The sequence below is a fragment of the Gorilla gorilla genome, chromosome 6, assembly GCF_029281585.2.
Source record: "Gorilla gorilla gorilla isolate KB3781 chromosome 6, NHGRI_mGorGor1-v2.1_pri, whole genome shotgun sequence".
NCBI lineage: Eukaryota > Metazoa > Chordata > Mammalia > Primates > Hominidae > Gorilla > Gorilla gorilla.
In genome coordinates this window covers 52,419,292-52,559,544 of record NC_073230.2, presented here as the reverse complement: position 1 = coordinate 52,559,544, position 140,253 = coordinate 52,419,292, and the positions used below count along the sequence as shown (strand labels likewise).

The 140,253-nt window shown below is 46.4% G+C and overlaps 1 protein-coding gene across 5 annotated transcripts; it reads right to left on the bottom strand.

Annotated features, from left to right (window-relative positions):
- Positions 1-29,043: 29,043 nt before the first annotated feature.
- On the bottom strand, positions 29,044-130,862 carry OGDH (oxoglutarate dehydrogenase). 5 transcript variants are annotated; one of them, XM_031013545.2, is made up of 24 exons: positions 130,691-130,858; positions 112,747-112,995; positions 91,859-92,050; positions 89,825-89,915; positions 80,944-80,988; positions 70,486-70,601; positions 63,398-63,552; positions 62,783-62,929; positions 62,075-62,165; positions 61,184-61,363; positions 55,490-55,618; positions 43,837-44,016; positions 43,265-43,417; positions 41,706-41,808; positions 41,276-41,404; positions 40,773-40,923; positions 40,340-40,467; positions 40,055-40,233; positions 39,571-39,642; positions 37,586-37,714; positions 36,247-36,319; positions 30,734-30,897; positions 30,386-30,540; positions 29,044-30,243 (listed from the first exon to the last, which is right to left on the bottom strand). In XM_031013545.2, the coding sequence occupies exons 2-24, from the start codon at positions 112,966-112,968 to the stop codon at positions 30,123-30,125; spliced, it is 3,105 nt and encodes a 1,034-aa protein (XP_030869405.1). In that variant the 5' UTR covers positions 112,969-112,995; positions 130,691-130,858; the 3' UTR covers positions 29,044-30,122. The 5 variants fall into 5 exon arrangements, with proteins under 5 accessions (XP_030869405.1, XP_030869404.1, XP_030869406.1 ...); XM_031013544.3 differs by lacking the exon at positions 89,825-89,915 and adding an exon at positions 89,600-89,702 and having other exon boundaries at positions 130,691-130,827; XM_031013546.2 differs by lacking the exons at positions 80,944-80,988; positions 89,825-89,915 and adding an exon at positions 89,600-89,702 and having other exon boundaries at positions 130,691-130,862.
- Positions 130,863-140,253: the final 9,391 nt, after the last annotated feature.

Below are 140,253 nucleotides of genomic sequence, written 5' to 3'. Positions count from 1 at the left end.
GCACATACCACCACGTCTGGCTACTTTTTATTTTTATTTATTTATTTATTTTTGAGACGGAGTCTTGCTTTGTCGCCCATGCTGGAGTGCAGTGGTGCAGTCTCAGCTCACTGTAACCTCTGCTTCCCAGGTTCAAGCAATTCTCCTGCCTTAGCCTCCCAAGTAGCTGGGACTACAGGCATGTGCCACCACACCTGGGTACTTTTTGTATTTTTAGTAGAGACGGGGTTTCACCATGTTGGTCAGGCTGGTCTCAAACTCCTGAGCTTGTGATCCTCCCACTTCAATCTCCCAAAGTGCTGGGATTACAGGTGTGAGCCACTGTGCCCGGCTATTTTTATTTGTAGTACAGACAGGGTTTTGTTATGTTCCCCAGGCTGGCCTCAAACTCCTGGCCTCAAGTGATCCTCCAGCCTTGGTCTCCCAAAGTTCTGGGATTACAGGTGTGAGCCGCCAAGCCCAGCCTAAAATAGTCTTCATGACTGTCTGTTTTATAGATGTATCATGATTTACATTGTAGGCAGTAGGGAACCAAAATAAATAAATAAATAAATAAAGCAGAATGGAATAGCCTTATCGCACTTCAGGGAGATGAATCTTAGAGGTGAGTATGGGACCCATTGGACTGAGGGGGACCAAAGACAGGAGCTATTGTTAGAGGCATAAAGCGAGCAGGCTGTTGAGTGGGGTGGAATTCAGTGAAATGTATGGAGACCATTGTTTTGGAGTAAGATCCTGCACTAGGCCCCAGTGGACCAGAGCAAACCAAAATGGAATCACTCATGCTAGGTACCACATCGCCCAACTGAACTTTGAAACGGGCCAGTTTTCCAAAAAACAGGAAGTTCACAGCAACCAATCAGAAGGGTCCCTGTTTTCCTGAGCCGGCTTGACAAGAAAGTCCTCTTTGTTTTAACCCTGTAAGGAAAGTAATTTAAAATGACCCACCCCCTTTTTGTTCTCTATTTTTCTTTCCTCAGCCCTTTTCAACAAAACCGATCTCCTCCGCTCCTCTCATTGGAGTGCGTTTTCTAAATCCTTAGATGATATGCTGGCCAACTCATGAACCACTAATAAAAACCAATTTGAGGATGGCACAGTGGCTCACACCTGTAATCCCAACACTTTGGGAGGCCGAGGCGGGTGGGTGGATCACCTGAGGTCAGAAACCAACCTGACCAACATGGTGAAACCCTGTCTCTACTAAAAATACAAAATTAGCTGGGCGCAGTGGCTCATGCCTGTAATCCCAGCACTTTGGGAGGTCGAGGTGGGTGGATCACTTGAGGCCAGGAGTTTGAGACCAGCCTGGGCAACATAGTGAAACCCCGTCTCTACTAAAAATACAAAAATTAGCCAGGCATGGTGGTGCGTGCCTGTAATCCCAGCTCCTTGGGAGGCTGAGGCAGGAGAATCGCTTAAACCCAGGAGGTAGAGGTTGCAGTGAACCGAAATTGCACCACTGCACTCCAGCCTAGGCAACAGAGCGAGACTCTGTCTCAATAAAACATTTTTTAAAATCTTTATTTATTTATTTATTTATTTTTGAGACGGAGTTTCACTCTTGTACCAGCCTGTACCACCTATATAAAGTATACAATTCAACAGTGTTATGTATATGAACATAATCAATTTTAGAGCATTTTTATCACTGTCAGAAGAGATCCTATATCCATTAGAAGTCATTCCTCATTACCTCCTCCCCAGCCCCTGGCAACCAATAATCTACTTTTTGTTCCTATGGTTTGCCTATTCTGGACATTTAATATATACGGAATAATAAAATATGTGATCTTTTGTATCTGGCTTCTTTCACTGAGCATAATGCTTTCATGGTTTATTCATGTTGTAGCATGTATCAGCACTTTATTCCTTTTCATCGCTGAATAATATTCCATCATAGGGATACACCACATTCTGTTTATCTGTTCATGAGTTGATGGACATTTTGGTTATTTCAGTTTTTTGGCTACTATGAATAATGCAGCTATGAACATTCATGTATAAGTCTCTGTGTGGACATGCTTTCACTTCTCTGGGTACATACTTGTAAGTGGAATTAATGGGTTTAATGGTAACTCTATGTTTAAACTTGGAGAAACTACCAGATGATCTTCCTGTTCTCCAAAGCAGCTGTACTATTTGACATTCCCACCAGCAGTGTATGAGGGTTCCAGCTTCTCTACATCCTGTGTCTTTTTATTAGTCATTCTAGTAGGTGTGACGTGGCATCTCATTGTGGTTTTCGTTGGCATTTCCCTAATGATTCATGATGTTGAGAATCTTTTCATGTACTTACTGCCATTTGTATATCTTCCTTGGAGAAATGACTATTCAGATCCTTTACCTGTTCTTAAATTGGGTTTCTTTTCAAGAAGATGAGGGTCTCCCTGTGTTGCCCAGGCTGGTGTCTAACACCTGGGCTCAAGTGATCCTCTTGCCTCAGCCTCCTGAGTAGCTGGGACTAGAGGCACATGCCACTGCTGCCAACTTGGAATTCTTTGTATATTCTAGACACAAGTCCCTTATCAGATATAATTTGTAAACATTTTCTCCTATTCTGTGGATTGTCCTTTCACTTAATTTTTTTTCCTTTTTTTTTTTTTTGAGATGGAGTCTTGCTCTGTTGCCCAGGCTGGAGTGCAGTGGCATGAATTACAGGTGCCCGCCACCATGCCTGGCTAATTTTTGTATTTTTAGTAGAGACAGGGTTTCACCATGTTGGTCAGGCTGGTCTCGAACTCCTGACCTCGTGATCTGCCCGCCTCAGCCTCTCAACGTGCTAGGATTACAGGCGTGAGCCACTGCGCCCAGCCTATGTCTGGACTTTCAATTCTATTCCATTGATTTATGTATCTCTCCTTATGCCGGTACCTCACTGATCTGATTACTGTAGCTTTGTAGTAAGTTAAAATTGGGGCCCAGGTTCCATGGCTCATACATATAATCCCAGTGCTGTAGGAGACTGAGGACTGAGGATTCCTTGAGGCCAAGAGTTCAAGACCAGCATGGGCAACTCATCAAGATCCTGTCTATACAAAAGAATTTTTTTTTTTTTTGAGATGGAGTTTTGCTCTTGTTGCCCAGGCTGGATTGCAGTGGTATGATCTTGGCTCACTGCAACCACTGCCTCCTGGGTTCAAGCAATTCTCCTTCCTCAGCCTCCTGAGTACCTGAATTATAGGCTCCTGCCCCCATGCCTGGCTAATTTTTGTATTTTTAGTAGAGACAGGCTTTCGCCACGTTGGCCAGGCTGGCCTGGAACTCCTGAACTCAGGTGATCTGCCATCCTCGGCCTCCCAAAGTGCTGGGATTACAGGTGTGAGCCACTACACCTAGCCAAAAAATATATTTTGTTAATTAGCTGGGCTTGGTGGCATGCACCTGTAGCCCTAGCTATTCAGGAGGCTGAGATGGGAGGATTGCTTTAGCTCAGGAGTTTGAGGTTGCAGTGAGCTATAATTGCACCACTGCACTCCAGCTTGGGAGAGAGATCCTGTCTGTAAAAACAAAACAAACAAGGAAAGGAGAAAGGAAAGGAGAGAGGAAAGGAGAAAGGAAGGGGGAAAGGAAAGGTGAGGGGAGGGAACAGTAAGGGAGGGGAAGGGAGGAGAGGGGAGCGGAGGGGGAAAGGGAAGGAAGAGGAAAGGATGGGAAGGGAGGGGAGGGGAAGGGAGGGGAGGGGAAGGAAGGGGAGGGGAGTGGAAGGAAGGGGAAGGGAGGGGAGGGGAAAGGGGAAGGGAGGGGAGGGGGAAGGGGAGGGGAGGGGGAAGGGGAAGGGAGGGGAGGGGAGGGAATTGGGAAGTGTGAGTTTTCCAACTTTGCTGTCTTTTTTTCAAGGTTGTTTTGGCTATTCTGGGTCACTTGAATTTTTTTTATAACTTTATGTCTAATTGACAAATAATAATTGTATATTGTTATAGGGTAAAAGGTATTATTATATGTATATACTGTGGAATGATTAAATCAAGTTGACTAGGTCAGGAGCAGTGACTCACGCCTGTAATCCCAGAACTTTGGGAGGCCAAAGCGGGTGAATCACTTGAGGCCAGGAGTTTGAGACCAGCCTGGCTAACATAGCAAATACAAAAATTAGCCAGGCACTATGGCTCACACCTGTAATCCTAGCACTTTGAGAGGCAGAGGCGGGTGGATCACCTGAGGTCAGGAGTTCAAGACCAGTCTGGCCAACATGGCGAAACCCCATCTGTACTAAAAATACAAAAATTGGCCAGACGTGGTGGCTCACACCTGTAATCCCAGCACTTTGGGAGGCCGAGGTGGGTGGATCACCTGAGGTCAGGAGTTTGAGACCAACCTGACCAATATGGTGAAACCCTGTCTCTACTAAAAATGCAAAAATTAGCTGGGCATGGTGGTGGGCAGTCCCAGCTACTCCAGAGACTGAGACAGGAGAATTGCTTGAACCCGGGAGGTAGAGGTTGCAGCAAGCCAAGATCGTGCCACTGCACTCCAGACTAGGCAACAGGGTGAGATTCCTTCTCAAAAAAAAAAAAAAAAAATTAGCTGGACGTGGTGGCACATGGCTGTAATCTTAGCTACTCAGGAGGCTGAGGCAGGAGAATGGCTTGAACCCGGGAGGCAGAGGTTGCAGTGAGCTGAGATCACGCCACTGCACTCCAGCCTGGGTGAAAGAGCGAGACTGTGTCTCAAAAAAAAAAAAAAAAATTAAAAAACCCCACAAAAATTAGTCAGCTGTGGTGGCGCATGCCTTAATCCCAGCTACTCAGGTGGCTGAGACATAAGAATCGCTTGAACCTGGGAAGTGGAGGCCGCAGTGAGCTTCTATATGATTGCACCCCTGTACTCCAGTCTGGGTGACAGAGCAAGTCTCTGTCTCAAAAAAAAAAAAAGAAAAGAAAAGAAAAAAGTTAACTTATATATCTACCTATCTGTCACCTCATATACTTATTTCTTTGTGGAAAGAACATCTAAGATGGACTCTTTAAGCAATTTTGGAATATACAATCCATTATTATTAACTATAGTCGCCATGCTATGCAGTAGATCACTAGAACTTATTTCTCCTAACTGAAACTTTGCATGTACCCTTAGACCAACCCTTTCCCCATCCACCACCTCCTGCCTCCTCCCCTCCTGCCTCCTCCTGCATCTGGTAACCACCATTCTACTCTCTACTTCTATAATTCTGTTTTTTTGTGATGGAGTCTCACTCTGTTGCCCAGGCTGGAGTGCAGTGGCAAAATCTGGACTCACTGCAACCTCCACCTCCTGGGTTCAAGCGATTCTTCTGCCTCAGCCTCCTCAGTAGCTGGGATTACAGGATTGTGCCACCATGCCCGGCTAATTTTTGTATTTTTAGTAGAGATGGGGTTTCACTATGTTGGCCAGGCTGGTCTTGAACTCCTGACCTTAAGTGATCCACCTGCCTCGGCCTCCTAAAGTGCTGGGTTTACAGGTGTGAGCCACCATACCCAGCCAGTATCCTGCAAACTTGAAACTTTACTAAATTTGTTTAGCAGTTCTAACAGGTTTTTTCAAAGTCTTTAGGGTATTCATGTTATCGGCAAATAAAGACACGTTCAATTCTTCCTTTCTATTTTGATAGCTTTTACTTCTTTTTTCTTGCCTAATTGCTCTGGTAGGACTTGCAGTACTATATTGAATAGAAGTGGTGAGAGTGGGCTGGCGCAGTGGCTGACACTTGTAATCCCAGCACTTTGGGAGGCCGAGGCAGGCAGATCACCTGAGGTCGGGGGTTGAGACCAGCCTGACCAACATGGAGAAACCCAGTCTCTACTAAAAACACAAAATTAGCCAGGGTGTGGTGGCGCATGCCTGTAATCCCAGCTACTCGGGAGGCTGAGGCAGGAGAATCGCTTGAACCTGGGAGGTGGACGTTGTGGTGAGCCGAGACCGAGATCACACCATTGCACTCCAGCCTGTGCAACAAGAGGGAAAATATGTCTCAAAAAAAAAAAAAAAAAAAGAAGTTGTGAGAGTGGGCATCCTTGTCTTTTTCCTGATCTTAGAGGAAAAGCTTTTAACTTTTCACTGTTGAATATGATTTTAGCTGCTGTGGGCTTGTGTTTATGGCCTTTATTGTGTTGAGGAACATTACCTCTATATCTAATTTGTTAGGAGTTTTTATCATAAAAGGAGGTTGAATTTTGTCAAATTTTGAACTTTCTTTCTTTCTTTCTCTCTCTCTCTCTCTCTCTCTTTTGATGGGGTCTCGCTCTGTTTCCTAGGCTGGAGTGCAGTGGCACGATCTCCAACCTCCGCCTCCTGGGTTCAAGCAATTCTTCTGCCTGAGCCTCCTGAGTACCTGGGACTACAGGCATGTGTCACCACACCTGGCTAATTTTTGTATTTTCAGTAGTGACGGGGTTTCACCATATTGGCCAGGCTGGTCTCAAACTCCTGACCTCGTGATCCACCTGCCTCAGCCTCCCAAAGTGCTGGGATTACAGGCATGAGCCACCATGCTCGGCTGAAACCTTGAATTTTCATACGAATTTTAGGGTCAGCTTGTCAATTTCCACAAAAAAAAAAAATCTGAGATTTTGGTAGGGATTGTGTTGACTCTGTAGATCAATTTGGGGAGTAATGTCATCTTATTTATATTAAGTCTTCCAATCCATGGACATGGGATATCTTGCCATTTATTTAGATGTTTTTTTATTTCTTCAACAATAGTTTATAGTTTTCAGAGTGTAAGTTTTGCACTTTTTGGATAAACTTATTCCTAAGCATTTTATTCATTTTGATGCTATTAAAAATGGAATGTTGGCTGGGCATGGTGGCTCACATCTGTAATCCCAGCACTTTGGGAGTCTCACGTGGGCAGATCACAAGGTTAAGAGATAGAGATCATCCTGGCCAATATGGTAAAACCCTGTCTCTACTAAAAATACAAAAATTAGCTGGGTGTGTTGGCACACGCCTGTAGTCCCAGCTACTTGGGAGGCTGAGGCAGGAGAATTGCTTGATCCCAGGAGGAGGAGGTTGCAGTGAGCTGAGATCACACCACTGCACTCCAGCCTGAAGGCAGAGCAAGACTCCGTTTCAAAAATAAATAAATAAATAAAAATAAAAATGGAATGTTTTCTTTTCTTTTTCTTTCTTTTCTTTTCTTTTCTTTTTTTTTTTTTTTTGAGACAGTGTCTCCCTTTGTCACCCAGTGTGGAGTACAGTGGTGTGATCTCAGCCCCCTGTAGCCTCGACGTCCCAGATTCAAGTGATCCTCCCACCTCAGCCTCCCAAGTAGCTGGGACTACAGGCACGGACCACCACACCTGGCATTTTTTTTGTATTTTTGGTAGAGATGAGGTTTCACCATGTTGCCCAGACTGGTCTTGAACTCCTGACCTCAGGTAATCTGCCCACCTCAGCCTCTCAAAGTGCTGGCGATGCAGGAGTTTTTTGGTGCTGTTTCACCAGCCGGAGACCTCTGTGGCTGGCAACCCCCTTCACAGGGCTTTGCTTGGCTCCAGGCTTGCATCTGGAGGTACCCCACCCACGCAGCCCAGAGGCTGCCCTTGGCTTGCAGTCAGCCCACAGGTGGGCCAGGGGTGCTGTGACCTGCTTCTGCCTTGGGCACCAGTGCCTGGACAAAGGGAACGCAGTGGCACCTGAGAAAATCAAGACGCCAGCGACCCTGAAGCCCACCACAGGAGGTGTTACAGCATGCTACAGCTTTGGCTTGGGGAGCCCCGAGGTCTAGACCCCCAGAAGGGTCATAGCTCTTCCCTTCTTCCCATCGCCCACAGCATTTCAAACAGGGGGATTGGGGGTGTGTTTAAGCCAGTTTGTGTTACAGCTCATTGAATCCCGCTGCCCCACTCTGGCCCGTGGCTCCAGGGCTGGCCTGGCCTCACTGTGGCTTCCTGTCACTTGGGTCATCTGCTTGGAGCCAGTGGAGGGCAGAGGGCAACAGTGTTAGAGCAGCTCCTTTGGCACCCGCCATTCAGTAGGTCCTGAGTTCTTGTCCTGCATCCAAGAAGAATGATGTTACGTGGACAACCAGAGGGTGAGAAGGGCAGAGAAGAGTTTTATTGAGCGATGGAACAGCTCTCAGCTGAGAGGGGACTTGGGGAGGGTGATCCCCCACCCACAAGTGTGGCTGAGTCTGGGGCTTATGGGCTCATAATGGGGGATTGCATGCTGATTGGTTTGTGAGTATGCAAAAAAGGCTAAAAAAAAGAGGCACCACTCAACGATGGACATGACTGTAAAAAAAAAGAAAAACAATTAGGAAAGGGTAGGTATATGTAAAATAGGTGAAGGGTGGGGATGAATCAGGAAAGTGCACCAAATGGGAACAGAGGTTCTCAATCTGGTCCGTGGATTTATCCAAGACTCATAGCATGGTATTCAGGCTTTAAACTGCCTTCGGCTTGAAGGTCAGGTTTCACCAGGGACCTGACCCTGTCTGCCTAGTGATTTGTCTGCCTCCTGCTGCTATCACTGGGATAGCTATCCTGCTGCTATCACTGGGTGTGTGCCACCTCACCCAGCCAAAATGAAATATTTTCTTCAAAAAAAATTTTTTTTATATCTGGGTGTGGTGGCTTACGCCTGTAATCCCAGCACTTTGGGAGGCTGAGGCGGGCAGATCACGAGGTCAGGAGTTCGAGACCAGCCTGACCAACATGGTGAACCCCATCTCTACTAAAAATACAAAATTAGCTGGGCATGGTGGCGCACACCTGTAATCTCAGCTACTCAGGAGGCTGAGGCAGGAGAATCGCTTGAACCTGGGAAGCAGAGGTTGCAGTGAGCCAAGATCGCGTCATTGCACTCCAGCCTGGGTGACAGAAAGAGAATCCGTCTCAAAAAAATAAATAAATAAATAAAATTTTTTAGAGTAGAAATGGTGTCTTACTATGTCAACTAGGCTAGAGTAAAACTGCTGGGCCTAAGTAATCCTCCAGCCTCAGCCTCCCAAAGTGTTGGGGTTATAGGCGTGAGCCACCATGCCCTGCCAAAAATGGAATCTTTTTTTTTTTTTTTGAGATGGAGTCTCACTCTGTCGCCCAGGCTGGAGTGCAGTGTCACGATGTCGGTTCACTGCAACCTCTGCCTCCTAGGTTCAAACGATTCTCCTGCTTCAGACTCCCAAGTAACTGGGATTACAGGCATCCGCCACCACGCCCAGCTAATTGTGTATATTTAGTAGAGATGGGGTTTCACCATATTAGCCAGGCTGATCTCGAACTCCTGACCTCAGGTGATCTGCCTGCCTTGGTCTCCTAAACTGCTGGGATTACAGGCATGAGCCACTGTGCCCAGCCCAAATGGAATCTTTTTAAAATTTTATTTTCAGTTTGTTCACTGCTACTGTGTAGAAATACAAATGATTTTTGTACATTGATTTTTGTATCCTGCAATCTAGCTGATCTCATTTACTAATTCTAACAGTTTTTTTAGTAGGTTCTTTAGTATTCTTTTTTATTTTTCTTTTTCTCGCTCTGTCACCCAGGAGGACAGTGGTGCAATCTTGGCTCACTGCAACCTCTGCCTCCCGGGTTCAAGTGATTCTCCTGCCTCAGTCTCTGGAGAAGCTGGGATTACAGGTGCCCACCACCACACCTGGCTAATTTTTGTATTTTTAGTAGGGATGGGGTTTCACCATGTTGACCAGACTGGTCTTGAACTCCTGACCTCAGATACTCAACTTGCCTCTGCTTCCCAAAGTTCTGGGGATTGCAGGAGTGAGCCATTGCACCCAAGCAGTATTCTCTATATAAAATATAAAGTAATCTGCAAATAGAGATAATTTCACTTTTTCTTTTCCAATCTGAATGCCTTTTATTTCATCTTTTCTTTTCTTTCTTTTTTTTTTTTGTGGGGGAGGGGCTGGATCTTGCTCTGTCATCCTACAGACTGCACTCTGTAGGCTGGAGTGCAGTGGCCACATCAAGACTTACTGCAGCCTCAACCTCCTGGGCTCAAGCAATCCTCCTGAGTAGCTGGGACTACAGGCACACACCACCATGCCTGGCTAATTTTTGTATTTTTTGTAGAGATGAGGTTTCACCATCTTGCCCAGGCTGGTCTCAAATTCCTGGCTGGTCTTGAATTCCTGAGCTCAAGTGATTCACCCACCACAGCCTCCCAAAGTGCGGAGATTACAGGCGTGAGCCACTGTTCCTGGCCATATTTCGTTTTCTTGCCTAATTGCTCTGGGTAGAACCTCCAGTGCAATGTTGAACAGAAGTGATGAAAAGTGATTGGTCTCCCTGCCTCTGCCCTTACCTCAAAGAAAGCAGCCAAAGGGGGCCCTGTAAAGCATAAGCCAGCACATGACACTCCTCTCAGAACCCTGTAATGGTTTCCCACTGCACTCATGCTCAAATAAGACCCAGTCCCTTTAAGGTTTGACACACTCTGGCCCAGCTGTCTTCCTGCCTTCATCTCCTATTACTTCCTCTCCTTGCTCACTATGCTCCAGCCACACTGGCTGACTTTCTGACTCCCAGACCTCTCCAAGTTCCTTATCTTTCCATTTCCCACACCCTTTCCTGTGCTGCTCCTTTCCCAGACTTCCATATGGCTCATTGTCTCATTTGTACCCATGTAATTTTAATTTATGGAGGTGACTAAGTGACAAAGTGAGGAGACCAATGCCATTGAAAGGGAAGTTTAGTGTAACTCACAGTTTTTCTAGAAACAAGAGGCATGCCATGCCATGTCACATGGAGAAGCACCAAGTTTGGTCAGGAGGCAGAAGCAGGATCTGGGGGAAGCCTATGCCAGATTCTTTTTTTTTTTTTTTTTTTAGACAGAGTCTTGTTCTGTCACCCAGTCTGGAGTGCAATGGCACGATCTCGGCTCACTGCAACCTCTGGCTCCCAGGTTCAAGCAATTCTCCTGCCTCAGCCTCCTGAGTAGCTGGGATTACAGGTGCCCGCCACCATGCCCAGATAATTTTTATATTTTTAGTAGAGACGGGGTTTCACCATGCTGGTCAGGCTGGTCTCTGACCTCAGGTGATCCATCCATCCGCCTCGGCCTCCCAAAGTGCTGGGATTAACAGGTGTGAGCCACCACGCCTGGCCTCAGATTCTTTATTGGGGTTTCTGTGGGACAGGTGTGAAAGAAAAATAAATCTCGGGACCCCAAAATCATTAAGCCAAGGGAAAAGTCAAGCTGGCAACTATGTCAGGCAAACTTGCCTCCCAGTTTAGTCCTAGATAAGACAGCTACAAAAATAAGGAGCTACATACCTCCCTCACAATTTGCCCACAAGGAAATTTCTGTCTGACAAAGGTCAGACAGAACTCAAAGTCACCTCTCTAGGCTCACCTAAGACAAATGCATATCTGATTGCTTCCTCTGCCCTATTGTTTATATAAAAAAGCATATTCACTGAGCCAGACTAAATTGTGTATTCAGTGGAAGGCTGATCAAGGACTCAAAATAATGCAACCTTTTGTTTCTTATCCACTTAGGACCCGGAAGCCCTCACCTCCAGTTGTCCCGCCTTACCGGATCCAACCAATGTACAGCTGACACATATTGATTGATGTCTCATGTCTCCCTGAAATGTATAAAAGCAAGCTGTACCACCACCACCTTGGGCACATGTCCTCAGTACCTCCTGAGGCTGCGTCTTGGGCGTATCCTTAACCATGGCAAAATAAACTTTCTAAATTGACTGAGACCTTTCTCAGATATTTTGGGTTCACACAGGCAAGGCAGAGAAAGGTGAACAGTTTGGGATTTGCTCACTTGAATAATTTTGGTGGGCTTTGGGATATTGGGGCTGTCCCAAGTTGTCTGGAACTTGGCCCTGTGTTGATTTCGGGCAGGGGAAAAATTCACTTGGTATGTGAGTGTTTGTTAAAGGAGATGGTTGGGTGTATAGGCTCTAGACTGATTAGTTTGCATATAAACGGTATATTCTCAGGGAGCACTTTTGTAAGAATTGACTAGCCCTAGGAAGGGCAACCTTTCTCCAGCCAGCAAGGTCACAAATGCTAGAGCATTAAGAATACAGAAAATAGCCTGTAATCCTAGCACTTTGGGAGGCCGAGGTGGGCGGATCACGAGGTCAGGAGTTTGAGACCAGCCTGCTCAACATGGTGAAACCCTGTCTCTACTAAAAATACAAAAATTAGCCAGGCATGGTGGTGGGCACCTGTAATCCCAGCTACTTGGGAGACTGAAGCAGGAGAATTGCTTGAACCCGGGAGGCAGAGGTTGCAGTGAGCTGAGATCATACCACTGTACCCCCGCCTGGGCAACAGAGCGAAACTCCACCTCAAAAAAAAAAAGAAAGGGATTCAGAAAATAAAACTGGGCGTGGTGGCTCATGCCTGTAATCCCAGCACTTTCAGAGGCTTAGGTGGGCTTGGGCTTGAACCCAGGAGTTTGAGAGCAGCCTGGGCAACATGTGTCTACAAAAAAAAAACAAAAAAAAACAAAAAAAAAACAGAAATTAACCAGACGTGGTGGCAAGTGATTGTAGTTCCAGCTACTCGGGAGGGGAGGTGGAGGTTGCAGTGATTACACCACTGCACTTCATCCTGGGTGACAGAGCGAAACCCTGTTTCAAAAAAAGAAAAAAAAGAAAAGAAAAGAAAATATGGTTAATACAATTGGCCCTGTGATTAATGGATGCCAAATAGACAAATTCACTATCTGAGAAAACAAGATTAGAAAACTTATTTTCTTTCTTTCTTTCTTTTTCTTTCTTTTTTTTTCTTTTTGAGACAGAGTCTCGCAGGCTGGATGGAGTACAGTGGTGCAATCTTGGCTCACTGCAACCCCTGCCTCCCAGGTTCAAGCGATTCTCCTGCCTCAGCCTCCCAAGTAGCTGGGGTTACAGGCACGTGCCACCATACCTGGCTAATTTTTGTATTTTTTATAAAGACAGGGTTTCACTATGTTGGCCAGGCTGGTCTTGAATTCCGGACCTCAAGTGATCCAACCCCCTCAGCCTCCCAAAGTGCTGGGATTACAGGCAGAAGAAACTGCGCCTGGCTAGGACATTTATTTTCTTATTTCATACAGGCCAATGGTTCTCATATTTTTTGGTATCAGGACAACTTTGCACTCTCAAATGAATTTTTTTTTTGTTTTTGAAACGTTGTCTCACTCTGTTGCCCAGACTGGAGTGCAGTGTCGTGATCTCAGCTCACTGCAACCTCTACCTCCCAGGTTCAAGTGATTCTTCTGCCACAGCCTCTGGAGTAGCTGGGATTACCGGCTTGTGCCACCATGCCCAGATAATGTTTGTATTTTTAGTAGAGATGGGGGTTCACCATGTTGGCCAGGCTGGTCTCGAACTCCTGGCCTCTGGTGATCTGCCCTCCTTGGCCTCCCAAAATGCTGGGATTACAGGTGTGAGCCACCGTGCCCGGCCTCAAGAATTTTCGAGGGAGACAGGCGGGTGGCTCATTCCTGTAATCTCACACTGAGGACAACAAAATCACCTGGTGACAATTGAACAGGCCCCGGAGGCAAAATCTCCTTATCTAAGGAATTTAGAGGACAGCAAAGACCACCTGGTGACCATCTAACAGGCCATCCAGAGGCAAAACTCCTTCTCTGGGGAAATTAGTAGTAATTAGCCTTCCCTTTTTTATTTTTTTAGAGGTGGAGTCTCACTTTGTCGCTCAGGTTGGAGTACAGTCACTGGGTCTCTGCTCACTGCAACATCCACCTCCCAGGTTCAAGAGATTCTCCTGCCTCAGCCTCCAGAGTAGCTGGGACTACAGGGGCCCGTCACCGCGCATGGCTAATTTTTTTGAGTTTTTAGTAGAGATGGCGTTTCACCATGTTGGCCAGGCTGGTCTCCTGACCTCAGGTGATCTGCCTGCCTTGGCCTCCCAAAAGGCTTGAGCCACCACACCTGGCCAGTAATTAGAATTTCTATACATCTCTGGAACGTCATGCCAAAACTCGTTGAGCAACCCTTGCTGACACTGAGGCACCAAAATGTCTACAAACACAATTCTCAGAGATGTTTGAACCAGAGCGACTCCATCTTGAATAGGGGGCTGGTTAAATGAGGCTGAGACCTACTGGGCTGCATTCCCAGACAGTTAAGGCATTCTTGGTCACAGGATGAGATAGGTCAGCACTGTGAACTAACCAGTGATCTCTGACTGCTGCTCAGAAAAAACAAGAGGGATGGGTAATGTAGAAATCTGAATCAATATTCTAATTCTGGGCACACTGGAATCAGCTAGCAACCCCATATCAGCTTGGTTCCAACAGTTGCCCACTTCATGGAAAACCTTCGTATTTAGATTACTTGGGATAATTTTACTTATTTTGCTTTATTGCTGTAAAATGTATTGTTGTACTTTTTGTGTAGGATTGAGAGTAAGCTTACTCAACATTTTCTTAAATTAAACACTTATTAATCTTCCAGATATCACCTTTTGTCAGAACTCAGAGTTATGAATGACCCTTACCGTACCAACGCTTTCTGACTGGGCTCGTCTCTATCCTAAATGCAAGAGACCCAATAGTTAGGCAGGAATGTCATTGCCCCTATTCAGGCTGAAGAAGTTGCAGAAGATGGATCTTCGCCTGTCTGCAACCCTTAGGATTAAGGGTTCTCTTATAGAGCGGGAGCAGTGTCTCATGCCTGTAACCCCAGCAATTTGGGAGGCCGAGGTGGGTGGATTACTTGAGGCCAGGAGTTCAGAACCAGCCTAGCCAACACAGTGAAACCCCATCTCTACCAAAAAATACAAAAATTAACCGGGTGTGGTGGCACACATCTGTAGTGCCAGCTACTCAGGAGGCTGAGGCAGGAGAATTGCTTGAGTCTGGGAGGCGGAGGTTGCAGTGAGCCAAGAGTGTGCCGCTGCACACCAGCCTGGGTGACAGAGTGAGATGCTGTCTAAAAAAAATAAAAAAATTTAAAAAAGAGTTATCTCGGCCAGGCACGGTGGCTCACGCCTGTAATCCCAGCACTTTGGGAGGCCGAGGCGGGTGAATCACGAGGTCAGGAGATCAAGACCATCCTGGCTTAACACAGTGAAACCCCGTCTCTACTAAAAAAATACAAAAAAAATTAGCCCGGCTTGGTGGCAGGCGCCTGTAGTCCCAGCTACTCGGGAAGCTGAGAGGGGAGAATGGCGTGAACCCGGGAGGCGGAGTTTGCAGTGAGCCGAGATCGCGCTGCTGAACTCCAGCCTGGGCTACAGAGAGAGACTCCACCTCAAAAAATAAATAAATAAATAAATAAGAGTTATCATAAGATAACTTTTATAAAAAAGGGAGCGGGAGGCCGGGCGCGGTGGCTCACGCCTGTAATCCCAGCACTTTGGGAGGCCAATAGGGGACAGATCACGAGGTCAAGAGATTGAGACCCTCCTGGCCAACATGGTGAAACCCTGTTTCTACTAAAAATACAAAAATTAGCTGGGCATGGTGGCGCTCCCCTGTAGTCCCAGCTCCTCGGGAGGCTGAGGCAGGAGAATTGCTTGAACCCGGGAGGAGGAGGTTGCAGTGAGCCAAGATCGTGCCACTGCACTCCAGACTGGCGACAGAGTGAGACTCCAAGTGATTAAGCCTCCTAAATGCTTCATAAAAAGCCACTGTGACTCTCAACTGTACAATCTGCCTGCTTTACAGCTAGGTAAGGCCTGGCACACATGGAGTTAGATGCTGGAAAGAGTCAGACCTTATCTGGACTTCTTTCTGAGTCCTAGGCTCTACACCTACTACATCATTAAAATCCCGAACTTACAAAGGTTGGCAGTAAAAGTAAAAGTCACTAAGAGTTAACACTGTAACATGTAATTGAGACTACTGAAGAAACAGTTTTACATGCAAGGTATGTAAAAAAGTGAAATGTGTTTTTGGTAAAAGATTATAAGAAGTCATGGGAATGTACATTTTTTTGACTAGATTAATGGGTTAAATGATTGTATTAAGTTAGATGGAATAAAGCTGAAGGTTTAAGCAAATTGTGGAAGGTTTGTAAAAAATTAATCCTGTAGACTGGGCATGGTGGCTCACTCCCATAATCCCACCACTTTGGGAGGCAAAGGCAGGTGGATCACTTGAGGTCAGGAGTTCGAGACCAGCCTGGACAACATGGTGAAACCCCATCTATACTAAAAATACAAAAAAAATTAGCTGTGCATGGTGGCACATGCCTGCAGTCCCAGCTACACAGGAGGCTGAGGCAGGAGAATTGCTTGAACCTGGGAAGTGGAGATTGCAGTGAGCCAAGATTGTGCCACTGCACTCCAGCCCGGGCAACAGAGCGAGACTCCATCTTGGAAAAAGAAAAAAAAAACAGAAAAAAATAATAATCTTGTTAAAAAAATTCAGTGTATGGGCCAGACATGGTGGCTCACACCTGTAATCCCAGCATTTTGGGAGGAGGCTGAGTCGGGTGGATCACTTGAGGTCAGGAGTTCAAGACCAGCCTGGCCAACATGGCAAAACCCAGTCTCTACTAAAAATTTAAAAAAATTAGCTAGGCATGGTGGTATGAGCCTGTAATCCCAGCTACTCAGGGGGCTGAGACATGAGAATCACTTGAACCTAGGAGGTGGAGGTTGTAGTAAGCCAAGATCATGCCACTGCACTTTAGCCTGGATGACAGAGTGAGACTCTGTCTAAAAAAAAAAAAAAAAAATTCTGTGCGTGAATATATTGGCTAAAGTTAAGGGGATATTATTCAGTTTTTCTGTAAATTAAACATTGGAATAAAAGCAAAATATGTTTTTCTTAAAGCAAAAACCTGCTTATAATATGCTCTTTAACAAAAATTTGTAAAGGGTTATAAAAGGTTTATGAGAATCTTACCTTATGGTTAAACATTGACATTGGGTAGATATGTCTATAAGGTTTTATTGAGAATTGGGTTTAACATTAATAATACACTAATGTAAAGGTGAAAGTTTGTCTTATTTGGTACAAAAATCATACAGGAAGCATTGTCAAATTGAAATGGTATTTGGCTTTCTTGAGGCTGTATTTTTATAAATATGTTCTTGGTATGTGTTCCAAAATAATGGGAAACTCATAATTCAGATATGACTTAGTATATGTTATTAATAATTATAATTGTTACATAAAGTCATTGTATGCCACAGAGGTAACCAAATTTCTTTGTCAATCCTGTTGTTGACTGTGGCCGTCCTAAGACGTTTTGTCATCCATAAGTAATTGTTGTCTTGTTTTGGTCCTCTTTAGAAGGTGGTTTATAATCAACTATAGAACTCTAACAGATGTTCTTAAATGCAGGTTTCTGATAACTTTTGAGATTGTGACATTAGAGTAGAGGAAAATACTTTCAGGACTCTCATGAAGAGCTGAAATGTTCATGAATATCAAACAGGAGTTAACTGCATGTACTAAACTAATAGAAGCCTGAAGTAATCTTTTTTAACATTTGCTTAAAATGTTACTAATCCCTTGCTTTGTTTTTCAGAGTTAAGAAAAAATTTCTTTTTAGCTATTTACAGCTTTTAACAATTGAGTAAAGTGAACAAAATTTAGAGCATATTTGTTTCTCTCTACCTGATTTCTCCAGAATTTGGAAACTAGTTGTGAGTATTCTTAACTTATGGCAATGTAGTTATTGGCATAAGTGCAATAAGAATCTGTTTTTCGCCAGGCGCAGTGCCTCACGCCTGTAATCCTGGCACTTTGGGAAGCCGAGGTGGGTGGATCACCCAAAGTCAGGAGTTCAAGACCACCCTGGCCAACATGGTGAAACCTCATCTCTACTAAAAATACAAAAATGAGTCAGGCATGGTGCTGGGCACCTGTATGCTGTCCCAGCTATTCGGGAGGCTGAGGTGGCAGAATTGCTTGAACCTGGGAGGCGGAGGTTGCAGTAAGCTGAGATCATGCCATTGCACTCCACCCTGGTGACAAGAGCAAAACTCTGTCCCCTCACCCCCCCAAAAAAAGAGTCTGTTTGTTTTTGCAACAGGACACAATTGGAGAAATTGGTTATTTTAGGCCAGGTGCAGTGGCTCACACCTGTAATTCCAGCACTTTGGGAGGCTGAGGTGGGTGGATCACAAGGTCAGGAGTTCAAGACTAGCCTGGCCAAGATGGTGAAACCCCGTCTCTATTAAAAATACAAAAAAATGGCCAGGTATGGTGGCTCACGCCTGTAATCCCGGCACTTTGGGAGGCCAAGGCGGGCAGATCACGAGGTCAGGAGTTCAAGACCCGCCTGGACAACATGATGAAACCCCGTCTCTACTAAAAATACAAAAATTAGCTGGGCACAGTGGCACACCCCTGTAATCCCAGCTACTCAGGAGGCTGAGGCAGGAGAATTGCTTGAACCCAGGAAACGGAGGTTACAGTGAGCCAAAATTACGCCACTGCACTCCATCCTGGGTGACAGAGTGAGACTCCATCTCAAAAAAAACCCCAAAAACCAAAAGACAAAAAAATTAGCTGGGCATGGTGGTGGGTGCCTGTAATCCCAGCTACTCGGGAGGCAGAGGCAGAGAATTGCTTGAACCCAGGAGGTAGAGGTTGCAGATCATGCCACTGCACTCCAGCCTGGGCAACAGAGCAAGACTCCATCTCAAAAAAAAAAAAAAGAATTGGTTATTATTTATTTTTATTTATTTATTTTTGAGACAGAGTTTCACTCTTGTAACCCAGGCTGGAGTGCAATGGCACAATCTCAGCTCACTGCAACCTCTGCCTCCCAGGTTCAAGCGATTCTCCTGCCTCAGCCTCCCGAGTAGCTGGGATTACAGGCATGAACCACCTCGCCCAGGCAGAATGTCACTTCTGACAATCCCAGGAGGTCCAAGTTATCTTGGAACATAAAGAGGAGAGGAATTTACCCAACTCATAGGTACTTGATGGTATAAACCCATGGCTGGGCTCAGCTTTAAAAGAAATTTTTTTGTTTTTTTTTTTTTTTTTGCCCAAGACAGAGTCACCTAGGCTGGAGTGCAGTGGCGCGATCTCAGATCATTGCAACCTCTGTCTCCTGGGTTCAAGCGATTCTTCTGCCTCAGCCTCCCGAGTAGCTGGGACTAAAGGCGTGCCCGACTAGTTTTTGTATTTTCAGTAAAGATGGGGTTTTGCCATATTGGCCAGGCTGTTTTTGAACTCCTGATCTCAGGTGATCCACCCACCTTGGCCTCCCAAAGTGCTGGGATTACAGGCATAAGCCACTGCGCCTGGCCTAAAAAAACTTTTATATGAGATTCCTTCTATGGAACAGAGTTCCATTAAAGCTAATTTAAAAAGCCTATATGACAAATAATTATTCTTGCTGGACTTTATACAAATAATCAGGCCAAGCATAATAAAGCAAATCAGTCTTACTATGATTTGTCTTTAGCGAAAATGGGGGAAACTGGAGAGAGAAAAATTAAGTTTCAAGAGCTATGTATGGTACACTTGTTGTTATATTCTAATCTCATCAGTTGCTTTTACGTTTTTTTCCTGTAATTTAGACTAACTGCTTGTTTCTGTGAACCAACCAGTAATCTCTTGCTGCAGCTCAAAAGAACTAATCTCATCAGTTGCTTTTACGTTTTTTTCCTGTAATTTAGACTAACTGCTTGTTTCTGTGAACCAACCAGTAATCTCTTGCTGCAGCTCAAAAGAAACAGAAGGGATGGGTAATGTAAAAATCTGGATCAGTATTCTAATTCTGGATGCATTGGAATCAGCTAGCAACTTCATATCAGCTTGGTTCCAACAGTAGCCCAGTTCATTGAAAGCCTTCTTATTTAGATTACTTGGGATAATTTCACTTATTTTGCTTTATTGTTTTGGAATATATTATTGCTGTACTCTTTGTGTAGGAACGAGGATAAGCTTACTTATTATTATTATTATTATTATTATTATTATTTTATTTTATTTTATTTTATTTTTTTTGAGACGGAGTCTCGCTCTGTCGCCAGGCTGCAGTGCAGTGTCGCGATCTCGGCTCACTGCAAGCTCCGCCTCCTGGGTTCACGCCATTCTCCTGCCTCAGCCTCCCAAGTAGCTGGGACTACAGGCGCCCGCCACCATGCCCGGCTAATTTTTTTTTTTGTATTTTTAGGAGAGACGGGGTTTCACCGTGGTCTCGATCTCCTGACCTTGTGATCCGCCCGCCTCGGCCTCCCAAAGTGCTGGGATTACAGGCGTGAGCCACCGCTCCCGGCTTATTATTTTTTTTTTTAGATGGAGTATCACTTTGTCACCCATGCTGGAGTGCAGTGGCGTAATCTCGGTTCACTGCAACCTGCGTCTCCCAGGTTCTAGCGATTCTCCTGCTTCAGCCTCGGGAACAGCTGGGATTACAGGCGCATGCCACCATTCCCGGCTAATTTTTGCATTTTTAGTAGAGACAGGGTTTCACCATGTTGGCCAGGCTGGTCATGAACTCCTGACCTCAAGCGATCTGCCCTCCTCGCCCTCCCAAAGTGCTGGGATTGCAGGTCTGAGCCACTGCTCCTGGCCCCAGATAATCACCTTTTGTTGGAACTCAAAAGTTATGAATGGCCCTCGCCATATCAATGTTTTCTGACTGGGTTCCTCTCTAACCTAAATGCAAGAGACCCAATAGTTAGGCAGGAATGTCATCACCCCTATTCTGGCTGAAGAAGTTACAGAAGATAGATCTTCATCCCTCTGCAACCTTTAGGATTTAAGCGTTCTCCTCTAAAAGAGGGGGAGGGAAATGTCAGAGACCTTTGAACCAGAGCAACTGCATCTTGAATAGGGGCTGGGTAAAAAATAAGGCTGAGACCTACTGGGCTGCATTCCCAGATGGTTAGGCATTCTAAGTCACAGGATGAGATAGGAAGTTGGTACAAGATACAGGTCATAAAGACCTTGCTGATAAAACAGTAAAGAAGCTGGCCAAAACCCACCCAAACCAAAATAGTGACGAGAGTGACCTCTGGTCATCCTCACTGCTACACTCCCACCTGTGCCATGACAGTTTACAAATGTCATGGCAACGATAGGAAGTTACCCTACATGGTCTAAAAAGGTGGCTCATGAACAATCCACCCCTTGTTTAGCATATGATCAAGAAATAACCATAAAAATGGGCAACCAGCAGCCCTCAGGGCTGCTCTTTCTATGGAGTAGCCATTCTTTTATTCCTTTACTTTTTTTTTTTTTTTGAAACGGAGTCTCACTCTGCTGCCCAGGCTGGAGTGCAGTGGCACAATCTTGGCTCATTGCAAACTTTGCCTACTGGGTTCAAGCAATTCTCCTGCCTTGGCCTCCTGAGTAGCTGGAATTACAGGTGCCTGCCACCACACCAGCTAATTTTTGCATTTTTAGTAGAGACAGGGTTTCACCATGTTGGCCAGGCTGGTCTCCAACTCCTGACCTGGTGATCCACCCACTCTGGCCTCCCAAAGTACTAGGATTACAGGCTTGAGCCACTGTGCCTGGCAGAAGCGTTCTTCCTTTCTAATAAACTTTCCTTTTTCAAACCTATACTGTTGTCAGTAAATTCTTCCTACCAACCCGTGAGTCGACAACTTCCTGGTGCTGGACTCTGATACCTTGCCTGGCAAGCACTTTGGGAGGCTGAGGCTGGAGGATCGCTTGCGGCTAGGAGTTCAAGACTAGTCTGCATAATGTAAAAGACCCCATCTCTACAAAAGAACAAACAAAAAATTCAGCCAGTTATGATGGCACATGCCTGTGGTTCTAGCTACTTGGGGGGCTGAAACCTGAGAAACACTTGAACCTGAGAGGTCAAGGGTGCTGTGAGCTGAAACTGCATCACTGCACTCCAGCCTGGGTGACAGAGTGACACCCTGTTTCAATATTAATTAAAAAAAACCCCAACATGTAGGTAGCCTGGGCAACAGTGTGAAAATGCATTTCTACAGAAAATACAAAAAGTAGCCGGGCATGGTGGCATGTACCTGTAGTCCCAGCTACTCAGGAGACTGAGGTGGGAGGATTGCTTGGGCCTGGGAAGTCAAGGCTGCAATGAGCTGTGATCACAACACTGCACTTCATCCTGGGCGATAGAGCCAGATACTGTCTTAAAAAACAACCAACCAGCCAGGCATGGTGGCTCACGCCTGTAATCCCAGCACTTTGGGAGGCTGAGGTGGGCGGATCACATGAAGTCGGGAGTTCGAGACCAGCCTGACCAACATGGAGAAAGCCCGTCTCTACTAAAAATACAAAAATTAGCTGGGCTTGGTGCCACATGCCTGTAATCCCAGCTACTCAGGAGGCTGAGGCAGAATTTCTTGAACCTGGGAAGCAGAGATTGCAGTGAGCTGCGATCGCAACACTGCACTCCAGCCTGGGCAACAAGAGTGAAACTCCATCTAAAAAACAAAAAACAAAGAACAAAAAAACAGGCTGGGCGCGGTGGCTCACGCTTGTAATCCCAGCACTTTGGGAGGCTGAGGCATGCGGATCACAAGGTCAGGAGATCGAGACCACGGTGAAACTCCGTCTCTACTAAAAAAAAAATACAAAAAATTAGCCAGGCATGGTGGCAGGCGCCTGCAGTCCCAGCTACTCGGGAGGCTGAGGCAGGAGAATGGTGTGAACCTGGGAGGTGGAGCTTGCAGTGAGCCAAGATCGCGCCACTGCACTCCAGCCTGGGTGACAGAGCGAGACTCCGTCTCAAAAAAAAAAAACCAACCAACCAAACAAAAACAAAAAACATGTAGGCAGTCGGGTGCGGTGGCTCATGCTTGCAATCCCAGCACTTTGGGAAGCCAGGCAGGTGGATCACTTGAGGTCAAGAGTTTGAGACCAGCCTGACCTATATGGTGAAACCCTGTCTCTACCAAGAATACAAAAATTAGCCGGGCATGGTGGTGCACACTTGTAATCCCAGCTACTCAGGAGGCTGAGGCAGGAAAATCACTTGAACCCAGGAGGAGGAGGTTGCAGTGAGCCGAGATTGCGCCATTGCACTCCAGCCTGGTTGACGGAGTGAGACCCTGTCTCAAAAAAATAAAAAATTCATTACGTAACTAAAAAGACAGTGTGGTATTGGTGAAGAATAAAGACAAAGATCAATGCATAGAGTAGCAAACCCAGAAACAGACCCAAACAAATAATACCCAACTAGTGACAGGTATGCATCACCATGCCCAGCTAATTTTTTTGTATTTTTAGTAGAGACGCAGTTTGGTCACCATGTTGGCCAGGCTGTTCTCAAACTCCTGAGTGTGATGGCTCATGCCTGTAATCCCAGAACTTGGGAGGCTGAGGGTGGATTGCTTGAGCCCAGGAGTTTGAGACCAGCCTGGGCAACATGGCAAAAACCCATGTATATTTAAAAAAAAAAAATTGCCCGGCATGATGGCTCACTCCTGTAATCCCAGCACTTTGGGGGGCTGAGGCAGGTGGATAATCTGAGGTCAGGAGTTTGAGACCAGCCTGACCAACAAGGTGAAACCCCATCTTTACTAAAAATACAAAAATTAGCCGGGCGTGATGGTGGGCACCTGTAATCCCAGCTACTCGGGAGGCTGAGGCAGGAGAATCGCTTCAACCTGGGAGGCAGAGGTTGCAGTGAGCCTCCGAGGGGCTGCAGCCCACCCTGGCCAGGATGGTCTTAAACTCCTGACCTCAGGTGATCCACCTGCCTTGGCCTCCCAAAGTGCTGGGATTACAGGCGTGAGCCACTGCACCCAGCCTGAAATTTTATTATTACTCAAGTCAGTGTCCCTGTGCATTTGAGCATTTGGGGATCAGAGTTTTTAAGGATAGTTTGGTGGGTAGGGGGAGGCAGCCAGTGAGTCAGGAGTGCTGACTGGTTGGGTTGGAGATTAAATCATAGGGAGCTGAACTGTCCTCTTGTGCTAGGTCAGTTCCCGGGTGGGGGCCACAAGATCACATGAGCCAGTTTATCAACCTGAGTGGTGCCAGCTGATCCATCTAGTGCAGGGTCTGCAAAATATCTCAAGCACTTAGCTTAGGTTTTACAATAGTGATGTTATCACCAGGAGCGACTACTTGGGGAGCATCAGAATCTTGTAGCCTCCAGGGATATGACTCCTAAACCAAAATTTCTAACCTGTTGACTAATTTGTTAGTCCTATAAAGGCAGTCTCGTCCCAGGCAAGAAGGGGGTTTGTTTTGGGAAAAGGCAGTTATATTTGTCTCAAACTACAAACTATAAACTAAGTTCCTCCTGAAATTAGTTCAGCCTATGCCCGGGAATGGACAAAGACAGCTTGGAGGTCAGAAACAGGATGGAGTTGGCCAGGTCAGAACTCTGTCACTGTCTCAGTTACAATTCTGCAATGACATTTCAGGAGGCCCCTCCGGGGAAGTAGAAATGACTAGCATTGGGCGGGAGTTAGAAGGTTCTTACAACACAGAATGAACACAACGTTTGTGGTGCCTTGAACCCCAAAGAGCAAGTGCCAGCCACTCAGTAAATAAGCCCTGGATGAAGGGTGGGGAGGGGGTAGGGACTCCCATCCCAACTTTGGAAATCTAGGCAGGACCTGGCCCACCGTGGCATAAGGGGCTCTGGTATTGAGTCTTGGAAGGAAAGAGCTATGGTACCTTCCCAAAATGATGGCCAAAGTCCTGTTCCATTTTCCTATTACCAGCCTTTCTGCTCAGTCTTTAGTTACCACCTCTCCAATAGAGGGAAAATGTAATAGACAAGCAAGTATCCCTTCATCCTGGAAGCCCAAGGGAGTCCCTGCCATGCGCCAGGCACTGCAGCCAACGTGGGGGACAGCAAACAAGCCAGTGGCAGGATGGTGACACACACACAGCTCCTGAGTGACAGGGTGGGCTGGGAGGGAGTGGGCTCCGCAGACAAGGCAGGGAAAGGGATTCCAAGGAGAGGGAGTGAGGAGATGAGGGGGGGGCCACCTAGTTCCTCTCCAGGTCCTCTTTGTGCAGCCTGGAGCACCAGTCGGGAGGGAGGACAGCCCCCTAAGCAACCAGACTGCTGGGGAAGGTGAGCTAGTGGTTTCCTACAGGGGACAGACAGGATCCAATCTGAGTTTGAAGATCATTTTGCAGTAACACGGCAGTCCTACAGCCCTGAAGAGACGAGCAGGTGGCTCCTGGCACAGTCCCAGCAGGGGAAGGGAATAAGGGGTACAGAATGCCCAGTGGCACTGCCAGGTTACTGGCATGGCTGATTAAAAAAACCTAGGGAGGGACACTGGGTGTGGTGGCTCACGCCTGTAATCCCAGCACTTTGGGGGGCCAAGATGGGTGGATCACGAGGTCAGGAGATCGAGACCATCCTGGCTAATATGGTGAAACCCCGTCTCTACTAAAAATACAAAAAAATTAGCCGGGCGTGGTGGCGGGCGCCTGTAGTCCCAGCTACTCGGGAGGCTGAGGCAGGAGAATGGCATGAACCCAGGAGGCAGATCTTGCAGTGAGCTGAGATCGCACCACTGCACTCCAGCCTAGGTGACAGCCAGACTCCGTCTCCAAAAACCAACCAACCAACCAACCAAACAAAAAACCTAGGGAGGGACAAGATCTGGGGCTGGGTGGAGAAGAAAAGGAGACTCCCCTTGGACATCTAGACTCAGCCCCTGCTCTGCAGAGGCACATGGTTAGCTGTCGGGGGCCTGCTCCCCACCTCTTTTCTTCCCACTGTCTTATCCAGTGCCCCAGGGGCCAGGATCCCCACCCACAGATGACTCATAGGACCCAGTGCGTTTCCCTGCTCTGATCCGTAAAGCCAATGGCCTCCCTGACATTTCCACCTGGAGGTCACAAAGCTTTCAAATTCAGCCTCCCCCACCCCCTACACACCCCTCTGACCTACTCTCTCCCAGTTCCACGTTGCGGTTGGCCAGGCAAGCCTTCCTGACATCTGTCTGCCTTCCGCCCAAGTTTTTATCTCACCTGGATCTCTAAGCTCCACCCATTTCCCTCCAACACCCCTGGGTGCTGGTAACATCTGCTCCCACAGACCACTACAGCCTCTGGACATACCAACCTGGTCACCAATCTGTTTACCTTCCTTTCCTGGCCTCTGGCTGTGACAAATGAGGCAATGCGGCTTTGCTAACTCCAGAACTAAGCAAAACTGTTCTTTGATCCACAGCCCAGACCCTTCATTGAACTTAGGTGCTAAACTCTGTTAAGCCTGACCTTCAGGACCAGAGTGAGCAGAGGAAATGAGAGAGAAGACCTGGCACAGAGGGAACAGCCCCTATCCTCGGGGCCTGTTCAGTAGGAACTTTTCCCACTAGGGCTGGTTCCCTACACAGGGTAGAGGACTGGGCAGGGAAGGGACTCAGGGTGCCCAGGTCAAGAGTTCCAGAGGCAGACCAGAACCCAGTTCTGCGTTGGGGAGAGCTGGAAAGGAGACAGGGTCTTGGCAGGTCTCAAGGCTGACAAACCACAACTGACACACCAGTGGATACAGCACTGGAGAGGGAGACCCTCTGGCCAGGGGCCTGGGTGGACTTGGGCACTTTGGAGTTAACAGAAGTTCCCATGGCAATCTGGGGCCCTGAGCCCATGAGCCAGGTTGGGGGCCGGTGAGGCCCTAGGGAGGAGAGGTCTGGGAAGATGGGTGAGGCTGGGTGGGGGAATGAGGCCTTAGGAGGTGGGTAATGTGGCCCCTTTGGGTATCCTGGAGAAAACCCCCTGCTCTGGCCCTCATTCAGGGAAGTCTTTGATGATTTATTTTGGGGACTGAGAGAGCCAGGTGTGCTTGCATACACTGGAGTGGGCAGAGCAGGGGTCCCTGAGCAGAGACCTGCTGGTCACAAGATCACGGAATCCTACACAGGGACATTTCTACCATCTCTGTACAGTGAAATCCCAGTCGAATACTATCCCCAAACGGAGCTCACTACCCTACCAAAGTTAGGCCTGAAGTATCACTGGACATTGATTCCAATTCTGTTTCTGCTGGAGGAAAGGGAGGGAATCTGGGTGTAGGGTTCCTAGTCACTCCAGTGGGGCTGGCAGCCTCTTCTCCCTTCTCAAGTGTGGACACCGTTGCACAAACATGCAGATGGAGTGAAGCCTCAGCCTATCATTCCCCATCCCCCATCCCCCACCCCCTCCAGAAGGCACTAGCTCTCAGACCACACTGAGTTCACGGGGCTGGTGATGCCCCTCTTTCACCCTCACCCACCCCAGCCATCACCAGCAGTAGTACTTGGGTGAGGGGGGCTGGCTCTGAAGTTCCCTCCCCAGTGGAGCAAGCTGACGCTCTCACATCTAGCTTAGATATTTCGGATCCAGAAGTACCTTTTTTATATCCAGAAAAGCACAAGGACGTTGGCAGTGATGTTGGGTAGGTTATGTCCCTGTCTGCCCTGCCCCACCGGCGACAATTCAGGAGCTTCAGGGGTGAGTCAGGGCCAAGCTGCTCGCCAGTGACCAGAACAAGGCCTCTTTGTCCTAAAAACGGTTTGCATTTCCCTTCAGCTCACCCACACCACACCATGCCTGCTGCATCTATGATGCTAACCCAAGGCTGTCACCTGATGTCACTCTGTTCGAGACACACACACATACACACACACACACACACACACACACACACACACACACACACACACACACACACACACACACACACACACGGTCCTGGCCCACTAAGTCTCATCTAAACACACAAGATGCTGCCTAGACTGCATGGAGCTTCTTCCAACAATTGTTTTCCAATTTTAGAAAATGGGACAATTAAAAACTGAAACAGAACAAAACCAGGGAACCATCTGCAAGATGTCATGTGTGAGCACCTGGTCCAGCATGTTCTGACCGTTCCTGATCTTTCCAGAGCCCTTACAAAGCCCTGTTCTCCTTGCAGGATGCTGAGGGCCACAGACCTGCAGTGAGAACTTACAAAGACCTGCCGCATACTTCGAATTTCCAGAGGAGCTTTGCCTGTTCCTGTGGTCACAACTACCACCAAGACAACCTAGGGGTCACCGTGCTGAGCCGCTTCAGGAACCAACTCAAGCCCCACTCCCTGGGAAGTGTTCCTAGACCCTCAGAACCAGTTTGGGCTCTGCTCACCCGGATGTTCCGCTTCCCTGGCCAGCTGGGAAGCATCAAGGCGAGTCCCAGCTTCCCTTGCTGCAGCACACCGAGGCCATTTTTCCAAAATCTTTTTTTTGTTGTTGAGACAGGGTCTTGCTTTGTCACCCAGCCGGGAGTGCAACCACAGCTCCCTGCGGCCCTGACCTCCCAGGCTTGAGTGATCCTCCCACCTCAGCCTCCTGAGTAGCTGGGACTACAGGTCTGCGCCATCACACCCTGCTGATGTTTAAATTTTTTTGTAGAGATAGGGTCTATGTTGCCCAGGCTGGTCTTGAACTCCTGGCCTGAAGCGATCCTTCTGCCTTGGCCTCCCATAGTACTGAGATTATAGGCGTGAGCCACCCAGCCCGGCCAGGATTTTGGGTAAGTGGTGAGGCACAGGGAGGCGGCACTGGTCACCAGCAGACGTGTGCAGGAGCGCCTGTCTACAGCTCTGGGGGTGGTGGCAGCAGCTCTTCACGCCCACCCCAGGACCCACTCCACTTGGCACTGGCTGGTGGTCATGCTTCCATCAGAAGAACCTTGGGCCATGCTGCAAAGCGACAACAGGACAAATCAGGGGACCCAGGCAGGTGCTCCCTAGAGAACAGGGTGGTGGGTCAGAGGCTTGACCCCACTTAAGCTATTCCTCAGGGGTGAGACTGGTTGAGTGCTCAGGAAGCCAATACCTGGCTTGTTATGGGATGAAGCTCTTGGCCAGAGGGGACCCAGGTGTGTGCTGGTGAGAGGCCCCATCTCCAGGTTGCAATCATTGCTTGGGCTCTGGGGAGCACTAATTAACAAACGTGTGGTTAGGGTGAACCCACAGGCACGCTGGCTCAAACGGAGAGGCACAGAGTGCAGAGTACTTTTTCAAGGTGGAGCCAGGGGAAGGACCCAGAGCAGGGAAAGCTCAGAAACAGGACTGCACCCAAACAGCCCGGCAGCCCAGGCCACCTCTGCCGCGTTCACAATGACGGCTTTGCCTGCGAGGGCCTGCAGGTGGTGGTCATCACTCCCCCTGTCCAATGAGGAGGGGGCTGCTTCCCAGGCGGGTTAGGAGGGGACTGGCCCATCCCCATCCCCTCATGGGAGAAGGCAGAACAGACAGAAAGACACAGCAGACATGCCCACGGATATAACTTAGTTTATGGGTCAAGCCAATGCAATGCAAAGTTGTTTCTGTTCCTTTTTTTTTTTTTAACCAAAATAAATAAATCAGATCTGTCCCTGTGAAGGTCAGAGTGATAAATGAGGGGCAGCTGGCCCCTTGGCCATGGCCTGGCCCCTCACCCCCAGCCCCTCCTCTCCCTCTTCTGACCTGCTTTGGCACAGCAAAGAAAATGATGCATCAGAAAGTCTCCATTGGGTTAAAGGAGAAAGAAAGAGTGGTTGGGGTGGGGAGGGAGGCCAAGAGAGGAGGTGGAGGGTTAACAGGACCAAGACAGAGCAGCCAGTGCCCCGGCGGTGGCGACCTGAGCGGGGCTTCCTGGCTACACACAGACTCTGTGGGCTCCAGGTGCTGCCTGGGCCCAGGAGGGGTGGGTGGGGCATGCTTGGGCCCCACACACAGCCTGGAACCCTCGAAGGAACAGCAGATAATGGACACTGCAGAGACTGAAGCTGCCCTTTCTGTGCCAGGTCAGGCCAAGGCTCTCTCCTGCCAGCTGCCCCGGGTCATCCTCAATTCACGCCACGGCTGGGGCCCACCCTAGAAACCTCTGCCAGCCATGGCTAGATCCGACTCCAGGCTCCTCTACAGATTCTAAGGCTCAGGCTCAAGATGAAGCTATCCTAGTCTCAAATACAGAAGCCTGTGCCTTGCTGGGTGACAGGGGTTGCCAGCACACTAGGAAGCCACACAAGGCCCAGTTCCTACCCTAGTGGGTGAGACTGGTGGGGAGGGTTGTGGCCAGAGCTGACCCTTCCCCAAGGACATCCCTCGGGGGCTACCTTTCCTCCTCCTGCTCTCCCCGGCCTCCTGGAAAACTGCTCAAAAGTCAGCAGAGCCTGGGCAGCGTGTGGCCTGTGAGGCAGCCAAGCACTGGAGGGGGACGACAGCCTAACTCCTATGAGAGCAGAGGGAGGGGTGGTGGCACAGCGAGGAGGGCGGTGGTGTGGGCAGCGCTGAGGCACTATTCTTTAGTTGAGAAGCAAGGGGCAGTCATGGGTGTGGAGAGGGCAGTGGCCCAAGCAACCCTAGGCAGCATCTACGAGAAGTTCTTGAAGACGTCCAGGTCGAAGGCCGTGTCCAGGAGGCGCTGCAGCTCCGTCAGGTGGGTCTTCTTGTTGCCGGTGGCTGGAGCAGCCGCTGGGTCCCGGCCGGCATACCTGAGAGATGGAGGGAGGGGACAGTGAGGGCAGGGGACACTGAGTTGGCCCAGCCCATCCCTCTGCTGCATGTGCCTGGCTAACTGCCTACTGGCCTGAGGGGAGGGTCCCACAGCCTTCCTGGCAGGGACTGAAGCCTTACCAGACGGGCTTGGCACGGCTGATGGTGGTCCGAAGTCTTGGCTTCACGTAGTCATAGTAGCCTTGGTTCTTGTGCTCCTCCTGGCACCAGGCCAGCTCAGCATTGGGGTACTTCTGCACCTCCTTCAGCAGGAGGTCAAATGGGAATGGCGACAGCTAGGAGACAGCAGGGGTCAGATCAAAAAGAGGAAACTCAGAGGGCAGGCAAGATCCAGCAAAGGGAAACTGGTGTTCCAAGCAGGGAAGGTCAGGAACCTGAGGGCCACACCCCAGGCAAGGCTGTTCTGTGAAGGCACCAGAGCCCTGACCCCCGCTGGGGGGACACCCTGATGGCACCACCTGCCCTCACCTGCTCAATCCTTGTGATGGCCACCTGCCCCACCATGTCGCGTGCTTTGCGCTCCCGGGTGAGGTCATAATACACTTTGCCGGTGCAGAAGAGAAGCCTTTTGACATTTTCTGGGTTCTGAGCTGCAGGGCCATCTTCTGGGATCACCCGCTGGAAGTGGGTTCCTACAAGAGAGTTCCCATGGCTAGGCTGGTTCTCTCAGGGATGTGGCTGAGAGCTCTCCTGGGCCTGTCTCACTTCTGCTGTGTGTGAGCAGAGGGCTCCTGGAGCCAGGGCTGTGCCAGGGACTGCTGCCAGGACACGCAGCTTTCAAGGGTTAGAGATGCTTCCCCTTCACCATCCTCTGATGCCGTGTATTTGCTCAGACCAGGCGCACTCTGAAAAGCACGTTATATGTAACAAATACACAGCAGACATGGCCAGCTCTGGGTATCAAGTAACACCAGGCTAGCCTTCAAAACAGCTTGGCTCAGACTTCGGGGACAAGAGTATTATTAAAACATCCCGGCCGGGTGCGGTGGCTCACGCCTGCAATCCTAGCACTTTGGGAAGCCGAGGCGGGCGGATTGCCTGAGTTCAGGAGTTCGAGACCAGCCTGGGCAACATGGTGAAACCCCGTCTCTACTAAAAAAATACAAAAAATGAGCCACGCGTGGTGGTGTGTGCCTGTGGTCCCAGCTACTAGGGAGGCTGAGGTGGAAGAATCGGTTGGGCCCGGGAGGCAGAGGTTGCAGTGAGCTGAGATCATGCACTACAGTCCGGGCAACAGAGCAAGACTCCATCTCCAGACAAAAAAAAAAAAAAAAAATACCAGCCAGGCGCATGGCTCACGCCTGTAAATCCCAGCACTTTGGGAGGCTGAGGCAGGCGGATCACCTGAGGTCAGGAGTTCGAGACCAGACTGACCAACATGGTGACACCCTGTCTTTACTAGAAATACAAAATTAGCCAGGCATGGTGGCGCATGCCTGTAATCCCAGCTACTCGGGGGGCTGAGGCAGGAGAATTGCTTGAACCCAGGAGGCGGAGGTTGTGGTGAGCCAAGAACGCGCCATTGCACTCCAGCCTGGGCAACAAGAGCGAAACTCCATCTCAAAAAAAAAAAAAATTATAAAAAAATTATATTAAAAAAATCCCATGTTTACTCTGTTTCTGCTGCTCAGAATTTTACAAATATAAAAACTTTCAACACAATCAGAGAAAATATTCAGATAGAGAACAGTGGGTTGGCCAGCACTTTGGGAGACTGAGGCAGGAGGATCCCTTGAGCTCAGGAGTTCGAGACCAGCCTGGGCAACATGGTGATACTCCTCTCTACAAAAGTACAAAATTAGCCAGGCATGGTGGTGCACACCTTGTGTTCTCAGCTACTTGGGAGGCTTTGGTGGGAGAATCACTCTAGCCTGGGAGGCAGAGGTTACAGTGAACCATGATGACCATGCTTCTGCACTCCAACCTGGGTGACAGGGTTAAGAATCTATCTCAAAAAAATATAGAAAAGTGGGTTGAATGGTACAAACATACAGTTAGATAGAAGGAATTAAGTTCAACGTTTGATAAAGGAGTAAGGTTAACAAACATGTATCGTACTCGGGTGATGGACACCCTAATACCCTGACTTAAGCACTACGCATCATATGCACGTAACCAAAACCAGTTGTGTTTCTATACACTAACAATGAACAATAAGAAAAGGAAATTAGGCCAACAATTCCATTTATGATACAAAAAGAATAAAAGTCTGGGCACAGTGGCTCACACATGTAATCCCAGTACTCTGGGAGGCCGAAGTAGGAGGATCACTTGAGCCCAGGAATTGAGGCTGCAGTGAGCTACGACTGCATCAGCCTGGACGACAGAGTGAGACTCTGTCTCAAAAAAACACAAACAAAAAGTAAAAAACAAAACAAATTAGCTCAAAGTGGGTCAAAGATCTAAACTTAAGAGCAAAAACTATAAAACTCAGAAGAAAACATAGGGCAAAAGTTTCACAACACTGAATTTGGTAATGATTTCTTAGATATGACACCAAAGTCACAGGCAACTGAAGAAAAAATAGACAAATATGACTTCATGAAAATTAAAAACTTTTGTACATCAAAAGATACTAACAACAGGCCAGGTGTGGTGCCTCACGCCTGTAATCCCAGCACTTTGGGAGGCTGTGATGGGCAGATCACCTGAGGTCAGGAGTTCAAGACCAGCCTGGTCAACATGGTGGAACCCTGTCTATACTAAAAATACAAAAATTAGCTAGGCATGGTGGCGTGCGCCTGTAATCCCAGCTACTTGGGAGGCTGAGGCAGGAGAATCACTTGAACTCGGGAGGCAGAGGTTGCAGTGAGCTGAGATTGCACCAATGCACTCCAGCCTGGGTAACAGTAAGACTCCATCTCGGAAAAACAAAACAAAACAAAACAAAAAACCCAAACCCAAAACCAAAACCAAAGATACTAACAACAGAATAAAAGAACAACCCATAGAACGGGAGAAAATATTTGCAAATTATATTTCTGATAAGGAATTAATATCTAGAATATACAGAGAACTCTTAAGACTCAAAAACAAGCAACCAGATTCAAAAATGGGCAAATAATTTGAATAGGCTGGGTGCCGTGGCTCATGCCTGTAATCTCAATACTTTGAGGCCAAAGTAGGAGGATTCCTTGAGCCCAGCAGTTCAAGACTAGCCTGGGCAACATAGAGAGATCCTGTCTCTTAAAAAAAATTAAATTAAAAAAAAAAAAAGGATTTTAATAGACAGTTCTCCAAGGAAGATATACAAGTGGCCAATAAGCATATGAAAAGATGCTCAACATCACTTAATCATTACAGAAATATAAATCAAAGCCACAATGAAATATCATCTCACACCCATTAAGATGGCTACTATGAAAAAAACCAGAAAATAGTAGGTGCTGATGAGGATGTAGAGATGGTGGGATCCTCATATATTGTTGGTGGGATGTAAAATGCAGCCACTGTGGAAAGTTTGGCAGTTCCTCAAAAAACTAAAAATAGAATTACCATATGGTCCAGCAATTCCACTTCTGAGTACATATTCAAAAGAAGTGAAAGCAGGGACTCAAAGAAATATTTGTACACCAATGTTCATAGCAGCTCCTCTAATCACAATAGCTGAAACATGGAAGCAACCCAAGTGTCCGTCGACAGATGAACGGATGAGCAAAGTGTGGCATACACATATAATGGAGTATTATTCAGTCTTTTTTTTTTTTTTTTTTTTTTTTTTGAGACGGAGTTTTGCTCTTGTTGTCCAGGCTGGAGTGCAACGGCGCGATCTTGGCTCACCACAACCTCTGCCTCCCATGTTCAAGTGATTCTCCTGCCTCAGCCTCCCGAGTAGCTGGGATTAAAGGTATGCGCCACCACTCCCGGCTAGTTTATTTATTTATTTTTTTTGAGACGGAGTCTCTGTCACCCAGGCTGGAATGCAGTGGCGCAATCTTGGCTCACTGCAACCTCTGCCTCCCAGGTTCAAGCAATTCTCCTGCCTCAGCATCCTGAGTAGCTGGGATTACGTGTGCGCGCCACCATGCCCAGCTAATTTTTGTATTTTTCGTAGAGATGGGGTTTCACCATATTGGTCAAGCTGGTCTCAAATTCGTGACCTCAAGTGATCGACCTGCCTCAGCCTCCCAAAGTGCTGAGATTACAGGTGTAAGCCACTGGGCCCGGCCTATTCAGTCTTTTTGTTTTGTTTTGAGATGGAGTCCTACTCTGTTGCCCAGGCTGTAGTGCAGTGGTGCAATCTTGGCTCACTGAAACCTCCGCCTCCCGGGTTCAAGCAATTCTCCTGCCTTAGCCTCCAGAGTAGCGGGGCGTGCACCACCACACCCTGCTAATTTTTGTATTTTTAATAGAGACGGGGTTTCACCCTGTTGGCCAGGCTGGTCTCAAACTTGTGACCTCAAGTGATCCACCTGCCTCGAACTCCCAAAGTGCTGGGATTATAGGCATGAGCCACCACGCCTGGCTATTCAGTCTTAAAAAAAAAGAAATTCTGACACATGCTACACAACATGGATGGACCTCGCAGACATTATGCCAAACGAAACAAGCCAGTCGCAAAGGACAAAGACTGTATGATTTCACTTATGAGTTCCATAGAGTAGTCAAATTTATAGAGGCAGTAACACACTGAACTGGATACTTAAAAATGGTCAAAATGGTAAATTTTATGCTGTGTGTTTTACCATAATAAAAAAAGACTGGGGGCTGGGCATGGTGGCTCATGCCTGTAATCCCAGCACTTTAGGAGGCCAAGATGGGTGGATCATGAGGTCAGGAGATTGACACCATCCTGGCTAACATGGTGAAACCCTGTCTCTACTGAAAATACAAAAACAAAATTAGCCAGGCGTGGTGGTGGGCGCCTGTAGTCCCAGCTACTTGGGAGGCTGAGGTGGGAGAACGGCGTGAACCCGGGAGGCGGAGCTTGCAGTGAGTCGAGATTGTGCCACCACACTCCAGCCTGAGCGACAGAGCGAGACTCCGTTTCAAAAATAAATAAATAAACAAATAAAAATAAAAAATAAAAAAAGATTGGGAAAAAAACCCCCAAAAAACAAGGGGCTCACCTTGATTGAAGACTAAAGGGGGTTTGGTGACTGGTGGGATGCAGGCTTCCTGGCCTGGTGACCCCTGGTGGGTGGTAAAGGCTGTGTCAACATCCTGCACTCCACTGTCCCTACAGAAATCTCAATGTTATGGGTCTCCCTTCACACAAGTGCAGCTGGCATGTGACTTGGCAGGACCTGCCGTCCAGTGTTTTTTTCTCTGTCCTGAAGGGCTTGCTTTGGGGCTGGGCCTCCGAGCCAGTGGTGAGCTGCCACTCACCTGCTGAAGGAGGCCACAGGCAGCGGCACTAACCCTCAATCTTGGACATACTTAATTGCCTCTAGTGGAGTCCTTGGGGGCATTTGCAGGTGAGAGACAACAGCTCCTGGGCTGCATGTTAAGACATGTCATTTGACCAACCTGAATGTAAGCTGTGACCTCCCTCATCTGGTATCATGGGACTTTTTTTTTTGTGTGTGCCGGAGTTTTGCTCTTATTGCCCAGGCTGGAGTGCAATGGTGTGATAGCAGCTCACTGCAATGTCCACCTCCTGGGTTCAAGCAATTCTCCTGCCTCAGCCTCCTGAGTAGCTGGGATTACAGACATATGGCACTATGCCTGGCTAATTTTGTATTTTTAGTGGAGATGGCGTCTCTCCATGTTGGTCAGGCTAGTCTTGAACTCCCGACCTCAGGTGATCTGCCCTCGAACTCTTGACCTCAGATGATCTGCCTGCCTCGGCCTCCCAAAGTGCTGGGATTACAGGCGTGAGCCACTGCGCCCAGCCGTGTATCACGGGTCTTTACAACCAAAAATCTGGCAAGAGCCAGTGAGAATCACAAATGTCAGTCCCATGAGCTGTAAAAGAGCAGCAGCAAAGAAGCCCCAAACATAGCTTCCCCCAAGGAAATGCCCATCTCCCTCACACCCACCTGGAAGCATCTCATCAAAGCTGGATCTGGCCTCGGGGTGGCGCAACAGGGATTTGGGGGTGAAGATAATTAACTGAAATACAGAACAACAGGCTCGTGAAGGATCAGATTCTGAAGATTCCAGAAGGAAGGTCAAAAGCAAGGCTACCCAAGCCTTGACCTTCAGGCCATGAAACACACCTGCCCTCCCACTCAACAGGAGCCTCAGGTCAGAAGAGGCAGAGAAGGAGGGCAAAGGAAAGATGACCAATTTCCCTGCTGTTCACCTCCCCTAGCTGGGTATCCACTCCTGGCAGGGCCCATCCCAGCCTGCTCGGACTCCCAATACTCCCCTCCCTGCTTCTCTGTACCTAGGAAAGAGCTCTGACCCTCTCCTTGGCAGTCTCAGAGCAAATGCACCCAAAGCCCATGTAAGGCTGTGACATGGCCCAGCACCAAGAAGCACCAGGGCTGCCCTGCCCTGTGGGCCCTTGGACTGCTGGGGACACTCCGAGCTGCAAGCCTCCACCCCATACTCCCACCCCTGCGGCATCCCAGGGCAGCAGGGCACTCCCTCGCTGTTCCCCACACTCCTTCCTTTTTTTTTTTTTTTTGAGACGGAGTCTCGCTCTGTCGCCCAGGCTGGAGTGCAGTGGTGCGATCTCGGCTCACTGCCAGCTCCGCCTCCCGGGTTCACGCCATTCTCCTGCCTCAGCCTCCTGAGTAGTTGGGACTGCAAGTGCCCGCTGTCATGCCCGGCTAATTTTTTTGTATTTTTTTTGGTAGAGACGGGGTTTCACTGTGCTAGCCAGGATGGTCTCGATCTCCTGACCTCATGATCCACCTGCCTCGGCCTCACAAAGTGCTGGGATTACAGGCGTGAGCCACCTCGCCCGGCCTCCTTCCTTTTTATGAATCACTTCTCCAACGTATCCCTCCACTCAACTTCTACTCACCCTTCAACACCCAGCTCAAGAGCTGCTCCCTGGGGACCCTGCACTCCCTTGGCCTCTGCCAGGGCTCATCTCTCTTCCAGAGCTCAGCACACCCCCTATGACCACCTGTTCAAACATCCGTCCTCCCCACCGGGCTGGGGCCTGCAGCCTTTGTGATTGCTCCGCATGTGGTGCTCAGCAGTATGCAGGGGCCCAGTCGGGGAAGAGGACACACAGAACACGCAGTTCCCTCATGGCAGCAGTGAGGAGGAAGGGCCAGGCTCCCTGACACCATGTCCTGTCCACACTACCCCTGCAGGTGCCCACCTAGCTAACCCCAAGCAAGAGGCTCTCTGAGGAGCCCTTCCCTGCACCAACAGGGCAGGGCCAGGCCTCGTTTGAGCAAGGGAGGCCCTGCCACTGACCGGCTTCCGGAAGGGCAGCAGGATCTGGCGTCGTAGCACGTGGAAGAAGTTGCCAGGAGTGGAGCAGTTGACAACAACCCAATTGCAGTCATACAGCTGATTGATGTCGAAGTTGGCTTCTTTAAGGTCCTGCAGCAGGGAAGGAAATGGCCAGAGGCCAGGACGCAGCACTGAGTCTTCTGGGGCATCTGGGGGCCCTCAGGTGATCTAGTTTGGATATTTGTCCCTGCCCAAATCTCATGTTGAATTGTAATCTCCCACTGCTGGAGGTGGGGCCTGGTGGGAGGTGTTAGGATTAGAGCTTGGGCCATCCCCTTGGTGATGAGTGAGCTCTCACTCTGAGTTCACATGAGATCTGGTTGCTGAAAGTGTGTGGCCCCTCTCCCCCACTCTCTTACTCCTGCTCTGGCCATGTGACATGCCTGCTCTCCCACTTCATCTTCTGTCATGATTGTAAGCTTCCTGAGGCCTCCCCAGAAGCTGAGCAGATGCCAGCATCATGCTTCCTGTACAGCCTACAGAACTGTGAGCCAATTAAACTTTTCTTTATAAATTACCCAGTCTCAGGTTTTTCTTTATAGCAACACAAGAATGGCCTAACACACTGACTCCCCAGGAGACATAAGCTGACACTAACAAGTGAGTCCAGCAAGCTCCTTCGGCCAGCCTCATACCCTGGAGGAGAGCCTCAGTCCCACTCAATCCACACTATTTCTCTGAAAGCTATTGCCCAGCATGAAACAAATACCACTTTAAGAGACACGAGTTCTACCTAAAACCAATTTTCCTTAGACACTGACACCTAATCATTTTCTTTGAGTTTTTTTTTTTTTTTTTTTTTTTGAGACGGGAGTCTCCCTCTGTCACCTAGGCTGGAGTGCAGTGGTGCAATCTTGGCTCACTGCAACCTCCACCTCCCGGGTTCAAGCGATTCTCTGCCTCAGCCTCCTGAGTAGTTGGGACTACAGGTGCCCGCCACCACGCCTGAATAATTTTTGTATTTTTAGTAGAGACGGGGTTTCACTATATTGGCCAGGGTGGTCTCGAACTCCTGGCCTCGTGATCCACCTGCCTGGGCCTCCCAAAGTGTTGAGCTTACAGGCGTGAGCCACTGCGCCTGGCCAGTTCTTTTTTTGTGAGATGGAGCTGCCCAGGCTGGAGTGCAGCGGCACGATCTTGGCTCACTGCAACCTCTGCTTCCCGGGTTCAAGCAATTCTCCTGCCTCAGCCTCAGAGTAGCTGGGATTACAGGTGGGCGCCACCATGCCCAGCTAATTTTTGTATTTTTAGTAAAGACAGGGTTTCACCATATTGGCCAGGCTGGTCTCAAAACTCCTGACCTCATGATCCGCCTGCCTGGGCCTCCCAAAGTGCTGGGATTTCAGGCTTGAGCCACCACACCCGGCACAGTTCTTTTTTTTTTTTTTTTAAGACAGGGTATTGCTCTGTTACCCAGGTTGGAGTGCAGTGGCACGATCTTGGCTCACTGCAGCCTTGACCTCCCAAGCTCAAGCAATCCTCCCACCTCAGCCTCCCAAGTAGCTGGAACTGCAGGCGTGCACCATCACGCCCAGCTACTTTTTAAAATTTTTGTAGAGACGGGGTCTCACCATGTTGCCCAGGCTAGTTCTTTGAGTTCTTAAAGTTTCACTGGAATCACCCCAAAGTTCTCTCCTCCTCAGGTCTGGAAGCATCCCGCAGGAGCCCTTGCTGAGGAACTCACATGGCGTTTCTGTGCTTGCAGCAACAGCAGGAAGCCAATGGAGGCAGTCCCTGCACCTTCCTCTGTGCTCTGAGGAAGTCTCTCATCCCAGGGAGCCCAGAAGCATGGGGCCACACCTGTCCACTCACGTGCGCTCCCCAGGATGGAGAAAGGGACAGAGGCACGGTCTGCCACTTCAGGATGACCAGATAGATTGTTCTTCCCCAGGTTTCCCACCAGACACCCCGAGAATGGCTGGGCTGACAGGGCCTGTATTACTCACTGGCAGGACATCTGGATCATCGTTGCACATCTGCAAGAACCGCTCTGGGCGGGCGGAGGAATGTTCTGGACCCTGGAACCAGACACGCAAGTTACAGTTTAAGAGCTCTTGCGTACTGACATTTGCCGCATCTGCTGTTCCTCCTCCTTAACCAACTAGCTCATTTCTGGTTATCTTTTTTCTTGATGGCAGGGTTCAGTTCCTTCCCCCTCCCACCAGCAAAGCACTTGGCTCATCATTTCCACACTTGGACGCCTGTGCATCTAGGGAGTCTGCACCAGCAGGGACGGGGCATGCTAGCCACATCCAGATGGGCTACTCTGGCTTTCTGAAGTGACATCCCATCTGAGATGGACGGGAAGCACCAGCAGAGCCCTTAGGAGGCTGGTGTGAGCCGCTGGCTCTCGTGCCAGTCTTTGGGGTCAGGGTCCTACACAGGCCCTTCCCAAGTCCTAGGTCTGGCAGGGAAGGGCCAGAGGCTCACCATGCCCTCCATGCCATGGGGCAGCAGCAACACGATGCCATTCTGCCGCACCCACTTTGCTTGTCCTGGGCAGATGAACTGGTCGATGATACACTGGGCCGTGTTGTGGAAGTCACCAAATTGGGCTTCCCAGAGGACCAGGGCATTAGGACTGGCCATGGCGAAGCCCAGCTCAAAGCCTACAAGGGACAAAGGAAGGAGAAAACCATGTCCAGGACACTAGCCAGTAGGCCCAGCGGGGGTGGGTGGGTGAGAGGCCCTGGTGGTGTGGCTCCAGGCACTCACCCAGCACGCCGTACTCAGACAGTGAGCTGTTGCACACAGTATAGGGGGCCTGATTGGGCCAGAGATGGTTCATGGGGATGCAGGTTCTCTTGTCCACATTCTGGTCATGGAGCACATGGTGGCGGTGGCTGAGACAGGACAACAGAGGTAATAATTAGGAGCTCTGACTTGACAAGCAAATACGCTGGGGACCCGCACAAAGCACCAGCAGATGCCATGCTCTGTGACCTGGACTTCTGGCCAGGCAGCTGCAGGGTCGGCCCCATCCAGGTCTTAACAGAAGCACCCATAGCAAATGAGGGACAGAGGTTTTCAGCCTGAGAGCAATGTGACTCTTCCGGTTTCTAACTGTCTTCCGGAAAAGAAACACCAGAACCCCTCCCTTTCCATCTTCTACTCTTTGGAGGGCAAACGAAACTGCCCAGAACGTTACCTGAATGTGCCCCGCTCCACGTCCTGGCCGCTCAGCCGGATGTGGATGCCCTCCTTCAGGAGCGAGCCAAACGCCATGTACTCCGCTAGAGCCCAGTCCACAGTCCGGTTCTTCACCATTTCCCCACGAGTCTTCAAGATCCGGCTCAGCCCTGCAGAGACACAGCTCTCACCAGCTGCTGCAGGCCCTGCCTGCACATGCCTGCCTTGCTTCTCAGCGTGCCCATGGCAAGAGTGGAGCCTTCTTTACTCGTAGTTTCTGGGTTCCTGACTTGCTGGAAAAACTGTGACCTCAGTCTCTCCTTTACCACTGAGGAAGTGTAGGATCGTGCTAAGGGCAGGGAGTGGGAGAGGTGGCTCCATCCAACCACCCCAGAGGCCTTGAGCAGGGCAGGAAGGGAGTCTCTGTAGGACACATGATGGGGGCCAAGGTCACAGTCCTAGACAGTCGTCGCCCCTGGCCTGGGCCCCAACATTTCCACAGGTCAGCACAGAGCGTGTTACCTCCATGAATAGTAAAGTTTTCCACAGGCACAGAACTAGCCACATTCCCGATGTGTGTCAGAATATCCTCCGTCAGACCCGTGGAGGGGCAGGACATGCTCCTGGGCTGCCCATCCAGGGTGAAGAAGCCTAGGAGAAGAAGAACAACTGAGGCATGACATCTGCTCTACTTTTCCAGGGACCACACCATGGCAGACACGTGATTTTGGGGAGAAGCAGGGTGAGAGACAATGTAGCTCACACTGTGTTCCCCAGAAAACATTAATTCAGGGGTCTGGGTCCAGGGTCTGCAGGGGGCTTTGCTGAAATGGTGCACACAACTGTGCATTGTGGGTACAAAGTGGAAAGCATGAATTTTTTCTGGGAAGAGGATGCCTCGTTACATCAGATCCTCAAAGGAGCTTATTTGTGGCACTGTTTCTTCACTCACCAGGCCAGGGAGAGTCCAGCCAGTGCTTAATGTGCAAGATCTTCTCATCTTTTGATCTGGCAAAAGCTTCCTCACAGATCTTATCATACTTGGAAATTTCCTCCTGGAGGGTTGGGCACAACACAGTGTGACTGGCACAGGGCATGACTACTGCACACGCCCACCTGTACCCCCACACTTTCTGACAGCCACCACGCAAGCCCAACCATACCCCTGGCACAACTCCCATGCATGCCCACCCATAGTCCCACACTTGGTGGATGCAAAACATCTCAGCCTCTGGGCCTGCTCCTTCTCAACAGGCATAACACCTTTCTAAGATTTTATTCTTTTCACTCCCAAAAGTTTCTTCCTCACATTTGCTGGGTAGAGATTCTGCTCGGAGTTTGAACCCCTAACCCTTCACCACTTTTTTTTTTTTTTTTTTTTTTTTGAGACAGAGTCATGCTCTGTCACCAGGCTGGAGTGCAATGGCGTGATCTTGCCTCACTGCAACTTCCACCTCCCGGGTTCAAGCGATTCTCCTGCCTCAGCCACCTGAGTAGCTGGGACTACAAGTGCGTGCCACCAGGCCCAGCAAATTTTTGTATTTTTAGTAAAGATGGGGTTTCACCATGTTGGCCAGGATGGTCTCAATCTCTTGACCTCATGATCCACCTGCCTCAGTCTCCCAAAGTGCTGCAATTACAGGCGTGAGCCACCACGCCCAGCCCACCACATTTTTTCTTAAGAACTGGTCCAGGCCAGGCGCAGTGGCTCATGCCTATAATCCCAGCACTTTGGGAGGCCAAGACAGGCAGATCACTTGAGGTCAGGAGTTCGAGACCAGCCTGGCCAACATGGGGAAACCCTGTTTCTACTAAAAATACAAAAATTAGCTAGGCGTGGTGGCTCGCACCTGTAATCCCAGGTACTTGGGACGCTGATACATGAAAACTGCTTGAAGTAAGGAGGTGGAGGTTGCAGTGAGCTAAGATCACGCCACGGCACTCCAGCCTGGGTGACAGAGCTAGACTCCGTCTCAAAAAAACAAACAAACAAACAAAAAACTGGTTCACAAAGCTCTGTCTCCAGCATAGGCTACAGGCTATCAGGTTGTTCTGATCTGGGATCTGTCCTGTTCCCATGCTCAGATATAGCTCCTCACACCCACCCTCTCCCTCTCTAGGGCAGCTGCTTGGCCTTCCCACTCACAACCAACTAGCACTTACTATCCAGATTACAACAGGCCCCTTACCAAGCTGGATCCACCACCTACCTCTCAACCATGCACAATTTGTGAAATCTGAGAAAACCTACTGGGCTGCTACTACCTCAACCTGAAAACATCCCCTTCCCTTCCCCAAAACACTGTTAAAGGCCCACTTCCTTTATAAAGCATCTCAGTGGCCCAGATTCTCCAAAAAGTTATGCATTGAAATGCTGTAGTTGTAAATATTTCACATCCTCTCACGTGTATCCTCATAACTGGCAAAAGTGAGAACTGGCCCTGTGGCCCACCTTTTCTAGTCATCGCCAGCCCTGGAAAGGCGCACTGGGATAGAGCCGCAGGGACGTACCTCATACTCAGGCTGGTTGACCACACCCTGCGACACTAGCAGCTCAGCGTACTTCTGTAACACAGGCTTCTGCTTGCGGATCTGCTTGTACATGAGCGGCTGCGTGAACATGGGCTCATCCATCTCGTTGTGGCCGTTGCGCCGGTAACACACCTGCTCAGAGCAGTGAGAGGATGTCAGAGACAAGGGCTGGCCTCTTGGGAAGAAGTGCTGTTCAGGCACCTGCCCCATCTCTCCTAGGTGATGGCCATGTTCTTCATTCCTCATGCCTGCCCTGGAGTTTACCTTCTCTAGAATTAGGATTCTGTGTATCTCTCCTTCACACAGTAGAGCTGCTCTATCAATGAGGAGTGGCCCTCCTCACCACCACAGCTCCTGCCTGGGAAGCATTCCTTGGTGCTTACAGGCCTGAACTATTTGGAGCTCAAAGGAACCAGCATGAGGCCTGGCAGTAGAGAGCCCTGAGGTGACTCATCTAGACAAGCTCCTCTCCTTGGGACACAGGGGTGCCGAGGGCAAGAGGGGTGGGTCAGATGCTCTGCCCAGGACGTGCTGTCCCCAGAGTCACTCACCAAATCGACGACCACGTCCTTGTGGAAGGTGCTCCTCCACTCGGCCGCCACTTTGCACACGTACATGACAGCCTCGGGGTCATCTGAGTTCACGTGGAAAATGGGGGCATTCACCACTCGGGCCACGTCAGTGGGGTAGGGGGAGGAGCGGGCCATCCGAGGGTCGGTGGTGAAGCCGATCTGCAAGGAACATGTAGCCTAGCAAGAGGGCACCTGGCACAGCCGGCACAGGGACCAGAGGGTGGGGCTGAGGCCGGGCATGGCATGCACTTGCCATCTGGCTACTCTGAGTACGTGCCCCAAAATGGCTGTTTACACTTTTCCTTTGTTTTTTCCTATTCTGATAACAAAATCCATATATATTTAACATAGAGAATTTAAAAGACATAGTATAAAAAATTAAGTTACCTATAATTCCACAGGCTATGGGGTAAATATTCTGATGTTTTCCTTTCCAGATTATTTTCTTTGTATGCATATATACGTAAATAAATACTTAAATTTGAGATCTTATTATTTCTATTATTTTGATTAATTCTTTTTATTTTTTGTAGAGATAGGGTCTCACCATGTTGCCCAGGCTGGCCTCAAACTCCTGGGCCTAAGTAATCCTCCTGTCTCGGCTTCCCAAAGTGTTATTATAGGAGTGAGGCACTGTGCCCAGCCTAAGAATTTTTTTTCTTTTTTTTTGAGACGAAGTCTCACTCTGTTGCCCAAGCGGAGTGCAATGGCGTGATCTCAGCTCACTGCAACTTCCACCTCCTGGGTTCAAGCGATTCTCCTGCCTTAGCCTCCCCAGTAGCTGGGAATACAGGCACGCACCACCATGCCTGGCTAATTTTTGTATTTTTAGTAGAGACGGGGTTTCACTATGTTAGCCAGGCTGGTCTTGAACTCCTGACCTTGTGATCCACCTGCCTCAGCCTCCCAAAGTGCTGGGATTACAGGAGTGAGCCACCACGCCCAGCAAGAATTTTTTTTTTAAAAGAGAGAGTCATGGTCTGTCAACCAGACTGGAGTGCAGAGGTGCAATCGTAGCTCACCTCTCACGCCAGCCTTCTGTGTAGCTGGTGTTATAGGTGTGCACCACCAGGCCCAGCTAATTTTTAAATTTTTTTGTAGAGATGGGGTCTTGCCATGTTTCCCGGGCTGGTCTTGAACTTTGGGGCTCAAGTGATCCTTCTGCCTCGGCCTCCCAAAATGCTGGGATTACAGGTGTGAGCCACAGTACCCAGCCAGAAAAGAAAATTTAAAGGCTTCATAACATTCCCTACCAGTTAGATGTACCAAAATTTAATGATATATTCATAATTTTATGATTTGCATTTAAATTTTTATCTTATGATATATTTCAAACACAAAGCATGATAATACCACACTGCTCATCCTTAACGCCTTCACCTAACATGAACAAATCCCAACGGTTTCGCCATATTTGTTAGTGGACCAAAATGTTTCTGTCACAGAGGCTCAAGCCCGCAGGCCTCCTTACCCTTAAATCAGAGGAGGACACTGCCACAAGTTGCTATTTGTATTTCATATGTCCGTAAACAGTATATAGTATCTTCTGAGGCTTGTTGGTAACTTTGCAGTTTGCCTTTTAACATTTGCTTTTATGATACACCCAGGTTGAAACATGTAGCTATACTTCCTTTAGTCTCTACTTTCCAGTGAAACTTAACCAGACACAGTATACCCCACAGAGTATTTATCCATTCTCCTGTTGGTGGACATTTCTTTTGTTTCCAATTTGTGGTAAACACAATGTTGCTGTACACATCCTTATACAAATTTTCTCCCTCAAACGCTGAGATTTTTGCAATCTAATCCTAGAAAGGGAAAACTGAGCCACAGGCATGAGCATTTAAAATTTTTCTAAATGCTCTCCTGAGTAGCTGTTCTACTTACACTCCTACTAGCAGCATATTAATATCCTGCAATTTCCATTTACCATACTGTGACCATTTCCCCAGGATATCAAACTTTTTTTTTTTTTAAGACAGAGTCTCATTCTGACTCCCAGGCTGGAGTGCAGTGGTGCACCTCTGCTTACTGCAAGCTCCACCTCCCGGGTTCACACCATTCTCCTGCCTCAGCCTCCTCAGTAGCTGGGACTACAGATGTGTACCACCACGCCTGGCTAATTTTTGTTTTGTTTTGTTTTGTTTTGTGTAGAGACAGGGTCTCACTTTGTTGCCCAGGCTGGTCTTGAACTCCTGAGCTCAAGCAATCCTCTTGCCTTGGCCTCCCAAAGTATTGGGAACAGGTTTGAGCCATTGCATGTGGCAGACAAAGAGTCTTATGAAAAAATATTTACCATCAGATGGCTTCCTTAGGTGAAATTTCTGGAAGGGAATTTCTAAGTATGTTCTAAAAGAAATAAGAGACTCAGCTAAGAAGTTACTTCCTCTCCTTCTACAGATCTTCCTGATGCCACACTACCTCATGAGCAATGAGTCAAAGCAGTAAAGAGATAAAGAAAATATTAGCAAAATCTAACTCTATATTTATGTTTAATGGCTTTTACATAATCTCCCTTCTCACACTGACTAAAGAAATGATCAGAAATAGTCAGACACTGATGAGAATATTAAAAAAAAAAATGGTGTATCAGAGCCTGACACATGAGAGAGCCCTGAACAATCTCAGCTGGTATTGAAGCCAGCATCGCCCATCTTGGGCTTCAGCATGTAAAGAAGGGCCTGCAGCAGGAAGTCAGTGATCATAACATGCCTTACTGCTAGAACCTCACAGAAAGAAACCCATTTTGCAAGGTTGAGGTCTCAGCTGCCCTCTCCAATGTTCACCACTGTTATGAGCTTCTGTGCCTTCATGCACATATGGATGGCAGCACACATGACGGAGGTGCACTCTACCAGCAGGAGTATCTACTTGGGTGGATGTGCACACACGTGTGATGGAGGTGCACTCTACCGGCAGGGTTATCTATACTAGTGGCTGTGCATACACACATATGACACAGGTATACTCCAAATATACTCTGTACTTTTTTCCACTATGGGTGTATTAATAATACCTCTTAGTATATTATTTGAGGCAGCTATACTTACCACTATACCACCAATGTACTCTCTTAGTATACTTTTGGGAGTTAGTGTTTTAGTAGGAAAATCTCGCTAACAGGAAAAGCTGGTCTGGGAGACAAAGGAACCCTTAGGGCCAAATGGTTTCTCCTTTCACCCCTAGCCCTTCTCACCCCTCCCATTTACCTCAACCCTGACAACTCGTTCACTAGCTGTGCCAATACTTCCAATGAGGAGGAATCCAAAACTTCTGGAGGAGCCGGTTCCCCTGCTGGAACAGGTCTCACTGTTAGGAGTTCTTCCTTTCATTCAACTAAAATCTGCTTCTTGGTTAATTGCAGCCACCCACTGGAGCTAACTCTGTCCATTAGATGCTTTGCTACTCAATCATTTATATTTGAAAATAGTATCCAAGTGCAAAAGAATGAAGCGGGACTCCTTTGCACCATGCACAAAAATTAACTCAAAACAGACCATAGATGTAAGGGCTAAAACTATAAGACTCGGAAGAAAGCATAGGAGGTAAAACTTTGTGACCTTGGATTAGGCAAAGCCTTCTTGGATATGACACCAAAAATCACAAGCAACAAAAGAAAAAACAGATAAATTATGCTTGATAAAAAATAAAACTTTTGTGCTTCCAAGGACACCAAAATTGTCCCATATTTGCAAATCATCGGATACATGGCTCATATCCAGAATATATAAAGAACTCTTACAACTCAACAATAAAAAGACAATCCAGTGAAAAAATAGGCAGAGGATCTGAATAGAAATCTCCCCAAAGATATACAAATAGCCAATAAGCAAATGAAAAGACACACACATCATTAGTCATTAGGGAAATGCAAATTAAAACCAAAATGAGTTATCACCTCACACCTTCTAGGATGGCTAGAATAAAACAGACAATAACAAGAGTTGGTGAGGACATGAAAAAACTGGAATCCTAGCTGGGGGTGCGGTGGCTCATGCGTGTAATCCCAACATTCTGGGAGGCTGAGGCAGGTGGATAACTTGAGGTCAAGAGTTCAAGACCAGCCTGGGCAACATGGCAAAACCCTGTTGCTACCAAAAAAAAAAAAAAAAAAAAAAGAAAAAAAAATTAGCTGGGAGTGGTGGTGCGTGCCTGTAATCCCAGCTACTTGGGAAACTGAGGCAGAAGAATCGCTAGAACCTGGGAGGCAGAAGTTGCAGTGAGCTAAGACTGTACCACTGCACTCCAGCGTGGGTGACGGAGTAAGACCCTGTCTCAAAAAAAAAAAAAAAAAAAAAGGAACCCTGATATATTTCCAGTGGGAATGTAAAAATGGCACAGCCACTTTGAAACAGTCTGAGATTTCCACAAAAAGTTGAACACAGAGATACCACATGATCTAGCAATTCTACTCCTAGGTATATACCCGAAAAGGAATTCAAACATATGTAGACACAGGCTGGGCACAGTGGCTCATGCCTGTAATAACAGCACCTTGGGAGGCTGAGGCAGGTAGATCATCTGAGGCCAGGAGTTCGAGACCAGCCTGGCCAACAAGGCGAAACCCCGTCTCTACTAAAAATACAAAAATTAGCCGGGCATGGTGGTGCACACCTACAGTCCCAGCTACTTGGGAGGTTCAGGCACTAGAATCGTTTGAACCCGGGAAGTGGAGGTTGCAGTGAGCTGGGATTATGCCACTTGCACTCCAGCCTGGGCCACAGAGAGGAGTGTAGGTGGCACAAAAAACAAACAACAACAAAAAATGTATATATAAGGCCTGGCGCGGTGGCTCACGCTTGTAATCCCAGCACTCTGGGAGGCTGAGGCTGGCGGATCATGAGGTCAGGAGATCGAGACCATCCTGGTTAACAGGGTGAAACCCCATCTCTACTAAAAATACAAAAAATTAGCTGGGCATGGTGGTGGGTGCCTGTAGTCCCAGCTACTTGGGAGGCTGAGGCAGGAGAATGGCGTGAACCTGGGAGGCGGAGCTTGCAATGAGCCGAGATCACGCCACTGCACTCCAGCCTGGGCGACACAGCGAGACTCCATCTCAAAAAAAAAAAAAAAAAAAAGTATATATAAACACTTGTACATAAATGTTCACAGCAGCATTATTTTATTTCTTTATTTTTTGAGACAGAGTCTTGCTCTGTCACCCAGGCTGTGGTGCAATGGCGTGATCTCGGCTCACCGCAATCTCCGCCTCCCAGGTTCAAGCGATTCTCCTGCTGCAGCTTCGAGAGTAGCTGGGATTACAGGCACGAGCCACCACGCCTGGCTAATTTTTGTATTTTTAGTAGAGACGGGGTTTCATCATGTTGGCCAGGCTGGTCTTGAACTCCTGACCTCAGATGATCCACCTGCCTCGGCCTCCCAAAGTGCTGGGATTACAGGTGTGAGCCACCATGCCCAGCCCACAGCAGCATTATTTATAATAGCCCAAAAGTAGAAACAATCTAAATGTTCGCCAACTGATATAGGGCACATATTGTATGATTCAATTAATATGAACTTTACAGAATAAATACATCTATAGAGACAGAAAGTAGATTAGTGGTTGCTTAGGGCTTGGGAGGATGGAGGGGTAGGAGTAAAATAACTAAGGGATGCAAGGTTTTTCCTTGAGGTGATGAACGCTCTGAAATTAACTGTGATAGTTGCACGTATTTATAAATATACTAAAAACCACTTGATTGCAGACTTGTTAAAGGGGTAAATTACATGATAAGTGAACTATATTTAATAAAGCTATTAAAAAAACACAATTTAAAAAAGTTGAGCAGGCGGGTGTGGTGACTCACGCCTGTAATCCCAAGCACTTTGGGAGGCTGAGGAGGGTGGATCACTTGAACTCAGGAGTTCAAGATCAGTCAACATGGTCAACACAGTGAAACCCTGTCTCTACAAAAAAAACCATAAAAATTAGCCAGGCGTGGTGGTGCATGGCCATAGTCCCAGCTACTGAGGAGGCTGAAGTGGGAGGATTGCTTGAGCCTCGGAGGTGGAGGCTTCAGTGAGTCTAGATTGTGCCCCTGCACCCCAGCCTGGGCAACAGAGTTAAGACCCTGTCTAAAAATTTAAAAAACAAAAAAAATTTCTTTTTTTTTGGCTGGCCATGGTGGCTCATGCCTGTAATCCCAGCACTTTGGGAGGCCAAGGCAGGCGGATCACTTGAGCTCAGGAGTTCAAGACCAATCTGGCCAACATGGTGAAACTCTGCCTGTACTAAAAATACAAAAATCAGCCAGGGGTGGTGGCAAGTGCCTGTAGTCCCGGCTACTCAGGAGGCTGAAGCAGGAGAATCGCTTGAACCTTGGAGGTGGAGGTTGCAGTGAGCCAAGATCACTCCACTGCACTCTAGCCTGGGTGACAGAGCTAGACTCCATCTCAGAAAAAAAAAAAAATTTTTTTTAAAACATGAGCATATCCCAAACAAGAAATCCCAAAGAAATTCATGCCAAGACACATCAAACTTCTGAAAACTAGACAAAGAAAAATATGGCCGGGTGTGGTAGCTCATGCCTGTAATCCCAGCACTTTGGGAGGCTGAGGCGGGTGGATCACCTGAGGTCAGGAGTTTGAGACTAGCCTGACCAACATAGTGAAATCTGTCTTTACTAAAAATACAAAAATTAGCTGGGCGTACTGGCAGGCGCCTGTAGTCTCAGCTACTCAGGAGGCTGAAGCAGGAGAATCCTTGAACCCAGGAGGTGGAGGCTGCAGTGAGCCGAGATCATGACATTGCACTCCGGCCTGGGCGACAGAGCAAGACTCCGTCTCAAAAAAAAAAAAAAAAAAAAAAAAAGAAGAAAAGAAAAACCTTCTCACAAAGAAAACTATAAGCCCAGAAGTCTTTCAGTGGTGGATTCTACCAATCATTTAGGAAGGGAATAATATTAATTATACAGAAACTCATTCAGAATATAGAAGAGGAACCTCCTCTTAACATTTCACGAGGCCAGCATTACCCTGATACCAAAACCAGACAAAGGCATTACAACAAAAGATCAATACCCCTCATGAACATAAGACAAAAATTCCACATTTGAAAATTAATGTACTTCATCATTAGCAAACTATATGGTCATCTCAATGGATGCAGAAGAGCACTGACAAAAATAAGCATCCATTCATTATACATACTGTCCACAGATTAGACAGAAGGGAACTCCCCTAGCCATGGTAAGGGACATCTACAAAAAAGCTACAGCTGACATCATACTTAATGATCAAATACTAAACACTTTCTTCCAAAAATTGGAAACAAGAAAAGGATGTCCGTTTTTATCCACTTCGACACTGTGCTGAGGTCCTAGCCAGTGCAATAAGAAAAAAGAAAATACAAAGCATAGATACATGTGGATTGGAAAGGAAGGAAAATAACTTTCTCTATTTGAAGTCACATGACTGTCCATCCAGAAAGAATCCTCAAAAAAAAAAAAAAAGAAAGAAAATTAGAACTAATAAGCAGTTACTCAAAAAGTTAAAAATAGAACTATCATACGATGTAGCAATTCCACTCCACTTCTGGATATATACTCCAAAGAACGGAAAGCAGGATTTCAGTCAGGCACAGTGGCTCATGCCTGTAATCCCAGCACTTTGAGAGGCCTCAGAGGAGGCACTGCTTGAGCCCAGGAGTTCAAGAGCAGCCTGGGCAACATAGAGAGACCCTAACTCTACAAGAAAATTAAAAAAAAAATTAGCTGGGCATGGTGGTGCACACCTGTAATTCCAGCTATTTCGGAAGCTGAGGTGGGGGGACTGCATGAGCCCAGGAGTTGGAGGCTGCAGTGAGCTATGATCACACCACTGCACTTCAGCCTGGGCAACAGAGCAAGACCCTGTCTCAAAGGAAAAAAAAAAAAGAAAGCAGGGTGTCAAAGAGATATATGGACATACATGTTCATAGCATCATAGCAGCATTATTCATAACAGGAAAATGTGGAAGTAACCCAAGTATCCACTGATGAATGAATAAGCAAAATGTGATATATTTTACTTACAGAGTGGAATATTATTCTGCTTTAAAAAGGTAGGAAACTCTAACACATGCTACAACGTGGATGGACCTTGAGGACATTCTGCTAAGTGAAATAGCCCAGGCACAAAAAGACAAATACTATGATTCCATTTATATGAAGTCCTCAGAGTACTCAAAATCATAGAGACAGAAAGTAGAGTGGATGGTTGCCAGGGGCTGGGGGTCAGGGAAGCAAGGACTTGGAGTTCATGTTGAATGGGTATGGAATTTCTGCTGGAGACGAAACAGTTTTGGAGATGGATGGTGGTGATGGTTGCACAATATTATGAATGTATTTAATACCACTAAACTGTTCACTTAAAAATAGTTAACAATGTAAATTTTATGTATATTTTACCATAGTAAAAAAATAGAAAAAAGGTCAGGAGCAGTGGCTCATGCCTGTAATCCCAGCACTTTAGGAGGCTGAGGCAGGCGTATCATGAGGTCAGGAGTTCATGACCACCCTGACCAATATGGTGAAATCCCGTCTCTACTAAAAATACAAAAATTAGCCAGGTGTGGTGGCACATGCCTGTAATCCCAGCTACTCGGGAGACAGGCAGGAGAATCGCTTGAACCTGGGAGGCAGAGGTTGCAGTGAGCCAAGATCATGCCACTGCACTCCAGCCTGGGTGACAGAGCAAGACTCTGTTTCAAAAAAAATAAAAAATAAAAAAACTCAGTTCAGTAGTGAGGTTGGTTTTTTAGACATCTCTGTTCCCTTGGTACAGGGAACTTTTCAGGTCTTCTAACACTATTCTTTCAAAGAAAGCAGATCAAATACTGACTCTTATCATTTCCTCTAGTAAGCTATTCAATCTCTCTGCTCCTCAATTTTCACTTCTGTAAAATGGGAATAGTACCACTCACTGCATGGGTAACTACCCTACAAATTAAGTTAATATACATAAAGTACCTAATTCAGCATCTGGGACACAGTAGGCAGTAAGTGGTAGCTTTTACCATATTGTGTGTTATATTTACACTGGATAATGTTCTTACCCTCTCTTAGTATTTGACCTCTTAAATTTTGAGCTCTTTAGTGTTTGCTACTTAGTGAGCATATTTACTTATTTAAATTTAAATTTTTCCCTTTCTCTCTCTACTTCTTGCTGAGACAGCTGCATGTGTTTCTCTGTCCTCCTCTAATCAATTCTAAACTATAACAAATCATCTTTATAACCAACCAGTATCTCATCACTTCCTTGCGTCAGTCTCTCCAATGGCCTCCCAATGCCATTGGGAGCTTTCCTCAGGCGCTGGCTGATGGCAGTTCTCTCTTGCACTAACGATGAGCTGCGATGGCCTTGTCCACTCCTTCAGACACTAGGACCTCTCTCCTGACTTGATCTGATGCTCCCCAATATTTGCTTACCTGACCTTGAAGTTTCCATTTAAATGTCAAATCCTCAGTGACTTGTCTGCTGACTAACCCAGTATCTTGCAGAACACCTCCCACACCCACTTCATGGCACTGTCTATGAGCCCCCTGACCCTGCACTAAACTATAAGGTCTGTGATGATAGGGAGCACACCGGTGCTCTGCCTGGTACCTAGGAGAGTGCCTAGAGTTAAAAGGCACTAGAATATCTGTTATGGAAACTTCACACGCATTGATGAGGGGAACCCTTAGATATGGCTGGTGGAAGAATCTAACAGGTGATATGTATCTGGCCTGGGCAGAAATATTCATGAGAACGTTCATCACAGCCTTACTGAAAATAAAAAATGAGAATCCTGAGAGTCCATTTGATGAAACAAGTTATAAGATATTTCTATTAAAATTATTTTAAAAGGGTATGTAATGATATGAGCAAATATGTGGTAAATAAGAGTGGATATAAAGCTGTGTACATGGAACCCAGTTTCTTAAAGAAAGAGAATGTCCCCATGCACAGGCCATCTGTATGCCTGTGGAACCAGAAGAAAATATTCTTGTCAGGCATGGTGGATCACACCTACAATCCCAGTGCTTTGGGAGACCAAGATGGGAGGATCACTTGAGGCCAGGAGTTCAAGAGCAGCCTCGGTAACAGAGTGACATCCCGCCTCTACATAAAATAAAAAAAAATTAGTCAGGAGTGGTGGTGCACGTCTATAGTCCTTGCTACTCGGGAGGCTGAGGCAGGAAGATGCTTGAGTCCATGAGTTCAAGGCTGCAATGAGCTATCATCATGCCCCTACACTCCAGCGTGAGCTATGGGGCAAGACTGGTCTCAAACAAACAAACAAAAATCTAAAACAATAACGCCATCTTAAAAATAATGTATTAAAATCTATTTTTTTCTTTTTTATTTATTTATTTACTTATTTATTTTGAAACGGAGTCTTGCTCTGTCATCCAGGCTGGAGTGCAGTGGCGTGATCTCAGCTCACTGCAAGCTCCACCTCCTGGGTTCACGCCATTCTCCTGCCTCAGCCTCCCAAGTAGCTGGGACTATAGGTGCCTGCCACCACACCCGCCTAATTTTTTTGCATTTTTAGTAGAGACGGGGTTTCACTGTGGTAGCCAGGATGGTCTCGATCTCTTGACCTCATGATCCGTCCACCTCGGCCGCCCAAAGTGCTGGGATTATTTATTTTTTTCAAGACAGGGTCTCACTCTGTTGCCCAGACTAGAGTGCAGCGGCATAATCATGGCTCACTGCAGCTTCGACCTCCCAGGTTCAAGTGATCCTCCTATCTCAAACCCCCAAGTAGCTAGGACCACAGGCATGCACCACCATGCCTATTTTTTTTTATTTTTTTTTCAGACAGACTCTTGCTCTGTCGCCCAGGCTTAGTGGTGTGATCTTGGCTCACTGCAACCTCCGCCTCAAGGGTTTCAAGTGATTCTTGTGCCTCAGCCTCCCAAGCAGCTGGGATTACAAGTGCATGCCACCAAGCAGGTAGCTTTGTATTTTTAGTAGAGATGAGGTTTCTCCATGTTGGCCAGGCTGGTCTCGAACTCCTGGCCTCAAGTGATCTGCCCACCTTGGCCTCCCAAAGTGCTGGGATTACATGTGTGGGCCACCATGCCCGGTGCTAACTTTTTTTCTTTTCTTTTTTTTTTTTTTTTTGAAATGGAGTTTCACTCTTGTTGCCCAGGCTGGAATGCAATGGCGCAATCTTGGCTCACTGTAACCTTCACCTCTCGGGTTCAAGCAATTCTCCTGCCTCAGCCTCCCAAGCAGCTGGGATCACAGGCATGTGCCACCACACATGGCTAATTTTGTATTTTTAGCGGAGACGGGGTTTCACCACGTTGGCCAGGCTTGAACTCCTGACCTCAGGTGATCCACCTGCCTTGGCCTCTCAAAGTGCTGGGATTACAGGACTGAGCCACTGCGCCCGGCCACCCAGTGCTAATTTTTCAATTTTTTTGCAGAGAAAGGGGGTCTCACTATATTGCCCAGACTGGTCTCAAACTCGTGGGCTGAAGCAATCCTCCTGCCTTGGCTTCCCAAAGTGCTAGGATTACAGGCGTGAGCCATTGCACCTGGTTTTTAATAACAGATGTATTTTTATAATCAGAAAACAGTGAACGTCCTAAATGACTCAGAGATGTCATTCTAAGTAAGACTGATGTGAGCAGCAAAGCCGCAGGCTGGTGTGAGGTACCTGGTTGTTGACGACCACGTGCACGGTGCCATGAGTTGTGTAGGATGGCAGGTCGCTGAGGTGGAAGGTCTCGTACACAATGCCCTGGCCAGCAAATGCAGCGTCCCCATGCAACAGGATGGACATGACCTGTAAACACCAAAGGAGACCCCAAATCCAGAATGTTCTGATTGCCAAGTCCACAAGGCAAACAGAGGAAATGCATCATTTGTTTTTCAAAAAATAACGTTTTGAGATAATTTCAAACATAGAAAGTAGCAGGAAAGTCCACAGGGCCCCAAATCCCCAACATGCTAGCACCTTGGTATATCTGCTCAACACCAACACACCCTGCCATCATCATCTGTTCTCAGCACTGAGAGAGCTGTAGACCTGATGCATTGCTAGGACACTCTCCAACATGACCACCCGGACCCTCCGTTCCGGGAGGGCAGCACTAGCTTAGCCATTGGCCCCAGACCCCACATGGGAGGGCAGCATCACTTGCCAGGTCTCTTTGGCTCCTCCAACTGGGAGCAGCTCCTCATCCTTCTTGTCTTTGCACCCTTGACAGACCTTGGGTCCCCACTTGGGAAGGACATACTGCATCAGGTCAGGTTAACTCTGTTCACCTGGGAGGCTGCTGTCTGCTATCCTCCCTTTCACTCACCATTGTTTTCCTTGGCAATGAGTATAGTGGTAGTATTTTGTGAGAAGAAACTTTATATCCTGCTCCTCCTCAAACCTCCACCCCAGCCTCAGCAGTATTGACAACTGCGTCTGAACCAGCCCCTTGGGTGGTTGATGGATGGCAAACACCAGTTTCGATTACTCCTACATTTATTAGTTGGCATTCTCTGCAAGGAAGAGCTTTCCCTTCTCCCTTGTTTATTTACTCGTGTTAATATGTACTCATGGTTCCTATTTTATTCGACAGGTTGCATTAATATTGTTAGTTATTTTAATGCTCACACTGTTCCAGGTTGATATGGAGAGCAGCTCCGTCCAGCTGCCTCCCTTTCCCGTGAACAGGGACAGGTCTCTTTCATTCACGAGCACCTCCTTGCTTCCTGACCAACAGAACATTGTAGCTTCCATGTTGTACTGTCCCTGTCCAGTCCTGTACAATATCAGCTGTTTCTCTAAGAAGCCAGCTTCCTCCAGTAGAGGATGGGATTTAAGACCAGTATTTGTGTGCTCATCACTGCCAGGATATCATCATTTCTAGGCCCATTCCGCAAAGATCTAAAAAATATAAGTGTGCATATGCAGGCACACATATACATGGCTATTTCTGTGTGTGTGTGTGTGTGTATGTGTATGTAATAAAACTATGAGTTTGTATTGATACCTCCAAATTTTAATCCAACACTTTCTAGGCCACCTCCTTCCACACCTATAAATATCTCCTACAACTGCAAGACACTCCATCCCCACTGCCTTTGATATGTTTACTCATTTGCTCAGTGTCCCCAATGCCACAATCATGTAAGCCCACCACCTCTACTCCTTGGATACACAGCCTATACCTCTTTAAAACCCTTGTATTAGTCAGAGCTCTCCAGAGAGATAGAACTGATAGGGTGAAGAGGAAGAGGGAGAGAGAGAATGATTTTCTTTCTTTCTTTTCTTCTTTTTCTTTTTTTTTTGAGGCAGGGTCTCACTCTCTCACCCAGGCTGGAGTGCAGTGGCACAATCTCAGCTCACTGCAACCTCTGCCTCCCAAGCTCAAGTGATTTTCCCACCTCAGTCACCCAAGTAGCAGGGAATACAAGTACATGCCACCATGCCTGGCTAATTTTGGCATTTTTTTGTAGACACGGGGTTTCACCATGTTGCTCATGCTGGTCTCAAACTCCTGGGTTCAAGCACTCCTCTTGCCTCAGCCTCCCAAAGTGCTGGGATTACAGGCATGAGTCATCGTGCCTGGCCGAGAAAGATGGATTTTTAAGGAATCAGGCTGGCAAGTGCAAAGTCTGCAGGGCGGGCTGGCAGGCTGGAGACCCACGGCAGAGCTGATGTTGCAGCTTAAGTGTGAAGGCTGTCTGGAGGCAGAATTCCTTCTTTTCTGGGAACCTGTTTTTTCTCGAAGGCCTTGAACTGACTGGATGAAACCCACTCACATTGTGCAAGGTCTTCTACTTTACTCAAAATCTACTGGTTTAAACGTTAATCTTATCTTTACAAAATGCCATCTAGATGGGTGTTTAGCAAAAAAAAACTGGACGCTGTGGCTAGCCAAGGTGATATATAACACACCCTCTCCTGCTGTGTCCTCAGCCTACGGGCCTACTGACCTGCACCTCCCTGAGTTCTTGTGATTACCCTGGTCCTCAGCGCTGTGCTGAGTCATCCTTGGTTAAGACCCATGATTTGTGTGTCAGGGACAAAACCTACAATTTTTAAAAACAGAACTGCAGGTGTCCTGCCTTTTGGTGGATGTGGCAGGTGCTCACTAGGATAGCAGCATGTGGACGTAAGGATCTGGTTTGCTTACGGGGTCCCCTTGGAGGTGTGCAGCTTTGCTACGATGCCCAGGCTGCCTAAGTGTAAAAGCCATTGGTTTTGAGTCACTGACATTTCATGCTTTCCTGATCCCGATAGTGTGTTGTTTCTTCCTGCAGATACTTTTCTGTCCAGTCTGTCTTCTGCTGACAGGGCACCTGTAGTCAGTCTTCCTCTTGTCATGGTATTTGCTCTTGATCATCCTGGTGATGTTGTACTGCGACTACCATGCCATACTGCACTGTGGTAACTGTCTGCTGAAATCACAGCCAGGACACATGGGGAATCTCCTTGTGTCTGGCAGCCTGAGCCGTACCTCTGGCACGAGCGGGTTCTCCCTTTGCAGCAGGTTGCATTGCTGCACTGAGGAAACGCTTTCATGAACAAAGATCCCAAAGGCCATATTAGCACTGAGCCAAATCAGGTCTGTTTCACAATCATGCATGAGGTTATGGGATGACCTCAGCTGCACTTACAGAAAGTATGTAATTCTTCACGAATGCTGAGAGTTACATAACACACACTTCAGCTCCCTGAGTTTCTGGATTTAACAGAAATCAAATCATGTCCTATGGGTGTCAAGAGGAGTAAGAAGAACAGGCAGATGGCTGAGCCTGCAATGACCCCACACTGACCCTGCTGGGGACATGTGAGGGCTTGAGGCAAGGTGACGAGGAGGCTCAGAAAGAGGGCCTGGCAGCTATCCACATTGGGGCAAGGGCAAACTTGTGACAACAAGGTTTGTGTAGACTGGAAAACAAAGGGACTGACAGTTTGGACTCAGCCACATGCAGACTTATGAGCAAATCAGGGACTAACCAGCCTCTCCTGTCCTGGCATCTCATGAAGGGACCAATCAGTGTCACCATCTGTAGCAGCTTAAAATATACTCTATCACTTTTACTCTAATGATTTCATTCCTTTTTGGGAAATTTCCAGCATTATGAGGTGAGTACTGCTAGAGTGGATTTCTGTCCACAATCTATGAATGTAGGAATCACCCAAAGTTTTCGGTAATCTCATTCCACTACTCAGCCCAAATGCCTGGGCGAGTGTCCTAGCCAAGGAAGGTGCAAATACCAGAGGCACTGGTCATCACAATGCTGGTCTCCCCATGCCGATCTCGCCTTAGCCCAGGCCATCCCAGACACCCAGTGTTGTTACTGCCTGCGGGGGCTGCAGGTTCCCCAAACACAGCCAAAGCCTCTTTGCATCTAGTTGAAGTTTCTTTGACACTGTCCTGGCCCATGAGCTTGAAGCCATGGAATGACCTCTGCGTCCCTGTGGGTCATACTCGTTCTTTACAGTGAGCACTGATCGATGCAGGAATCACTTCCCCAGCCCAGACTCCATTACCTATGATGACAGTTTCCCTTCCTCTAACACAGTAAGCATGACAGTAGTAGATTTACAGTATTTAAAATTATAGAACCTGGTAAAGTAATAATTGGTTCCACTTTTTTTTTTTTTCCTTTGAGAAGGAGTCTCCCTCTGTCACCCAGGCTGGAGTGCAGTGGCGTGATCTCAGCTCACTGCAACCTCCGCCTCCCAGGTTCAAGCAATTCTCCTGCCTCAGCCTCCTGAGTAGCTGAGACTACAGGCGCGTGCCACCATGCCCGGCTAATTTTTTTTTTTTGTATTTTTAGTAGAGATGGGGTTTCACTGTGTTAGCCAGGATGGTCTCGAACTCCTGACCTCAGGTGATCCACCCGCCTCAGCCTCCCAAAGTGCTGGGATTACAGGCGTGAGCCACCGCGCCTGGCCAATTGGTTCCACTTCTAACATAGACCTGACTTCTTTCCAGGGCACAACTAGGAGGCCGGCCCCTCCCTGCTCTGTGTCCCCAATTCCCCCTACATCTTTGCTCTTACCTTTCATCTCCAGAAAACATTCTTCCCTTCCCACCTCCCTAAATCCTGCCACTTCTCAAATAAAATGACAACTACCTGCTCTGCTCCTAAGGGGTCTGCCTTCTATCCTTGGTCCAACTCTAGCCCACACCCCTGCACACCTCTTCCAAAGCTCTTCACGGCTAACTCCAGTTTCCTATCATGCCGTGTATGTGCTATTTGCTTCTTTACACACGACCTTTTTTCTAAAAAGAACAGGAGGCTCTGGAGAGAAAAGTGGTGATGCCTTCTTTATATGTTTCCCAGAACCCATACATAAGACATTACAAATATTTGATTTTTTTCCTGATTATTTGGTTTTTAGGTCATCATTAATAGGAAATATAAAATTTGTCAGACAAGATTCTATTTTGAAGTTAAATAAGGGCAAACTGTTACAATCTGTTGAGACTATTTCTACACAAGCCGGCAGGCGAGTCAACCCCCAACACTCAGTCACATGACCAGAAATGGTGAAGCAGGACCCCACCTGCCCGCAGTCTGTGCCATCCTCCGTCTCCTACCAGCCCGTGAACTCCCGCCTCTAATCACAGCAAGCATGACTCTCCTGACAAGTCTCAGTTCTACAATTTCTCCTTCAGGCTCACCTACACTTTTTCCTTACAGAGACTCTCAGACTCCCCTCCTTTTCAGTGAAAACATCTCTGTCCCTTCAGAATAACTGCAACCTGGCTCCTTAACAGATTTGGTGAAGACAAAAGCAAACTTCCCACATAGTTCTGATGATTACAACTTCAGGAAAAGGAACACTGTAAGCAGGACTGTTTTACTATTGCTATTCTTTAAAAGTTGATTTTAAATATATATATATATATATATATATATATATATATACACACACACACACACACACACATACATATACATATATATTTTTATTTCTTTCTTTCTTTGAGACAGAGTTTCGCTCTTGTTGGCCCAGGCTGGAGTGCAATGGTGTAATCTCAGCTCACTGCAACCTCCACCTCCCGGGTTCAAGAGATTCTCCTGCCTCAGCCTCCTGAGTAGCTGGGATTACAGGCGCGCGCCACCACGCCCGGCTAATTTTGTATTTTTAGTAGAGATGGAGTTTCTCCATGTTGGTCAGGCTGGTCTCCAACTCCCGAACTCAGGTGATCTGCCCACCTCGGCCTCCCAAAGTGCTGGGATTACAGGCGTGAGACACTGCGCCCGGCCGACTTTAAATATTTTTTTAAAGTCTAGATGCACCCAGGGCTCTGGGTTATGTTGGTAAGCGGAACTCCATGCGGGAACATGGGGCCTTGACGATCTGCCTTGCACGCCTCTCTCTGGGCCTTACCTTTTTCCCTTCAGTGTCGCCACAGTAAAACTGTTCAGCTTTGGTCTTGCCCATCACCACGGGGTCAGCGGCCTCAAGGTGGGAAGGGTTGGCCACCAAGGACAAGGTAATGTTCCTGTCGGTGACACGATTGATCCTGCGGTGATACATGCCCAGGTGGTACTTCACATCTCCGGAGCCCTGATGGGGTAAACAGTGAATTTGCACCCTGGCCAAGGAGATGCTCAGTCTCCAAAAGAGCCCTTTTAGATGGGAATTTTTTTTTTTTTTTTTTTTTTTTTTGAGATGGAGTTTCGCTCTTGTTGCCCAGGTTGGAGTGCAATGGCGCGATCTCGGCTCACTGCAACCTCCACTTTCTGGGTTCAAGCGATTCTCCTGCCTCAGTCTCCCGAGTAGCTGGGATTACAGGCATGCACCACCACGCCCAGCTAATTTTGTATTTTTAGTAGAGATGGGGTTTCTCCATGTTGGTCAGGCTGGTCTCAAACTCTCGACCTCACGTGATCCGCCTGCCTCAGCCTCCCAAAGTGTTGGGGTTACGGATGTGAGCCACCACGCCCAGCCTTATATGGGATTTCTACTCCCAGGAACCCAACGCAGAAGGATATGGAGGCCTTTTCCCAGGATCATTCCCATCCAGGGCATAAGGAGAATGTCCCTCAGCCAGAGGGGACACACCCCTGCACTCAGAGTGGGGCTGCTGGACCTCTGACCAGGAGGTGGGCCACTGGCCACCTTTGTCCCAACACTAAAATTCTTCCAACAAGGAAGGCAAATCACAAATGGTACAGAAGAACCAACCCCCCGTAAGTCATTCAAAGAAAGAAGTGGAGCCAGGGGTCTTGTGTAAGTTGGGGCTATGCTGGATGTGTCTCTATGCAGGTGCTTCACCTCATCAGCTGCCTCCAGCTTTGAATCGAATTGACAGAAGATCTGTTCCAGCTCCTTCCTGATGACATTTGCCAGCACGTTCAGCCGCCCCCTGGAACATATGGGCGAGTAGGGTGAGCAGAGCCTGAGGTCATGGCTTCCAGATGGCAGATGAGGGTGTTACAATCCCCTCCCCCTCCCCCCAGGACACGGCACCTCCTCGGTTTGCAGCCCAAGGATAGCTGTAAACTGGAGCTAATGTGGGAACCGAGCCTCTCCGTGCTGGGCAATCAAGGCCACGGTGGGCAGCAGAAAGGTAGAAGATGCAGCAATGCCATGGGCCTGAGGCTTCCTTACCTTCCTCCCTCCCCACACCTTCCCTATTTTCACAGTCTTGGCCTCCCCTTCAATGTCAGGAAGCAGCCTTCCCTCCAGGTTAGACCCAAACAAGGGAACTTGGGTTTAACTTTCATAAAGATGCACTGTAAGGCCAAATGCCAGTCTGAAACTACATGTGGCTTTGGAGGTGACTGTGACTTTGCAGTCCTCCAGAGGCAGGCAATGTGAAAATCCCCTGCAAAGCAATACACCCTCAGGTACCAGATGAGCCCAGACTCACAACTGGCACTCAAGGAGGAAACAGCTGCTCTCTCAGTGCCTTTACCTGGTGCCTCCTACACAGCCCACAGGGATGGTGAGAAACCAGGTTGGGCGCGCCCTTGGCTGTACCTGTGTGGCATGCCCATGATCACGTAGTCCACGCCATTCTCACTAGACTTGTCGATGATGGTTTTGAGGGCAGGGATCAGTACCTCGCAGCCTTCTAGACCAAAGCGCTTCTCAGAGGACCACTTCCGCTGTAGGAACTCCTCAAACCTGGACAGGGAACCAAGCCACCTTGAAGGGCAATGTCACTCTTCCTGACCAAAAAGAGGGGATTCTGGCCAGGCATGGAGGCTCACACCTGTAATCCCAGCACCTTGGGGGGCCGAGGTGGGCAGATCACTGAGGTCAGGAGTTCGAGACCAGCCTGGCCAACATGGTGAAACCTCATCTCTACTAAAAATATAAAAATTAGCCAGCCGTGGTGGTGTGCCTCTGTAATCCCTGCTACTCAGGAGGCTGAGGCAAGAGAATCGCTTGAATTCAGGAGGCGGAGGTTGCTCTGAAGGCTGACTCTACTTGCCTGGTGTCTCTTCACACATGTGCAGCTGGAGCTTTGCCTGTACCACCCCAAACCCCCTCTCACCTCGGCCAACAGGCTGCACACAGGCCCGATCAACACAGACAGGGTCACTGCTTCCCTGGGAATGTCTGCCCCATGGCCCAGGGCCAGACCCATACCTGGTGGACCGCACAAGCCTGGCCAGCAGGGTCCGTTTCTCCTCATTTGTGAACTGCATGATCCCAGGGGTCTCAAACTTCTGCCGGATCCACTGGCACTGCTCCAGGTCATTGATGAACATGAACTCCACCCCAATATGCTGGCAGTAGGCCATCTATTCCATACAGAAACACACAGTCAAGGGGATTTCTAACCAGGCCTGGCTGAATGAAGACTGCCGACTGCCCATTCAGCCAGAAGGAGGGGATGAGCAGGAGGCTTGTTCTGAAATGTACCCCAGTCAAGTGTGACTGAGGATGGGATGGAGTGGGTGCCAGGTAGAAGCCCTCTTCATAGGGTCACGAAGTGCTTCCTTCAGGGACCTGGGTCACTTGTACACAGAGAACCTCCTAGCCTTCCAAGGGCAGGCCAAGGGACAACCCCAGTTCTACTCTGTTACCTTCGTGGCAAGAAGCACAGACCGCAACAGTTGTGGAACTGGGTCCTTCCCCAGGGAAGACAGGCTGTCATTAAGGTCAGACCTGTACCAGCACCCATGACAGGAAATGCCCATAGGGTGTCATAGGCTCAATGGCTGTTTAAGATTTGCAAGTTTTAAAAATTATTTATTTATTTATTTATTTTTTTGAGGCAGGGTCTCTCTCTGTCATCGAGGCGGGAGTGCAGTAGCGCTATCAGGGCCCGTTGCAGCCTCAACCTCTTGAGCTCAAGTGATCTTCTTGCCTCATGATTTGAATTTTTTGGAGAGATGAGGTCTCACTATGTTACCCAGGCTGGTCTTGAACTCCTGGGCTCAAATGATCCTTCTGCCTCAGGAAGGAAGATTGCCCATAAGACAAAAGTCAGGATCCTGAGCAGATCAAGACGTCCTGTACCACGTTCACACTGCACAGCTGGGTGAGGAAGCAGCACCCAGATCTGCAGAGCTCGGCAGGGAGGAATTCAGGAAGAGCAGAGGTGCCAGGAGCGAGAGGAGGCACCAGGCTCTTAGAAGTCCATCTCGGGGCCAGGCGCGGTGGCTCACGCCTGTAATCCCAGCACTTTGGGAGGCTGAGGCAGGCAGATCACAAGGTCAGGAGTTTGAGACCAGCCTGACCAATATGGTGAAAACCTGTCTCTACTAAAAATACAAAAATTAGCCAGGTGTGGTGGCACGTACCTGTTATCCCAGCTACTCAGGAGGCTGACGCAGGAGAATCGCTTGAATCCAGGAGGCGGAGGTTGCAGTGAGCCAAGATCATGCCACTGCACTCCAGCCTGGGCGACAGAGCGAGACTCCATCTCAAAAAAAAAACAAAAAACAAAAAGAAATCCCTCTCGGGCTGCCCTCATCCTGGTACTCCTGCAGAGGCCCAAAACTCGACCTGCACAGCTGCCCTGGAGGACCAGAATGAGAGTCTGAGAGCAAACTGCAAGTCAGCATGGAATAAAAAGAAGATAGGCCCTAATGTGGGCCAACAGACACTGTACAGACCCCCAAAGCCTCCTCTAACTGCCTTTACAGCAGCCACTGCTGCCAGAGTACTTAGAGTGTTAGGTCCTGCTCAGCAGCTCTCATCCATGACCCCACTTGGTTTTCACAACAGACAATGAGACCAGCTGGCATGAGCAGTTAAAGGATGTGCTGAATCTGAGACCAGCCCTGTTCTTTGCAGAGGAGGGTGGGCTATCCCTGTACACAAGCTCCGTGACCATGAAACAAAGCAAACTTTGCCTAAACTCAAAATTATGGCCAACCACAATACTCTAGTTATTATCCAAGTCAACAGAAGAAAAATCTTGCCTAGGAACTAAAAGAGAAAGTGCTGCTGGGAAAGACCCTAGTATTTAAGGGTTTTTTTTTTTTAATTAATTAATTTATTTATTTATTTTTGAGATGGAGTCTTGCTCTGTCACCCAGGCTGGAGTGCAGTGGCACAATCTCGGCTCACTGCAAGCTCTGCCTCCTGGGTTCACACCATTCTCCTGCCTCAGCCTCCGAAGTAGCTGGGACTACAGGCGCCCGCCACCACACCCGGCTAATTTTTTGTATTTTTAGTGGAGACAGGGTTTCACCATGTTAGCCATGATGGTCTTGATCTCCTGACCTCGTGAACCGCCTGCCCCAGCCTCCCAAAGTGCTGGGATTACAGGCGTGAGCCACCCCGCCTGGCCTTTTTTTTTTTTTTTTTTTTGAGACGGAGTCTCGCTCTGTCGCCCAGACTGGAGTGCAGTGGTGCGATCCCAGCTCACTGCAACCTCCGCCTCCCAGGTTCAAGCAATTCTCCTGCCTCAGCCTCCCGAGTAGCTGGGACTACAGGTGCATGCCACCATGCCCGGCTAATTTTTTTTTTGTATTTTTAGCAGAGACGGGGTTTCACCGTGTTAGCCAGGATGGTCTCGATCTCCTGACCTCGTGATCCACCCGCCTCGGCCTCACAAAGTGCTGGAATTACAGGCGTGAGCCACCGCGCCTGGCTATTTAAGATATTTTTATTAACCCCTGTTTGTTCCCCCACAAACCTCATGCTGAAATTTGATCCCCAATGTTGGAAGTGGGGACACACGGGAGATGTTTTGTTTGTGAGGGTGGATCCCTCATGAATAGATTAATGCCCTTGCTCAGAGGTGAGTGGGTTCTTGCTCTATTAGTTCTTGAGAGAGCCGGTTGCTAAAAAGAGCCTGGCACCTCCCCACTCTCTCTCTTGCTTCCCCTCCCACCATGTGATCTCTGCACAAGCAGGCTCCCCTCTGCCTTCCACTGGGAGTGGAAGCAGCCTGAGGCCCTCACCAAATGCAGATGCCCAATTAGATTGTGAGCCAAATAACCCCTTTTTCATTATAAATTATCCAACCTCAGATATTCCTTTATACTTTATAGCAATACAAAATGGACTAAGACAACCCCAAACCATATTTTCTTTTTTTTTTTTTTTTGAGATGGAGTCTTGCTCTGTTGCCCAGGCTGGAGTGCAGTAGCACAATCTTGGCTCATTGCAAGCTCTGCTTCCTGGGTTCACGCCATTCTCCTGGCTCAGCCTCCCGAGTAGTTGGGACTACAGGTGCCCGCCACCACGCCCAGCTAATTTTCTTCTATTTTTAGTAGAGACAGGGTTTCACTGTGTTAGCTAGGATGGTCTCGATCTCCTGACCTTGTGATTCGCCCGCCTTGGCCTCCCAAAGTGCTGGGATTACAGGCTTGAGCCACCACACCCAGCCCCACAAACCATATTTTCTAATCACATCTAAGATAAAAACAGGAACTTCTAAATTAGATGCACAAAAAATACAAGAAGAGGGTGTAGTGGGCCCCCTAATCCCTAACTTCAGAGTCAACATCAGTCCACTGTCCCATCTCACCTTTACAGACACTTGGGGATCCATAGTGACCAATGTACTGACCAGCAGAAGAAACTACATTTCTGCAGAAACCCATTCAAGAAGACATGGCCAGCCCTAGAGTGGCTGTTAATGAGAACCTTCAAAGAGGACCCACCCTCTTTGGATGGGGTCCCTGCCTGAGTTGCAAACCCAGTAACTGGCTATCTGTCCCTTCTTCATCATCACGACCCCAAATGACCCACTGGTGAGGGGTGCTGTGAGGGAAGGACTCTTCCCTTCATCACTACTGCTGTTTCCAATTACAGAGCTGGCAGAACTGTGCTACCCAGGCTCTGCCCATGCCTTTCCTCTCTCCCTTTTACACCTGACAGTGGCAGAATTTCCATTATTGAACAGAAGAAACTATTGGGTTAAAAACTCTAGAAATCAGTATCTCTCCAACATCAGCATTACTTTAACAATTAACTTGGAGATGTAGTTACCGGGCCACTAGATCATGTTGTGTTTTTCCTGTTCTTGGCCCTGTCTCCAGGAGAAAAGGGCAGCAAGTTTCAGGGGCTGATTATTTGTTTTTCCCTCTAATGAGACAATTTTTAGGAAGCCAATAAGTTGAATTTCCTCTAATTTTTGAAAAAGATACAAATTGACCACCACATCACGTGATCAATGCTTAAGATCTGTCTGATTATATCACCAATCTAACATACACACACATTAAATGTAAGTAAAGCATCACCATCAGGCAGGGTGATGAGAAGTTTATGCAAATGTCTGTAAACTGTTGTGAAAATGGAGTCTTCTAAGTTGGGGCCGCTCTGGGGCCAGGAGGGCGTACAGCCTTAGACTCCTGGGTACAGGTCCAACCATCTCAGACAACAAGAGCCAACTCCAGGGCTCTGGCATCAACTGGACTGAAAAGGAGGCAGCCTTTCAACGTGCTTCAGGCCCTCCACCCCCTTCATATGATGAAATCGGAATTACTTGGGATTCAAGATTCAGAGAGGAAGTTAGCCATAGGGACATCAATGCCTCCGCCCCTCATTCTGCTCTCTGGGAAGGAAGGTGCTGAAGAGGCCCCTGAGAGGTGACACTGTGACGTGCTATGGAGACAGTGACTCCATGGGAGCTTTCCAATGTGAGAGCATGTTTAAGGATGAGCTGCTGGGGCCAGGAGCAGTGGCTCATGCCTGTAATCCCAGCATTTTGGGAGACGAAGGCAAGAGGATCACTTGACTCCAGGAGTTCAAGATCAGCCTGGGCAACATGGTGAGATCTCATCTCTATAAAAAATACAAAAATTAGCCAGGCATGGTGGTGCGCTCCTATAGTCCCAGCTACTCAGGAGGCTGAAGTAGGGGGATTGGTTAATCCCAGAGGTTGAGGCTGCAGTGAGCCATGATTGTGCCACTGCCCTCCAGCCTGGGTGACAGAGTGAGACCCTGTCTCAAAAAAAAAAAAAAAAAAAAGCTGCCGGGCTCCCCACAGGGGACTCCTCTGAGGTAAAATGTACTAGTGCTGAGTCTGCTCTCAGCACAGACTGGTATCACCAGATGGCTGTTGTAACAGAAAATACACTGAAGGAACTGGGTGGAACACATGAGCAGTGAAATAACTTGGGGGTAGGGCCACTTGGAGAAGCTATATGGGGTGCCATTTGTGGGGGGTACAGGCAACACAAGAACTTCACAGATCAGCAACATTCAACAGAAACATTATCTAAGCCACATATGTAATTTGTTTTTCTAGTAGACCCACATGAAATTTTCCTATTTTATTTGACCCGATGTATCAAACATTATCTTTTCAACATTTAAAAAGTCATTCAAATATTTTGTACATTTCAAGTGCTCAACAGTAACATGTGGCTAGTAGGCAGAACTAGAAACTATGGTCAGTCTGGTGATGTGGGTGCAGATAAAGGCGACAGGAAGGACCCAAAGGTTCATTCTTCTTGGATTAACCCTTATCACTCCCCCCGGTGCCCAATACATCCCATTGGCCACAAGCTTCTGATGCTGGCAAATAGTTCTGGTTTCTACCCCTTTCTCCTCGACAAGTGAGGAAGGCAGGCGGTGAAGCAGCTCCAAGCTGAGACGCTGACAATACTTCAGGATGCTCATCACAAACTACAGAAAATGCCAGCATTGGACACTCAAGTTTTTTTTTGTTTGTTTGTTTTTGAGATGGAGTCTTGCTCTGTTGCCCAGGCTGGAGTGCAGTGGCGCGATCTTTGCTCACTGCAACCTCCCGCTCCCAGGTTCAAGCAATTATCTGTGTCAGCCTCCCATGTAGCTGGGATTACAGGAGCCCACCATTACACCCCGCTAATTTTTGTATTTTTAATAGAGATGGCATTTCACGATCTTGGGCAGGCTGGTCTTGAACTCCCGACCTTGTGATCCACCTGTCTCGGCCTCCCAAAGTGCTGGGACTATAGGCGTGAGATACTGTGCCTGGCCTGGACACTCAGATCTTTTTAAGCCACTGTGCAGCCAACTGTGGAAACACTGACAAGAGAGTTTTAAATTAAAATTCACTTGCGGGAGCAAGCATTAATCCCTGGGGTGCTAGAGGGCTTCTGATTTAGGGGACCTGGGCTGTGGCCTGGGTATCAGTTCTGTAAGCTCTCCAGGTGGTTCTAATGTCCAGCCATGAGAGGAACAGCCTCAGAGAGCCCTGATGGCCAGTGTGGTTCAACCTGGGTTAGTTAGGGACGTCAGGATTCAGACTCTGCATGATAGGCAGGACCCCAGCTGATATATATACTCAATTCTGAGGGTCCCCATTCCAGGGTATTTCCTCAGTTTATCTTAACCTCGATTCTTTAGCTCTGAATACCAGGAACAGCATTAAGTAACAGTAATAGCCAACTCTTGGCATGGACCTCTCATCAAATCCATTCTCCCCTCTGCAATGGGCATAGAAGTCATCCTTATACTGAGGGAGGCTATGACTTGCCCAGGATGGAAGAACTAGACACAGGTAGCCTAACAGCAGAGCCACAACTCTTAGCCACTGTCTATAATGTGTGTGCATGAAAGAATTTCCTGGCAGGCTTAGTACTAACAGAGTCCAGAGAGAAGGAAAAAAATGAAACAAAACACAAGGATGAGAGGAACAGAGGGAGAGAGGGAAGAAGAGTGGCCACCACTCAGCAGCCCTGACACTGAGCTGTGCAGGAAGCCACCCCTGACTTGAGGCCTGTCCCTCAGGGTTGAAGTGACTCTCCTTCCATCTGTAATAAACTCCTAGTGGGATCTGAAAGCAGAGTTTACTTCCCCTCTCTATGGCTGATCGCAAAACCACTGGTTTCTATCTATAAAATGGCAACAATAGCCACAAAAGTCCTCCTTCCCTTACAATTTTTAAAAAGACAGACAGGTTCATGTTTGTAATCCCAGCACTTCGAGAGGCCGAGGTAGGAGGATGACTTGAGCCCAGGCATTTGAGACCAGCTTGAGGAACACAGCAACACCTCATCTCCACAATAAAAAATTAAAAAAAAATTAGCTGGGCATGGTGGTGTGTACCAGTAGTCCCAGATACAAGAGGTTGGGGTGGGAGGATGGTTTGAGACTGGGAGGTCAAGGCTGCAGTGAGCCAAACTGTGTCACTGCATTCTAGCCTGGGTGACAGTAACTCTGTCTCAGAGAAAAAATAAAATAGAAAGATAGGACAAAGAAAAAAAATAAAACTAGTCTCAAAGCCGTCCTGCCAATACAAGTTCTTAAGAAGCCCATTAGATTTTTCCAGCAACTGCTCTTACCTCCAGCCGACGGATGATCTCCCGCAGAGGAAGTGCTGATTCCTGTCCCCCGATGAAAGTGGTGGTGGGCAAGTGGAAGACCTTGTCGAGGTCAGACTCATCCAGGCCATAGAACCCTGCAGGGCGATGTGGGCAGGACAAGCCAGATGAGGAGGGACGGGGCACAGCCATGCAGGGACCACAGTTTATGGAAAGGGGAAGGAACTCCCCAGGTGAGCAAAAAGAGAAGAAAAAAATCATATAAAAAGCCCCTGATATATGTGAAATAAGTAATATTTTACAGCCAGAAACACAAACTTTAGCAATAAATAGAAGCTGAGGCTATTAGAGTATGACAGGTAAGTCACAATAAAATTCATATTATGCATATGTTAGTTAAGTACACCAATTATTCATAATTTAGAGACAAATTTATTTCAAGGTCCCAAAGATAACCAATTTTGGGGGTGGGAAGAGAGGTCCATGAAAAGGCACTGGGTAAGTCAATCAAAAATCAATACAATAGTTAAGGAGGAATTAAAGTAGAAAATGAAGAACTGATATAGAAGAACAGATCATATGACAATAATATATGTATGTGGTGAATGTCAAAAAGCTGGGGGAGGGGGACTAAGAAGTGAAGGAGAAACAGTCACCAGAAGTCAACTTGTCTGTTGGAGCTCCAGGCAGGGGTGCACCACAGGGCAGCACAGCAGCGTGCAAACAACCCCCAGCCTTGGATTAAGGACCGTCGTCTTCTCCTGAAATTCCTGAACTATGCGTTCTGAGCCCATTCTGCAGGCAATACTCAGCAGTCACAGGTACAACCCTCCCTTCTCCCGACTCCAATCACTCAGCGGGAACCAACTGAGTAAGCACTAATATTCGCTGCAGCACTGTGGGGGAAGACAACACCGCACCTGAAAGTGCATCTCAGTCTGAGAAAGAATAATGCTGGAAGAGCTCTTTCTCTGGCATTATATGCTTGTTTCATCTTGCTGTATCAAAGAGGAAGACTGTCAAATGACACCATACATTCTTTTATCCAGTTTGGCATCTCTCCTGACGTAATATATCAGCTAGAGTACGGCAAAAAGCACAGTTCAAGAATCACTAGCGCTTGAATACCTTACATCAGCATTTTCTCAGGCTCCAGGAATGCACAGTGAACTGGTATTCTGCAAAGTCTCCAACATCTGACTAGACCTGATGAAATATTCTCATTGTTTCCTGGCCAAATTAAGACTAAAAGGAGCCATTAAGTGTCCAGCACGGGATTAACGGTGGTAGTTTGCAAACACAATTGTGTATTTTGATCTCCTTGGAGATTTATAAAAAGGCTTGTTTCTAGGCTCCAACCCTGGTACTGAATCAGTGAGTCTCAGGGTGGGCCCACGAATCTCCCAAGGTGATTCTGATTCAAGCATGGTTTGGGAACTACAGCCTTTATTTATCTAATGCTTTCGGAGAGGTTTTTTTTGTTTGTTTTGTTTTGTTTTTTAAGTCTTAAAAGCAAACTCTACATTTTCCAAGCCCTGTCTGTTTTATTAAAACAAAGCAAATCTGGCTTTTTTTTTTTTTTTTTTTTTTTTACCTGGAGGGTGGTGATGGTAGTAGCGGCTTAGTTAAGCCTGACCACCCATTCCCTCCTGTTAGTCTGTCAACACTGAGAGTACAGCAACCACTTGGGCCTAGGTGAAGCACGTGGCTCTTGCCATTTATGGCCTGGCTTTTGGGCAATTGCCCTATAGTATTTATGGAGGAAAAACAGAATCATCTTTGAGAAATTTTTCCTGACTAAAAAACTCAGGCCAGGTGCAGCTGACTGGGGACCAGAGTAACAGTGCACATTTTGTTGTGAAATATTTTGATTGTGAAACTAATCGGTCCAGTGTATGCCCCCAGATAAGGGCTGTGTATTGGTTGCAGTCTTTCAGCATGGACCCTGTGAAGTAGCGGCCTACAGATATCCCTTGACCTCACCATGTGATGGTCTTTCACTTCTACCATCCTGAGTTCATAGTTCTTGGGCTATACTGCTGAGCCTCAGAACTGCTGGTACACTTTTAGTTCTTTAGCTATTTGAGAAACTAGATCTATATATGAGTGCTTTGTGAAAGCGGAGTACACATATTCTTCCCTATTCCCCCAATAAGTACAATTAAAAATCCTAGACATTATATGCAAAACAATCATAAGACAACTCTGAAAGGTGGAGAGAATAAGGCACACCAGCTAGGGAGGTCTCAAGGCAAAACACACCAGGGAGTTCCCTGGAATTTCTTTTTTGCTTCAAATACCGCAGACCTGGAGCAGAAGAACCAGCAACCCCAAAACTTTAAGAGGTGTATTTGATAACAAAAGCCTGACAAAAGCTGCTCTCTACCAAAAGACCAGGAAAGAGGTAGCCTATCAAGACAAAAAACTTTTAGACAAAAACTGCTCTACTACAGGCAAATACCAGAGAAAACACTGTGACCCCACCCTCACCAGGCTGTAATGGGCCCTAGCACCCAACCCCATCACAGAGGTTTCAGCGAAGGCCCAAGAGGGAATCCAAAATGTCCTTCTCTCTGGGAGGTAATGCATCAGCCCCTTCCCCTAATCCCAGTAACGGTGGATACTTGAGTGGGAGAAGGACTTCCACCTCTGCTGGCAATAACAAGGTGGTGCCCTCCCCTTCCCCAACCACAGTGGGGAACAGTGTCTACAAAAGGTCTGCTATAACAGAAGATTTAAATAAGATCCTGACTCTCACCATACCCAAAATGTCCTGGTTTCAATAAACTATAATTCATAACAAGACCCAGGAGTATCTCATAGTGAATGAGAAAAGACAATCAACAGACATCAACACCATGATGACCAATATGTTAGAATCGCCTATGATTTGAACAGAGTCATCATCAAACAATTTCTTTTTTCTTTTTTTTTTTTTTTGAGACAGGGTCTCACTCTGTCGCATAGGCTGGAGTGCAGTGGTTTGATCACTGCTCACTGCAGCCTTAACCTCCAGGGCTCAGGTGATCCTCCAACCTCAGCCTCTTGAGTAGCTGGGACTACAGGCACACAACACCATGTCCAGCTAGTTTTTGTAATTTTTTTTTGAGATAGCATCTCGCTCTGTTGCCCAGGCTGGAGTGCCGTGGCACCATCTCAGCTCACTGCAACTTCCGCCTCCCGGGTTTGAGCAATTCTCCTGCATCAGCCTCCTGAGTAGAGCAGCTGGGACTACAGGCGTGCACCACCACACTCGGCTAATTTTTGTATTTTTAGTAGCGACGGGGTTTCACCATGTTGGCCAAGCTGGTCTAGAACTCCTGACCTCAAATGATCTGCCAGCTTCAGTCTCCCAAAGTGCTGGGATTAAAGGCGTGAGCCACAGCACCCAGCCTAGTTTTTGTATTTTTAATAGAGATGGAGTTTTGCCACGTTGGCTGGGCTGGTCTCGAACTCCTGAGCTCAAGCAATCTGCCTGCCTTGGTCTCCCAAAGTGCTTACAGGCGTAAGCCACTGCACCTGGCCCAAACAATTTCAATGAGCAATTAAGAACACGATAGAGACAAATTTTTAAAAGTGAGTTACAAATTACAATGTCTCAGCCAAAAACTGAAGATGCAAAGAAGTACCAAATAGAAATTTTTTAAAAAATCAAAAAACATTCAATGGATAGGCTCGATGGCAGAATGGAGGGGCAGAGAATCAGTATATTTGAAGATGGACCAACAGAAATTAACCAATCTGAAAAACAGAAAGAAAATAAAAAATGAACAGAGCCTCAGGGGACATGTGACAGTATAATCAAAGATTTCACATACATATAAATGGATAAAATCAAAGAAGCAGAGAATAAAGAGGGTGGCTGAAAAGGTACTTAGCTAAAAACTTCCCAAATATGGTAAAAGACCAAACCCAAAGATTCAAGAAGCTGAGTGAATCCACGGATATTCCCAAAGAAATCCATGCCAAAACACATGATAATTAAACTTCTGAAAAACAATATCAAAGAAAAAATCTTAAAAGCAGTTGTTGTAAAGTGACACTTTACCTATAGGGAAAACAATTCAAATGACAGGAGTTCTCATCAGAAACCATGGAGGGTAGAAAGAAGTGGTACAGGCTGGGCACAGTGGCTCACGCCGGTAATCCCAGCACTTTGGGAGGCCGAGGTGGGGCAGATCACGAGGTCAGGAGTTCGAGACCAGCCTGACCAACATGGTGAAACCCCGTCTCTACTAAAAATACAAAAATTAGCCAGGCGTGGTGGTGCGTGCCTGTAATCCCAGCTACTCAGGAGGCTGAGGCAGAAGAATCGCTTGAACCCAGGAGGCGGAGGTTGCAGTGAGCAGAGATTGCACCACTGCACTCCAACCTGGGCAACAGAGTGAGACTCTGTCTCAAAAAAAAAAAAAAAAAAAGAAAGAAAAGAAAAGAAAGAAATGGCACAACACTTTTCAAGAGCTGAAAGAAAAGGGAAAAGGATATGTCTAACCAGAATCTTACATCCACCAAAAACTTCCTGTAGGAATGAAGGGGAAATAGAGGTTCCCAGGCAAAGGAAAACTAAGTTTGTCATCAGCAGACCTGCCCTAAAAAATTGGCCAAAGGAAGTATTTTAAACAGAAAGGAAACAATACAAGAAGGAATCTTGGAACACCAAGATGGAAGAAAGAACACAAAAAGCAAAAATCTGGGTAAATACATCAGATTCTCCTCCTCTTGGGTCTTCTAAATTATGGTTGACGGTTGAAGCAAACTTATAACTCTGTCTGATGAAGTTCTAAACGTATGTAGAGAAAATATCTAAGATAATTATATTATAAATGCAGGACGGTAAAGAGATATAAAAGGAGGTAAGGTTTCCATACTTAATATGTACTGAAAAGTTATGACACTAGTAGATGATAAGTTATGTCTATATAAAGTAGTAATACCTAAAACAACTACTAAAAATGCTATATAAAAGGATACACTCAAAAACACGCCAGGCGCGGTGGCTCACACCTGTAATCCCAGCACTTTGGGAGGCCAAGGCAGGTAGATCATGAGGTCAGTTCAAGACCAGCCTGGCCAACATGGTGGAACCCCGCCTCTACTAAAAATACAAAAAAATTATCTGGGTGTGGTAGCAGGCACCTATAATCCCAGCTACTCGGGAGGCTGAGGCAGGAGAATCGCTTGAACCAGAAGGCAGAGGTTGCAGTGAGCCAAGATCATGCCCCTGCACCACTCTAGCCTGGGTGAAAGAGCAAAACTCCGTCTCAAAAAAAAACCCAAAAAACCATAAACTATACCTAATTAAAAAAAATTTTTAAATGTGGGTTTAAAAATCCACAGCACAGGAAAATGAAAGCAAAGCAATGAAAAGCAGAACAAAAAATAAATAATAAAATGGCACACTTGAGCCCTAACATACCAATAATTACATTAAATATAAATGACCTAAATATATTAAATAGAAGATACAGATTATGAGAAAAGTGGATAAATATAAAACAAAACCCACCTATATGCTTATCCACAAGAAACTCACTTCAAATGTGATATAGACAAGTTGAAGCAAAGGGAGGAAAAAATGCATCATGTAAACATTAATCAAATGTAAGTAGGAATGGCTTATATTAATATGAGATGAAGTAACTTCAGAGCAAAGAAAATTACTGGAGACAAAGAGGGACATTCCATCATGGTAAGAGGGTCAATCTACTGAGAAGATACAGCAATCTGAAATGTGTATACACCAAAGAACAGAGCTGCAAAATAAGTGACCCCAAATCTGATAGGACTAAAAGGAGAGACAAACCCACATTTATAGCTAGAAGACTTTAATACCCCTCTCTCAATAACTGACTAAAAAACTAGACAGAAATTCAGCAAAAATACAGAACTCAACAGCCATTAACTAACAGGATCTAACAGATGTGTGTGTCTGTGCACGTGTGTGTGTGTGTGTAGTTTACAGATAGGGTCACCCAGGCCAGAGTATAGTGGTGCAATCATAGATCACTGCAGCCTTAAACTTCTGGGCTCAAATGATCCTACCACCTTAGCCTCCTGAGTGGCTAGGACTACAGGCACGCGCGATCATGCTTGGCTAATTTTGTTGTTGGTGGTGGTGGAAATAGGGGTCTCGCTATGTTGCCAGGCAACAAACTCCTGGCTTCAAGTGATCCTCCCATCTCGGTCTCTCAAAGTCCTGGGTTTATAGGCATGAACCACCATGCCTGGCTCTAGCAGACATTTAGAGAATACTCCACCCAACAATAGCATTTCAACAGCAGCATTCTTTTCAAGCACCCATGAAACATATGCCAAGACAGACAATGTGGTGGGCCATTTTTTAAAAACCCAACAAATTTAGCACAATTCAAATCATATAGGGTGCATTCTCCAACCACAATGAAATCAAACTAGAAAGCGATAATAAGAAAGGTAACAAGAAATCTCCAAACACTTGGAAACTAAATAACACCCTTCTAAATAATCCAAAGGCCAAAGACAAAATATCAAGGGGTATACAAAGAATACAATAATGACCAGCCCGGGCAATACAGTGAGATTTCACCTCTATAAAAAATTTTAAAAATAGCCAGGCATGGTGGCATACACCTGTAGCCCTGGCTACTTGGAAGGCTGAGGTGGGAAGATAACTTAAGCCCAGGAATTAGAGGCTGCAGTGAGCTGTGACCATGCCACTGCACTATAGCCTGAATGACAGAGCAAGACCTTGCCTCAAAAACAACTGAAAGAAAATGAAAATATAACATATCAAACTTTGTAGGACAGCTAAACCAGTACTGAGAGAAACATTTATAGTAGTAAATACATCAGAAAAGAGGGACAGTCTCTAATCAATAATCTAAGTTCCCATTCCTAGAAAAGAAGGAAAAACAACAAAGAAGCCAAAAGCCAATAAGCAGAAGTAAGGAAATAATAAAGAGCAGAAATCAATGAAATTGAAAACAGCAAAACAACAGAAAAAAACCAATGAAACAAGTAACTGGTTCTTTGAAAAGATTAGTAACATCGACAAATCTCTTACAAGACTGACAAATAAAAAGAGGACACAAATGACCAATATCAGGAATGAAACGGGATATCAATACAGACCCTTCAAATATCAAGAAGATTCCGTTCCTTTTCTTGAAGTTGAAAAAGAAATTTAAAAAATGACTATCAAAAATAAGGGAATACTATAAATAACACTACACACATTTGACCACTTAGATGAAATAAACCACTTCTAGAAGAACACAAACTACCATTACTCACCCAATATGAAACAGATAATTAGAAAAGCCCTATGGCTAATAAGGAAATCTAATTAATAAATAAAAACCTTGTGAAAAACTAACCTCTAAGCCCAAATGATTTTGCTGGAAAATTCTATAAAGTATTTGAAGAAGAGTTAACACCAATTCTATTCAATGTCTTTCGGAAAATAGGAGAAACACTTCTCAATTCATTTTATGAAGCCAGAATTACCCTGATACCAAAAGCAAAGATAGTACAAAAAAAGAAAATGACCAATATCCCTCATCAATATGGATGCAAAATATATAAAGAGACAGATACAAAGACATATAAAGGGAATTATATACCATGATCAAATGGTGTTGATTCCACTAATCCAAGGCTGGTTGAATAATCAAAACTCAATCAATACAATCCACTACATTAGCATTAAATCGTCTACATTAAAGAATAAAAATCGGCCGGGTGTGGTGGCTCATGTCTGTAATCCCAGAACTTTGGGAGGGTGAGGTGGGCAGATCACCTGAGGTGGGGAGTTCTAGACCAGCCTAGCCAACATGGTGAAACCCCCACCTCTACTAAAAGTACAAAAATTAGCCGGGTGTGGTGGTGCACACTGGTAGCCCCCTGCTACTTGGGAGGCTGAGGTGGGAGAATTGCTTGAACCTGGGAGGTGGAGGTTGCAGTGAGCTGAGATTGCACCACTGCACTCCAGACTGGGTGACAGAGCAAGAATCAGTCTCAAAAAAAAATAATAATAAATTACAAGATCATATCAATGCAGGAAAAACATCTGACAAAATTCAATATACATTCATAATTAAAACTATCAGAAAAAATATGAATATAGAGGAACTTCCTCAGCTTGATAAAGAGCATTTACAAAAAATCTACAGTTAACATTATACTTAATGATGAAAGACTAAATGCTTTTACCCTTAGATCAGGAACAGGGCATAAGGCTATCCACTCTTACCTCTCTTATTCAATATGGTGCTAAAAGTTGTAGCTACTGCAATAAGGCAAGAAAAGGAAATAAAAGGCACACAGATTGGGAAGGATGAAATAACTTCCTATTTTCAGATGACATGACTGTCTATATAGAAAGTCCTAAGGAATCTACAAAAAAAAAAAAAAAAGCCCTAGAATGAGTTCATCAGGATCTCAGAATGCAACATAAACACTAAAATCAATTATATTTCTATATACTACCAATGAATATGTGGACACCAATGTTAAAAAAGAAAATAATAGTTAAGTGTAAATATAACAAAACATATACACAATGTATATGCTGAAAACTACAAAAAGCTGATTAAAAAAATCAGTGATCCAAATAAATGAGGAGACATACTATGTTCATGGATTGGAAGACAACATGGTAAAAATGTATTTTCTCCCTAAATGGATCTATAGGTTTAAGCCAATTCCTATCAAAATGGCAGTAAGATATATGTAGACATAGATATGCTTATCCTCAAATTTATATGGAGAAGGAAAAGGCCCTTGAATAGTCAAAACGATTTTGTAAATGAAAAATAAAGTTTAGTAGCTACAGTAATCAAGACACTGTGGTATCAATGGAAAAACAGACACACAAAGGAAAATAACTGAAAATCCAGATACAGACCCACACCAATAAGTCCAACTGATTTTTGGCAAAAGTACAAAAGCAATTCAATGAAGGAAAGACAGAGTTTTCAGCTAATGGCACCAGAACAACTGGATGTCTACACACAAAAATATAAAATGAACAATAAAAGAATCTTGATCTAAATGCCTTATACAGAAATTTACTCAAAATGGATCATAGATTTGTATGTAAAACACAAAACTATAAAACCTTTAGAAAAATGCATAGGAGAACATTTTGGGGATCTAGGGCTAAGGAAAGAGTTCTTAGACTTCATACCAAAAGCACAATCCATAAAAGGAAAATTAATAAACTGGATGTCATAAAGCTTAAAAACTTTGGGCATAGAAGCTGAGGTAGAAAATGAGGGGGAAAAAAGATTAAAAACTTCTGCTCTGCAAAAGATCCTACTAGCCAAAGAATGGAAACAATCCATTCCAATGAAGAGGTCCTTCAACAGGTGAATGGTTAAAAACAATCATAGTACATCCACACCATGGAATACTACTCAGCAATAAAAAGGAACAAACTATTGATTCACACCAACAACCTGCATGAATCTCTAAGAAAATTATGCTGATTGAAAAATGCCAATCCCCAAAGGTTACATACTGTGATTCTACATTTATAACATTCCTGAAATGACAATTTCAGAAATGGAGAATAAAATAGTGGTTGCCAGGGAATACAAGTAGTGGCTGGGATGGGAGGGAAGTAGATATGGTCATAAAAGGGCAACAGGAGGAATCCTCGTGGTGATGGATGTCTAGAGTCTTACTTTATCAATTTAGTGTAGTGGTGTGATGTTGTACTATAGCTTTTCAAGATGTTACCACTGGGGAAGCTGGCCAAAGGGCACAGAACTGTTGTCACAAGTGCATATGAATCTATAATAATCTCAAAATAAAAAGTGTAATTAAAAAGTAGAGTTTCACAGATATTAGAAGAAGGAGAAAAAAGATAACTGCTTAGAGAAGCCAGAGTGTAAAGAAGAGACTGGCCACCAGGGTGGATGACAACTGGCTGATGATCCCCCAGCATTTCGACTCTGGATTCCTCAAATGTGTTTTGCCCAACCGAGGGTCACTAAGAGTTCTCAGTAAGTTTTTATTAATACTTCAGTTGGCCTTCAAACATAAAACATTTTGGAAATCTTGCCCAAAATGCCCAGGAAGCAGAATCTGGAAGAATCCAGAGTCCAGTCAAAGCCTCAGCACAGAATGTGGAGGACAGGACAAGCCACCATGCAGAGCTGAACATGGCTTCATGTGCCCAGCTGGCTATGGCAGCAGCTAAAGGTGAATTATGCTGAAGATGGAAGCTCACAGTGAAGCGATGAAGCACACGTGAAGATGAAAAGTGCTCTTTGAAACACAAATGAACAGAAACAAGACAATACCATATAAGTAGCTCTACTTATTGGTTAATAACTAAAGGAAGGGAAAAACACATTTCAGAACAATTAACAAACTTAAAAACACGCGACAGAAGTTGTGTCAACTTTCCCCATATTGCATGCTAGGAAAAGTTGCACATCCTATTCAAATGAAGTCCTCAACTCTGAAAAGGTGAAAGGCTCATTATTTTCATACCTCCTACTGTTAGCATTCGAAGTCGTTCCTTGAAAACTGCAAGATCTGAGAGGCAGAGTGGGGTATCGTGGGTGAGCGCAGAAGGAAAAAGACAGGTGAGAGTTAGTTTAAAAAAGACCCAAACACCAAAACCCTACACCATTACCATAGTAACAGGTAGCACAGACACCATCACAGGGACACACACACACATCAAGGGAGAAGTGGGTGGGTTACATGGTCAGGGGGTCAATTTTGTTAAACATGGAAATGATTCATAGTACAGCTGGAATAAGGTGAATCAGAAGGAGGGGAGGTTAGCACCCTGACAATGGAAAGCCATCAGGCAGCGTCGTTTGAGAGCTCCTCATCTCCTTAGCTTCAAGAAGTGGCGGATAACAGCACTTTCCTGGGAAGTCACTACTTTGAGATGAAAATTGAGGAAAAGAAAATGAAAAAGCCTAATTTTTATAGCAGATTATTTCTCAGCACTAGATTCAGGTGGCAGACTACTCTAAACCGTAAGATTCTGAAGAATTCTAAAGAATGGAAGGATTCCTTGATCTCCCATCTCAAGAAGGCAAACTAGAAAAGAAGTGCTTGCTAGCTGAAAACAACCAACAACCCAAGAGCCACAGCTGCATCTCCACAGCTGTACACTTCCTTCTACCTGTAAACTTTTCATCGGATTTCTACTATACATAACAGCTTTCTGAGCCACTGGTGAAATCAAGGCATTTATTTGGATACACAAAACATGCTCCAGACCCTTATTGTCTGGGCTTGTGGGCCTGGGGGATGGGGTCAGGAAGGTAGGCAGTAACACAGGCACACAGAGAAGCTGATGGTTGAGCACTTAGAGTGCTGTCACTGGGTATGCTCCCTGTACTGGGAGTGCAGAGAAAGGCCAGCGAGTGCTTCCTTTGAAGTCAGACTCAGACCCCAAGAAAAGGCCTGCTTCCTAGGGCTGTGACAGGGGCTGCAGGTCTCCAGTCCTGGGCAAGCCACACTGTCTCCTTCCCCCAGGGAACAACAACCACTGAAGAACTCAGAGCCAAGTGGCTCTTAAGACAAAGAATATCTAAATGTCGATATTTTGCTTAAGGCAAGGATGAAGAATCTTAAATTTTCTCCTTCAATTTTCAAAACCAAGACATGAGACCATGTCAAGATGCCATAAGTGAGGTGTATGTTAGTTACCCTGGAGACTCCAGGTAAGGATCTACACATGGGAGGGCCTCGAAAGGAACCTTAAATACTCATACCCATTTTTAAAAATCTAAAGGCAATGTGGTAAAATGTTTACATTCTTAGTACTGAGTATGTGAATGCTCTTTTATCTGTACTTTTTTATATTTTTAAAATAAAAGGCAAACAAAAGACACAAACCAAAGAAGAGAGTGAAGAGAACAATAGAAGATATTCTGGTTGTCACAATTTACAGAAAGCACACAGATTTTCCAACACCTGAGTGCTTTGAAGCATTGTAAATTACTTCTTGAAGAGTGCAGGTGCTGTGAGGGAGGAGAGAGGGAGCGGATGGAGACTTGGCCACAGTACTTCCAAGTGAAGCACAGAAGCAGGAATGTGACGCTGGGAACCAGGGGACTCGGTTTACCAGTTTCTGGGTATCTCCAGTCAAAGAATCTTCTCAAATGTCAGATGTCTGCTTGGCCAGCTTCATTCTCCTTGAGGGTGACCATATCGCCCATGGCTTCAACCACCCTGGTTATGTTCTTAGCTTGGCCCTGCCCTCCCGAGTCACTTAGGAAACCTCATCTCCAGCTTCTCGGTTATCTGTGGCACACAGCACGCTGCACAGAGCAATCAATGCTTACTAAATGAACTGCTCTATATCACTCTGAAATTACAAAAGCTAATTAAACGTCAACTCTATTTTTAGCTTATTTTTCTCAGCCATCAAAGGAACAAACCGGAGAGCCCTGGAAGGTCAGGAGGATGTGTGGAAACTTTGTCATGACTCGCTGTGCTGTTAATGACAGCAGGTTGTCAGAGAAAGGCAAGAGCTAAGTAGTTGACATTTTGCCACATTTTTCAACTTTTAAATTGACTTTTTAACTATTTAACTCAAGTTCATTTCCTAAAATGGTATTAGCAATTTGTAAACATCAATGGTAAATGGGAGAGAAGTTTCACACTTTCTTCCCATTTATTTATACAATTGGTTTTTAATTCTCTTTTAATTATGTTTAAATCTCACATTAAAGTACATCTCATGGAGTGCGGTGGCTCATGCCTACAATCCCAGCACTTTGGGAGACCAAAGCAGGTGGATCACTTGAGCTCAGGAGTTTGAGACCAGGCTGGACAACATGGTGAAATACCGTCTCTACTAAAAATACAAAAATTAGCCGGGCATAGTGGCACATGCTTGTAATCCCAGTTATGTGGGAGGCTGAAGCAGGAGGATTGCTTGAACCTGGGAGGCAGAGGTTGCAGTGAGCTGAGATCCTGCCACTGCACTCCAGCCTGGGCAACAGAGCGAGACTCCGTCTCAAAAAAAATAAAATAAAATAAAAATAAAAAAACAAATTTAATTAGGCCAGGCACAGTGGCTCACGCCGGTAATCCCAGCACTTTGTGAGGCCTAGGCAGGTGGATTACATGAGGTCAGGAGTTCGAGACTAGCCTGGCCAACATGGTGAAACCCTGTCTCTACTAAAAATACAAAAATTAGCCTGGTGTGGTGGCGCACGCCTGTAGTCTCAGCTACTCAGGAGGCTGAGGCAGGAGAATTGGTTGAATTCGGAAGGAGAGGTTGCAGTGAGTCGAGATCGTGCCACTGCATTCCAGCCTGGGCTACAGAAAGAGACTGTCTCAAAAAACAAAACAACAACAAAAAACCCAGTAAAGTACAACTCAATCATTTTTGTCACTGTGTAAAGTTATACTCAGAATTTATACCGAAACCACAGACAGTGGCATTTTTAAGTGGGAAACTAATTCAAATGCTACACTTGAAAGATAAAATTGGGCCAGGCGCAGTGGCTCACCTCTGTAATCCCAACACTTTGGGAGTCCGAGACGGGCGACTCACTTGAGGCCAGGAGTTCAAGGCCAGCCTGACCAACACAATGAAACCCCTTCTCTACTAAAAATACAAAAATTAGCCGGGCATGGTGGTGCACATCTGTAATCCTGGCTACTTGAGAGGCTGAGGCACGAGAATCACTTGAACCTGGGAGGTGGAGGTTGCAGTGAGCTGACATTGCACCACTGCACTCCAGCCTGGGTGACAGAGTAAGACTCTGTCTCAAAAAACAAAAATAATAATTAAAAAAAAACAAACAACAGCAAGAAAAAACTGAGGGCAAGAATTTCTAATTAAGCAGGAGTTTCTAACTGTTTCTAATTAGGCAAATGAGTGGGCCTCACTGTCTAGACCTTTCCATTGATAATACTCTGGTTCTAGTGTTTTGCAATATACACCCATGTCTACCGTGGTACCCCAACGGATGACCCTTCTTCAAGAGCCAGTGGAAAAAGCCTCCCTAGGAGCCCTCCTACCAGAAGACGTTGGGCTGCCACTACCTCCCACTCTGACCGGATCCATTCAGGGATAATATAACATGAGGTTGGTGCCTCATTCTCCAGATCTGCAAATTTGCTGTCAAGGAACCTCACTATGGAATGTGAGTGAAGAGAAATGTGTATTTAATACATGTCAGCTGGGCGCGGTGGCTCACTGCTGTAATTCCAGCACTCTGAAAGGCCAAGGCAGGAGGGTTGCTTGAGCCCAGGAGTCTGAGACGAGCCTGGGCAACATAATAAGACCCTGTCTCTATTTTAAAAATAAAATAAAATTAAAAAATAAAGTATCTCATGTTGGAACTCTCAACCCTCTTTCCCCAGGGAAATGAGGTTTATAGTACAGCCTGGCACAAATTAAGATGGGCATCTGGAGATTTACCTGGAAACTGGCCCCTAACTTTAACACTTCATTAAAAAGTTATCTCTGGCCAGGTGCGGTGGCTCACACATGTAATCCCAGCACTTTGGGAGGCTGAGGCAAAGTGGATCACCTGAGGTCAGGAGTTCAAGACCAGCCTGGCCAATATGGTGAAACCCGGTCTCTACTAAAAATACAAAAAATTAGCTGGGCATGGTGGTGGGTGCCTGTAATCCCAGCTACTTGGGAGGCTGAGGCAGGAGAATCGCTTGAACCCGGGAGGTGGAGATTGCAGTGAACTGAGGTTGTGCCATTGCACTCCAGCCTGGGCAACAAGAGCGAAACTCCATCTCAAAAAAAAAAAAAGTTATCTCTGTTCCAGCCATCACCTGCACAATTACGGAACATAATCCACACATAATTGAGAAACTGTTCTAAAATTAATTTTAAAAATTGTTAATGAAAATAATCACTAGGCTGGGCACGGTGGCTCACTCCTGTAATCCCAGCACTTTGGGAGGCGGAGGCAGGTGGACTGCTTGAGCTCAGAGGAGTTTGAGAACAGCCTGGGCAATGTGGTGAAACCCTGTCTCTACTTAAATTTTAGAAATTTAATTAGGCTGGGTGTGGCGGCTCATGCCTGTAATCCCAGCACTGGGAGGCCAAGGCAGGTGGATCACCTGAGGTCAGGAGTACGAGATCAGCCTGGCCAACATGGTGAAACTGGTCCCTACTAAAAATACAAAAATTAACTGGACGTGATGATGGGTGCCTGTAATCCCAGCTACTCGGGAGGATGAGGCAGGAGAATCACTTGAACCCGGGAGGCGGAGGATGCAGTGAGCCGAGATGGCGCCATTGCACTCCAGCCTGGGCAAAAGAGCAAAATTCCATTTCAAATAATAATAATAATAATCATATTAATAATAATAAACCACTGGCCCTACCATCTCAACAATATTTTTTACTGTATTCATAACAAGTTCTGTCATGCTACACTTGAAAGATAAAACTGAGGGCAAGAGTGTGTCCATAACATCTGATGGTAAATCCTGACACTCTGGCGCTACTGAGGAGTTCTGTGTCTGTACAGTCTCTCCTAACTGGTAAGAGTCTACTTGTTAATTATCTTTCCTTATTACTTCAGGGACCAGGAGAATTTCTGAGAAGTGAAGACAGGTGCCCTAAGCCAGGATTTCCCAAACTTTTCAAAAATGGTCATAAAAGGTCAACTCAGTGGAAACTATAGCATATATTCCACTTTATTAAAAAACTCAGAGTGGACAGAATTCCCTGCTTGCACTGCAGACCAAACTCGCCAACCACCCAGGTGCTCAGCTGGCAGAGTGTTTTCAGGGCAGCATCATCAGTGCCCTTTGAGAATGAATGGCTTTGCCAACGGCTCCTGCCCTCCATCACTGCCCCCTACCTGGAGCTTTTCCAACAAAAGACAGAACAAGCTCTGACAGAAGCACCAAAGGCTATGTTCCAACATGGGTATGATCACTGCTGTGAGCCTGTTTCCCCAAGGAGAGGGAGAAACTGTGCCTGCATCCACAGGGAGGTGGGAAGGGCGGCTAAGCGGAGGCACGGCAAGAATCCTAGCTCTGGGGAAATAGTCATGTGACACAGGACACCACTACACAACAGTCCCTGACCCATCTACACACTGGTCAGGTCACCAGGTTGCCATTCAGCCTATCCCCTTCTACTGCCTCATTCCTAAGCTGGCAAACAGTTCTCCTGGGCCCCAAACATCCCCCATACAGAGTCCTCACTTCTTAGTTTGCAAATTCCTGCACTAGATGCTACGCTGCTTCCTTATCATTTGGCTACAGGGCAGTCTTCACCACTAACTCCTGTGTGTTCCTGGTCTTTTTGCTTGACCTCTCAGTTTCTGAATTTATCTTATTATCAGAGAGTTTGGCAGCTACTCATCTCAAAAGATTGCTAGTAAGCCCACTTGGAGCATAGTTAAGGTCAAGGCACTACTTTAAGGAGTTTATTCAATTTTGAAACCACCTGAGGAGGTAGGTACCATCACCCCTGCCTTACAGATGAGGTGATGAGGCACAGAGAGGTTACGCAACTAGCCCAAGGTCACACAGCTAGTAATAGTGGGCTGGGATTCCAATCCAGGGAGTGTGGCTCCAGAGTCCAGGCTCTCTGAGGTTCAAATGAGATGACGGGTCTTGAAGTGTTCTACAAACTGTCTAGCAGTCACATCTGACCTGCTGTTTTCTTGAAGACCTGCATACATCAAGGGTGAGAGTTCGAGACCAATTTTCCTACAGATACAAATGTTTTAACAAGTTTACGCGGTTTCCATTTTTTGTACCTGAAGACTAGTGCGATTTTTAGGTCACACTATTTCAAATCCACAGGATTAAAATGCACCTTCCTCTTGAAACGTGGAGACTACTCCCTGACTCTCTCTCTCAGTGGTTCCAAAGGGCTCCTGGCCAGAGAGGTCAGAAGTTTTCCTCCTCAAAGGATTTCAGGAAGCTTTAGGGCCACTTCTGTATGTTTTAGTTTCTTGGTTTATAAAGTCCTCTTGTCCTCTCACCCTCACCATGATGTTGTTGCTGAATCTGGAACCACAAACCTCACAGAAATACTGAGGACATTATTCCAGAGTGAAATATACGGTAAGACCTTGTGATGGCCTGGGAAGAGATTCCCAGATTCTGGCCCTGCCTCGGCCACTAATGAGATGGGAAATTAGTGCGTATGTTGACAGTGCTTAGGGTTTCTCACCCTTAAAAGACTATGCTGGGTTGGATTTACCCAGGTGTGGCCCCTCTTGATATTAGTCTGAAGGGGAAGAGAGGAGAGCTTTAGAGCTCCCCTGGTTATACTAATGTGCACAGTTGGGACAAAGAGCTGGGACAATGCAGGTTCTGGAAGGAGAGGGAGAAGTCAGTCACTTCATCTGCTCCTCTCCTGTTCGAATGTTTTGCTGCTTGTAAAAAACGAGCATTCCAGCCGGGCGCGGTGGCTCACACCAGTAATCTCAGCACTTTGGGAGGCTGAGGTGGGTGGATCGTGAGGTCAGGAGTTCAAGACCCGCCTGGCCGACACGGTGAAACCCCGTTTCTACTAAAAATAAAAAAATTAGCTGGGTGTGGTGGTGCGCACCTGTAGTCCCAGCTACTCAGGAGGCTGAGGCAGGAGAACTGCTTGAACCTGGGAGGCAGAGGTTGCAGTGAGCCGGATTACGCTGCTGCACTCCAGCCTGGGTGACAGAGCAAGACCCCATCTCAAAAAAAAAAAAACAACAACAACAGAAAATGAGCATTCCGCAGCTCTCCTACCCTGCCTAAATGCAGAGGGAGGTTTTCCTCTGAAGAGGTGGCTTCCAGATGCAAGTCCCTGTGCTCTTCATCAGGGAACAGCAAGTCTACCAGCTGTGGAGTTTGGCCTGCTCTGAGCACCTGAAGAGGATCCCACAGATCTAGAAGTCTCTGGGGGCTGGAGAGGCACAGGGCAGACAGACTGTGATGGGACTGGGGGTGCCAGCAGGGAGGATCGCTATACTAAGGGGTGAGCAGTAGGGAAGAGGCTCCAAGACCTCCTGGGACACTGCAAAGAGAGGCCCTCTTCTTGGGAGCACAAAGTTGTCACCACGGAATGAAAAAACAGGGTTCAACTCATGCCCAGTCTACCATCTGAACTGGCCTTAATCAATAAAATTCAAGAGGATTTCTCTAAACTCCCTTCCTAAATCCGCTAAAGGGCTGGTATAAAAAAAACAGTTACAAACCATCAATGCCAATTCCAAAGTCAATGATGTTTGATGATTAATGCCTTATCCCCTAGACATAACTTAGTAATGCCTATAAAGATATCCGGGCACTGCAGAGCCTTAGAGACTGTCTGTACCATTCCCCAAAAGTGCCTGTGAGGAGGCTAATTTCGTACCCATCCCAAGAGCAGTATTAGGCAGGTAAGTGATCATCAATTTCATCAGCATGCACAGTGTCTATTGTGAACACCCTGGCCATTTAAAAATTAGTCACATCATCATTTCTTTAGTACAGGTTAGCAGCACAGTGACGTAAAGCAGACTAACTCTGCAAAGCAACTGCAGGTGAGAGCCCAGCCACAACACCCACCTCACTTCATGAGGAGGAGGGGGTGTAGGTGGGACTATCTTCTGGCAACCGTGACAAAACCCCAGTGTGCTCCATACATGCACCTCCCAAAGGCCCTGACCTCCTGACGCTGTGGGAATGCCTTCCAAAGTTTCCTCAGTGTGATCACCAGCAATTACAAATCAGGAGACCCAACTGCACAACTTGCTCTAGAATTCGTCCCCTAAGGGACATGGCCTCCAGTCAAGGGCAGGCCACACTGGGCTTCAGAAAAGGATGGCTGTGTCAGCAGTTCCTGAGCAAGGCCTCATGGACGTGCCTCACTGAAGGCAGTGCTGCACTGACATTTGAAAACCTGAAGCCAAAAGAGCTATACTCTGAAGTGCTTCTGATCCACCTGCCCCAGGTGGACAAGCTCTTTCCCTGTGCCACAAACCTTTCTGTCCACAATTTTATTTTCAAATTTTGAGACTTAAGACAATCTGGCTGAAAAAGTAAGATAAAAATAACTTGCCCAAAACACACTAAGGCTACAATACCGATAAATTTCAAGTGATCAGAATGAAAGAAAACTTAAGAGCCTTTCCCTCCTGCCTGGACATCCTGGCTACCACAGGTCATGGCACAGCGAGAGGAGCTCAAGCAACGCAGCTGACTGCTCTCAGACCCTCACCAAGTTTGTCTGTGGATGAGATAATGTCAGCGGGCACGGAGGAGTCCAGATCAGCATCCAAAATCCCCAGGGGGTCCAGCTGTGCTACATGGTGCCCTCGTATCTATGAGTGGCCAACGATGAGAGGGAAGGACACACACAAAAGGACAGAAGAAAAAAAAAGAGGGAAGGGGTAAAAAAAAAGTAAAATTACATTAAAATTAGCATTTACGGCTTAATTCTCACCCACGTTTGAAGAAACAGTTACTGGAGCATCATCAAAATTTACACAACTAATTCCGAGAGGATCAAGTTTTGCAATGTGGTGACCCCTGACCTGGAAGCAATAACACAAGCAAGTCATTAAGCAGATCCAGTGAGCTGTGGGGAGGGTTCAAAGAGTCACAGGTTATGCAAACCTTTTCCAAAGAGGAACACAGCACCAATAAACCCATACGACAAAATTAGTTTTTAAAAGTCTTGGAATAACTTATTTTAAAAGCACTATTGTGCATAAATGTACTTTTATATAAAAGAGATAAACTCAGGTTATGATAAACTTAGGAGTCTGAAAGGATCCATTTCTTGTGATCTTTATACAGTTTCCATGGATAAACAGATATGAGATACGCTGGGCAATTCTTACTCCAATGTGAAGCCTGCCTCAGCTCAGAACACAAACATTTCCCTAAGGTGCTGGGTACAGTGGCACATGCCTGTAGTTCCAGCTACTTGGGAGGCTGAGGTAGGAGGATCTCTTGAGCCTAGGAGTTTGAGGCCAACCTGGGCAACACAGTGAGATCCCATCTCAATTTAAAATAAATCAAATTTAAAGAAAAATTTTTCTAAGTAGGAAAATGAAGGCTTAAGTGTTGGCCTTAATTGGGGAGGAGTGCAGATAAGAGGTCATCTTACTAAGAGAAGGTTTGCCTTTATTATATATCCCTGTGAGGAGTGAGGGCTCTGGTCCTGCTGCTGCTGAGTAGGTCAGCACACAGTAGTCAGAACAAAAAAACCCTGCTACACCACAGACTTAAAGCATCTGATTTGAACTATTTAAAAACCAAAAGGAGAAAGAAAATCCCTTCCAATTTAAGATTCTTTCACAATTTCTTGCTCGCAATTTGAGAAGGGAGCAGCTGCTGGTAAGTCACTGCAAGATCAGGCTGAAGTTGTTACTGAGGCCAACTGTGTGCAGGCAGTGATAAAGAAACACCACTGGGCTTCCTCCTTACGCAAATATCCACATGGATAGCACTTTAAAGCATATAGCATTTACAAAACTCCATGCATCTCCTTTCTAAGGCAGAATACACTTGCCCCAGGGAGAGAGCCTTACTTGCCAGGCCATGGCATGAAGTGCCAGAGACCCAGGACCTCCCCTATGTTGCCCCATTACAACACCTGCACTACTGCCCTGCTGGCACAGGAAATGGCCCATGCCACCAGAAACCAAAGCATGAGAGAAAAGACAGCCCAGGGACATGAGTCCCCTTGTTGCCACCAAAGCAGTTACACAAGAACAGGTGGCAGGGTCCTGGATGCCCATGGGAGCTTCCAGAAGGGAAGCACCAGGCTCACTGGTCTCTACCTGTCGTCCTTAGAACTATCACAGATGAAGTCTTAAGATCTGAACTCTAGGCTCTCCCTATGTATCAGGTGGACATCCTAGAAAAACTTTGGTTATTGTGCTCCGGGAAAGGACGGGGGGAAAAACCTTGTCCTGCTCAACACTTGCCTAATAAGACTGGCCACTAACTGCAATACTTTTGGAGAGTTCCCCTGCCCCTCATCACTCTCTGTAGGCTCAGCTGTACCCTCAGCTGCCTCTCCCTGCCTCCACATCCCCAAACTCTATAGGTTTTCTTCTCTTATAGTATTCAGTTGTTAGCAACTGAGAAGGGGGCATCAACCACCCAAAAGCACCACCCCTCCCAGCCACTGCTCACTGGCAGATGGGCAGCACTTCTCCTTGATGCCCGGGTACTGACTTGTTTTCCCTGCCCACAAATATTTCTTGCCAAGTAAGGAAAAGAAATAAGGAGCCCTTTTATAAGGCAGGCATTAGTGGTGCCGGGAGATTTGCTCAAATAGGGCTAGCCTGGTTCCTTTTCTTGTGTATTTGTTTTTTAGCCTCCCAAAGCAGGGAGAAAGCACCTAGTATTTGAGGAGGTATAAGTAAAGTGACAACATACACTCAGAAAGGCCAATAGGGCCCATGAAGCATGACCTAAGGAACACTGCACCCTTTCCCATGTGCGGGTAAAGCACCCGCCTTACCTGATATGCCCTGATGAGCGACTGCACTGCCAGGTGGTCCTCCACGAGCTTGTCCACGTTGGGCTGTGCTTCTACCAGGGACTGTGCATGGGCCACAGCAGCCAGGGAGCCTCGGCTCAGGGGAAGGGGACTCTGGTAGGCAGTGCCCGGTGGGGCTCCGGCATTCGTGTTGCGAAAAAAAATGTCCCATGACTAAAGACAAAGAAGGTACAGGGTTACCTCACTGCTCCCCTAAGTCCAGGATGCATCTGTGGCCACAGAGAACTGCTCTCTGCAGGCAAGGCAAGTCTACCATAGGCTGGCTGAGCCTGCTTCCTCCTGGACAGTGGGGTCTCTGTCTGTTCCCAAACGGTGGGTTTCTCTCAGCGTTCAGGCTCCCTGCTTTCCAAAACTTTTGTCTTCGGGATGCACTTTCTGACCCCCACAGCTATAACACAGATGCCCTGTGGCCGCCTTCCATCAACACACATAACCCAAAGGCCCAATGCCAACAGCTCTCCTCAGCTCCTATTCACTGGGCCTGGGGACAGACTCAGGATGTAGGTCAACAGAGACACTTACTGTCTCAGCCTTCTCCCCAGGCCCCAGCACCTGGGAGGTGATCTCTTGACCTTCTGTCTATAGGTCTGCAAACTCTAACAGTTTTTCTGTGGGATGCCAGATGCTCACACCCCATCAAACACCTCCCTCAAGGCCCCAGGGGCTCAGCACAACCTGTGAAGAGCCCAGGGTCACCTTGCTCATGTCCTTTCACTTCCCTGGGAACAAAGTGGAACCTGATCCTTTGTAAGAGGCAGCACTAACCCCACAGAGAAATAATCTCATTGCTACCTCAGGAGAAACTGAGGAGCTAAGAGCTCAAAGTGTGGGGTCAGAGATGGAAATTCAAATCTGATCTCTGTGTCAGGGATCAAAATTCAAATTCAAGAGGTAGGCTCTTAGTGAGTTACCTTTCTGTGCTGTTTTCTCATCTATGAGGAGAGAAATATATACATTCTTCATAGGTACGCTGTAAAGACTACCCTAGTTAAAGGCATTAGCACACAGTCTAATACTTCACAAAGTCAGGTGTTAGTATCAGTTTGAATTTCCTTAGAAAAACTATAAACTAATTTACTTATATTCCTACTATTTTTGGCTATTTCATGTCTGAATTATTTGATTTACAATTTGCAGATACTGTGAACTGTAATGGTTTATTCATCTCATACAAAGATGCAAGTTTTTAAAATATTTAAGAGATCAGACATACTAAGACTTCACAAAAGTTCATTGTAAAAAGAAAAGAAAAGCACAATTAAACATCAGTTTATTTTAATTTTTTTGAGATGAAGTCTCGCTCTGTTGCCCAGGCAGTGTGGTGGCATGATCTTGGCTCACTGCAACCTCCACCTCCCGGGTTCAAGTGATTCTCCTGCCTCAGCCTCCTGAGCAGCTGGGATTACAGGAGCACGCCACCAGGCTTGTAATTTTTGTATTTTTAGTAGAGATGGGGTTTTATCATGTTGGCCAGGCTGGTCTCAAACTCTTGACCTCAAGTGATCCACTTGCTTTGGCCTCCCAAAGTGTTGGGATTACAGGCGTGAGCCATCGCGCCTGGCAAAACATCAGTTTAAAAAAAAAAATAGAAACATTGTTTTTCTTTTCTGCAATACATTTTCCAGCCTCTAAAATTCTTCCATCAATAAACTCTGATAAGACTGTCTTGAAAAACTTGGAGAGGCAAGGCAAAACTTTATGAGATCTTTGCATTCTCCTTCTAACAAGATGCCACCCAGATGTGCTCCTTGTCTGGGACATGGCTGGATATCAAATGGGTCTGTCTGAGTCTGGAGACCAGAGGTAGAGATGGTTACAGAATCCAGTATGCTGGTCCTTAAAGTCTTCTGTTTTTTTCAGACAGGTTCTTTTATAATGCTGGCTAGGGCACAGATGTACGTCACTCAGATGGTCCCACTACCAAGAGCACTGCTATATACTGCTGCTAGACACAAACTAGAAAAGACACAATGATAACGCACAGGCCTGGACCATCTGCCTCATGCAGGGGAGTCTGATCTCTCAGTGAAATCTGGTTTTGAGGGGAGTTTTGTGGAATACTTTTTTTTTCCTTCCCTTTTTCTTTTTTGTAGAATATTTAAAACATTCTATAATAAGCATGTATTTTTTGGTATTCAGAAAAAATAATTTAAAGAAAACAACCACCAGAGATGTGACTGCACAGTATTGTGAATATACTAAAAACCACTGTAGCTGGGTGTAGTAGCATGTGCCTGTAGTCCCAGTCACTTGGGAAGCAGAGGCAGGAGGATCACTTAAGCCTAGGAATTCAAGGCTGGCCTGGGCAATACAGCAAGATCCCATCTGTTAAAAACAAAACTCCACTGAATGGTACACTTAAAAATGACTTTTTTTTTTTTTTTTTTTTTTAAAGAAACAGGGTCTTGCTCTGTTGCCCAAACTGGTCTCAAACTCCCAGCCTCAAGCAATCCTCCTGCCTCAGTCTCCCAAAGTGATGGGAATCCAGTTCTGAGTCACCAGGACGAGGCCAAATAATTACATTTATGTTATGTGAATTATATTTAAATTTTTTTTTTTTTTTTTTTTTTTGAGACAGAGTCTAGCTCTGTTGCCCAGGCTGGAGTGCAGTGGTGCAATCTTGGCTCATTGCAACCTCTGCCTCCTGGGTTCAAGCGATTCTCCTGCCTCAGCCTCCCGAGTAGCTGGGATTACAGGTGCCCGCCACCACGCCCAGCTAATTTTTGTATTTTTAGTAGAGACAGGGTTTCACTGTGTTGGCCAGGCTGGTCTCGAACTCCTGACCTCGTGATCCACCCGCCTCGGCCTCCCAAAGTGCTGGGATTACATGCGTAAGCCACTGCACCTGGTCTTTAAAATGTTTTTACAAATCAAACTATTTGAGGTTTTACGGTTTTTACCTTTCTGGTTAATTTCTGGTGTATTGGCTGATGTAGAAGACAGATTTGGGGTTCTCTTCTGGCACCTCCCACAAAACCTATTACAGAAGCATCTTATACAAATGTAACCCAACAATCAGGAACATGAAAAAAGGCTGCAAACTTTCCTTTTCTTTCTTTCTTTTTTATTTTTTGAGACAGGGTCTGGCTCTGCTGCCCAGGCTGGAGTAGACTGGCACGATCTTGGCTCAATGTAACCCCCACCTCCGGGGCTCAAGTGATTCTCCTGCTTCAGCCTCCTGAGTAGCTGGGACCACAGGAACGCACCACCACGCATGGCTAATTTTTTTACTAAAATTTTTTTGTGGAGATGAGGTTTCACCATGTTGCCCAAGTTGTTCTTGAACTTCTGAGCTCAACTGATCTGCCCATCTCTGCCTCCCAAAGTGCTAGGATTATAGGCATGAGTCACCATGCTGGGCCTAAAATTTCCTTTTCAACAGATGCTATCAAAATGTTTGCTAAAGAAACCCAGGGTTTGGAATCTCCAAAGAGATTCTCACCTTCTTCCATTAAATCGGTTCTCATGAAAACTCAGTGTTCTCCTCCAACATGAGAAAAGGCAGTATTTCCACCAGAGAAAAAAACTGACTTACTCTTAGGAGAGAAAACAGAGGATGTCTCAGCATCAACTCCCTAGGCAAAGTAAAGGCTGCCTCCCACTCAGTCCATGACTGGTTCTGTCAAGGACACAGGGATCTAAAAGGTGGCTGTGCACAAATACACTGGACACCCTCAGGTACTTCTGACTTCATGGAGCTTTTTCAGCAGGACTGAGAGCTCCATACATTCTAGAAGCAGAGATGACTGGGGACCACATGCATTGGACATCCATCTTCATTGTGAAAGCAGGGATGACCAATGACTGCACTTCTTGGCCTCTACCCAGGCCTCCTATAACTGAGGACCTGACCTAAAAGGAGAAACCCCTTGAATACAGCAGGAAACTGAGCAGGAGTCAGTCTGGCTGTATCCCACCCCTGCACAGCAAGAACCAACAGCAAGCTACCACTGTCACGTAAAACCTAATCAGGCCGGGCGCAGTGGCTCATGCCTGTAATCCCAGCACTTTGGGAGGCCAAGGTGGGTGGGTCACCTGAGGTCAGGAGTTCGAGACCAGCCTGGCCAACATGGTGAAACCCCGTCTCTACTAAAAATACAAAAATTAGCTGGGTGTGGTGGTGCAGGCCTGTAGTCCCAGCTACTTGGGAGGCTGGGGCATGAGAATCGCTTGAACCTGGGAGGCAGAGGTTGCAGTGAGCTGAGATCGCGCCATTGTATTCCAGCCTGGGCGACAGAGTGAGACCCTGTTTCCAAAAAAAAAAAAAAGAAGAAAAAGGCTGGGCTTGGTGGCTCATGCTTGTAATCCCAGCACTTTGGGAGGCTGAGGCGGGCGGATCACGAGGTTAGGAGATCGAGACCATCCTGGCTAACATGGTGAAACCCTGTCTCTACTAAAAAAAAAAAAATACAAAAATTAGCTGGGGGTGGTGGTGTGTGCCTATAATCCCAGCTACTCAGGAGGCTGAGGCAGGACAATCGCTTGAACCAGGGAGTCGGAGGTTGCAGTGAGCCAAGATCATGCCATTGCACTCCAGCTTGGCGACAGAGCGACACTCTGTCTCAAAGAAAAAAAAAAACCCACAAAAAAGCTAATCAAAATTTTTCTTTACCCCAAACTTGCTCCAGTGCTAGAATGTCTACCCGCACCCCAAGTCTAGCTGTAGACACTTACTTAGTTCCCTGGGGCCACAACAGGTTCATGGATAGGGCATGACCCTCAAACCCAGTAAGTACTGGAGAACAGCACAACCCAAACTTTATTAAACCCCTAAAACATATTTTCTTCTATTTCGTAAAACCCATTAAGTGTCCAGAAACACAGGGCAAAGTCACCCAAGAGCAAGACCTTAGATCAAGAGTCTCTCCAGCTGTACAGACAGCCTCCTTTATCCTAGGGGACAACATCCACTTTTGGATCCAGAGCCAAAAGTCATAGCAAAATCACAAGTTTACTTCTTTTCAATAAAATTAGCTTTGAATAACAATTAAAATAGTAAAACAAAACAAGACAAAAAAAACCCACCAATAGCAGCAGGGATAGGTATAGCTAACTTTTACTGAGGCTCTCTGTGGGCTTTTCTAACTTACTTGGAGCACCTGGAATGTCAATCATATTCCCACTGGAGAGATGTGGGCTCAGGCAGAATTTACACACAGCAGTCACCAGGCAGGGTATTAATAAGGTTAACTGAGTAATAGCAGAGCAACGCTTAAAGAACTCTGGTCACTCTAGTAACAGTGCCTCTTACCCTAGCTTAACCTTGCCAAAGAGAGCTGGGAGCTTCTAGGCTCAACAATAAAATGAAAGGAATTTCCAGCCACTGATGCCTGGGATCACAAGGTCAGGGTCAAGGTCAGCTCTCTGGTCCTGAGCGCACAAAGGCTGCAGGACTCCTTCCAGCCTAGGCCCTGGAGACAGGGCGATCATGATCATCGGGCCTCCTCTCTCTGACCTTCTTTTGTGCTTGGAATACAACTCCAGGTGATTTTCAATTGGCTGAGGATAACTGCACAGACGGAAATTCAGCTCATGCTAGAGGCAGTCAGAAAAAAACTGGTTCATACCGGTACTGCTGAGCTGCTGGGAATCCCCGGGAAGGAAAATGCTGGGAATGCAACTTCTGCAGCCTTTCCCTTATTCATCTTACACCATGCATCCCACTTCACTCTCCAGTCGGCTCAGTTCCCACACCACTGGGGGAGGACCCTGCCCCACCTTCAGACAAAGAACCCATTCTGTCTCCAGGACTGGGGGAGCCCGCACACCCAACAACAGCAAGCCCTCTTTGCACCAAGACCTGGAGGTATACTAAAAGGTTTTTGAATTGAGTGACAGAATGTTTTGTATCGAGCGTAGTGACTGCACACATTTGGCAAAACCTACTGCACTAAACACTTAAAACAAGTGAATTTTAATATATGTAAGTTAAACCTCAAAAAAGTTTATTTATTCAAAAAGGCTTTGAAAATGAAGGTCATTATTTGGCCTGCAGGCTTCACCTCCCAACAGATGTGGCAGCAGGAAGCCAGACCTGCCCAAGTACCAGAGCTCCCAGCCACCCACTGGCCCCACCCCTCCCTGTATGAGTCACCAATGGGGCCACTTCCTTCCTGGTGGGGCCCAGATGCCACAGTCCACCCCCCACTCTCTTTCCACCTCCCTGTTGTCCTGCAACCCTGTATCTCTCTAACATCTTCCACTCCCCAAGGAGATACCTCTTCTCCAGCTCCTTAAACTACCCACCCCTGCCTCATCCTCCGAACACCTGAATCTGGATCTGCCTTCCATAACCCCTGGCTTTAGGTTCCAGGGGACCTGCAGAGCCCTCCCTGTCCACTTGCTCCCATGCCCCAGCACCATGCTCCTTCCTTCCCGCAGGCCTGGCAGCTACCCTTCTTTCCATGGGATGTTTGTCCTCTCCCTTCACATGGTCGCTTAGCTTTGTCACTATCTGGGAGAGGGTTTCCCCTTCTGATACTCCCAGCCCTTACTGTACCCTCTTCTCAACCTGAGATCTCTCCCCTGCTGTCTGTTCCCATCCTGGGGGATAAATCAAGACTAGGCTGAGTCATTGACCACCCAGCGCAAACAGAAGCCCCTTCGAAAAGAAGAGAAAGCTTCTGGAAGAGAGAGTCAAAGCATGTCCCATCTAATTCCCATGGAGCATGAAGAGACACCTGGAAGGGATAGAAGCCCACTCACTGAAAGGTGGCACCTGGTGGCTGATGGCTCACTGAGAACCTGAGCTGAGTCAGGCAACCTCAGCTCTCTGAGTGAGAAAAATAAGCCTGTTGGTTTAAGCTGCCTAAGCTGCATTTTCCCTTTCTTCCAGCCAAATTTATTCCTAATTATCCCTTGCTGTTGCCTGGATGTCCCGGAACTGCAGTCTGATGTAGGCAGGGGCAGTGACTTCTACTTCTAGAAACATTCCAAGTGACAAAGCAGAAGTGAAAAGGAGAAAGCACAGTAATGGGGAAAATCAGACTTGAGAATACACAATCTAATAGCATGCTACCATCAAACACACTGAAGACGTAAGTTTCCTATAATAGAAATAGTTTTTCACTCATGAGAAATGGAGGCAGTCAGACTTTGGTTTCTTTATGAAGTAAGTGTGGTATTTGGGCCTTACTTTAGTACTTCGCTCAGGGCGGTGACATGGACTTCTGAGTCACAATGACATACACGGGTGTGCCCAGCTCCACACCCAAGTTGCAACCCATCACTAGTGTTATTCATCTCTCCAATCTCTTAATTGGCTTCTGTTGCACAACTAATAATGTAAGGAAAATATCTGTCCCCTTGCCTTGCCTCAAATATACAGTTACACACAGTTAATTCTCTGACCACCAATGACAATGTCACTGATAAGGGGAAAAAGGTTAAAATGTTAAGGTAAGTGGGCAAGGTTGTAAATGACACTCAAGGGGCAGGAAGCTGCCAGAAGGAGTGAGGGGTCCTGGGCCAGGGGAGGGGTGTGGGAAAGCACTCACTCCCAGAAGGCCAACTTCTGAGCCCTGCAAGGGGCTATGGGATTCTGATGAAGTTCTTACCACACATAAACATTTTCCTAAGAGTGTCAGATGTGTGCAGGATGTACCATGTCAAAAAATGAATACCATTTTTTTTTTTGAGACAGAGTCTGGCTCTATCGCCCGGGCTGGAGTGCAGTGGCGTGATCTTGGCTCACTGCAACCACCCCCCAACCCCCATCCCGGTTTCAAGTGATTCTCCTGCCTCAGCCTCCCCAGTAGCTGGGATTACAGGCACTGCCATCGTGTCTGGTTAATTTTTGTATTTTTAGTAGAGATGGGATTTCACCATGGTGGCCAGGCTGGTCTCAAACTCCTGACCTCAGGTGATCCACCCACCTCAGCCTCCCAAAAGGGCTGGGATTACAGGTGTGAGGCACCATGCTGAGCCAATGAATACCACTATTTCTAAAAATCCAATAATTCTCATTCAATTCAACAAATATCTATTAACTATATGTGGCATACTGTAAGGTTTGTGAACAGGAAGATGACTAAAATGAGCTTCTTACTCTTAACAAGAATAAGAAAAACCAGTAAACGTGTAAATTCACAGAATGGATCCAAGTGCTGAGAAACGAAGAGTAAGACAAGTGGGATGGGAGAGGAAAGCAAGGCTGCTCTGAGGAGGGGCCCACGGTCTGAGCCCTAAAGGCAAGGTAAGGCCTGCAGAGCCTGAGGAGGAGACAGAAGACATTTGGCCAAAGAGAATAGACAACGGGAGCACCTGGCCAGTGCCTGTCCACCATGTGCTGAGACTCACGGTACTGCCACATGCAGGGTGTACAGATGGTTAAGAAACCAGGCTGGGCAGGTGAGCTGGGACCAGGCTGCAGGTGAGTGAAAAAGAATATGGGAGATTAAGGAGAAAACCACTAACCACCCCCAAGAGCAACAAGCACCTGACCAGGGTAATGGCTGACTTTTGCCACCAAATGGCATCAGAGGGAGGGGTGGTTCGCAGGCAGGGAGCTTGTATGCCCCCCCACCCCACTCACAGCCAACTTCCCATGAGTGGGTTTAAGATCATCAACTTGTTGCTGAGATGACTTAAACATGATAGATTTCAGCGGTAAATAATTTTTACATTCTGGATGAAATGAAACCAGACCTCCTATTTAATTTTAGGTAACTAAAAGCACTTAGCTGTAATAAATGAAGCTCTGTTTTCCAAGCCAAAAGTCACTGCTCCCCAAGCTCCCACAAACTCAGAATTCTATGCAACCATAATGCACTTTCCTCACAGTGACCAGTGCTCTTTCTTCAAAGGAAGCTCTTGAAAGGCTGGAAACAGTATCCTCAGTGCTCTCTGCATGTGGCAGCTGCTTACCTAACCTTTACTGAATTAAATTCAGATGATATTCAGCCTCCTTTCTGAGGGAGCAGCCTGACAGGTATGGGGTTCCACTCTGGGAGAGTCTGAGTCCAGGGCTGCCCCTCACTGCAGCATAGGCGCTGACCTTAGCAGGTGCCACTCCTAACCAAGGAGCACTTGTCTATTCCCACATATCGGCAGCTACAGTCAGCAGACTCTGCCCTTCCTGAGTCAGCAGTTGGGAGTCTTGAGGGCCAAGCTCCCTGCCAGTCCTTGGTTGTGAGGTTTCCAATAGGTAGGGCTTCCTATTTCTGACGGTGGCAAATATATCATCTGACATCCCTTCCCCCAGCAGTAGCTGACACCCATCGTCATGCAGGATGGTGCTCTACAGCCCCCCAGTGCCCACTCACAGACCCAGTAGGACTGACTGTGGCCACCTGCTGGGTCCCCAGGTCCTAGGTCTGCCTCCCATGAACTGCATGAGGATTCGGGAAGTTGCTTCAGCTCTCTGGCCTGTTTTCTTGTCTGTAAAAGTCCCAAACACAGGCTATTTAAGATGATGGCCCTGCATTTGCAGCTTTTTAAAATTTATAAAGTCCGGCCAGGTGTAGTGGCTCACGCCTGTAATCCCAGCATTCTGGGAGGCTGAGGCGGGCGGATCATGAGGTCAGGAGATTGAGACCATCCTGGCCAACATGGTGAAACCCCATCTCTACTAAAAATACAAAAATTAGCTGGGCGTGGTGGTGCGTGACTGTAATCCCCATTACTCGGGAGGCTGAGGCAGGAGAATAGCTTGAATCAGGGAGTCGGAGGTTGCAGTGGGCTGAGATCGTGCCACTGCACTCCAGCCTGGAGACAGAGCAAGACTCCATCTCGAAAAAAAAAAAAATTATAAAGTCCTTGCACATACACTTGCATTTGTTCAAGAAGTTGATGAGGAACATGAGGAGAGTTTTACAACTTAGCCCAAGCTCTATGACTACGGGTGGCTCTGGACTGATGAGACCACTTCCTCTCATCTATCCATAGCCCCTACAGATGCCACTCCAGCTGCCCTCCCTACTCCACCTCAGCCACAGAACAAGCCCAGCCCACCCACGTAGCTACCCTTGGTCACCACATTACTGCCACCTTGTCTAAATAATCCAGGGCGCGGGTGGGGCAGGCTCCGGTCTCCTTGCTGCATGGAGCCACACCCATGCTCAAAGGCCGTTGCACAGCTGATAAGTTGATGAGGCCCAGCACTATCCACACAACCTCACTTACTAAGTTCTGACACTGACAATGCTTTTTAATTGCTATAAATATGAACTACAGGGCACCATGTAACCAAGGAACACTGGCGTATGGCTCTTCTTTCAGCTCATTCTAATCCAGCCAAGCTGATAAAAAGTCAGCTGCTGGGCACCATGTGACCAGCCAGCCTGGAGTTCAGCCGGCGCTGCTATAAGGAGCAGGCCTCCCATCCCGGCCTCAGTGTAGACCAACAACTCATTCTTTTCCTGCATACAAGACAGGGCAGGCCTGCATGACCTCTACCACTCCTTCCAATGCTGCCCAGGAAATGGCCCTAAACGTGTGGGCCAGAGCCTTTCCTGAAAATATCCTAAGAACAAGATTTAAAACCCATATGTGTGACTACCCTGAATGTCCAAACAGGGTACTCCCTATTGGGGAGACTTGTGGATGGAATGCCCACCTCCAGAGCCTTCAGCAAATGATTCCTGCTGTTGGGCTAAGCACAAGTCTCCAAAGAAAATGTGCAGATGGTAGAGCTGGACTCTGGACCCTCCATCAATGCAGGCCTTGCTCAGACCTTGCCCAGGCCAGAGTACCACCTACCACCATTCTGCCTATGAAGCAAAAACAAGCTAGGGCACTGTGATCCAGGCCTGGTGACCTGCCACTACAAACTGTTTATACTGAGGCCAGTTAAGAATGGGCTTCTATTTAGGTATTCTTCAATTAAGGAAACCACATGCTCCATTATAGCAATTCTTAGTCATTATAGGTGACAGAATATTTCTAAACAATCTCTATTATCTTCTCTCTGTACAGGTGTGTAAATAAAACATCAATAAACTTCCAAGATTAGCAAAGAACAGCTGTTTCAGCTCTGCCCTATGGAATCTACTGATATCAGAATGATATTTGCTGGGACTCTGTACTAGACTAAAGGTGGCTGCTCTATCAGGTCATTATGAAAAGGGCTGTGGAGGGCTGTCCAGTGGCCATGCCTTTTCCTCTCCCCAAACGGATGTCCCTAAGGGTTGTCTGTGACTTGCTCTAACCAAGGTAATGGGATGGGGAGTAGCAGTGTACGGTCTGGACCTAGACCTCAAAGGCCCCACAGCCTTTCCTTTCCCTGTCTGGAGCTACTCTGGGACTTTGTGCAGGAATCGCTCCAGCCTACTGGAGGATGGCAGGGCCCAGTGAACAGCCAGCACAAACAGCCAGACACATCAGAGGCCTTCATGGCTTCTAGCCTGGTGTGAGCCTCAGCTCCAAGGGAGCTGGCAGTGGGAGGAGTGGGGAAACCTAGCCAACCCACAGAGTCATGAGACATGCTACACTGGTGCCAAGTTTTGAGGTGGTTTGTTATACAAACATTCATGGAAACCAGACTTTTTACTGCATGAAAAGATGACATCCAAGATACTGTGACCCCTTTCTCACACAGTCTTTCTGACATCCCTCAGGAAATGAGAACGCTTCAAACTACCCAGATCTGCACACAATGGCACATTTTATCAGCTCTCAGAATTGCAACTCTCAAGGGAGGTGAGGAAGACCCACAGTCTGGGGTCACCTGTGGTCGTCTGGTTGAGGCCTCATCTGTCCTCAATAATTATGAAACCCTATTTGGGGGAACCCCAGCCCAGCTACACAAAGCATCTGCTACAGGGTTTCAGACAGAATACCACGTGACTGACCACTCAGAGAGAGGGTTCTAAAGGCTATCTCCTCACCTCACGATCCAATCATGGACGTGAAGAGATATGAGAATCCCAAAGCCCTCAAACCTCCCTCCAAGGGAGTCTTGGATGGGGAGGGGAGCCAGAGAACAGTAACCTAGAGACTAAACAGACTATTTTTTAATAACATGATGACTTCATCTAAAAAACCGGCACTAACCTTTTAGTAATTTCTCACCGCCACCCAGCTTCAGACTGTGCGGGGAAGCTGAGCCTGCCTCTGACTTACAAAGCATGGCTCATTCATTTCCTCAAAGGCAAGCACCTGTGGCCACCTGTGCTACAGAATGGAACTCACTGGAACAATTTGCTCCTTTTCACTCTTGGAGTCTACTTTCCCATTGAGGTTTTTTTTTTTTTTTTTTTTTTTTGACACGGAGTCTCGCTCTGTTGCCCAGACTAGAGTGCAGTGGCTCAATCTTGGCTCACTACAAGCTCCGCCTCCCAGGTTCACGCCATTCTCCCGCCTCAGCTTCCCAAGTAGCTGGGACTACAGGGGTGCGCCACCATGCCCGGCTAATTTTTTGTATTTTTAGTAGAGACAGGGTTTCACCATGTTAGCCAGGATGGTCTCGATCTCCTGACCTCGTGATCTGCCCACCTCAGCCTCCCAAAGTGCTGGGATTACAGGCGTGAGCCACTGTGCCTGGCCCCATTAAGGTATTTTTGATCTCTCTCCCCTTTCCTTTAATTTCTGACATTAAACAAAATTTTTTTTTTCTTAAAGTACAGTACAAAAGGATAATCATTAAAAACATCCACCAGGCGGATCATGAGGTCAGGAGATTGAGACCATCCTGGCTAACACGGCGAAACCCCATCTCTACTAAAAATACAAAAAATTAGCCAGGCGTGGTGGCACGCGCCTATGGTCCCAGCTACTTGGGAGACTGAGGCAGGTGAATCACTTGAACCCGGGGAGGCGGAGGTTGCAGTGAGCCGAGATCGTGCCATTGCACTCTAGCCTGCGTGACAGAGCAAAAGTCCATCTCAAAACAACAATAACAACAACAAAAAAACATCCACCAGGCACAGTGGCTCACGCCTGTAATCCCACCACTTTAGGAGGCAAGGCAGGAGGACGGCTTGAAGCCAGGAGTTTGAGACCAGCCTGGGCAAAAAAACAAGACCCTGTCTCTACAAAAAATTTAAAATATTAGTCAGGCATGGTGGTGTGCACCTGTACTCCCAGCTACTCAGGAAGCTGAGGCGTGGGGGAGTGGCGGGGGAGTGGATTACTTGAGCCCAGAAGTTTGAGGCTACTATCATGGTGCCACTGCACTCCAGTATGGGTAATGGAGACCCTGTCTCAAAAAGAAGAGCTCCAAAAGATGCAGTGATCCTCATTTAGAGTAAGCCTCTCTCCTCCCACCAGCCTCAGTGACCTCGTATGCCTGCTGTCCTGGTCTCAGTCCCTCCTGCTCTTGGGGATCCCAACTCCTCCTGCACCACATCCTCAAACTTGCTCTCCTTCTACCTGCTGAGGGGTCCATGCTCCCACAGCACATAACAAAATCAACAAACACCTCTTGGTTTGATCTTGGAACCTCTCCATTTACTTCATAATCCAAATTTTTGGTTTTTTCTTGCTGCATCTGGCTCCTGGCCCTGAAGCCTGCGTCCATCATCCTGCTGAGTGACCGTGAGCCCCTGTTGGGCTCCTTCACAGCACAGCATAATGCACTTCCCTTCAGAAGCTCAGTGGGTTCTATTAGAATTCCAAATGTTTTTATTTATTTATTTTTCTTTTTAAGGGCCGGGGGAGAGAGGAGAGGAGAGAGAAAGGAAAGAGGGAAGGGGGCAGAACGGGGGAGAGAGAGAAAAGAGAGCTAGAATTTTAACTGTTGTTTAAACTTATTTAATCATCCTGCTAGGATAACAGGGCAAGACTGCTTTTCCTCTTGCAGCCGCCACTCAGCACAAGCTTCGAACACAGCTGTCATGAGCTGCAAACTACCACACAAGTGAGGGTGTTGCTTCATGTTTCCTGTTGTTTCAAAGAGGTTATAATTTTATCACCCTAAATAAACCATAAATGCAAACTGCTTAAGAGTGAAATACTGTGCTAAAGTTGGAGACGGCGCACTCAGTCAGTTTAGCTGATTTAACACAAAAAGCCACAAGTGCTGAGATTGCTCTTAACATGTGAAGTTAAAGATTATTAAGAGGCAGAGGGGAGGGTGGGAGGAGAGTGAGGGTTGAAAAATTACCTATTGGGTACAATGTTCATTATCTGGGTGATGGGTACACTAGAAACCCAATTCCCACCATTACTTAACGTACCCATGTTACAAACCCACACATGTACCTCCTGAATCTTCAAAAACAAAAAATCATCAAGGGGTAACTTCAAAGCTCATCGCTGAAACCCCATTTATGTAGACCATGCAGTTTATGTATACAGTCAGCCCTCCGTATCTGTGGGTTCTGCATCCATGGATTCAACCAAACGTGGATTGAAAATAGTTGGTAAAAAACTGCCTGTACTGAACATGTACACTTTTTTTTTCCTGTTATTATTCTCTAAACCAGGGATCCCCAACCCCCGGGCCACAGACCAGTACTGGTCAGTGGCCTGTTTGGAACTGGGTTGCATAGGAGGAAGTGAGCGGCAAGCGAGCATTACCACCTGAGCTCCACCTCCTGTCACATCAGCAGGGGCATTAGATTCTCATGGGAGAGCCACCTGGATTGTGAGCTGTGCATGCAAGGGATCTAAGTTCACTCCTTATGAGAATCTAACTAATGCCTGATGTGAGGTGGAACAGTTTCACTGCAAAGCCATCCTCCCCTGATCCCTCAGTCCATGGAAAAATTGTCTTCCACGAAACTGGTCCCTGGTGCCAAAGGAGTTGGGGACTGCTGCCACAAACAATGAAGTATAACAACTATCTGCATAGCATTTACCTTGTATTAGGTATTACAAGTAATCTAGAGATGATTTAAAGTATATGGGAGAACATGCATAGTTTATATTTCATTTTATACAAGGGACATGAGCATCCTTGGATTTTAGTATCCTCAGTTTGCCCTGGAACCAATCCCCCACAGATACCAAGGAATGACTACATGTATTTCTGATAAGTCATTCATAAATCAAACATAAAAGATTAAAATACTCAAAATGCATTCCAACCACCCAACTGGCATTGCCTAAAGTGCCTTGTGAATTATTCCCAGAAATAAATAACTTGAGTGGCACCAAAGTGTTCTGTAGATTTTTCAACACAGCTGTTCCTTGTCACGTGAACATATCAGATCTCCTTATGAGCACATCAGACTTCCACATACCCACTGTGGGAAGCCCCTTCACCGCACATGCAGCGGCTAGGAGGGTAACTTGGAGCATGGCTTCTGCCATGGGAGGAGCCCCAGGCCAGGACACAACCATGGGTACCATAGTCCTATTTTTCAAAGTGAGGCCAAGGCGGTTTCAACACTGCAGAGTGAAAAGGCCCATACACTGCATAATGGGACAGTGTGTGTATCTGTGCTTTTCCTCCACTTAGTTTCACTCATAGAAAATACCAGTACTGTGTTTCATAAGCATGAAAGGAGGAAGCAGAACGGTGTCGACAGATGAGCAGCGATGCCAGACTTAGCAGCAGGCCAACAGCCTGCACCTGTAATCTGAACGCATAGAGACCCTCCCTCCTGCAGCGACCACATGTACACACTTCAGGAGCTGACACGTGAAAAGTGCAAGAAGAAAAAACCATCAAGAAACAGGCATCAGGCCGGGCATAATGGCTCACGCCCATAATCCCAGAACTTTGGGAGGCTGAGGCGGGCAGATCACCTGAGGTCGGGAGTTCAAGACCAGCCTGGCCAACATGGTGAAACTCCGTCTTTATTAAAAATACAAAAATTAGCCAGGCGTGATGGGGCACGTCTGTAATCCCAGCTAGCTGGGAGACTGAGGTACGAGAATTGCTTGAACCCAGGAAGCGGAAGTTGCAGAGAGCCGAGACTGCGCCACTGCACTCCAGACTTGGTGACAGAGCGAGACTCGTCTCAAAAAAAAAAAAAAGAAAGAAAAAAAGAAAAAGAAAAGAAAAGAAATGGGCATCAGTTAACAAGAACAGGGAGGCAGGCTTTAGGGAGGTGGGCAGGGCAGAGGAAGGCACAGAGCAGAGGAAGGGCCCTGAGGTACAAAGCAAGCTGTGAGAAAGCCAAATGGCCAGGAGGGCCTAGAAGAAACAAGGATAACTTAGCTCTGACTGTGTCTTAAAGACATAAATAAAGATGTCACCATTTGATGTGACCTCAAATATGCTGAGACCCCAATAAGGAGGGCTTCATATGCTGACAGCCCAGGCCACCGCTGAAGGCTCTTAAGAGGGGTCAGTGAGGAGCACAAATGCCAGACCAGAACAGAGACGAAAGTCTAGGACAGGACCAAAGGTAGGAACAAAAGGGAGATGGCAGATGGGCCCACCACAGAGACAGACCCAGGTCAGCTAGTTAACCAGATTCTGCTCTGGGGAGCGGACTTAGGGTAAAAAAGGTACTTGCAGCTCTGATTTGCTAAAATATTTTACCACAAATACAATTTTCACATCAGTTAAGCATTTTAAGAATAGAAGTTTTTTTTAAGAGGCTGGGTGTGGTGGCTCACATCTGTAATCCCAGCACTTTGGGAGGCCAAGGTGGGAGGATTGCTTGAGCCCAGGAGTTCAAGACCAGTCTGGACAACATAAAGAGACTCCATCTCTATTTACATTTTTTTATTTTTTTAAAAAGCTTTCTATTTTATTTTTAATAGAGACAAGGTCTCGCCTTGTTGTCCAGGCTGGTCCCAAACTCCTGGACTCAAGTAATCCTCCTGCCTCAGCCTCCCAAAGTATCAGGATTACAGGCATGGCTCCTACTTATATTAAAAAAAGTTTTTAATTAAAAAATAAGTAAAATTAAAAATAAGGAATACAACAACCAATTATAAAGTGTAAAACCAAATGTAAAAAAAAGTAAAATAAAAATTAAAAAACAAAACAAAACAAAATGTAAAAGGGCAGCTTTAAGAGAAGAGTAAATATTTAAACATGGACTGAGAAAAAATTCTATTAGAGAATTAGCCTGTTAATTTTATTGGGTGTGGTTATGAAAACAATTACTTAACAGTTAGTTACACTGATGCATTTATGCCAGAAATGACACAGGTCTGGAATTTGCCTTAAAATACTCCAGGGTCTGCTACTCAAACCCCAAATAAACCAACAAATAAAAAAGTCACTGGGGTAGAGAATAGATTTTTAAGACAGCTGTTGAAGCTGCGTGACCAGTCTCCTCATTAGGTTTATCATCTACTCTTCTCTCTACTGTTATGTATGCTTGGAAACACTATAAAACACAGATTTAAAAATAACAACTGGGCTGGGTGCAGTGGCTCACGCCTGTAATCCCAGCACTTTGGGAGGCTGAGGTGGGCAGACTGATTGAGGTCAGGAGTTTGAGACCAGCCTGGCCAACATGGTGAAACCCTGTCTCTACTAAAAATACAAAAATTAGCCGGGCGTGATGGCGCGTATCTGTAATCCTGGCTACTCAGGAGGCTGAGGCACGAGAATCACTTGAACCAGGAGGTGGAGGTTGCATTGAGCTGAGATCACCTCACTGCACTCCAGCCTGGGCGACAAAGTGAGACTCCGTCTCAAAAAAAAAATAAAAGAAATAAAAATAAAAACAACAATGGGAAAGTCGTGCCAAAGGGCAGGAGAGGAAGATGTTGAGTTTGTTCCTTTTCTGCTGTATGAGTTTAGTCCTTGCAGCCCCCCATAAGCTCTCTGAAAATAAGTACGGAATCCGACCTCAGGACATTTCTGATGTTTAAACAGAAGATGAGATAGATGATCTATCTAAATCCTACAGCACTTCTAATTTTATTATCTCTATTTAAACTATGTGATCTAAAATAATAGCACAAATAAAGTGAAATACCTCTAAGGCTATGGATCCTAAACTTTCATGGGTGACAGATGCTTTGAAATTTGGACAGAAGTTATGGATTATCTCCCTTGAAAAACATGCACACGGCCAGGTGCCGTGGCTCATGCCTGTAATCCCAGCACTTTGGGAGGCCAAGACAGGTGGATCACGAGGCCAGGAGTTCAAGAGCAGCCTGACTAACATGGTGAAATCCCATCTCTACTAAAAATACAAAAATTAGCCGGGCGTGGTGGCACAGGCCTGTAATCCCAGCTACTCAGGAGGCTGAGGCAGGAGAATCGCTTGAGCCTCAGAGGTGGAGGTTGCAGTGAGCTGAGATCGCACCACTGCACTCCAGTCTGAGCGACAGAGTGAGACTCCGTCTCAAAAACAAAACAAAACAAAAAAACAACAACAAAAAAAACACGCACACACCACATACTGGGCCTAATTCAACTTAAAGAGGACTCACCTTGCCGTCTGGGATGGCAGAGGAGTGATGAAGTCGGTGCTGGATGACAACCGGGATTGCTGGAGGGCACGCCCACTTTTAACCATCCTGTCCCCTCCCCTCTACAAGCAGGGAGGGGCAGAGCATGCATGTGATTCCCACACTGTGCTCCCTGGAGACTCCCAGCAACAGAAACAGGCATAAAGACATAAAGCCACCATGCCCCCACAAAAACCATCTTCAAAAGCTTCCAGCAGGAGCAGCTATGATGGCAACAGGCCCAGTGTCCACAGCACTGTGGCCACACCGCTCACAGAATGCACCTTTTACCCATGAATCACTGAGGACCAAACCTTCGCAAGGACATGCAGTCTCAGCCAGGTGCTTTTTACCTTTCAGACACTAGGCACTGTCATTTAGGAGCTACTGACTCCAAATCCTAACACCACTGAAAACAACTTGTTTGGTTCCAAGAAAAGGTTATGTTTGAGAAAAGGAAGGCAAAAGAATAGGCCTGGGCACATAATAGTCCTTGATTCTGAAACCTCAGGGCTCAGTTTTATTCTAGATATAATCTGCAGCTGTAGGGGTGTGTGTGTGTGTGTGTGTGTGTGTGTGTGTGTGTGTGTGTGTGTGTGTGTGTGTGTGTGTGTGTGTGTGTGTGTGTGTGTGTGTGTGTGTGTGTGTGTGTGTGTGTGTGTGTGTGTGGTGTGTGTGTGAAATCTGCCACAAACAACTTGTTTGGTTCCAAGAAAAGGTTATGTTTGAGAAAAGGAAGGCAAAAGAATAGGCCTGGACACATAATAGTCCTTGATTCTGAAACCTCAGGGCTCAGTTTTATTCTAGATATAATCTGCAGCTGTAGGGGTGTGTGTGTGTGTGTGTGTAGGGGTGTGTGTGTGTGTGTGTGTGTGGTGTGTGTGTGAAATCTGCCACAATCTGCAACCACAGTCTTCAGTAACATCCATGACATCACATCAAAAGCAGGGGCCAGTTTCACAGAGCACTTCTTCTGGGCAATTTGTTTACAGACTAGGGAAATAAACTACAGATTTCTTACAGAAAACCAGGTCTCACCTTGCCCAGCAAACAAGGCTGCTCCCAGGTTGCCATGGAAACAGGGAAGGACTGGGCTAGATCTGGGCAATAAGGCTGAGACAAAGTGGCATTCCTGAAAAAATGGGACCTGGTGGCCCAGCAGTCATGGGAATATACCCGCCCCCCACCTTTTTTTAAATTTTAGAGACAGGGTCTCCCTCTGTTGCCCAGGATGGAGTGCAGTGGCACCATCACAGCGCACTGTAACCTCGAATTCCTGGGCTTCAGCAATCCTCCCACCTCAGCCTGTGGAGTAGCTAGAACTGCAGGCATGTGCCACCACACCTAGCTAAATTAAAAAGAAAAAATTCGTGTCACTAATACTTAAAGGGAAAGCTTGTTTACAGGAGCCCAGTGGAAGCAGACTTCCTTTTGGTGATAAGCCCCCAAGATTCAAGAGTAGGAAAAAAGCCAAATTCACAGTGAAGATAAGCAATGTTGGCTAGGCACTGCCTCCGAGCTGAGTGCCTTGCTCATGCTACCTCCTTTCATTCTCCCAACCACCTACAGATGAGGCACAGGAGCTTAGAAACGCTGGGACCTACCCTCTTATTACTATACTACACTGTCTTCCCAATTCCTTCAGGAGGCTGGCTGCTTTCCATGAAAATCAAGGAATGGTTATCAAAACCTATAAATATTTATTGGCTCAAAACAGAATAAAGGAATTCTGTCACAAGGCATGACATGGCCAGGCGTGGTGGATCATACCTGTAATCCCAGCACTTTGGGAGGCCCAAGGTGGGTGGATCACTTGAGGCCAGGGGTTCAAGACCAACCTGGCCAACAAAGTAAAATCCCATCTCTACTAAAAATACAAAAACTAGTCAGGCGTGGTGACGTGCACCTGTAGTCCCAGCTACTCAAGAGGCTGAGGCATAAGAATCACTTGAACCCAGGAGTCGGAGGTTGCAGCAAGCCCAGATCCCGCCACTGCACTCCAGCCTGGACAACAGTGGGACTCTGTCTGAAACAAAACAAAACAAACAAAAACAAAAACAAACAAACAAAAAAAGACATGACTTACATCAGTAATCATGTGGTGAAAAGTTTAGAAAATGCCCTTATATGTAATACAGAGAAGTTAGAAACAAACAGGAAAAAAATACGAACATAATGAGCTAAAAGGCCATTCATACAGAAATTACATGAGGTGACTAAGGCATGTTACAAATGAAAGTATCCTCTCCAGACAGTTAGAATGGAGGAGCTTCCTGAGGTCCTGCTCTTTTCCACACACTTTCTTTCTTCTTTCTTCAGCGGCTTCATCCTGAAACAGCCCTTGTGGAGATGCTGGAGGGTTACACACATGCTTCTTCACATCCTCGCAGAGTTAAGCGCAGTGTCTACTGCTGGACGCCAATCCAGGGACCATGGCTTCTGCTGGGGCTATGCTGGGTCCGATACAGATACGGTGGTTGGTATGGCGCTCCAGCTGCCTGTCTGCCCGCTGACTCCTCAGGACGCACACACTTACCTGGTGACCAGTCAGGAACAGGCCAACACACCAACATGAGGCAGACCCACAGCCCTGCGAGCCTTACCTTATGTACACTTTTGGGGTTTTCCAGCCAAGCACAGTACATCTCCTCCACATAGTTCGAACTAGTCCCACTGAGAAAGGGCTCAGCAGCAACGGGTGCAGAATAGCACCGAATCTGTTGAAATGTCCTAGCTGCTGCTGGTCTGTTTTGTGAAAATGTCTTAACAGTCTGGGAAGCCGTCAATGGCCTCAACTTAGCAGCACAAGTCCTTAAATGAAACATTTTTGTCCTGAAGTTTTTCACAACTGCCTGTACAAAAAAAAAACAAGAAAGAAAGGTTTTAAAAATGAGTATTTAGGAGACAAGGCTACTAGATCCTGATGCTCTAGAGAAAGGATAATTTTTTTAAAAGTTACTAGAAAAACAAACAAAAAAAACATGTTCAACTCTAATTGTTGAGGAGAAAGACCCTGGCCTATAAATGTATTCACAAGAGTGCTACCTGCTCAGTGCCACCAGTTCATGTGCCTGAGAGCACAACAGAGCTGTGACTGTGTGAAACTGAAACACACTCTTGCACCTACTAACACAGGATGCCTGTGCGAGCCCAAGGAAGGTTAGTGCACAGTTGCAGATATTACCATCTTCACTTAAAAATTTAAATCTAGGCCAGACTCGGTGGCTCACACCTGTAATCCCAGCACTTTGGGAGGCCGAGGCGGGTGGATCACGAGGTCAGGAGATCAAGACCATCCTGGCCAACATGGTGAAACCACATCTCTACTAAAAATACAAAAATTAGCTGGGTGTGGTGGTGCACGCCTGTAGACCCAGCTACCTGGGAGGCTGAGGCAGCAGAATTGCTTGAACCTGGTAGGTGGAGGCTGCACTGAGCCGAGACTGCACCACTGCACTCCAGCCTAGCAACAGAGTGAGACTCTGTCTCAAAAAAAAAAAAAACAAAAAAAAAACAAAAACATTAAATCTAGTTTAAGGGCTAAGATGATAAACATACGATGTTCTTTAAATTTACATATTATATATATATAAAACAATTAGAAGAAAGGCAACTAGGATTAATTAATTTAGAATTAGGATTAGGATTAATTGTAGAATAAGTAAAACATTTTCTAATCTGTCCAGAAACTACTGAGTACCTGCTGTACTTACGATATTATGGAAAATACAAAGAAATTAGAAAAATACTTTCCTTACTCTCAATTTACCCTTGAGCAGAGGAAAAACAACATAGAAAAGATTGCAGAGGAAACACTGAGTACTTGAGAGGTGCAGAATATGCCAGCAGACCCTGTGAGAGGATGGGCTCCTTCCAAGTGGGTGTGCCTCAAGACAAACGGACATGGATGGGAAGGAGGGAAGAGTAGGCACTGCATGTGGAAGGACCCATAGGCAGAAACACAGAGACAGGAAGAGCCAGAATCTCATGGTACTACGAAGGGTAAGGAAAAGCCACAGAGGGTTGTCCAGTGTCCTGCCCGCCACCTTCTGCATTCAGCCCCCTTTTATAAGCCATGGGGAGCCAGGTCTGAGCAAGGGAGACGTGGGTGGGGTCTGCAAAGATTGAAAAGAGCACATGGAGCAGTTGTTCAATAATGCCTGCCTACCCTGGGCCCTCCATGGTGAGCAACTCTACGCATCTGACTCATGCATAAACCCAGAGGCTCCCAATAAGGCAGGCGCCAGCTCTTTCACTTTACAGATAGCTTCAGTTTCCATTCCCTTACATTTCATCCAAGGTCATAGGCTACTAACAGCAGAGTCAGGATCCAAGCGGAAAGTTCACAAGGACGCTGCCTGTGGAAAAAAAGGTGCTTGCTGGCCTACATGGTTGCTCATGAATTTGTCTCAAAGCAAGTGCTCTGGTTGTAAAGTTGGAACTACACTCCATGTCCACACCTACCCGAAGAAAATCCAAGCTCTGAAACATAGTGTGAATTACCCAGAAATAACTGTTACATAAAAATATCTTCTATATTATTTATCAGAAACTTCCTCTTGGCCCAAATATGCTCAGAATACACTTAAGGGACACCAAGAGAGAGGGCTTAGAGTGTCCTGCATTCACCTCTGGCCTGCTCCACTGAGAAGAGATAGGTCAGCAAAAGTAAACAGCAGAACATATTCTTCAAAAACAAACTGAACAACAAACAAAAATTTGCTCCTTACAAATTAAAGGTAAACAAGCAATATATTCTGGATATAATTAGGGAATGCAATCTTTACCCCTGGGTTTTCACTTTAGAAATCAAAAGTTTTAAGTTAATTCGGTAGTTCTTCCTACCTCCAACTACACTCCAAGTTTTTCCACTGATATATTTAAGGAAGACAAACAGCCCTAACATTGACAGCAAAAATACTACTGTTGCTTCATCTTATGCTATTTTTTTTAAATTTCTCAGGCTCAAAGGAAAATGTTCATTTTTTTTCTTTTAATGTCATTATCAAGGCAATATTAAACACCCAATTGCCTCTGAGTTGGGTTTTCTCCCAGAAAACAATAGCGTCACCTCATTAACTATCAGTATTCAGTTGCTGCAATAGCCCAATTAACAGGCACTGAACTGACAATCGTAAAACACCAATTTCATCTGTTCTTCCCAAAGTGGCCCCTTCCACATGATCCTGTTTAAGTAAATCATGACATTTTGCTATCCGCAGTCACTGAATCTGACACATAGTTAAGTGCTGCCCAGCAGAGCTGCCACGACAGCTGGAGATTTTTTTTTTTTTTTTTTTTTTGATACGGAGTCTTGCTCTGTAGTCCAGGCTGGAGTGCAGTGGTGTGATCTCGGCTCAGTGCAACCTCCCATCCCGGGTTCAAGCAATTCCCCTGCCTCAGCCTCCCGAGTAGCTAGGACTACAGGTGCGTGCCATCACGCCTGGCTAATTTTTGTATTTTTAGTAGAGACAGGGTTTCATTATGTTGGCCAGGCTGGTCTCAAACTCCTGACCTCGTGATCTGCCCGCCTCGGCCTCCCAAAGTGCTGGTATTACAGGCGTGAGCCACCGCACCCAGCTGAGATTTTTAAACTTCCCTTAAGATGACTCATGGGAAGAGCTGCCCTTCAGCAGATGGCTCAACATCCCCAACTCCACCCAGGAACGGCCAGGACAGCTATTTGCTGTCCACACTTTGACAGAACCACAGAGCCAACACTAACGCACATTTCTAATTCTGGTAAATACCCATTCTTCACCTTTCTCTCTTACATAAAACGGCATAAGAAGATATTAAAAGCCAAGCACGGTGGCTCATGCCTATAATCCTAGCACTTTGGCGTGCCAAGGCTTAAGGATTGTTTGAGGCCAGGAGTTTCAGACCAGCCCGGGCAACATAGTGAAACCACATCTCCACAAAAAATTTAAAAGCTATCAGGGTGTGGTGGCACATGTCTGTAGTTCCAGCTACCCCGGAGGCTGAGGTGGAAGGATAGCCTGAGCCCAGGAGGTCAAGGCTTCAGTAAGCTATGATCGTGCCACTCCACTCCAGCCTGGGTGACAGAGCGAGACCCTATCTCTAAAAACAAACAAACAAAATATATTAAATACAAAAAGAAGGAAAACTGCCAGCCAGTCAACATTAGGTCTTGAAATTCAACTTAGAATTCTGTAACTGACACTAAGTCAACTTTAAGAATAGTACGTTATTTGGTAGAGACATTCAATTGTTTAAACAATTTTTGTGAAAGCTCCTCTGAGCTGTCCAAAATATCCAAGTGTTTTGATTTTTGGTTTAAAACAGGGATGTCCAATATTTTGGCTTCCCTGGGCCACACTGGAAGAATTGTCTAGGGCCACACATAAAATACACTAACACTAACGACAGCGGATGAGCTTCAAAAAAAAAAATCACAAAAACATCTCATAATGTTTTAACAAAGTTTACAAACTTGTGTTGGGCCACATTCAAAGCTGTCCTGGGCCACATGTGGCCCACGGGCTGGGAGTTGGACAAGCTTGGTTTAAAAGAATATTTCTATTTAAATGGGTGCCAACTCCATTCAGCAGGGAAAAGAACAGTCTTTTCAACTGAAGGTGCTGGGACAATTAGAGTTCCATGTCTAAAGAGGAATGAAGTTGCATAGTCATATACAAACAAAATTCAAAATGGATCAAAGACCTGAATGTAAGAGACAAAACTATAAGATACTTAGAAGTTTTATAACTTCCATGAAGTAAATCTTTGTGACCTTGATTCGAGCAATGTATTCTTAGTTATGACACCACAAGTATAAACAACAAAATAAAAACCACAAATTGGATTTCATCAAAATAAAAAATCTGGCCAGGAGCGGTAGCTCACGCCTGTAATCTCAGTGCTTTAGGAGGCCGAGGCAGGCGGATCACTTGAGGTCAGGAGTTCGAGACCAGCCTAGCTAACATGGAGAAACGCCGTTTCTACTAAAAATACAAAAATTAGCTGGGCATGGTCATGCATGCCTGTAGTCCCAGCTGCTTAGGAGGCTGAGGCAGGAGAATCCCTTGAACCCAGGAGACAGAGGTTGCAGTGAGCTGAGATCGCACCACCGCACTCCAGCCTGAGTGACAGAGAGAGACTCTGTCTCAAAACAAAACAAAAAAATTTTTGTGCTTCAAAGAACTTATTAAGAAAGAAATGATATAGATGGGAGAAAATATTTGCAATTATCTGATAAGGAACTTATATACAGAATATATAAAGAACTCTCATAATGCAACAGTAAAAAGACAACCCAATCAAAAAATAGGCAAAGGATTTGAATAGATATTTGTCCAAAGAAGATATACTAACAGCCAATAAACACATAAAGTCACCATATAACACAGCAATTACACTCCTAGATATATAATCAAGAGAAATGAAAATGTATGTCCACAAAAAAACTTGTACACAAATGCTCATAGCAGCATTATTGTTGCTATGAGCAACAACAGTTGAAACAGTAGAAACAATAGTAGAAACAACTCAAATGTCCATCACTGACGAATGGATAAGCAAAACGTGTTATATCTATAGAATATAACAGCATTCTGCAATGAAACTAAGGAAGTGCTGGTGCATGCTCCAACCTGGAGGAACCTTGAAAACATTATGCTCAGTAAAAAGCAGCAGACGCAAAAGACATATTATGAGTCTATTCCTCTGCTCTCACACAACAACCAACACAGAAGATTTCTGTGACTAAATGTGTGGGGAATTCTCCCTACCAATAAGCAATTCAATTCTGCTGCTACCTACCTGGAGACAGCATCAGATACCACAGGTCAAGGGCTCAATCCCACAAGGCTGCCTCCTACTTCCGATGTCAATCGCAAGCCCCCAGTTGTCTTACTTGTACTGCTAGCCAACCAGCTAGAAACTGGAGATCCCATGACCCCCTCCTTTGGTTCAATAAATTTCAGGAAACACTTACTTACATCTACTGTTTTTTTTTCAAAGAATATAACATAGGATGTGGATTAAGAGTTGCACAGGTCAAGGTGTAGGATGGGGTAAGGAGGCTTCCATACCCTCCCCAGGCATGCCACCCTCCAGGAATCTCCACATGTTCAGCTATCCAGAAGCTCTCTGTACCCCATCCTCTTGGGCCTTTTATGGAGACTTCATTGGATATGCATGACTGAAGCATAGATAACCATGTAGATAGGTGATCAGACAAAAAGGGTATGATCTAATACCAACAGACCGAGTGGGGAAACCCAGCCAGGCCTGTTTGTTCAGATTCTTCTTGGCCTCTCTGTGCAGGATTCCTTCCTGTGGGTGTGAGGCAGGACTCCCTGAAGTGGGTGTCTTGTGACCTACAATCAGACAAGGTAGGTCAGAGAATTTCTTTATGGCCGGCTCCAAGACAGAACAGTGGAGGAATATTAGAGTATATTTTTAGTTTCTATGGCCTCCCTTGGGGAGAAAAAGCAGCAGGTGAAAGGAGTGCCACAGGCCTGTTTCTGGGGCCTAAAGCACCCCAACATTGTAACGAAAGACTTCCACCTTTATCACTCTGAAGCTGTTTGGAAGCTACTTCAGGAACCAAGGAGAAATACTTTAACAAAATACATGCTTATTTTAGTTACTTAGGAAATAACAAGAACTATGGAACCAGGAATCATGGACAAAAACCCATATACGATAATAATATCACATTCCAGAATAGGCAAATCTATACAGAGAGAAAGTAGATTAGTGGTTGCCTGGGGCTGGGGCAGAGAAATGAGGGAAGGATGAGGAGTAACTCAATGGACATAGGGCTTTCTTTTTGGGAGGAGAGGATGAAAATGCTCTAAAACTAGATTGTGCTGATGGTGTCACAACCCTCTAATATACTGAAAAACATTCACCTTACAATTTAAATGAGTGAATTGTATGGTATGTGAATTATGTCTCAATAAAGTTATTTTTTTAATGTGTAAGAAAAAATGTAACTGAACTTATCACTGTACACAAAAATGATGCAAGTTGTAATCCATTAATTTCAAGATGCAAGAATAAACACATACCTTTGGGAAAAATAAGTTGTACAAAGAAAAAAAGTAAAAACCAAAGGAAAATTAGTTTTTAGGTGTTAAATGCCCTGCCCTCAGGAAACGATATACTTAAATAGGGTTCTGTCTGACATATGAAGCCTTCGAGGTCTATGCCTCGAATTTCCCCAGTTGGGTAGGAGGTGCCCTATCCCAGGGCACAAAGAATGAGGGAAATAAACCAACTACTGACGCCTATCAATATGACATTGGCTAGGTAGGGGGGTAATTAAAAAGGCAAGACCTAGCAAAAACAGTCTGCTGTTTCTTAGCAAATGAGTCTTTGAGGGAAAAAAAACCACACATCATTACATGATCCTTAAACCCTATGAGTGTTAGCTGGCAACCATTTTAAAGGACAACTCATCCACTTTCTTTTTTTCAATTTCAGACTCAAGTCTTCTGATGAATCATAAACACATTTGCTACAGACCTATGGCTGTTGTCTCATGCCTGCAATTATTTTTGTTTTAGTAGTAATACAAAGAACTCATGTACAGAGTACAGATATCAATTCTCCCTTATTGGCTGAGAATCTCAAAGAATTTATTATCTTTCACTAGTGACACATAAGCTGAGGGAAGTAGTGAGGATTACTTTTAAACCATAAAGTTTTTTTTCATTGCTAGATGGAAACAATTGTTGAGCCTGCAGGTACAGAGACCGTGTGACACCAAGTCACTGTGTGAGCTTTCCTGGGCCAACAGACACCACGTGACACCAAGTCACTGTGTGAGCTTTCCTGGGCCATAAAGTGGAGACAGTAATTACTCCTAACCCCCTCATAATGTCTTTTTGTAATTGTAACACAAATATGAAAGCACTTTGAAAACTTGAAGGTATATCTATGACTAAAGAAATGGCTGGGTATGGTGCTTCATGCCTGTAATCCCAGCACTTTGGGAGGTCGAGGTGGGTGGATCACCTGAGATCAGGAGTTTGAGACCAGCCTGGCCAACATGCTGAAACCCCACCTCTACTAAAACTACAAAAAATTTAGCTGTGCATTGTGGCGGGTGCCTGTAGTCCCAGCTACTTGGGAGGCTGAGGCAGGAGAATTGCTTGAACCCGGGAGGTGGTTACTGTGAGCCGAGATCACGCCACTGCACTCCAGCCTGGATGACAGAGTGAGACTCCAGAGTTCCGAACGGAGTCTCGCTCTGTCGTCCAGGATGGAGTGCAGTGGCGCGATCTCGGCTCACATATACATATATATACGCATATATGTATGTATATATATATACATAAACATGTGTGTATATATACACATATATACGTATATATGTATATACATAAACATGTGTATATATACACATATATACGCATATATGTATATACATAAACATGTGTATATATACACATATATACGCATATATGTGTATACATAAATATGTGTATATATACACATATATACGTATATATGTGTATATATAAACAAACGTGTGTATATATACATATATACGTACACATGTGTATATATACATAAACATATGTGTATATATACGTATATATATGTGTATATATACATAAACATATGTGTATATATATACATATATATATGTAGCCTAGGAAAAAAGGCAAACTAGTGATATAAAAAGTTCAAGTTTCCAAGATATTTAAACCTAAACATTAGCTAATTTGGAGTGGCGGTCAACTGATAACTTCCAAAACATTAGTAGGCTGTCTCCATCATTTAGCACAGAAGCCTATTTAGCTCACCAATCATGGGTGGTCACCACTGGTAGGGACTGACACCTCCCTGATCAGATCCCTGAGTATGCTTCAGTATATAGGTCTGAAGACTGTTCTGCCCTTTCCCTGAGACGTGGCCCCACAGCATCTGAGGTGCCCATGACTGATGTGGTATAAACAGGTTGACTGGGGAGGGTGTAGATAAATAGGCACTTTTAAAAGGTATTGATAGAGTGTAAATTATTAAATCTTTATGGAAAGCAGGACAATTTTTCAACATCTCATTAAAGCATATATAAAACGTGTTTCCTGCTAAATATAGCTAAAAACATGAGGCGTTACATTTAAGACAAAACAAGACTGTGAAAGGTGGAGAGAAGGAAGCAGACTGGCTAGGAACCAGAGGACCCAAAGAAAGAGCATTGAGGTTTTTTTTTTTTTCTTTCTGTCAGGGTCTTGCTCTGTTGCCCAGGCTGGAGTGCAGTGGCATGATCTTGGCTCACTGCAGCCTGGACCTCCCAGGCTCAAGTGATTCTCCCACCTCAGTCCCCCAAGTAGCTGAGACTACTACAGGCGCACATCACCATGCCTGGCTAATTTTTGTATTTTTTATAGAGACAGTTTTGCCATGTTGGCCAGGGTGGCCTCGAACTCCTGACCTCAAGTGATCTGCCTGTCTCGGACTCCCAAAGTGCTAGGATTACAGGTATGAGCCACCACACCCGGCCAAGCACTGAGTTCTTGATTTTCTTTATGCTTCATGTGTTTCAGACCTAGGTACTCGAGAAGCCTACAACCCAGAAATGCCAACAGGTGTAGACAAAGAAAACTACAAACAGAAACCTGTTCTCTCTAGCCAAAGGACCAGGAAAAGAGCAGCAAGATGGAAAACTTTTAAAGTTTTAAACAACAATTGCTCTACTGCAGCCAAATTCCACAGGAAACATCCTCACTCCACTCAGCTGGTGTCAGAATAGGGACCAGGGACTTTCATCCCCACCTGGTGAATAATGAGCCCTTCCAACTCACTCCCTGATAAGTTAGTGGAGACCAGGTAGGGAGTCTGGATTTCAATCCCATCCAGCAGTAATGAAGCAGCACCCCTCCCTTCCCAGGCAGGGTGATATCACCAAGGCCTAATGGGGAACTCTTACAGTCATACAGCAATAACAAGGAATCCCTCCCCCCAGACACCCCACCAGCAACAATGAGGAAGCAGCCCCTCCCTGCCCCAGCAGAGGAAGCCTGCATTGCTTAAAGATTTAAACAAGATCAAGAGTCCATAACATAACACCCAGAATGTCCAGGTTGCAAGTCAAAGATCACTCTTTACATCAAGGGCCAGGATAATCTTGGCCAGGCATGGTGGCTCATACCTGTAATCCCAGCACTTTGGGAGGCTGAGGTGGGTGTTATCACTTGAGGTCAGGAATTCAAGACCAGCCTGGCCAACATGGTGAAGCCCTATCTTTACAAAAATACAAAAATTAGCCTGGCATGGTGGCACATGCCTGTAATCCCAGCTACTTGGGAGGCTGAGGCAGGAGAATCGCTTGAACCCAGGAGGTTGCAGTGAGCTAAGATCACGCCACTGCACTCCAGCCTGGGCGACAGAGCGAGACTTCATCTCAAAAAAAAAAAAAAAAGAACCAAAAGAACCGGGATAATTTCAAACAAAAAAAGACAATCTATAGACACCAATACCAAGATGACATAGACTTACAATTATCTGACAAAGATTCTAAAAGAGGCATCCTCAAAATGCTTCCACGAGCAACTATGAACATGCTTGAAACAAATGAAAAATAAAGTTTCAGCAAAGAGAAGATGTAGAGAACAAAACAGACATTTCAGAACTGAAAAATGCACTAAGCAAAAGAAAAAAGCTTTAGCATGGGTTAAAGGGCAGAATAAAGACAGAGGAAATCAGTGAACTTGAAGACAGAACAAGGCCTCAGGGAAATAACAAAAGATCTAATATTGATGTCATTGGAGTCCCTGATGAAGGCAGAAGGAGGGGCTGGAAAAGCATTCAAAGAAATAATGGCTACAAATCTCCCAAATCTGGCAAAAGGCATAAAGAACCCCATGAAGAATAAACCCAAATAAATGCACACCAAGACACATCATAAACAAATTCAGAAAACTCAATACAAAAAAACAAAAAAAAACAAAACTTTGAAGGCAGCCAGAGAGAAATGGTGCATTATACACAAGAAAAAAAAAAAAAGGCCTGTAATCCCAGCACTTTGGGAGGCTGAGGTGAAAGGATAGCTTGCCTAGGGGTTTGAGACCAGCCTTGGCAACAGAGCAAGACCCTATATCTACAAAAAATAAAAATTTTAAAAAGACAGCTAGGCCAGGTGCCGTGGCTCATGCCTGTAATCCCAGCACTTTGGGAGGCCAAGGCGAGCGGATGGCCCGAGTTTGGGAGTTTGAGACCAGCCTGACCAACATGGAGAAACCCCGTCTCAACTAAAAATACAAAATTAGCTGGGAGTGGCAGCACATACCTGTAATCCCAGCTACTCGGGAGGCTGAGGCAGGAGAATCACTTGAACCTGGGAGGTGGAGGTTGCAGTGAGCTGAGATCACGCCATGGCACTCCAGCCTGCGCAACAACAGCAAATGCCGTCTCCAAAAAAAAAAAAAAAAAGCCAGGTGGCTGGGCCCAGTGGCTCACACCTGTTATCCCAGCACTTTGGGAGGCCGATGTGGGCAGATGACTTGAGGTCAGGAGTTTGAGAACAGCCTGGCCAACATGGTGAAACCCCATCTCGACTAAAAATATAAAAATTATAGCCGGGCGTGGTGGCTCACGCCTGTAATTCCAGCACTTTGGGAGGCCGAGACGGGCGGATCATGAGGCCAGGAGATCGAGACCATCCTGGCTAACACGGTGAAACCCCATCTCTACTAAAAATACAAAAAATTAGCCAGGCATGGTGGTGGGCGCCTGTAGTCCCAGCTACTCGGGAGACTGAGCAGGAGAATGGCGTGAACCTGGGTGGCAGAGCTTGTGGTGAGCCGAGATCGCATCACTGCACTCCAGCCTGGGTGACAGAGCGAGACTCCGTCTCAAAAAAAAAAAAAAAAAAAAAACAGCCAGGTGTGGTGGCGGGTGCCTATAGTCCCAGTTACTCAGGAGGCCGAGGTGAGAGAATAACATGAATCTGGGAGGCAGAGGTTGCAGTGAGCCGAGATCACGACACTGCATTCCAGCCTGGGCAACAAAGTGAGACTGTCTCAAAAAACAAAAACAAAAACAAGCCAGGTGCAGTGGCTCATGCCTGTAATCCCAGCACTTTGGGAGGCTGAGGCAAGTGGATCACGAGGTCAGGAGATCGAGACCATCCTGGCTAACATGATGAAACCCTGTCTCTACTAAAAATACAAAAAAATTAGCCAGGCGTTGGTGGCACGTGCCTGTAGTCCCAGCTACTCAGGAGGCTGAGGCAGGAGAACTGCTTGAACCCGGGAGGCGGAGGTTGCAGTGAGCCGAGATCGCGCCACTGCACTCCAGCCTGGGCGACAGAGTGACACTCCGTCTCAAAAAAAAAAAAAAAAAAAGAAAAGAAAAGAAAAGAAAAGAAAAAAACCAGCCAGGCGTGGTGGTACGTGCCTGCAGTCCCAGCTACTCAGGAGGCTGAAGTGGCAAGATTGCTTGAGCCTAGAAGGTAGAGGCTGCAGTGAGCTGTGATAATGCCACTCTACTCCAGCCTGGGTGACAGAGTAAGACCCTGTCTCAAAAATAATAAATAAATATAATGAAGAAAGGTGGCCAGGCGTGGTGGCTCATGCCTATAATCCTAGCACTTTGGGAGGCCGAGGCGAATGCATCATGAGATCAAGAGTTCAAGACCAGCCTGGCCAACATGGTGAAACCCCATTTCTACTAAAAATAAAAAAAATTAGCAGGGTGTGGTGGTGCATGCCTGTAGTCCCACCTACTCGGGGGTCTGAGGCAGGAGAATCGCTTGAACCCAGGACGCAGAGGTTGCAGTGAGCCGAGATCATGCCCATTGCACTCCAGCCTGGGCAACAGAGTAAGACTCCGTCTCAAGAAAAAAAAAAAAAAGGCAAAAGAACTAGATTAGCTAAACAATTTTGAAAAAGAAGTGAGAGAAATCAATCTATCCGATTTTAAGACTTCTTACGAGCTACAATAATAAAAACTCTTGGTATTGGTGATGGGATAGACACAAAGATCAATGGAATGCAACAGAGAATCAGAAACAGAGTCACACAAGTACAGCCAAGTGATTTCTGACGAAAGTGCAAAAGCAATTCAATGGAAGAAAAACAAGTCTTCTCAAACAAATGGTGCTGGTTAGATATTCATAAGCAAAAAACCCCCACAAAAACCAAAAAATACTCAAACTTTAAACCACATAAAGAAATTAACTCCAAATGGATATACCTAATGTAAATGACGAGTTAATGGGTGCAGCACACCAACATGGCACATGTATACATATGTAACAAACCTGCATGTTGTGCACATGTACCCTAGAACTTAAAGCATAATAATAAAAAAAAACATTAAAACTTTTAGAGTATCTATTTGATCTTGAGTCTTTAGGACTCAAAAAAAGCTGGCCACAAGACTAAATTTATATCAATTACATTAAAATTAAAAACTGTTCATCAAAAAGTACCATAAAGTGAAAACATAAAAAAAAAAAGAAAAAAGAAATTAAGTCCAAAGGAATCATAGGTTTAAATGTAAAATTTACAAATTTTATAAAAGTGGCCAGGTGCAGTGGCTCACGCCTGTAATCCTGGCACTTTGGGAAGCCAAGGTGGGAGGACTGCTTGACCCCAGGAGTTTGAGACCAGTCTGGGCAACACCGCAAAACCCGTCCCTACAAAAAATACAAAAATTAGGCCAGGCACGGTGGCTCATGCCTGTAATCCCAGCACTTTGGGAGGCCGAGGCGGGGGGGATCACGAGGTCAGGAGATCGAGACTATCCTGGCTAACACAGTGAAACCCCGTCTCTATTAAAAAATACAAAAAAAAAAATTAGCCGGGCATGGTGGCGGGCACCTGTAGTCCCAGCTACTCGGGAGGCTGAGGTGGGAGAATGGCGTGAACCCGGAAGGCGGAGGTTGCAGTGAGCCGAGATCGTGCCACTGCACTCCAGCACTCCAGCCTGGGCGACAGAGCGAGACTCCGTCTCAAAAAAACCAAAAAACAAAAAATACAAAAATTAGCCAGGTATGGTGCAGACTCCAGTAGTCTTAGCTACTCAGGAGGCTGAGCTGTGAGGATCACCGGATCACCTGAGCCCAGGAGGTTGAGGCTGCGGTGAGCTGTGATCATGCCACTGCACTCCAGCCTGGGGTGACAGAGTAAGACCGTGTCTCCAAAAAAAAAAAATTTTAGAAAAATACATATGATAAAATCTTCAGGAATTTGGGCTAGGCAAAGAGTTCTTCGACTCAACACCAAAAGCAATCTAACAAAAGATAAAATTGGTATACCAGACCTCATCAAAATTATAAACTTTTGCTTTGCAAAAGACCCTGTTAAGAAGATGAAAAGGGGCTGAGTGCGGTGGCTCAGGCCTGTAATCCTAGCACTTTGGGAGGCCAAGGGGGTGTCGATCACGAGGTCAGGAGATCCAGACCATCCTGGCTAACACAGTAAAAGCCCGTCTCTACTAAAAATACAAAAGAATTAGCCGGGCGTGGTGGCACGCGGCTGTAGTCCCAGCTACTTGGGAGGCTGAGAAAGGCTTGAACCAGGGAGGCGGAGGTTGCAGTGAGCGGAGATTGCACCACTGCACTCCAGCCTGGGCAACAGAGCAAGACTCCGTCTCAAACAAACAAACAAACAAAAAGATGAAAAGGGCTAGGAGCAATGGCTCACGCCTGTAATCCCAGAACTCTGGGAGGCTGAGGTGGACGGATCGCGAGGTCAGGAGTTCGAGACCAGCCTGACCAACACGGTGAAACCCCGTCTCTACTAAAAATACAAAAATTAGCCAGGTGTGGTGGCAAGCGCCTGTAATCCCAGCTACTCAGAAGGCTGAGGCAGAAGAATCGCTTGAACCTGGGCAGCAGAGGTTGTAGAGATTACGCCACTGCACTCCAGCCTGGGGGACAGAACGAGACTCCATCTCAAAAACAAAAAACCAAAAAAAAAAAAAACCCAAGATGAAAAGACATGCTGCTGACTAGGAGAAAATATCTGCAAACTATATATCCAACAAAGCAGTGGTATCTAGAATACATTAGGAATTCTCAAAGTTCAACAGTTAACAAAAACCGAACAATCTAATTACGAAATGAACAAAAGATATGAACAGACATTTCACCCAAGAGTATACAGGGGCCAGGCATGGTGGCTCATGCCTGAAATCCTAGCACTTTGGGAGGCCAAGACAGGAGGATCACTTGATCCCAGGAGTTCAAGACCAGCCTGGGCAACATAGCAAGATCCCATCTCTTCCAAAAAAAGAGGGAATAGACAGATGGCAAATAAGCACATGAAAAGATGTTCAACATCATTAGCCATCAGAAAAATGCAAATTACAACCACAAAGAGACATTACTACACATTTATTGGAATGGCTATAATAAAAAAAGTAACATCACCAAATGCTGGCAAGTATGTGGAGAAACAAGACCATACAGTGCCGGTGGGAATGTAAAATAGTACAATCACTCTGGAAAACAGTTTGGCTATTTGTTTAATAACTAAGCACGCACTACGACTTAGTGATTGTATTCCTGGGCATTTATCTTGGAGAAATGTCAATTTATGTTCAAATAAAAATCTGTACATGAAGGTTTGTAGCAGCTTTATTTGTAATAGCCAAAGAATGGAATCAGTAAAGATGTCTTTTAATGGATGAATAAACCAACTGTGGTACATCCATAGCCCAATAGCCCGGCTTCAATAAAAAGGAATGAAGTACCTTTTTTTTTTTTTTTTTTTTTTTTGAGACAGGGTCTCACTCTGTCACTCATGCTGGAGTGCAGTGGCGCGATCTCGGCTCACCGCAGCCACCACAGCCCAGGCTCAAGCGATCCTCCCACCTCAGCTTCCTGAGTAGCTGGGATTACAGGAACGCACCACTGCGCCTGGCTAATTTTTTTTTTTTTTTTTTTGGAGAGACGAGGTCTCACTATGTTCCTCAGACTCGAACTCCTGGGGCTCAAGCGATCTGCCTGCCTCAGCCTCCCAAAGTTGCTAGGATTACAGGCATGAGCCACTGCGCCTGGCCAAGGAATGAACTACCGATAACACGCAACAACCTGGATGATTCTCCAGGGAATTAAGCTGACTGGAAAAAACCAATCCCAAAAGGCTCTATGAATCCTTTGACATGCCAAAATTAGGGAAATGAAGAACAGATTAGTGGTTGCCAGGAGTTGAAGGACTGGGAATGGGAGGAATGTGGGTGTGGCTATAAAAAAGCAATGGAAGGGATCCTTAAGATGACGGGAATATTCTGTATCTTGAATTTTATTAATGTCAATATCTGGCTGTGATATTTACTATAGTTTTGCACAATGTTAGAGAAGTGGGAAAGGAACACAGGATCCCTCTGTACTATTTATTATGACTGCATAGAATAAATTTTCATGTACAATTTCTTAAAATTTTACTGTTTTCAAAATGAATTTCTCAATAATTTGTACAATGATCTCAAAAATTACCTAAAAATCTAAAAAGTAGATGATACTGTAGTTTTTTCTTTCCTTTTTTTTTGAGATGGAGTCTTGCTCTGTCGCTCAGGCTGTAGTGCCGTGGCGCCATCTCGACTCGCTGCAACCTCTGCCTCCTGCGGTTCAAGCGATTCTCCTGCCTCAGACTCCTGCTGGGGCTGGAGGAGCTCAGCCTGTAGCTGAGACTACAGGCCCACGCCACCATGCCCTGCTAACTTTTATATTTTTAGTAGAGACAGGGTTTCACCATGTTGGCCAGGCTGGTCTCAAACTCCCAACCTCAGGGGGCCCACCCACCCCGGCCTCCCAAAGTGCTAGGATTACAAGCGTGAGCCACCGCGCCCGGCCTTTTTTTTTTGAGACAGGATCTCACTGTGTCACCCAGGCTGGAGTGCAGTGGGGCAATAATCGCTCACTGCAGCTTGGACCTCCCCCAGCTCATGCCATCCTCCCGCCTCAGCCTCCTGAGTAGTTGCGACAAGTATATGTGGTATATGCCACCATACCCGGATAATTTTATTTTTTGTAGATGCTGGGTATCACTTTGGTTGCTCAGGCTAGTCTCCTTGAACTCCTGAGCTCAAGGGATCTTCCTTTCACACTCCCAAAGTGCGGGGATTACAAACGTGAGCCACCACGACTGGCCGAAATTGTGCACGTCAAATGGGTGAATTGCATGGTATGTGAATTTTATCTCAATAAAGATGTTATTTAAAGGGAAAAAGTAACTGAAATGTGAAAAGTGCGCTTAAAAAAAATAATGACGGGCCGGGCGCAGTAGCTCACGCCTGTAATCCCAGCACTTTGGGAGGCCGAGGCGGGCGGATCACCTGAGGTCAGGAGTTCGAGAATAGCCTGGCCAAGGTGGTGAAAACCCGTCTCTACTAAAAATACAAAAATTAGCCGGGCGTGGTGGCGCGTGCCTGTAATATCAGCTACTTGGGAGGCTGAGGCAGGAGAATCACTTGAACCCAGGAAGGCAGAGGTTGCAGTGAGCCGAGATCGCGCCACAGCACTCCAGCCTGGGCGACAGAGACTCCATCTCAAACAAGACAACAGCAACAAAAAATGAGCATACAGTGATCTTTATTCAACTTTCCAAGATCCAGTCCTCAGCTAATTTACAAAACTACAATAGTGTTACATACTATCCTAGGTCTACACGGCAAAGTACAGTTTGACTGTTGCAACTAGTGCTGCCTTACAAAAAAAGGCTTTATCCCTTGCCACCCATCCTAAACCCAGCTGTTCAGAGCAGCGTACCTGGAAATCAGCCTCAAAGTACGGACTGCAAGACAAGGCACAAGGAAACCCTAACACGAAGTCCTATGTTCTGGGCAAAGGGATGGGGATGGCAGGTGGAACGCACCCAGGTCAGGGCGAGGGCGCGGCAAGTTTTCTATTAAATCTCAGTAGATTACAACTCATATCCAATGTCTGATACATTTTCGAGGGAAAATGGTGCTTGAAAGATGTTTCTACGAGAAATAAGCTTCATCTCGGTCAATCTGTTCGACCCAACTTCGGGCAGCAGGTGTGGGGGCGGCGCCAAGGTCTGCGCGGTAATCCAAAGAGGCAGTCCCACCCAGGGCCACCCCAAGGCTAGATGCTCCGATGCAACTCGAGCAGGCCACACTGTCTTTCGGACAAAGCGACGCGGTCCTCCCAGGCAGGAAGGAGAGTGCGTCCCGGTCGGGAAGGACGCCGTCGGAGAGCGGCCTCCCCACGTGACGCCCGCGGCGACCTTGGGGGTCACCCTTGCGGACGCACCGCCCTCTCCCTCACATCCGCCGCCGCGCCCGCCCCCCGCTCGCCCACCGCCAATGGCGCGTCGCTCCGCGCCCCGCGCGACCTCGGAGCGCGCCCGTACCCGCCAATCTCCGCCCGCCGGGCGGGCCCCGCGGCTCCATTGGCTGCCACGGCCATCCATCAGGTCCCGTCCCTCCTACCACCCTCCGTGAGCCCCACTCCATCCAGCTCCACTCCCCTGTCACCGCGGCGCCCGCAGCACCAAGGGCGCGGCGGCCTCCCCCTTTACCGCGATCTCCAACCCCCGGCCGCCAAGCGCCGCGACACCCGGCACTGGGACGGGCGCGGCGACAGCGCACGGTTACCTGTCTCCGGCTCAGCTCCACCCGAATGAGGCGCCGACACCCCACTCCGGGGCTCCAAACTCTCGGCCCCGCCCCGGCGTATGGCGTCAACACGTAGCCCTCCCCTGGAGAAGAATGCCCTCCCCTCTTACAGAGGACCGATTCGTGACGTCACAAAGCCGCGCCGGGCGTCACAGCGCCGACTGCGCAGTTGCAGAAGCCAGGGCCAGCTGGAGCCCAGCTGTTTGCTCCGCTAGAGAGATGAGGTTGTCTATGGACTTCCAGCGGCTTCTACTATCATAAGTAATTTCTGAAAGTAAGATATCTCTAGCGCCTGGTAGGAACCTATCAAGAGATAGTTGGGTTGATGTGAAACTTAGCGCACAAAAATAAACAATTTGAATAACAGAATCTCCGTTTTTGAGATTGTCCTGGGTCAGGCTTTGTGACAAACGCTTCACCGGCGCTATTGTGTAACAATCTGTGAGACAGGTGTTCCTATCCCCGGTCTACAAATGACAGTTGGCAGTGCTGGGATCATGCCCGGGATCTTGCCTGGGTTGTCTTGACTTTAGAGCTACCTATCAAAGATAAAACGCGGCTAATTAACCTGTCACAACCTGTTGATTGTAAGATGTTCCCTATTTTAAAGTATCAAAATTTGGGGAAAGGCCGGGCGCGGTGGCTCACGCCTGTAATCCCAGTACTTTGGGAGGCCGAAGCGGGCGGATCACTTGAGGTCAGGAGTTCGAGACCAGCTTGACCAACATGGGGAAATCCCGTCTCTACTAAAAATACAAAAATTAGCTGGGCGTGGTGGCGCAGTAGCTGGTAATCCCAGCTACCCGGGAGGCTGAGGCAGGAGAGTCGCTAGAACCCGGGAGACGGAGGTTGCGGTGTGCCGAGATCGTGCCATTGCACTCCAGCCTGGGCAACAAGAGCGAAAATCTGTCTCAAAAAACAAACAAAAAAAGGGGACGTATAAGTGCTTATTATAGAACAAAGTTAGGGTAATGTATGTGACAAGGATCTAGAGACTGGAAGAGGTGAAGAGACCAAGGAACAAACTTCTGTATTCTTTTTTCCTTTTTTTAAAAAAATAAATTACGGTAAAAATGTATGTACTAAACATTTGCACCTGGGTGCAGTGGCTCACACTTGTAATCCCAGCACTTCGGGAGGTGGAGGCGGGAGGATCGCTTGAGCTCAGGAGTTCCAGATCAGCCTGGGGAACAGAGCAAGATCTCATTTCTACTAAAAATCAAGAAAATTAGCCAGGTGTAGTGGCACTCACCTGTAGTCTCAGCTAATTGGGAGGCTGAGGCAGGAGGATCTCTTGAGCCTGAGAGATTGAGGCTGCAGTGAGCTATGATTGTACCACTGCACTCCAGCCTGGGCCAGAGAGCAAGATACTGTCTTTTTTTTTTTTTTTTAATGCCATTTTAACCATTTTTAGGTGTATAACTCAGTGGCATTAATTACATTCACAATATTATGCAACCATCACCACTCAATTTCCAAAACGTTTTCATCACCTGAAACAGCAACTCTGTAAACATTAAGCAATAACTTCCTATTTCCCCTTCTCCTCTTGTCCTTCTCTCCTTTGGTAACCTCTATTATACGGTCTCTATACATTTGATTACTCAATTACTTTATGTGGGTGAAATCATACTGTATATGTCCTTTTGTGTCCACCTTATTTCATTGAGCATGAGGTTGTCAAGGTTTATCTGTGTTGTAGCATGGGTCAGAACTTCATTTCTTTTTTTTTTTTTTGAGACAGGATCTCCCTCCGTTTCAGGCTGGAGGGCAGTGGTGCCATCTCAGCTCACTGCAATCTCTGCCACCCAGGTTCAAGTGATTCTGATGCCTCAGCCTCCCAAGTAGCTGGGACTACTGGCACGCTCCACCATGCCTGGCTAATATTTTTTTCTTTTTCTTTCTTTCTTTTTTTATTTTTGAGATGGTGTTTCGTTCTTGTTGCCCAGGCTGGAGTGCAGTGGTGTCATCTCGGCTCACTGCAACCTCTGCCTGGTAGATTCAAGCAATTCTCCTGCCTCCGCCTCTCAAGTAGCTGGGATTATAGGCGCCCGCCACCACGCCCAGCTTTTTTTTGTATTTTTAGTAGCGATGGGGTTTCACCATGTTGGCCAGGCTGGTCTTGAACTCTTGACCTCAAGTGATCCACCCACCTCGACCTCCCAAAGTGCTGGGATTACAGGCATGAGCCCCCATGCCTGGCCAGAACTTCATTTCTTTTTATGGCTGAATAATATTCCATTGTATGTATATACCACATTTTGTTTATTCATTCATCTATTGATGGACACTTGGTTATTTCTGCTTTTTTGCTGTTTTGAATAATGTTGCAATGAACATTGGCTTATAAATGTTTGAGCCCATTGTGGTACCAAACAGTGGGCTCACTGCTAGATGCACATAGAAGCCAATACTATGTCATCACCTTTTGAGAAAAGGCTTTATTGTAAGGTCGACCAGCAGGGAAACCAGAGGCAATACTCAAATTTGTCTCCCCAAGATGGAATCTGGGGGCAGGTTTTATAGGCAGAAAGCAACTATGAGGGAGATGGGAAAATACAACAAGGTGTGATCTGTTTGGGTCATGCGAAGGGGCAATGCTGGATCTTTGGCTTTTAAGTTCATATTGCAGCAAAACAGGGCGCTCCATGCTTCCTAATTTGGTGTCCATTCCTCCATTTGAGTGCTTAAGTCCTGCCTGTGGTTGACTTTTGTGTTTCCACCGACACCAGGGTCAGCTATCAGGCACACTTTGTTCATCTGGGCATACTTAGGTTACATGACTTGCAGCCTGGGGATCTATTGTAACTGAAAAACAACTCATCATTTTGTTACTGATAAAAGTTGAACCAGGCTGGGCACAATGGCTCACACCTGTGATCCCAGCACTGTGGGAGACTGAGGTGGGTGGATCACCCGAGGTCAGGAGTTCAAGACCAGCCTGGCCAGCAGGGCGAAACCCCCATCTCTACTAAAAATACAAAAAAATTAGCCAGGCTGGTGGTGGGTGCCTGTAATCCCAGCTACTTGGGAGGCTGAGGCTGAGGCAGGAGAATCGTTTGAACTCAGGAGCCGGAGGTTGCAGTGAGCCAAAACCGCGCCTTTGCACTCCAACCTGGGCAAGAAGAACAAAACTCCATCTCAAAAAAAAAAAAACTGAACCAGATTCAACTGGTCCTGTGGTTACACCTGTTTATAATTCTTTTGCCTGTATACCTGGGAGTGTAATTTCTGAGTTATATGGGAATTCTGTCTAGCTTTTTCAGGAAGTGATAAATTCCCACAGTGACCGCACCTTTTTTGTTTGTTTGTTTTTGAGACAAGGTGTCAGGTTGGAGTGCAGTAGTGCGATCACAGCTCACTGCAGCCTCAACCTCCAGGGCTCAAGCGATCCTCTCAGCTCACGCTCCTGAGTAGCTGGGACAATGGGCATGCACAACCAGGCTAGGCTAATTTTTTCTATTTTTTGTAGAGACAGGATCTTGCTGTGTTGCCCAGGCTGGTCTCGAAGTCCTGGCCTCAAGCGATCCTGCTGCCTCAGCCTCCCATAGTGTTGAGATTACAGGTCTGTCTCTATTTTTTTTTTTTACTGTCTCTATTTTAAAAAAAATTACTATTGGTCAGTCATGATGCCTCACTCCTGTAATCCCAGCACTTTCAGAGGCCAAAGTAGGAGGATTATCAGCCTGAGCAACATAGTGAGACTCTGTCTCTCCAAAAAAAAAAAAAAATTAGGAGTGGTGACACATGCCTGTAGTCCTACCTATTTGGAACGCTGGGACAGTAGGATTGCTTGAGCCCAGGAGCTTGAGGTTGCAGTGAGCTATGATCATGCCACAGAACTCTAGCCTGGGCACAGAGCAAGACCCTGTTCCCCCACCTCCCCACTCCCCCCCCAAAAAATTTGGTGAGGTGTAGTGGCTTATGCCTGTAATCCCACCACTTTGGGAGGCTGAGTCAGGAGGATTGCTTGAGGCTAGGAGTTCAAGATCAGCTGGGCAACATAGCAAGACCCCATCTCTAAAAAAAATTTATTACAGCCAACTATAATAAATAGGTATGAGGTGGCATCTCATTGTGGTTTAGAAAGTATTATTATTTTTTAGAGGTAGAGTCTCACTCTGCCACCTAGTCTGGAGTGCATGAGCACAATCAGAGATCACTGCAGCCTTGAACTCCTGGGCTGGGACTGCAAGTGTGGGCCACCACGGCTCATTGTGGTTTTGATTTGCATTTCCCTAGTGGCTAATGATGTTGAGCATATTTTCATGTGGTGCTTGTCCATTTGTATATTTTCTTCAGAGAGCTGTCCATTTGAGTCATTTGCCCATTTTTAAATTGGGTTTTCTTGTTGTTATAGGAGTTCTTTATATATTCTGGATATTAAATCTAATCAGATATATGATTTGCAGATATTTTCTCCCATTTTGTAGGTTTTCATTTCTTTTTTTTTGTTTGTTTGCTTGTTTTGAGACAGGGTCTTACTCTGTTACCTAGGCTGGAGTGCAGTGGTGTGTGATCATGGCTCACCGCAGGCTTGATCTAGGCTCAAGTGATCCTCTTGCCTCAGCCTCCTGAGTAGCTGGAACCATACCACAGGTGCACACCACCACGCCCAGCTAATATTGTTATTTTATTTATTTATGTTTTTTTGAGACAGAGTCTCGTTCTGTCACCAGGCTGGAGTGCAGTGGTGCGATCTTGGCTCACTGCAACCTCCGCCTCCTGGGTTAAAGCGATTCTCCTGCCTCAGCCTCCTGAGTAGCTGGGACTACAGGCATGTGCCACCACACCCAGCTAATTTTTGTATTTTTAGTAGAGACGGTGTTTCACCATATTGGCCAGGATGGTCTTGATCTCTTCACCTCGTGATCCGCCCTCCTCGGCCTCCCAAAGTGATTACAGGCGTGAGCCACCGCACCCGGCCAATATTGTTATTTTTTGTAGAGACAGGGTCTTGCTTTGTTGCCCTGGCCGGTCTTGCACTCCTGGCCTCAAGAGATCCTCCCACCTCAGCCTCTCAAATGTGCCGGGCCTCTCTTTATCTCTTGACAATGTCCTTGGATGAACAAAAGTTTTTAATTTTGTTGTTGTTGTTGTTCCTAAGGAGTTTATCTGGGCTGTCTTGGGGGTGGAGAGGACTCTGCACCTAGAGAAGGTATTGGGTCCCTTGTTAACAAAGTGTGGCTCATGCTGGCATGGCAGGACTGGTGGGGCAGAAAGAACTTGATGGTGAAGTGGTGGAATTGATCGCTGACTGGCGGCACTTTCTGACGCAGTCTCCTTCATCTTCCTCATCTGGATGGAATGCGCCTGGCACTCTGTCACCAGGTGGTGGTGTCCACCAGGTCAGGGCCCATGTTCCCAGTGCAGGTTTTGGGTGCCACTTGGAGGATAGTGCAGCCAGATGCCCAAATTCTTCACCTGAAGAGGGTGGGTTCTCCAACACCTGCCCACTGGAGACAGTTTCCACTGAAGACTTCTTCAGCTGAGATACAAAGTGCCAGAGGCTCAAAGATTCGCATGGGGTAGAGGGTTGGTGTGCAGCTTTTGGGGGTGGTCAGGCAACACCCCCACCACCTTGTGTTCTTGATGTGTGCCCCAGGCCTTCCTGGCTTCTCTTAGTGCTAGCCACCACTCACAAAAGTTTGAAAGTTTTTAATTTTGATGTTGCTTATGTCATATCTAAGAATCCATTGCCAAATCTAAGGTTATGAATATTTACCCTTATGTTTCTTGTATGAGGTAATGGTTTTAGCTCATATTTAGATTGTTTACCCATTTTGAGTTAATTTTTATAAGTGACTGTGCAGTAGGGATCTAACTTCATTTTTTTTTTTTTCTAAGACAGGGTCTCTCCCTGTCACCCAGGCTGGAGTACAGTGGCATGATCATAACTCACTGCAGCCTTGAACTGGGCTCAGGTGATCCTCCTACCTCAGCTTCCCAAGTAGCTAGTAATACAGATGCATGCCACCACACCTGGCTATTTTATTTTATTCTATATTTTATTATTTTATTTTATTTTAAGTTTATTTTGAGACAAGAGTCTCATTATGTTGCCCAGGCTGGTCTCAAACTTCTGGGCTCAAGCAGTCCTCCTGCCTTAGCCTCCCAAAGCACTGGAATTACAGGTGTGAACCACCGCACCCAGACCAACTTCATTCTTTTACATGTAGAACTCCAATTGTTCCAGCACCATTTGTTTAAAAGACTATTTTTTTTCCATTGAATGGACTTGCACCCTTTTTGAAAATCAGTTGGCCATAGATGTTGGGTTTACTTCTGTATCATTCCAGTTTTAGTATATGTGCTGCTGAAGCAAGCACTGGGTTTATTTCTGGACTCTCACTTCGATTCCATTGGTCTATATGTCTGTCCTTATGCCAGTACCACACTGTTTGTTTTTAGGAAAACCTGTTCATTTTAAGTACCACACTGTTTTGATTACTGTACCTTTGTAGTAAGTTTTGAAATTGGGAAATGTCAGTTCTTCAGCTTGGTTCTTTTCCAAGATTGTTTCGTCTACTCAAGGCCCCTTACAATTTCATATGATTTTAAGAATTTGCTTTTCCATTTCTGCAAAAAAGGCTGTTGGGTTTTTTGTTTGTTTTTAGAGCCTAGGTTTCTCTCTGTCACCCGGGCTGGAGTACAGTAGCATGATCATAGGATCATAGCTCATTGCAGCCTTGAACTCCTGGGCTCAAGTGATCCTCCTGCCTCAGCCTCCTGAGTAGCTGGGACTACAGATATGTACCACCACACCCAGCTACTTTTAAATTTTTATATAGAGACAAGGTTTCAGTATGTTTCTTAGGCTGGTTTCAACCTCCTGTTAAGCAATACTGTTGCCTCAGCATTCTAGTGATGGGATTACAGGCACGAGCTACCATGCCTGGCCAGCTGTTGAGACCTTGATAGGTAGGCATTGTATTGAATCTGTAGATCACTGGGTAGTACTGACATCTTAACAATACTAAATCTTCCAGTCCATGAATACAGGATGTCTTTCCACTTATTTAGATTGTCTTTAATTTCTTTCAGCAATGTTTTATAGTTATCAATGTATATGTCTTTCACCTCCTTGGTTAAATTGATTCCTAGATACTTTATATTTTCCAATGCATATGTAAGTGGAATTGTTGTCTTAATTTCCTTTTCTTTTTTTTTTTTTTTTTGAGACAGTGTCTTGTTCTGTGGCCCAGGCTGGAGTGCAATGGCCTGATGCAATCTCAGCTCACTGCAACCTCTGCATTCTGGGGTCAGGTGATCCTCCCACCTCAACCTCCTGAGTAGCTGGGATTATAGGTGCACACCACCACGACCAGCTATATTTTCTATTTTTAGTAGAGATGGGGTTTCTCCATGTTGCCCAGACTGTTCTTGAACTTCTGGGTTCAACCAATCCGTCTGCCTTGGCCTCCCAAAGTGCTGGGATTGCAGGTGTGAGCCACCATGCCTGGCCTTAATTTCCTTTTCTGATTGTTCATTACTGGTGTATAGATTTTTGGGTGTTGATATTGTGTCCTGTGACTTTGCTGATATTGTTAATTAGCTCTCGTAACCTTCTTGTGGATTCTTTGAGATTTTCTATATGTAGGATTTAGTCATCTGTCAATAGAAATAGTTTTCCTTCTTCCTTTCCTGTTAGGATGCCTTTGGTTTCTGTTTCTCATCTAATTGCCCTGGCCAGAGCAGCCAGTACAATTTGAATAGCAGTGGTGAAAGTGGGAGTCCTTGTCTTGTTCCTAATTGGTGGAACAATCAGGGGAAAGCTTTCAGTCTTTCACTGTTGAGTGTGATGTTTGCTCTGGGATTTTTTTCATAGATGCCCTTTAACATGTTAAGGAAGTTTCCTCCTATTCCTAGTTTTCTGAATGTTTTCTTTTTGTCATGAAAGGGCATTGGATTTTGTCAAATGCTTTTTCTTTATCACTTGAGATAATCGCGTTTTTTCTCCCTTTCTCCTATTACTGTGATATATCACATTAATTGATTTTCTTTAAAAAAATTTTTAAGCATTTTATGTTTCTTTTTTTTGAGATGGAGTCTCGCTCTGTCACCCAGGCTGGAATGCAGTGGCACAATCTCAGCTCACTGCAACCTCCACTTCCCAGGTTCAAGCAATTCTCCTGCCTCAGCTTCCTGAGTAGCTGGGATTACAGGCACCTGCCACCACAGCTGGTTAATTTTTTTTGTACTTGTAGTAGAGACAGGGTTTCACCATGTTGGCCAGGCTGGTCTGGAACTCCTGACCTCAGGTGATCCACCCGTCTCTGCTTCCCAAAGTGCTGAGATTACAGGCGTGAGTCACCACGCCCAGCCTTAATTTATTTTAAGTTCCAGGATACATGTGCGGGACATGCAGGTTAGTTATATAGGTAAATGTGTGCCATGGTGGTTTGCTGCACCTATCAACCCATCACCTAGTTATTAAGCCCCACATGCATTGGCTATTTATCCTAATGCTGTGCCCTTCCCGGATTTTTTTTTTTTTTTTTTTTTTTGAGATGGAGTTTTGTTCTTGTCTCCCAGGCTGGAGTGCAATGGCATGGTCTAGGCTCACTGCAACCTCCGCGTCCCGGGTTCAAGTGATTCTTCTGCCTCAGCCTCCTGAGTTGCTGGGATTACAGGTGCCCACCACTACACCTGGCTAATTTTTGCATTTTTAGGAAAGGGGTTTCACCATGTTGGCCAGGCTGGTCTGGGACTCCTGACCTCAGGTGATCCACTCGCCTCAGCCTCCCAAAGTGCTGGGATTACAGGCATAAGCCACCGTGCCTGGCCTCTTTTTTTTTTTAATTAAAAAAAAAATTTTAGGCCGGGCACGGTGGCTGATGCCTATAATTCTAACACTCTGGGTGACTGAGGTAGGTGGATCTCTTGAGCTCAGCAGTTTGAAATCAGCTTAGGCAACATGGTGAATGTATCTTTAGGCAACATGTATCTTTCCAAAAAAATACAAAAATTAGCCAGGCCTGGTAGCACGACCTGTAGTCCCAGCTGTTTGGGGTGCTGAAATGGGAGGATCACCAGAGCCTGGGGGTCAAGGCTGCAGTGAGCCGTGATCATGCCACTACACTGCATCCTGGAGGATGACACAGTGAGACACTGTCTCAAATTTTTTTTTTTTTTTTTAGTAAACACAATATCTTGCTGTGTTGTCCAGGCTGGTTTTGAACTCCTGACTTGAAGTGACCCCCCCACTCCCTGCCTTGGCCTCCCAAAGTGCTGGAATCACAGGCACGCACCACCGCACCTGGCCAGCATGAATTGATTTTTTTTTTCTTTCTGAGACGGAGTCTTGCTCTGTTGCCCAGGCTGGAGTGCAATGGCGTGATCTCGGCTCACTGCAGCCTCTGCCTCCTAGGTTCAAGCGTTTTTCCTGCCTCAACCTCCGTAGCTGGGATTACAGGCGCGTGCCACCACGTCCAGCTAATTTTTGTATTTCTATTAGAGACAGGGTTTCACCATGTTGGTCAGGTTGGCCTCAAACTCCTGACCTCAGGTGATCCCCCTGCCTCCCCTCCCCTCCCCCATTC

Excerpts from the sequence above, each read along its gene's own strand:
- OGDH (XM_031013544.3), bottom strand. The coding sequence starts at position 112,968 with ATGTTTCATTTAAGGACTTGTGCTGCTAAGTTGAGGCCATTGACGGCT. Across the intron at positions 62,930-63,397 it reads AGGCTTGTGCGGTCCACCAG|GTTTGAGGAGTTCCTACAGC; the intron begins GTATGGGTCTGG and ends TTCCCTGTCCAG. Across the intron at positions 30,244-30,385 it reads AGCCGTGCCAAGCCCGTCTG|GTATGCCGGCCGGGACCCAG; the intron begins GTAAGGCTTCAG and ends TCCATCTCTCAG.